This window comes from Somniosus microcephalus, chromosome 17 (genome assembly GCF_052327205.1).
Source record: "Somniosus microcephalus isolate GS21.2 chromosome 17, FLI_Smic_1.0, whole genome shotgun sequence".
In the NCBI taxonomy this organism is placed as follows: Eukaryota; Metazoa; Chordata; class Chondrichthyes; order Squaliformes; family Somniosidae; genus Somniosus; species Somniosus microcephalus.
In genome coordinates this window covers 68819870-68964048 of record NC_141003.1, presented here as the reverse complement: position 1 = coordinate 68964048, position 144179 = coordinate 68819870, and the positions used below count along the sequence as shown (strand labels likewise).

The following is a 144179-nucleotide window of genomic DNA, read 5'->3' as shown; positions in this document are numbered from 1 at the left end:
GGCCCTCCGGTATTCACATAACTGACTCTAGTAGGGGAGGTGGCCCTCCGGTATTCACATAACTGACTCTAGTAGAGGAGGGGCCCTCCGGTATTCACATAACTGACTCTAGTAGGGGAGGTGGCCCTCCGGTATTCACATAACTGACTCTAGTAGAGGAGGGGGCCCTCCGGTATTCACATAACTGACTCTAGTAGAGGAGGGGGCCCTCCGGTATTCACATAACTGACTCTAGTAGGGGAGGTGGCCCTCCGGTATTCACATAACTGACTCTAGTAGAGGAGGGGGCCCTCCAGTATTCACATAACTGACTCTAGTAGAGGAGGAGGCCCTGGAGTTGCGGAGCTGCTGGCGGTGGGAAACGGAGATAGGGGGACATCCCAGCAACCTGATGACAGAGCTACATCTCATACAGCCACATGGCATACAGCATTCACTCATATGGTGATTGATGTAAGCAGCCAGTGAAATGTCATCATGTGCATAATCCATTCTTATTCTAACACTTCTAATTCATCTCTTTACTCTCCCACAGGTCCATCAAGTCCCCCCCCCCCGACCACCCACTGTCCAGCCAGAGGAGGAAGGCTCTTCAGAGGAAGCTCCAGTCTCTGAGGCTGCAGCATCAGCAGACCCAAGTGCACCCAGCACCAGCGCAGATACGCACACCTTGGTCGGTCCTGTGCGAGATAGAGTAGTGTTGTCACCTGGTGCCTCACACTTCACAAGTGAGCAAGAGCAGATGGTGTTGATAGGGACAGCAGTGGAGACTCCTCGCCGAAGGATGCAGGATGCTCCAAGCTCTGCTGAGCTGCATGCAGAAGCTGAGCCTCGGGGGCCATCGGGAAAGAGGGTGATCTTGGAGGGGCAGCAACAATTGCAGGAGGCTCTGGTAGCTTTTGCAGCTGTGATGTCTGCAAATGTGCAGAGAATGGAGGTGTCCATCTCCAACATGAGCACCACCATGTGGCAGGCGAAGGCGGCGATGTGCTGTTCCATGGAAAGGATGGACACCTGCGTGGAGCAACAAATGCACCAATCACATGAGCACATGCTAGCTGTGGACAACAGATGGCAGGCACTCATAGACCTCATCTCTAGGAGGGGTATAAACGTAGACTTGGACGTTCATGGCCCCACTGCTATGCAGCAAGGTGCTCTCCAGCTGCTTGGTAGGAGGGAAGTGTGGGTGGCCCATGAGAGGCATAATGGTGAGATGGGACATGGAAGTGGGGGCTCTTCTCCAAGCGCTCCCACTTCTCCCCCATTGCTTCCCCGTCAGTCAGAGCCCCACATGCTTCCTCGGATCCCGATGGCCAAGTCTGCCCCTGTACAGTTGCAGGAGGAGCAGACTTTGGCGGGGCCATCACAGGTTCCAAGTCCCAGAGAATGTCCGGGTCTAACGAGTCGCAGCAGGGAAGTGAGCAGCCTGTCTACCTCTGCTGAAACCATAGGGGTTGCACCTCGTAGAAGCACTCGGAAAAGAAAAATGACGCAAAAGTAGATGCACAAGGGTATGCACATGGGTGTATGAAAAAATGTTAGTGTTAAGTTTCAGTTCTTTTGATGACACAGATAAATGTATTTCTTTGCACCACTTTCCGGTCTTGTCCATTTTTGCCTGGTACCTTGGAACTGGCTTTGTTACTTAGAGTGAATGATGAGACATTACTTAACCTCAAGCACTGGGGGTGTGGGTGAGCGGAATGGCTTGTTCATTGTAGGGCTGCTTTATGGTGTTGTTGGGGTGGGGGTGGGGGTGGGGGGGGAAACTTGGTACAGCATGTGGCTGCATTGGAGCAAGTTAAATAAATCTGGCCACGATGAGGCCATCCCGGGCAGCAATGTGCACCACTGCCGGTGCCATCTCCACCTCAGGTTCCTCCTCCTCCTCCTCCTCCTCATCTTTCACCTGCTCCTCCTCCCCTCCTCCTCCTCTGAAGAGGCTGTGCACGCTGCGCCTTACTCCTCCTGCAGCTGCAATCCTCGCTGCTGCTCTATGTTGTGCAGCGCGCAACAAATGACGATGATTCTGGAGACCCTGGCTGGTGCGTACTGAAGGGCTCCTCCAGATCTGTCAAGGCAACTGAAGCGCATATTCAGCATGCCGATTGTTTGCTCTATGACACACCTGATGGACATGTGGCTGTCATTATAATGCTCCTCAGCCTCAGTACTTGGCGTCCTCAAAGGCATCATGAGCCATGTCTTCAGTGGATAGCCCTTGTCTCCAAGCAGCCAGCCGGTAAGTCTGTTTGGAGGTGCGAGGAGCTGAGGGAGGGTGGACCAGCGCAGCACGAAAGAGAAATGACAGCTGCCAGGGAATCTGGCGTACGCATGCATGATGATCTTTTTATGGTCGCAGACGAGCTGCACATTGAGGGAGTGGAAGCCCTTGCAATTGACAAACACTCCTGGGTGATGAGGCGGTGCCTTCATGGCCACATGTGTGTAGTCGATGACGCCCTGCACCGGTGGGAAGCCAGCCAGAACCACAAAGCCGAGCGCCCGCTCAGTAACACTGGCCTCATCAGTGGCAAAGTTGATGTAATTGGCTGACTTGTGAAACATGGCATCGCTCACCTGGGTGATGCATCTGTGGGCGGCCGATTGCGAGATCCCGCAAATGTCTGTTGCAGATCCCTGGAAGGAGCCTGAAGCGAAGAAATTGAGGGCGGTGGTGACTTTGACAGCCACTGGTAAGGCGTGTCCATCCGCTCCTCTGGGCAGCAGGTCTTTTTCCAGCAAGCTACAAATGTCTGTGACAACCTGGCGCGATAGCCTGTGCCTCCTTTGGCACTGCTGCTCAGTCATGTTGAGGAAGCTCATCCTCTGCCTGTATACCCTGTGGTGCCCCCCTCTCTCCTGTGGTCTGGTCGTTGAGGAGAAGGCTGCTGTTGTTGTTGCTGCTGGTGCTGGGGCTCATCTTGGTCCAATTCTGAGGACCAAGGTGAGACAGTATAAGTGGCACCCATGCTGATGTAGTAGATGGCAGGTAAAGTGGAGATGAGAGGGCCAATCCCTCAATGTTGTGATAGTGAGTAGCAATGCGGTGAGAGTGGCTTCTGAGCTTTCAGAAATGTCCTGCAAACTGCTGACACCTAAATCTGTGGACAAAATGGAGTGCGCAAGAGCCTTTCCATGAGGCAAGTAATGAGGTGTAATGTTGGAGTATTTATGTGCTTTTCCCAGCTCTCAATGAATGGACTCACCAATGGCCACTGTGCTTCTGCCTCCCCTTCACAGGCGAGCTACCCGAGCTGCGTGAATCCCGTGCTCCTGCAGTAAATGTCAAACACTGGCTCTTAAAGCTCTCCCAACAAGCAGTTAATGACTTACATAGAAACATAGAAGATAGGAGCAGGAGTAGGCCATTCGGCCCCTCGAGCCTGCTCCGCCATTCTATGAGATCATGGCTGATCATCCAAATTCAGTACCCTGTCCCTGCCTTCCCCCCATATCCCTTGATCCTTTTAGCCTTAAGAAATATATCCAACTCCTTCTTGAATATATTTAATGAATTGGCCTCAACTGCCTTCTGTGGTAGAGAATTCCACAGGTTCACCACTCTCTGGGTGAAGAAATTCCTTCTCATCTCAGTCCTAAATGGCTTACCCCTTATCCTTAGACTGTGATCCCTGGTTCTGGACTCCCCCGCCTAGTCCTGTTAGAATTTTATAAGTTTCAATTGAATGAGGTCGCCCACCTCTGCCAATTGGGTCCACGTCGCTCCTTCAAAGCCGCCCTAGTTAAGTGCGCGAGGTGGCGGGATGACGGTGGGTTCCCGACGCGCTCGCAATTTCCAGGATTTTTACTGCCGACCCGCCACCAAACCCGCACGTTCGGCAACGGGAAAATTCCGGCCTTTATGTGGCTCGGTGTCAATTTTTTGCTTGATGACGCTCCTGTGAAGCACCTTGGGATGTTTTACTATGTTGAAGGTGCTGTATAAATACAAGTTGTTGTTGTTTCTGGTCCCGATGACGAGCTCTCTTCTCTCCAGAGATGCTGACTGTTCAAGCTGAGTTGCCAGCAACTTAAAACAAATCTGATTTAAAAACCAGACAGTCGGGATCCAAACTGGTCAGGCAACATTTTTACATAATCCAGAAATTCGGGTCGGGGGCTTCCCCCGGGTGCAAGCCCCCGACCTGCACTTACCTTGCGCGCCGGCCGTTGAGTTGTGGGCCCGCGTGTGATTCTGATCCTGGGCCTCCTCCAACTGCCGGCGCGCAGTGCTTGCGTATCCCGGGGCACAGTTAGTTCGAAGCATCCCCTGGGATCACGTGGGCCATGGAGAGCCAATGGTAGCAGGGAAATGCCCATTCATAAGTTTGACAGGAAGACCTGTCAAACCTATAAATACTATAAGCCCCAAAACATCACTAAATCTTCAAATAATTTTTTTTTTAAATCACATTTTTAAAATAACTATAAATTACATGAAATAACTATTTTAAACAATAATTTAAATTTTTGAAAAAATTTATTACATTTTCTAACGGGGCTAAAAATAAACTTACCTTTCTTTAAAGTATTTAAAAATAATAAACCTGTGGAAAAAATGTTTTAATTTTAATTAATTCACCACTTACCTTGTAAAAAGCAGGCCTTGCGCCTACTTTTTAAAAGTGTAATGTTGTGTATGTAATATGTGTGCTACTTTGAACCTATGGACAGGACTGCACTACTTGTTGGGCGTAGTGATACGCAGTACCACTCCTGGCCATAGGGGTATAAATAGTACTGTGGGTACTGATCCCCCTCAGTTCCCGCCTGTGGGCATGAAGTAAAGACCTATGTGCAGTCCCTACCTCCAACCAGTAAAGGCCTGTTTGAGTTATACGTTTAAGTCTTTGTGTTAATTGTTCAATACAATACACATACTTAACACTGGCGACGAGTCAGGCTCTTACCCTGCGGCAGTTATTCCAGGCGGCTTCGTCCAAAGACAGGACGTTGAAGAGAGGTTTCAATCCTCAACACCCCACTCAAAACTGAAGGGCAGCAGAAATCCTGACAGCTTCCAGCGACTGGAAGCGACAGGCATTAGGACCCTGAAGCCTCCATCAGCTTGTGAACCGGAGTAAAGACAGGACTGGGGAAGAGAGAGAGGTAGGGCGATAGCGATCGGCAGATAAGGGCCGGGCCGCTTTGAAGTGAGGGGCGCAGCCGGGCCAGCGATCGGGACCAAAGATAAGAGCCGCACTCGGACTGAAAGGCGCGGCGGCTGCAGAAGCTCAAGGTGCGAGAGTCGCGGTGCACAGCGCGGGCTATCGATCGCGGCGAAGATAAGGGCCGCACTCGAGGGCTGAAGGGAGACGGCGTCGGGGGACGGGTGAAGACCGCCAAGCGCGGGAAAACCGCCATTTTGTGGGCGGAGGACGACGGCAAGAGCGGGAAGCTGCCATCTTTGATAACAAGTAAAGAAAATAAAATCTGAGAAATTGCAAATCTACAATGCCTAAACACGGGAATATTAGCACCTTTGATAGTGACCTCGAAGATTGGGCCATATATGTTGAAAGAGTAAAAAATTATTGTAAGGCCAATAAAATTCGTGACCAAGATAAAGCTCTAACATTATTAAATTTAATGGGTGCGAAGACGTACGGGCAATTGAAACACCTGTTATCACCAGATGAACCGGCGGATAAGACGTTCAATGAGATTGTTACTGTCCTGAAAGATCATCTAAACCCCACGCCGCTGATGCTAGCGGAACGATTTAAATTTTACGACAGAAGGCAGCTACAGCATGAAAGCAATGCTGAATATTTGCTGGAATTGCGTAAATTAGCGAAATATTGCCAGTTTGGAACGGGATTGACAGATGCACTACGAGACAAATTTGTGTGTGGTTTATTTAAACAGGATACACAAAAGCGACTGCTCGAGGAGAATGAGCTGACGCTTGAGAAGGCGGTCACTATGGCAGCAGCACACGAAGCCGCAGCGAGAGGCACGGCAGTAATGCAGCTACGGTCACCGGAGCTCAGTGCACACAAATTGGGTGTGAGTTCTGGCAAATGTTATCGTTGTGGAAAGACAACGCATGATCAGAACCAGTGTTGGTTTAAAAACCAAGAATGTAGAACTTGTGGTAGGCTTGGACATATAGCTAGAGTATGCAGGTCAGGGAAGAAGACCAGCAACAAGAAGTCACCGCAAGGAAAATACGCAAAGGTACACAAGGTGACCGAACAGGAGTCCGATTCAGACGCTAGCAGTAATGAACTGGCTAGCTTAAGCTGTAATGAACTGGCTAGCTTAAGAGTACTCAACGCTGGTAAGGGTGCAGACCTCCAGACAATTTGGGTCACTCTTCAGATAGAAGGAGTCCAAGTAAAACTGGAATTGGACACTGGATCGGCATTGACGGTCATAAATAAGAAAGATTACGGAAAGTTATTCCAACATATTCCCCTACAGGATACGGGGATTATATTGAAAACATACACGGGGCAAAGAGTGTACCCCATCGGGAAAATAGAGGTTGCAGTGGCCCACAAGGGCGAAGACAGTCAAATAATGGACTTATATGTGATATCTGAAGGAGGTCCTCCACTACTAGGACGGGAGTGGATTAGGAAAATGAATATGGACTGGCATTTCCTACAAACAATAACGAGTGAGAACTCGGTGAAGATAGTCGGCCCAGACTCTGGAACGGATGATGGTAAGCCCAACTCAGGTGCAAAAGACAAAGTTTCAGCACAGAATTCCACTGAGCAACAACAACATAGTTTAACTGTGGATTCTGAGTCTGGCAAGTCTACTGATGTGCCCATTTCTGAGGGACACCGGGCTCGAACTCAACTCCATTTCAAACTACAACAGCAATTAGAACAAATGCTTCGCCGTTTTGAGCAAGAGTTGAATGCAACGAAAGAGTTCTTTGATATAGAGTTGGAGAATCTGGAAAGACAACAGAAGCAGCTGATGGAGAAAATGGAGCAGGAGCACACAAAACGTCTGATGTCAGAGGAGTTAACGGTCAGCCAACTCCTGCATATGCTGAAGGACAGGACTCTGAAATGGGAAAAACTTGAACATGAACTTCAATATTCAAACGAAAGGGGTTCGGAGCTCTCAAAGGTTATTGGAAGAGCTGAGGTGGCAACACAGACTGAGATGACTGCAACAGAGCAGCCCTTGGATGCCAAAAGTACGCTGACTCACGTCAACGTAGAACAACAGACCGCTGAAACAGCTGCTCCGGTAGAGGGATTGCATAGTCCGATCAATCAATCTCCAAAGGAAGTTGAAGTATTAAAATCACAAATGAGGTCACTAGTAAACGACTTGCTGAAAGCCCAGAAAAAGCTGGATGCAGAGGTACACATGAAGAAGTCTCTTCAGGAAAGATGTCTGGATTTGGAACAAGAGCTGGCTAACGTCCAGCTAGGTATGGAGGAAATAGACGACCCTCTCACTGGTCTAGCTCAGGACGACACCGAATATTACGATGTCCTGTCCTGCCCAGCTTGTAACTTCGACTCCCAAAGTGCAGAAATCATGGAGGAGCACCAAAAGTCTACGGAACATCGGGAGAAGCTGGCTCTACGACGGAAACAGGAGGAAGAGAAGGAGGAACTGCGCATGCAGCTGGCAGCTGTGGCAGCTGACAATGGAGCCCAGAGAGTCTCCAAGAAGCAGAAAAGGAAAAGTAAAAACAGAAGATGACCCATCTGAACCATTATCACCTCTACCAGATCACACACGTGGTCCCTCCGAACGGAGCCAATTCAGTTCGGAAGTTCAAACTGTTAAATCCATGGAAGGACTATTGAATGAGTCACTCTAGCAACGTGAACCGACTACACCACAGAGATTGAATCTGTGAACTGTTTTCCGCAGAGACTGAATCTGTGATCTGTTTTTGACATGAAGTTATCTATGTATCTATGTTATTCTGTTATGTAAACCTGAAGTTATATATGTATATATGTTATTACGTTATGTTAAATGGGGAGATGACTGTAAAGCTAGGAAGGGAGGAATGTTGTGTATGTAATATGTGTGCTACTTTGAACCTATGGACAGGACTGCACTACTTGTTGGGCGTAGTGATACGCAGTACCACTCCTGGCCATAGGGGTATAAATAGTACTGTGGGTACTGATCCCCCTCAGTTCCCGCCTGTGGGCATGAAGTAAAGACCTATGTGCAGTCCCTACCTCCAACCAGTAAAGGCCTGTTTGAGTTATACGTTTAAGTCTTTGTGTTAATTGTTCAATACAATACACATACTTAACATGTAACTCCTGGAGACTTACCCTCCCGGGAAAACCTGCAAAAAAAACGTAAGTTCGATGCGCACGCACTGCCTCTCCGGCGCACGCGTTCCACCTCTGAACTCCTTCTTTCAGGGGAACGGAAGTACCGGTTTCCCGCGCATGCGCAGTGCATGCACGAAACCGGCACTTCCATTGGGCTTACGGGTGAGTACCCTGTGCGTACTCACCCGTGGAGACCCGAATTTCTGGGCCCATGATGTTTTTGGGCTTGGCAATATGCAGCAACCTGATCCCTTTCCCTTCTCTTAGGAAATTGTGATCTCGCGATGCTGCATTAATATCAAACCTGTTAAAACACTCCCAGGAAGTTCCTCCATCCACTGCTTGAGACTGATAACACTATTAAATATTCTAAACTTAAGGAGAAGAATTTCACAAGAACACATTACTGCATTTGTTATTAATGCAACTGCAACTTCAATCCCCAAGTATCAGTCTAGCTCAGTTTTAGCACTTTTGTCACTCAGTTGTGGGTTCAAGTACTGCTCCAGGACTCAAGCACATAATCTAGGCAGACACTCCGGTGCAGTACTGCGGGAGTGCCGTCTTTTGGATGAGATGTTAAATCAAGGCCTTGTCTATCCATCCTGATGATTCAAGAGTAAAGAGGTGATATACTCCTTATTCTGTACAAGGTATCAGGAGTAAAGAGGTAATCCAGTTATTGTGTCTTCTCGAGCTGGTGCGTGCACTGCTTTGGCACTTCTTGGCAACGGTTACTTTACTGCCGTAACCTTCTGCAATGGTCGGAGGAGGTCCTCGGAGGTCAGCAGGAATGACCCTGACTGAGCCCTCCCATGGCTTACCCCTTGGTGGTCAGTTGTATGTCACTGCTGATGATTGCACCAACCCTGGGGACTGGCTCGGCACTACCATCAGAGGCAGTGACAGAATACCGCCCACCTTGGCACTGCCCGAGGAACCTGCTCTGTTTCGGTTCGGAGTTTAGCGCACCGGGTGTATAAATGGGCTTTTCAAACAGTGACTGCGAATAACCATGGGCAGTGCCAGGACCTCTCCCCTGACAGGTGACTGGCGTGGCTTAGGAGCTACTCACCACTGAATCAGAAGGTTGTGGGTTCAAATCCCACTCCAGCGACTTGAGCTGACACTCCAGTGCAGTGCTGAGGGAGTGCTGCACTGCCGGAGTTGCCGTCTTTCAGATGAGACGTTAAACTGAGGCCCCGTCTGCCCTCTCAGGTGAATGTAAAAGATCCCATGGCTCTATTCAAAGAAAATGTGTTGCGAGCTAGTCAGATTATATAAACCGCCCAATGACGTGCTGGGAGCAATTCATGTTTATAATTTTGATTTCGAGGTGAGTGAAGCGTGAAGTTCACTGACATGGTCTGAAGTTATTTATGGGAGGGTGCCCTGATATTGAGCTACCTTTATTGGAAATCATTTCACGGTATTTCCTGCAGTTCCCATTCAAAGGATTTGTTTCACTTTTTCTTCTATTTCAAGATACATTTCGACTTTTTTAACAAGCAAACACATTGGTTTTAAAGTGCAATGGAAGAGTTTGTAACTTGTTAGCCCCAAACTTTAATGAATTCAGTGAATGGCGCGGATTTCCGAGGAAGCGGAGATGTGGAGAATGTGAAGGATGATGTCTTGCCGCCTTCGATAAGACAATTGGACAGCGGGTTTTTGCTCAGCACCAGCAACAAGTTTCATGTTAAGTAAGTGAAACAAAAATAATAATAAATATATATATTTAATTGTATAACTAATTTTTGTACAGAAAAAATACTTGTGTTGCGTTACAGGGGGTCTGTGGAATTTTTATAACACAGCAGGAGGACCGCAGACGCAAAAAAGTTGAGAATCCTGCTTTATACAACCCCAATTGATATTCCCAGGGACTGTCCATAACTGCAGAGATTATCTGCAGCAGAGCTAATCTGTCACATTATATAGTGTTAAAGAGAGTGAGATATTGTGCGAGGGAGAGAGTATGTGTGGGGGTGAGAGTATTAGAGAGAGGGGGTGAGAGTATTAGAGAGAGGGGGTGAGAGTATTAGAGAGAGGGGGTGAGAGTATTAGAGAGAGGGGGTGAGAGTATTAGAGAGAGGGTGAGAGTATGTGTGGGGGTGAGAGTATTTGAGAGAGGGGGTGAGAGTATTAGAGAGAGGGTGAGAGTATGTGAGAGGGTGAGAGTATTAGAGAGAGGGTGAGAGAATTAGAGAGAGGGTGAGAGTATGTGAGGGGGTGAGAGTATTAGAGAGAGGGTGAGAGAATTAGAGAGAGGGTGAGAGTATGTGAGGGGGTGAGAGAATTAGAGAGAGGGGGTGAGAGAATTAGAGAGAGGGGGTGAGAGAATTAGAGAGGGGGTGAGAATATGTGAGGGGGTGAGAGTATTAGAGAGAGGGTGAGAGCATTAGAGAGAGGGTGAGCGTATTAGAGAGAGGGGTGAGCGTATTTGTGGGGTGGAGAGTATGTGAGGGGGTGAGATTATGTGAGGGGGTGAGAGTATTAGATAGAGGGGGGTGAGAGTATGTGTCTGGGTGAGAGTATTAGAGAGAGGGGTGAGAGTATGAGAGAGAGGGGTGAGTATGAGAGAGAGGGGTTGAGAGTATTAGAGAGAGGATGAGAGGATGTGAGGGGGTGAGAGTATTAGAGAGAAGGTGAGAGTATGTGAGGGGGTGAGAGTATTAGAGAGAGGGGGTGAGAGCATGTGAGGGGGTGAGAGTATTAGAGAGAGGGGGTGAGAGTATGTATGTGGGTGAAAGTATTAGAGAGAGGGGGTGAGTATGTGAGGGGGTGAGAGTATCAGAGGGGGTGAGTATGTGTGTGGGTGACAGTATTAGAGAGGTGGTGAGAGTATGTGTATGGGTAAAACTATTAGAGAGAGGGGGTGAGAGTATTAGAGAGAGGGTGAGAGTATGTGAGGGGTAAGACTATTAGAGAGAGGGGGGAGAGTATTAGAGAGAGGGTGAGAGTATGTGTGTGTGAGAGAGTATTAGAGAGAGGGCGAGAGTATGTGTGTGGGTGAGAGTATTAGAGAGAGGGGTGAGAGTATGTGAGGGGTGAGAGTATGTGTGTGGGTGAGAGTATTAGAGAGAGAGGGTGAGAGTATGTGTGTGGGTGAGAGTATTAGAGAGAGGGTTGAGAGTATGTGAGGGGGTGAGAGTATTAGAGAGAGGGGTGAGAGTATGTGAGGGGTGAGTATGTGTGGGGTTGAGAGTGTTAGAGAGAGGGTGAGAGTATGTGAGGTGGTAAGAGTATGTGAGGGGTGAGAGTATGTGTGTGGGTGAGAGTATTAGAGGGAGGGGTGAGAGTATTAGAGAGAGGGGGTGAGTGTATTAGAGAGAGGGTGAGAGTATGTGTGTGGGTGAAAGTATTAGAGAGAGGGGTGAGAGTATGTGAGGGGTGAGAGTATTAGAGAGAGGGGTGAGACTGGTGTGGGAGAAATGGGTTTTGCTTCCTGGGACACTGGCACCAGTACTGGGGCAGGAGGGAGCTGTTCCATTGGGACGGGCTTCACTTGGCCAGTGCTGGGACTAGAGTCCTGGCGGATCATATAACTAGGGCTGTAGAGAGGGCTTTAAACTAACTAATGGGGGGTGAGGAAATCTACATGATATAAGGGGTTAATTTCAAGTGCTTGCTGGGTAAAAGTTTTCAGACTTGACACTGGGCAAGTGTCGATGTGTAACTAGAGCTATTGCACGTACTCGAACTACAGCCAAGAACAGATGCCTGCCCACCTAATGAGAATGTAGAAGTGGAATAATGAGTTTCTTTGATGTACCAATGACCTGATAACTTGTGACCGAAAGCAAAGCTTGCCTCCCTTATATATGATTAAAGAGGACCTCCGGTTACACGATTCATGCCCTGTTATAGATTAACGGTTGACTTATGTGTCCAGGATCCTTCTGTCAATATGTTATTTCTACCTGATGATTAATCTAAAATGTATCCTGATAGAGGAACAAAGGGATTTCAATCAAACTTGTTTGTTACACTGTATAAATATAGAACGTTTACACTGTATCATTGGAATAGTAGCCTCACCCCTTGAGTGGAGGTGCTGATTCCCCTTGCAAGAGAAGTAAAATAAAAGGCCTGTCCGTCTGACGAATCCAAGTGTGTATTGAGTCATTACCCAGAGCTAAGAAGTAAGGCACTTCTACAATTTGGAGGTCCCACCGAGATGGCTTGCTGTACCAATTGGTGAGTTAACAGACGCCGAGTACGTTGCTCGGTTGGGAAAATCCCATCGGCCGAAGGTGGTGTTTTGCCACATTTTTGGGACTTTCCCTGCCATAAGCATAGCTGCGCACAGTCTGTTTATTCCATTGGACAGCACTGCCATCGGGTAATTGACTCACAAGGTTCGGGGGTTAAACTGCCGTTGTGACTGCTTCCCTTTCAGAAACGGAACAGAGGACCAGCCATGAGGCGCTGACGCCCCGCGAACAGGATCGTGCAGAAAAGGACTGTAGGAAGCGCTGAAATAAAGGTACCAGAGAGAGAAGGTTAAGTCAGGAATTTGATTAACTAAGGAGCTAGCGATTTATTGGAAATTGAACTAGCAAGGTTCCAGCTTGCTGAGAGAGAAGGTTAAGTCAGGAATTTGATTAACTAAGGAGCTAGCGATTTACTGGAAATTGAACTAGCAAGGTTCCAGCTTGAAGTTAGCTGGGACAAATTGAAGGCCCTTTTTGCTAAAGATTTGGCTAAAGGGAGTAGGGTAGAAGGAGAGAAGAGCTTGAAGTTAGCTGGGACAAATTGAAGGCCCTTTTTGCTAAAGATTTGGCTAAAGGGAATAGGGTAAAAAAAAGAGAGAAGAGTGGGCGGTTGTCTGAAACATAGTGTCAATGTTTAATGTTTATGAGAGTGAGTATTTAACTACTTGTTATTATCAATCAACTTTGCAGCTTTGTCCAGTAAGGCTGCATAGGTTGGGGATTTAGTAACACTTTGGTTGTTGTTTAACAAGTGTATTGTTTATTGTTTATTGTTATATGTATTAATGTTTAGTCATGTCTGATCTGTAGGGGCGTCCCACGCAGATCATAGAGTGTTACGGAATTGTTGTATGTTTTAACTAAAATATTTAAGCTGAAAAAAAAACTGCAGAAGGGGTTGGAAAAGACCCAAGCCGGGGAAGTGAGTCCCGCAGCGGAATGTATGGTTGAGAAAATAGTGATGTCTTTTACATGATCCACTAAGCTATTGTGGATTCAGTATTTTCCCCAGTTAGAAATACCTTCCACGAGGGTTGAGAACCCTCGAGTTTTATATGTATGTATAGTTTATTAATCTGATCTGTAGGGGCGTACAACGCAGATCATGGATTGTCACGGGAGTTTAGATTGTTTTAAGTGAACCATTTAAACTGCTAAAATGAGTGCTAGCGCCAGTAAGCCACCCGAGAAAGGCACGCCAGCAGCCTTTATGTTAAAGAACTGGTCAATCATCCATTGATCACCTACCAAATTGGTCCAAATGGACTGTAAATAAGACTAGACCCTTTCCCTCAGATAGTCATTTAACATAGAAAGAATTACTTGCCTCGAGAAATGTTTAACGGACAAGAGAGAAATAGAGAACAGCCAGATAAAAAGACTGCCTCTATGTTTGTTGAGTCAGAAAAAACAAATTACCCTGAAGAAACACCTTTCTCCTCTATTATGGTAGGATAACAAGGTAACTATAGAAGGATGAATAGAGGGGAATATAGAGGAAGACGTGGTAGAGTAAGAGGGTATGGACGATCTGGTAATTGTTACAATTGCGGACAACCCGGACATTGGGCAAACCAATGCCCTGTGAAAAATCGTCAGAACAAAACCTCCAATAATGGACCTCCGTTAGAGAGTAAAGGTCCTAATTTCACTGTCCATAACCCTTTTTCGGACCAGTCAGGAGGTTACCCTACAAACGGACAGGGATTTAGGAGAAATAGAGATCAGAATTACTGACTGACACCAGCAGCCCCAGGCGCCACAGACCACCAAATGCCCGTTGTTTCTTTAAATTCACACAGCGAACTTGAAATTAAAATGCAAATAGCTGGGAGACCTATGTCATTTTAGTAGATACAGGAGCAACCTTTTCGGTGTTAGGGAAAGGATATTCTGAAGGAATGCCTATTAATGGGAAAAAGACTCCGATAGCTGGATTGGCTGGAATACTACAATGCTTGAATCAATTGACTCCCCTCACAGTAAAAGTAGAAGAATTTGAGGAAGAACACTCCTTTCTGTTATCAGGAGATGTCTCTATGAATTTATGTGGAAGAGACTTGCTGTGCAAAATGAATGCTACAATCATTTGCTCCGCATCAGGAGTAACAGTAGAAATCCACGTAGATAAGGCATATGCGTACCCAGTAACAGAAATAAAACACCCTGTTCTTTACGCATGGGAAATTGCCGACCCAAGTTTGAGTCCCAAACTTGTCAGTCTGTTAGGAGCGTGGGGATTCATTACAAGCTCCATAAAACAATACCAGGAATCCCTGAAACTAGGGAAATGGCATCCAAAATTGCACTGCACGGCCTGCTATGACAAAACAGGACAAGATTATCAGCCGTTTTTTAATTTAAAATACCTCCTAACTATTAGACTGCACAGCCCTATAAAGTTACAATTAATCCAGCTGCACCATTACCCAAAAGGTCACAGTATCCATTGTCAGAGAAAGCAGAAAAAGGAATTGAGCCAGTGATGGAATCATTGTTAAAACAGGGAGTTAACGCCGGATAGAATAAAGGTCGTTTGCAACACATCGTTGCCAAAAACTAAAAGAGAAATGAAGCATTTTCTAGGAATGACTGGCTATTGTAGACAATGGATATTGAACTATTCAGAAATAACCAGACATGAGCATGACAAATTTGGAAAATTCGCGGTTACCTGACTTCCTCGGGAACCCAGATTAAAAATGCACAAGAAGTGCAAAATCTTTTACTAGCTATTCAGAGACGTAAACAGATTGCAATTATTAAGTGCCAAGCGCACATGGGGCATTTGGACAAGGTTGCGCTTGGAAACGCTGCTGCAGACAGCGCTGCTAAGTCAGTAGCTATATCAAGTACTGAACGACAAGTTTCAGCCTTCCCTGTTAGGGAAAAGCCAGAGATACCGCAGCCCCCGTCCTTAGATGATGTGCTGACCCATCAAGATAGGGCCAGTTCTGATGAAGTAAAGGAATGGGTTGTTAATCATTGTTTTAAAAAACACTGACGGCTTATGGGTTCATCATGACGGCCGCATGGTGGCACCCAAATCATTACTATCACCAATTGCCCGATGTGTTCATAAATTCACCCATGCGGGCAAAAGGGGGATGGCGGACTATATCCTCAAGACCTGGTATGCACCAGGAATCTCAAAGTTGGCAAAACAAATATGTGAAAATTGTATTATCTGCCAGACAATGAATGCAGGAAAAAAAATAAAGAAGGTACAGCCCGCATCCCATCCAAACCCCATGCGTCCTTTTGTACACTTGCAAATGGATTTTATTGAACTACCTGTGTGTATGAGCTTTAAATATGTATTAGTTATTGTTGATATGTTTTCAAGATGGATTGAAGCGTTTCCTTGTAGAAAGAGTGACGCCACTACTGTTGCTAAATGTTTATTGAAGGACATTGTACCGCGCTTTGGGATACCAGCAAAACTGTCAAGTGACAATGGGTCCCATTTTATGGGAACAGTGATTAAGGAACTATGCAAAGCCTTACAGATTAACCAGCACCTCCATTGCAGTTATCATCCACAGTCGGCTGGACTAGTGGAAAGATATAACGGGATGCTGAAAAACAAGCTTGCAAAACTGTGTAAAGAAACTGGACTTAAATGGGTTGATTTGTTACCCATAGCTTTAATGACAATGCGGTCTGCTACCAACAGAACTACAGGATTGTCGCCTCACGAGATCGTCATGGGAAGACCACAAAGATTGCCCTTTTCGGCACCTTTAACAGCTAAATAAATGGACATTCATAAAATGGAGGAAGATATGTTGAGTTATTGCATTGCACTAACCAAATGTATTTCTAGTTTCCATCAACAGGTGAAGGAAGCCCAGGTCGATCCCGCTGAAGGAAAGTGCCATACTTTCGAGCCAGTAGATAACGTCTACATAAAAATCTTCAAGCAAAAGAATGGCCTTCAACCCAGATTTGAGGGACCCTTCCAAGTACTCCTGACCACAAACACCGCTGTAAAAGTAAAGGAGCGACCAACATGGATACACGTGTCCCATTGTAAGAAGGCATCAGTTGAAGACGATACACTGCCAAGATGAACTGGATTTGGACTCTAATAAGACTGTCCCCTTTGTTAACGATAATTGAAACTGCCATATTGATTTATCAGATCCCCTGAAGGGCAAACCATGCATAGAAGAATGTGTACTTTTAAACAGTGATTTCTTTTATATTATATGCTATAACGAGACTATGAAGGTTCAGCTTCAGGATCACACTATGCAGGTACCCCCGTATCAACCCCTGAGTCTTAGGATTAGGCAGAATAAGATAGTAGAAGAAGATAGTGGACAGAAGCTTGATAAGCTATGGGTCACATGCCGTGATACTGTATTACCAAGTGACAAAACTGCGAACGGAGGGGTTATCTGCAATGGTAATTCAAGGGGAGGACTGGCCCTGACAGCTAAGTCAATGTTTTGTGATAATCCTTTTCATAACTATCATCAAGTTATCTGTACGCTAAAAGACAGAACCTTGCCAAATGCTGGATATGCAGCCACATCCCTGTGCATGCAGAGGGTGGAATACCTCTAAGGCCCATTCCCTTCGAAATAAAAGAGATGGTAGGGTGGTTATTACAGTCTAATACCACCTGGAATAAGGAGGCAGCCAGTACATTTCAGACCCAAAATAGTTTAAACCCAGATCAGTTGGAAAATGAATAGAAAGGTGCAGGATACAACCTTATAAAATTTGAAGGGTGGTTTCATCCCCAATATGATAATCGAAGGAATCCAGAGAGTCTATTAGTGCATACCCTTGGTTACCACAAAATTGGACTGGGTCATGTTATTTGGGATATGTAGTGCCCTATATACATCATATTTCATCTTTGGATAGCCACCCTGGGACACGAGTAAAACGAGCCATTACAGAAACTGAAAGGTTCTTTGCTATAGCATTTCCCTGGTATGGAACAGGGAAGCTAGCAAGAGAATCTATAAGCATGGCAGCAGTGTTGGAACAAATAGCCAATGATACTGCTGATGCTCTTAGTGATGTAAACGCAGAAATGGTGGCTTTGCGCACTGTTGCTTTACAAAACCGCATGGCTCTGGACTATTTGTTGGCAAAAGAAGGGGGCACATGTGCAATCATAAAAACCGAATGTTGCACCTATATCCCAGATAGCTCAGAAAATATCACCAATCTGGTAAACCACATAAAGAAGGCCGTAGAGAAACTACGTCAACCTGAACCATGGTCAATGTGGGATTGGATTTCAGGATGGGGAGGAGCATTAGGAAAGCAAATTTTGGAAGCTTTTATCGCAATTGTGATGATAATAATTTTAATTAGTTTATTGATTGGTTGTTTAAAATTATTGTGTACAAAAGTCCTTTCCTTATTAGCGTCAACTCCTCCAGTACCAATGATGTCTGAATATGAGGATATTAAGGGTGAGACCTTTGATGTAGAGTTTCTTAAACTTAGCGAGATAGATTGTCCTTAGAAAGGACAAAAGGGGGGAATGAGGAAATCTACATGATATAAGGGGTTAATTTCAAGTGCTTGCTGGGTAAAAGTTTTCAGACTTGACACTGGGCAAGTGTCGATGTGTAACTAGAGCTATTGCACGTACTCGAACTACAGCCAAGAACAGATGCCTGCCCACCTAATGAGAATGTAGAAGTGGAATAATGAGTTTCTTTGATGTACCAATGACCTGATAACTTGTGACCGAAAGCAAAGCTTGCCTCCCTTATATATGATTAAAGAGGACCTCCGGTTACACGATTCATGCCCTGTTATAGATTAACGGTTGACTTATGTGTCCAGGATCCTTCTGTCAATATGTTATTTCTACCTGATGATTAATCTAAAATGTATCCTGATAGAGGAACAAAGGGATTTCAATCAAACTTGTTTGTTACACTGTATAAATATAGAACGTTTACACTGTATCATTGGAATAGTAGCCTCACCCCTTGAGTGGAGGTGCTGATTCCCCTTGCAAGAGAAGTAAAATAAAAGGCCTGTCCGTCTGACGAATCCAAGTGTGTATTGAGTCATTACCCAGAGCTAAGAAGTAAGGCACTTCTACAGGGGGAGGTTCCTAGAGAGCAAATAATACAAATGACAACAGAGAAGGTCATAGACTTAGGTAGCAGTGGGGGAAATTACAAACCAGAGCGTGTCAGGAAGGGGCAGAAGGTATGGAGTAAAAGGTAAAGTAATAAAAAGGGCAAAAGCAGGAACTAAGTGTCACAAAACATCTTTGAAAGTTCTCTATCTGAATGCACGTAGCATTCGTAACAAAATAGACGAGTTAATGGCACAAATAACTACATATGGGTATGATCTTGTGGCCATTACAGAAACATGGCTGCAGGGTGACAATGCCTGGGAATTAAACATACCAGGTTATTTAACGATCAGGAAGGACAGGCAGGAAGGAAGGGGAGGTGGGGTGGCTATGTTAATAAAGGAAGGAATCACTGTAATACAGAGAAATGATATTGGGTCAAAAGATCAGGACAATGAAACAGTTTGGGTGGAGGTAAGGAATAATAAGGGGAAAAAAACACTAGTGGGCGTAGTCTATAGGCCTCCGAACTGTAGCAACTCTGTTGGACGGAGTATCAATCAGGAAATAGTTGAGGCTTGTAATAAGGGAACATCTATAATTATGGGGGATTTTAACTATCATATTAATTGGACAAATCAAATTGGGCAGGGCTGCCTTGAGGATGAGTTCATTGAGTGTATTAGGGATGGGTTTCTTGAGCAGTATGTAACTGAACCGACCAGGGGGCAGGCAACCTTAGATCTGGTCCTGTGTAACGAGACAGGATTAATTAAAAATGTCCTAGTAAAGGATCCCCTTGGAATGAGTGACCATAACATGGTTGAATTCCATATTCAATTAGAGGGTGAGAAGGTTGGATCTCAAACAAGCGTGCTAAGCTTGAATAAAGGAGACTATGAAGGTATGAGAGCGGAATTGAGTAGAGTGGATTGGGAAAATAGATTAAAGGGTAAGACGATACATGATCAGTGGTGTACATTTAAGGAGTTATTTTACAACTTCCAAAAAATATATATTCCACTGAGAAGAAAAGGGTGTAAAAGAAAAGACAGCCATCCGTGGCTAAGTAAAGAAATTAAGGATAGTATTCGACTAAAAACAAGGGCATATAAGGTAGCCAAATCTAGTGGGAGGATAGAGGATTGGGAAAACTTTAAAAGACAGCAAAAAATAACAAAAAGATTGATTAAGAAAGGGAAGATAGATTATGAAAGTAAATTAGCAAAAAATATAAAAACAGATAGTAAGAGTTTTTATAGATATATAAAAAGAAAAAGGGTGGCTAAAGTAAATGTTGGTCCCTTAGAGGATGAGACCAGGAAATTAATGGTGGGAAATATGGAGATGGCAAAAACACTGAATGAATATTTTACATCAGTCTTTACAGTAGAAGACACTAAGAATATCCCAACACTGGACAAACAGGGGGCTAAAGGGGGGGAGGAGCTAAACACGATCAAAATCACTAAGGAAGTGGTACTCGGTAAAATAATGGGACTCAAGGCGGATAAATCACCTGGACCTGATGGCTTACATCCTAGGGTCTTGAGGGAAGTGGCGGTAGGGATTGTGGATGCATTGGTAATAATTTTCCAAAACTCCCTGGACTCGGCAATGGTCCCGGCAGACTGGAAAACTGCTAATGTAACACCCTTATTTAAAAAGGGCAGTAGACAGAAAGCTGGAAACTATAGACCGGTTAGCCTAACATCTGTGGTAGGTAAAATTTTGGAGTCCATTATTAAGGAGACAGTAACAGGACATTTGGATAATCATAATTTAATAGGACAAAGTCAGCATGGTTTTATGAAGGGGAAGTCATGTTTGACAAATTTGCTGGAGTTCTTTGAGGAAGTAACATATAGGGTGGATAAAGGGGAACCAGTGGACGTAGTGTATTTAGACTTCCAAAAGGCATTTGACAAGGTGCCACACAAAAGATTATTGCTTAAGATAAAAAATCACGGGATTGGGGGTAATATTCTGGCATGGATAGAGGATTGGCTATCTAACAGAAGGCAGAGAGTTGGGATAAATGGTTCATTCTCAGACTGGCAATCAGTAACTAGTGGTGTTCCGCAGGGGTCAGTGCTGGGTCCCCAACTCTTTACAATCTATATTAACGATTTGGAGGAGAGGACCGAGTGTAACATATCAAAGTTTGCAGATGATACTAAGATGGGGGGGGAAAGTAGTGAGTGAGGAGGACATAAAAAACCTTCAAGGGGACATAGACAGGCTAAGTAAGTGGGCAGAGATTTGGCAGATGGAATACAATACTGGAAAGTGTGAGGTTATGCACTTTGGCAGGAAAAATCGTAGAGCAAGTTATTATCTTAATGGCAAGAAACTGGAAAGTACTGAAGTACAAAGGGATCTGGGGGTCCTGGTGCACGAAACGCAAAAGGTTAGTATGCAGGTGCAGCAAGTGATTAAGAAGGCCAATGGAATGTTGGCTTTCATTGCTAGGGGGATAGAATATAAAAATAGGGAGGTATTGCTTCAGTTGTACAAGGTATTGGTGAGACCGCACCTGGAATACTGCGTACAGTTTTGGTGTCCATACTTAAGAAAGGACGTACTTGCTCTCGAGTCAGTACAAAGAAGGTTCACTCGGTTAATCCCGGGGATGAGGAGATGGACATATGAGGAGAGGTTGAGTAGATTGGGACTCTACTCATTGGAGTTCAGAAGAATGAGAGGCGATCTTATTGAAACATATAAGATTGTGAAGGGGTTGGATCGGGTGGATGCAGGGAAGATGTTCCTGATGATGGGTGAAACTAGAACTAGGGGGCATAGTCTTAGAATAAGGGGCTGCTCTTTCAAAACTGAGCTGAGGAGGAACTACTTCACTCAGAGGGTGGTAGGTCCATGGAATATGCTGCCCCAAAAAACTGTAGAAGCTACATCATTACATAAATTTAAAACAGAAATAGACAGTTTCCTAGAAGTAAAGGGAATTAAGGGTTACGGGGAGCGGGCAGGAATTTGGACATGAGTCTAGGTTCGGATCGGTCATGGCCCTGTGGGTAGCGGAGCGGGCCCAGGGGCCATGTAGCCTGATCCTGCTCCTATTTCGTGTGTCTAATTCTGTTAGATGCAGGAGATGGTTCTGTGATAGTGGATTGGCAGTTAGGATCAGATCAGCCATGATCTTATTGAATGGCGGAGCAGGCTCGAGGGGCCGATTGGCCTACTCCTGCTCCTATTTCTTATGTTCTTATGTTCTTATGTTCTTATGTAGTATGTGAGGGTGAGAGTATGTGTGTGGGTGAGAGTATGTGTGTGGGTGAGAGTATGTGTGTGTGGGTCAAAGTATTAGAGAGAGGGGTGAGAGTATGTGAGGGGTGAGAGTATTAGGGAGAGGGGTGAGAGTATGTGAGGGTGAGAGTATGTGCGTGGGTGAGTATGTGAGGGGTGAGAGTCTGTGCGTGGGTGAGAGTATGTGAGGGGTGAGAGTATGTGTGTGGGTGAGAGTATGTGTGTGGGTCAAAGTATTAGAGAGAGGGGTGAGAGTATGTGAGGGGTGAGAGTATTAGAGAGAGGGGTGAGAGTATGTGAGGGTAAGAGTATGTGCGTGGGTGAGAGTATGTGAGGGGTGAGAGTCTGTGTGTGGTGTGAGTGTGTGAGGGGTGAGAGTATGTGTGGGGGTGAGAGTATGTGAGGGGGAGAGAGTATTAGAGAGAGGAGGGTGAGAGTATTAGAGAGAGGGGTGAGAGTATGTGAGGCGGTGAGAGTATTAGAGAGAGGGGGTGAGAGTATTAGAGAGAGGGTGAGAATATGTGCGTGGATGAGAGTATGTGAGGGGGTGAGAGTATTAGAGAGAAGGTGAGAGTATGTGAGGGGGTGAGAGTATTAGAGAGAGGGGGTGAGAGTATTACAGAGAGGGTGAGAGTATGTGTGTGGTGAGAGTATGTGAGGGGGTGAGAGTATTAGAGAGAGGGGTGAGAGTATGTGAGGGGCTGAGAGTATTAGAGAGAGGGGTGAGAGTATGTGAGGGGCTGAGAGTATTAGAGAGAGGGCGGTGAGAGTATGTGTGTGGGTGAGAGTATTAGAGAGAGGGTGAGAGTATTAGAGAGAAGGTGAGAGTATTAGAGAGAAGGTGAGAGTATGTGTGTGGGTGAGAGTATTAGAGAGAGGGTGAGAGTATTAGAGAGAAGGTGAGAGTATGTGAGGGGGTGAGAGTATTAGAGAGGGGGTGAGAGTATTAGAGAGAAGGTGAGAGTATGTGAGGGGGTGAGAGTATTAGAGAGAGGGTGAGAGTATGTGAGGGGCTGAGAGTATTAGAGAGAGGGTGAGAGTGTGTGTGGGCGTGAGAGTATTAGAGAGAGGGTGAGAGTATGTGAGGGGTGAGAGTATGTGTGTGGGTGAGAGTATTAGAGAGAGGGGTGAGAGTATTAGAGAGAGGGGTGAGAGTACTCGAGAGAGGGGTGAGAGAATTAGAGAGAGGGGTGAGAGTATTAGAGAGAGGGGTGAGAGTATTAGAGAGAGGGGTGAGAGCAATGTGCCCTTTAAGCTACACGGCCGCGCAGAGCTCTGTAGCTCCCGTGGGGCCGGCTCACCGGCTGTTAAATAGGAAAAGCTGCGCATGCACGGTATTTTGAATGGGTCACGCAGTCCCTTAAAGGGGCATGAACCCCCCAAAAATTAAAGGAAACATTAGGTGAGAGTATGTGAGTTGATGAGAGTTTTACTCTAGAATGGCTCTCGCCTCTGAGTCTGAAGTTTGTGAGTCAAACCCCACTCCAGCGACGTGAGTTTCTAAAATAGGCTGACATTCCAGTGCAGTACTGGGGGAGTGCTGCACGGTCGGAGGTGCCGTCTGTTGGATGAGGCCTTAAATGCAAGGCTCCAGAGTGACTACACTTCAGTAGTGCTTCATTGACTGTAAGTGGTTTTGAGACACCCAGGAGTGGAGTTTCATTCAGGGGTGGGCTGGGGTCGTGAAATCCACATTTCGTGTTATCCACACGAATCTAAATCGATGTGGGAGATTGATGCGATTTTAACTTAATTGTCCAATTAATTCCAACGTGTGGGAACCCATGGCAAATTAGTTTTTCCAGTCAGAAAGTCGCATCCAATGACGTCATCATTGTTGCTGCATTAAGGTCTGCAACAAGCCTTGCTTCTTCTGCAGGCTGCCAACCTTTTGGCCTTTAATGCTAGAGGGACCTGGAGGCAGAATGGCCAGCGAAAGACCTCGGGCTGCTCCCAGGTTCGACGATGTTGCCCTGCAGGCTCTGGTTGAGGGAGCTAGAGCTCATAAGGAGGTGCTTATCCCTTCATCAGGGAGGAAGAAGCCTCACCAGCAGACCAAGGCTGTGTGGCTGCAAGTGGCAGAGGAGGTCAGCTCCTTAACGGTTACCCGCAGAAGCTGGATACAGTGCAGGAAGAGATTTCATGACCTTCAGCACACTGGAAAAGTGAGTATGCATTTCCCATCACCCTCAATCTGATCCCCATTGCCTTTCCTCACCAGCACTCAGCTTTAGCAATCTCTTCCACCACATCCCACTTGACACTGACATTCATGCACCCTTACCCATTCCCTCTCTCTCTATGCTCACATTCACCTAACTATTCAACTATGCAGCCCTCACACTCCCTATCACAGACAACACAAAGGGAGGACCCTTGGTCTTGCCACCTCACTCCATCTTTGTCTCCTTCTAAGTATCTATGCTATGGAGTCTCTACACTCACTCCTTCATTTTCACTCAAACTCCATTTGTTTCCCTCATTGCAGGAAAAGAGAACTCACAATAAAAGGGAAAGAGTGAAGACAGGAGGAGGGCCACCCTCAGTAGCCCACCTCACCCCCTGGGAGGAGGCGGTCCTGGAGATCGTGGGAGTGGAAGAATATGCGCAAGTGGGGGCGGACAGACAGGTGCGTCACAGCAAGCTGGTGACAGAATAGTTTTACATCTCTCATTGACATTGCATGAGTCGCTGATAATGATTGTGAAGCTCTAACAGATGGACATATGATCATCTGCAATATGCAATGTCCATGTAACCTTGGCATCACATCGCTGACTCTTTCCTTTACTCCCCCACAGGACCATTGCAAGCACCCATCCCCACTAGCCAGGAGGAACAGCCTGAGTCTCCAGACTCCTCAGAATAAGCTGCAACCTCTGAGGGTGCAGCGTCAGCAGAATTAAGTGCACCCAGCACCAGTGCAGACACTCACACCTCGGTGGGACCTTCGGGACATAGAGTAGTGTTGTCACCTGGTGTATCACAGCTCACAAGTGAGCATCAGCAGATTGTGGAGACAGAGACAGCAGTGGAGAGTCCTAGTCAGAGGGCGCAGGACTCTGGCAGCTCGGCTCAGCTGCATGTCGACCCTCTGCCTCTGGGTCCATCCATAAGATCAGCAGTGCTGGAACTCCAGGAACAGATGCAGGAGTCTCTGGCAGCTTTTGTCTCCAGGGTTGCTGCGAGTGTGGAGCGAATGGAAGAGTCCATCGCGAACATGAGCAAAGCCTTTGTGGAGTCATTGGCGCATGAACGCATCACCATGGAAAGGATGGCAACCTCCATGGAGGTGATAAGTCGGCAGAGTGCAGAAAACATGGTGAGTGTTCAGAATAGAATGACATCTCTGGAGGAGCAATTGGCATCTATTAAACAGAGAAACCAGATCTTCATGGAAGTCCTTCTGAGTAGGACTGCCAGTCCAGATACGGGTCCCCATGGCCCCCCTGATATGCAGCAAGGTGCTCTCAAGCCACTTGCAAGCGCTGAGGGGAACCTGACCCATGAGAGGGAAGTTGGTGGCAGACATCAAAGAAGTGGGGGCTCCTCTCCAAGCGCTCACACTTCCACGCCACTGCAGAGCCCTCGGTCAGAGCCCCACCAGAGTCCACACCCAACTGAGATCGGCGTCTCAACCCCTGCACTGCCACAGGAGCAGCAGACTGTTGACAAGCCCTCACAGGTTCGCAACCCCAGGGGATGCCCGCCAAAGGTGTCGAGACAGGAGCAGCAGGAAAGTGAGCAAGGGGCCTCCACATCTGCTGAAGCCACAGTGGAAGCACCACGTAGGAGCACGCGTAAGAGAAGGATACTGCACAAATAGTCAAAAGGGTAGTCACTTGTGTTGAATCCGTGAATCTTGATGTATGCTGTACTTCAATAAATAGACAGAGACTGCAGAGGAACAATCAACAGGTGTTTACTGGATGAGGGTTACTCTAAAACTAACAGTACAGATCCCTACTCAGGGTTATATACAGGTGTGGTCACTGTCGGTACTACAGTATACAGGAGCTGTAAAAAGTAGTTCTCCCCTTAAAGGTACATACACTACAATTCCTCCCCTTTTAGATTAACAGTACCATAACAGTCATTTAACAATTAACACTTTTAACATGCAACATTAACTGAAAATAGTCCATTTATAAATTCAGTCTTTGGGGCGGCTTCCTGATCCTTTCTGGATAGCGCCTTTCCTGAGTGTCTTGCTCTTGGTGCGGAGGCAATTCTGGCCCCCTGTCGTCGGTTGGTTCATCAGCTTCCGATGCTACTGTTTCTGGGGTAGATGCTATCTGTATGTCGGGTTCATCACCAGGTACACGAGACATGGGGTTGACTCATTCCTGTGACTCTAGGATCTGGTCGACATGGCGTCTCACAATGTTCTCCCCAACATCTACTGTGTACATTAGTGGCCCCTGTCGTGTGCATATCGTTCCTGGTTGCCATTTCTCTGTTCGGTAGTCGCGGGCCAAGACTGGTTGCCCTACATTGAAGCTCCTTGTCGGCTTCTCATTGATGTGCTGGAATTGCTTATTCTCAACATCTCTTCGTACACTTGGTCTGAGCAAATCCAGACGAGATCTCAACCTTCGGTTAAAGAACATCATGGCCGGGGTCTGGTTGGCGACTGCATGTGTCACATTTCTGTAGGCTAACAGGAAATTGTCCACCTTATGCTGCAGTGGAATGTCGTCATCGCACATGGCCCTTACTGCCTTTTTAAAGGTTTGTACGAACCTCTCAGCCAATCCATTTGTGGCTGGATGATACGGGGCGGATGTGTAATGCCTTACCCCATTCCTTTTCATAAATTTCCGAAACTCTTCGGACACAAACTGTGGTCCGTTATCAGAGCAAATCTGCTCTGGCAAGCCGTTCCTGGCAAATGTGGTCCGTAGGACTGCAATCGTTTTCTCTGTGGTGGTGGAGGACATTTTGATCACCTCAGGCCATTTCGAGTGCGCATCCACGGCTATTAAAAACATTGAGTCCATGAATGGACCAGCAAAATCAATATGCACCCGTTGCCATGGAGATGAGGGCCACTCCCATGGGTGTAGAGGGGCATGTGGTGGTGCATTTTGGACCTTCTGGCATCCTGAGCAGCTCTTTGTCAGGTCCTTGATTTGCTGATTGCTCCCCGGCCACCACACATAAGCCCGAACAAGGCTTTTCATTTTCACCCCTCCCAGATGGCCTTCGTGAAGCTCATTGAGCACTCTCTCCCTTAACTTGGGTGGAATTACCACTCGGGATCCACACATCAAGGTCCCCTGGCATACTGACAGCTGTTCTCTTCTGGATGAGAATGCTGGCAACAGTGAGTCGCCATGTGTTGCCCAATCCCTTCACCGTCAAGTCATATACCTGAGACAGTGTCGGGTCATTTCGAGTCTCCTTCTCTATATCCACGTTAGTTACTGGCAAGCGTTCAATTATAGTCGAATAAAATATTTCGACAGGGCCCACTGCTGGTGCTTCCTCCGCAGTAGGCAGTGGCAGGCGTGATAGCCCATCAGCGTTTCCATGCTGTTTCGTGCCCTTATACTCTATTTCATATTGGTTTGCCCTTAGAAAAAGGAACCATCTTTGTAGCCGTTGTGCAGTCATCACCAGAACGCCCTTCTTTGGATTAAAGATGGAAACAAGTGGTTGGTGGTCGGTCAGCAAGGTAAACTTCTGCCCGTGCAGATAGTGGTTGAACTTTTTCACTCCCCACACTAGGCTGAGGGCCTCCCTGTCAATCTGGGCGTAGTTATGCTTGGCTGAGGTTAGTGACCGAGACGCAAAGGCTACTGGCCTCTCCGAGCCGTCCGGGAATTTGTGCGACAGCACCACTCCAATACCATAGGGTGATGCATCACACGCCAACCGAATTGGTAGTGCTGGGTTGAAATGAGCCAACACCTCTTTTGATGTGATCAATTCTTTGCACTTCTGGAAAGCTCGTTTACATTCGTCATTCCACTTCCATGGTACCCCCATTTGCAGTAGGGTGTTCAGTGGGTGTAGTACTGTAGACAAATTCGGCAAGAACTTATGGTAGTAGTTCACCAGCCCGAGGAACGACCTCAGTTGTGACACATTTTCCGGGGCTGGAGCCTTGACTACTGCCTCAATCTTTTCAGGGGACTTATGTAACCCCTCTTCATCAATAACGTGGCCACAATACGAGATCTGCTTCTGGAAAAACTCGCATTTGTGGCGATTAGCTCGGAGCCCATATTCCTTCAATCTAGGGAGCACCTGCTCCAGGTTGGCGAGGTGATCACTGTCATTTTCACCCGCGACCAGGATGTCGTCCAAATAACATTGGGTCCCTGGAATCCCTTGCAGGACTTGATCCATTGCCCTTTGCCAAATAGCCGGAGCTGATGCTACCCCGAACACCAGCCGGTTGTATTGGTAGAGACCTTTATGAGTGTTGATCGTGAGGTACTGTTTCGAGGCTTCTTCTACCTCCATTTGCAGGTACGCCTGGGCCAGATCAATCTTAGTGAAGTGTTTTCCTCCAGATAGCGAGGCGAAAATATCTTCAATCCGCAGAAGCGGATATTGTACCGTGTGAAGGACTGGGTTCACTGTCACCTTAAAGTCCCCACAGATGCGAACCTTCTTTGGTTCCTCAGGCGTATTACTCAACGACCTCTTCATTACAGGAACGATGGGTGTAGCCCACTCGCTCCAGTCCACTTTGGACAGTACTCCTGAATGTTCCAAACCTTCCAGCTCTGCTTCGACGGCTGGGCGGATCGCATAAGGTACCGGTCTGGCCTTAAAAAACTTTGGGCTTGCATTTTCCTCTATTTTGATTGTCGCTGTTATGCCTTTTAATGTTCCGAGTCCCTCCTGGAACACTTCTTGTGCATCAGTTAGCATTTTTGACAGTCATCCAGGTGTGACGTCGTCATCCTTTTTGGCATCTACAGTCAGTGCTTGTATGGAATGCCAATCTAGCTGTATCTTCCGGATCCATTCACGTCCTAGTAGTGGTGGTCCTCCATCTGGCAATACATATAGGTCCATTTTTGGTGTTTCCTTGCCGTTATATATAACGTTCACCCTTATTTTTCCTTTGGGGTAGACTTTTTGCCCCGTGTACGTCTTCGAGACAATCTCTGTATCTCTCAAGGGTATATGTGAGAATAGCCGCTTGTAGTCCCTTCGGTTTATGACTGTTAGGGCTGATCCTGTGTCCAATTCCATTTTCACTTGGACTCCGTCTATCTTGAGCGTGACCCAGATAGTTTGGTGATCCTCCATTTTGATTACATTATGTAGTTTCAGACAACCCAGCTCCTTGCTTCCGGAGTCTGTATCACTTTTCTGTTCGTCTGAACTACTCTCCGTCACCTTATGTACCTTTTTGTACTTCTCCTGTGGAGATTTCTTGCTGCAGACTCTTGCTATGTGTTCTACTTTTCCACACTGTCTGCACACTTGGTCCTTGAACCAACAATCCTTATGGTCATGTGTTGTTCTGCCGCAGCGATAACACTTCACTGCTCCATATGACATTTCATTGGTGCCATATTCTTGCGGTCTCCGTTGTCTGTGCGGCTGCTTCATGTGATACTGCCATGCTGAAAGCCTTGTCCAGCGTAAGATCCTTTTCTGATAGAAGCCGTTTCTGGGTTCCTTCACTTTGAAGCCCACACACAAACTTGTCCCTTAAAGTATCTGCTAGTCCCATTCCAAACTGGCAGTGTTTCGATAGCTTGTGCAGTTCCGTTAAATACTCAGCATTACTTTCGTCTTTATGCTGGTTCCTTTTGTGAAACTTAAATCTTTCTGCTATCAGCAGCGGTGTGGGGTCTAAGTGGTCCTGTAGGATTGCCACTATGCTTTCAAAATCCTTTTCCACTGGCTTCTCTGGGGCTACTAGGTTTCGCAGTAAGCCATACGTTTTTGCACCCATGGAATTCAACAATACCAGTGCTTTCCTGGCATCTGGCACTTCATTCGCCTTGCAGTACACTTCTATGCGTTCTACATATGTCGCCCAATCTTCGACTTCATTGTCGAACGCTGTGACACTGCCACTCTTCGGCATCCCTGGGTGTGGTTAGACTGGCTAAAAATGGCATCTCCCGCGCTCTCCCTTCTTCTCCGCTGGCTCAAAATGGCGTCTCCCGCGCTCTCCCTTCTTCTCCGCTGCGGCTCAAATGGCGTCTCCCGCGCTTTCCTTTCTTCCCCCGCGGATGCTGCTCAGCCCTTGTACACCGGCCGCGCTCTGTGCGTTTTCCTGCGCACCTCTCTCGTTGACGCCGCTCGGTCCTGAACCCCGGCTGCGCCCTGTGCGCTCTACCCTCTCTCTCTTACCCCGTCGACGCTGCTCGGCCTTCCCCATGCCGTCGCTCGGCTCCAGCCGCCGCCGTCCGGGAACAGTCTGCGCCGTACCTGCTGCCAGCCCGTCTCGCTGGAGTCTCCGCCGGATGGTCGACGCCCGTGCCCCTGGAATCGGCCTTCTTCTGCAGAGTTGCAGGTAGGTTCGAATCGACTCGTTGCCAATGTTGAATCCGTGAATCTTGATGTATGGTGTCCTTCAATAAATAGACAGAGACTGCAGAGGAACAATCAACAGGTGTTTACTGGATGAGGGTTACTCTAAAACTAACAGTACAGTTCCCATTCAGGGTTATATACAGGTGTGGTCACTGCCGGTACTACAGTATACAGGAGCTGTAAAAAGTAGTTCTCCCCTTAAAGGTACATACACTACAATTTGGGTGAAATTTGATGTTTTATGTGGAAAAGCCATCAGATGAATAATGTAAATAAAAAATCTGATGGCTACTGCTGTAGTTATGGCATGTGTCATTTCGCGAAGGAGACTTTCACATTGAGGGCTTAGGATTACTTGCAATTGTCAGTATGCTGGTCAAATTGCTAGGAGTCAGCTGGTTCACGGCCTGTTCACCCTCCCCCATTCTGAAGGGGGAGGGTGAACAGGCAGAGGTCGTGGTTCACATTGGGACCAACGACATAGGTAGGAAGAGGGATGAGGTCCTGCAACAAGAATTTAGGGAGCTAGGTAGCAGATTAAAGAGCAGGACCTCAAAGGTTGTAATCTCTGGATTACTCCCGGTGCCACGTGCTAGTGAGTATAGGAATAGGAGGATAGAGCAGATGAATGCGTGGCTAAAGAGTTGGTGCAGGAGGGAGGGCTTTAGTTTCCTGGATCACTGGGCCTGCTTCTGGGAAAGGTGGGACTTGTACAAGTCGGACGGGTTGCACCTGAACCAGAGCGGGACAAATATCCTTGCGGGGAGGTTTGCTAGCACTGTTCGGGGGGGGTTTAAACTAAAATGGCAGGGGGTTGGGAACCTGAGCAGGGAGACAGAGGAAAGGAAAACAGGGATAAAAGCAAAAGATAGGAAGGAGAAAAACAAAAGTGGCAGTCAGAGAAATCAACGGTTTAAATCAAACGTGGCCACAGTAAATAATAATTCTAATAGGTCTAAGAGCGTTAAAAAAACAAGCCTGAAGGCTTTGTGTCTTAATGCGAGGAGCATTTGTAACAAGGTGGATGAATTGGCTGCGCAAATAGAGGTAAACGAATACAATTTGGTTGGGATTACAAAAACGTGGCTCAAGGATGGCCAAGACTGGGAACTCAACATCCAGGGGTATTCGATATTCAGGAAAGATAGGCAAAAAGGAAAGGGAGGTGGGGTAGCATTACCGGTTAAAGAAGGGATTAATACAATTGTAATGAAGGATATTAGCTCTGATGATGTGGAATCTGTATGGGTAGAATTGAGAAATACTAAGGGGGAAAAAACATTAGTGGGAGTGGTATATAGACCTCCAAACAGTAAGGTGGAGGTTGGGGATGGCATTAAAAGGGAAATTAAAGAAGCGTGCAATAAGGGCACAGCAGTCATCATGGGTGACTTTAATCTACATATAGATTGGGCCAACCAAATTAGTAACAATACTGTGGAGGAGGAATTCCTGGAGTGTTTACGGGATGGTTTCCTGGACCAATATGTCGAGGAACCAACCAGAGATCAGGCCATCTTAGACTGGGTATTATGTAACGAGAAAGGATTAATTAGCAATCTTGTTGTACGAGGCCCCTTGGGTCGGAGCGATCATAATATGGTCGAATTCTTCATTAAGATGGAGAATGAAGTAATTGACTCAGAGACAAGGGTCCTCAATTTAAATAAAGGAAACTACGATGGTCTGAGGAGCGAGTTGGGTAGGATTGAGTGGGGAATGGCGCTCAAAGGGTTGACGGTGGATAGGCAATGGCAAACATTCAAAGACCGAATGGATGAGCTACAGAATTTGTTCATCCCAGTTTGGCATAAAAATAAAACAAAAAAGGTGACTCAACCGTGGCTAACAAGGGAAATTAGGGACAGCATAAGATCCAAGGAGAGCACATATAAATTGGCTAGAAAAAGCAATAATCCTGAGGAATGGGAGCAGTTTAGGAGTCAACAAAGGAGGACAAAGGGATTAATTAAGAAAGGGAAAATAGAATATGAGAGTAAGCTAGTAAGGAACATAAAAACTGACTGTAAAAGCTTTTATAGATATGTGAAGAGAAAAAGATTAGTGAAGTCAAGCGTAGGTCCCTTACAGTCAGAATCAGGGGAATTTATAATGGGAAACAAGGAAATGGCAGACCAACTAAATACATACTTTGGTTCTGTCTTCACAAAGGAGGACACAAATAACCTCCCAGAGATGCCGGGGAACATAGGGTCTGATGAAAGAGAGGAACTGAAAGAAATCAGTATTTGTAGGAAAATGGTGTTAGGAAAATTGATGGGACTGAAGGCCAATAAATCCCCAGGGCCTGATGATCTACATCCCAGGGTACTTAAGGAAGTGGCCCCAGAACTCGATAGACTCTGGAACGGTACCCATGGATTGGAGGGTAGCTAATGTTACCCCACTATTCAAAAAAGGTGGTAGAGAAAAAGTGGGGAATTATAGACCAGTAAGCCTGACATCGGTAGTGGGGAAAATGCTAGAGTCTATTATAAAAGATGTAATAGCAGAGCACTTGGAAAGCAGTGACAGGATCGGACAAAGTCAACATGGATTTACAAAAGGTAAATCATGCTTGACTAATCTACTGGAATTTTTTGAGGATGTAACTGGTAAAATAGATAAGGGAGAACCAGTGGATGTGGTGTATTTGGACTTTCAGAAGGCTTTCGATAAGGTCCCACACAAGAGATTAGCGTGCAAAATTAAGGCACATGGGATTGGGGGCAAGGTATCGACTTGGATAGAGAACTGGTTGGCGGACAGAAGGCAAAGAGTTGGAATAAACGGGTCATTTTCCGAGTGGCAGGCAGTGACTAGTGGGGTACCACAAGGATCGGTCCTAGGACCCCAGCTGTTCACAATATATATTAATGATCTGGACGAGGGAATTGGATGTAATATCTCCAAATTTGCAGACGACACAAAGCTGGGCGGGAGGGTAAGCTGCGAGGAGGATGTCGGGAAACTCCAGTACGATTTGGACAGGTTGGGTGATTGGACAGAAACATGGCAAATGCACTATAATGTGGATAAATGTGAGGTTATCCACTTTGGTGGCAAAAACAGGAAGGCAGATTATTATTTGAATGGCAATAGATTGGGAGAAGGGGAAGTGCAAAGAGACCTGGGTGTCCTTGTGCACCAGTCGCTGAAGGTAAGCATGCAGGTGCAGCAGGCGGTTAAGAAGGCAAATGGTATGTTGGCCTTCGTAGCAAGAGGGTTCGAGTACAGGAACAAGGATGTCTTGCTACAGTTGTACAGGGCCTTGGTGAGACCGCACCTTGAGTATTGTGTGCAGTTTTGGTCACCTTACCTGAGGAAGGACGTTCTTGCCATGGAGGGAGTGCAGCGAAGATTCACCAGGCTGATACCTGGGATGGCAGGAATGACGTATGAGGAGAGATTGTGTCGATTGGGCTTATACTCACTGGAGTTTAGAAGATTGAGAGGGGATCTCATCGAAACCTATAAAATTCTGTCAGGTCTGGACAGACTAGGTGCAGGAAGGATGTTTCTGATGGCCGGGGAGTCCAGAGCCAGGGGTCATAGTCTAAGGATAAGGGGTAAGCCATTTAGGACTGAAATGAGGAGGAATTTCTTCACCCAGAGAGTGGTGAACCTGTGGAATTCTCTGCCACAGAGGGCGGTGGAGGCTAGTTCATTAAATATATTCAAGAAAGAGTTGGATATATTTCTTGAGGCTAAAGGGATCAAGGGATATGGGGAAAAGGCAGGGACAGGGTACTGAATTTGGATGATCAGCCATGATCACATTGAATGGCGGAGCAGGCTCGAAAGGCCGAATGGCCTACTCCTGCTCCTATCTTCTATGTTTCTATGTTTCTATTGTCGATGCTCAGGTCAGAAGATGTGAGGCAAAAGTCCTTGAGTGGCTAGGCTGAGCAAATCTGGTAAAGATGAGTGCGTTCCTTGCATCCCGGGCAGCTATGTTCTCGCGTACTTCTGCCGCTGGTTGATGGGCCTCTGCAAGATGTTCGTTTTCGCTCTCCTCCTCCTACTCCTCCTCCTCATCTGAGGAGGATATGTCAGGAGCCACTTGGTCCTCAGGAATCTGCAAGCCACGACGCTGTGCCATGTTGTGAAGTGCACAGCAAACCATGACAATTCTGGAGACCCTGGCTGCTGAGTACTGCAGGGCTCCACCTGATCTATCCAGGCATCTGAAGAGCATCTTCAGCAAACCGATGGTTTGCTCGATAATGGATCTGGTGGAAATGTGGCTGGAGTTGTAGCGCTCCTCAGCTTAGTTGCATAGCCTCCTCAACGCTGTCATTAGTCATGTCCTCAGGGGATAGCCCTTGTCTCCAAGTAGCCATCCGTTAAGTTGGTCTGGCAGACTGAAGAGCAGAGGCACACTAGACTGCCGCAGGATGAATGAGTCATGGCAACTGCCAGGGTACTTTGCGCAAAAATGCAAAATGTCCTTCTTGTGGTTACACACCAGCTGCACATTGAGGGAGTGGAAGCCCTTGCAGTTGACAAAAATACCTTGATTGCGATGGGGTGCCTTAAGGGCCACATGTGTGCAGTCAACGGCGCCCTGCACCCTTGGAAAGCCTGCCAGATTAGCTAATCCAACCGCACGCACCGTGCTTGATCCTTGGTGAAATGGGATGTGATTGTGCATGATGGCAAAGAGGGCATCGGTTACCTGAGTTATGCATTTGTGTGCGGCCAGCTGGGAGATGCCGCTGATGTCTGCTGCTGATCCCTGGAAGGAGCCTGAGGCAAAAAAGTTAAGTGCGGTGGTGACTTTGACGGCCACTGGTAAGAGGTGTCCACCTGCTCCTCTGGGATCCAGGTCTTGCTGCACCATTGCGCAGATGTCACCCACGACCTCTCGCGAAAGTCGGAGCCGCCTTTGGCACTGCTGCTCAGACATGTTGAGGTAGCTGACCCTGTGTCTGTAGACCCTGTTTGCGGGGTATCTCCTGTGCCGACGGGCTTCCATGCGCTGGCCCCTTCTGGCCTGTGCAGCTTCAGGTGGGTGAGCAGCAGCTTGGCGCTCCTGTTGTTGCTGCTGCTGTTGGTGCTGCTGCTGTTCCTGGTTCTGCTGGTGCCGCGGCTGGTCTTCGTCCTCATCTAATGTCCAGAAGGGAAGGAAATAAATGGCTCCCATGCTGCTGGTATATGCCTCAGTTGAGGAAGCGCTGAGTGAAGGTGGCGAGAGGGGTTTCCCAGGAGGTCACACTGGAGATGGGTGTCAGGCTCCAAACTTTCACAGCTGTGGTTATGCCTTCTAAAAGTTCCCCCAGACCTGAGACAACAAAGTCCTGCCACCTGCAAATGATGGCTGATCAAATATCCTATTTAATGGTTGAGCTGCAGCTGATAATCAGCAATCCAATTGTGCTCCCGCCAGGTTTCACTGTCGTGTTTCAGAACAGGCGTGGGAAAAGGGTTAAAATCACAAAGGCCTTTCAAAATGGCATTATAGAGCCAATTTAGTGCTTGTTAAGGGCCTTAACGGCCTTTCCCGCCTCTTGGAGGCGGGACGGAGGCAGGACCACTAGACACGAATTATTTAAAATTGCTTGGAGGCGGGATGGAGGCGGGGATTGGCCCGCCCGCCAGTTTATGCAATTTTAAACCCCCCACACGCCTCCAAACCCGACTCCATGGCCCAATGAAAATCCAGCCCCCTGAGTTTGTGAAAGGCACTGTATAAATGCAAATCTTCCTTTACTAAGCTAAAGACCGAAACACACCCTAGTGTCAGCCAATGGCTCAGTTGGTTGCACACTCGCCTCTGAGTCAGAAGGTTGTCCCACTCCAGGGACCTGAGCACAAAAAAATCTAGGTTGATACTCAGAGTTGCCGTCTTTCAGGTGAGACGTTAAACCGAGGCCCTGTCTGCTCTCTCAGGTGGATGTAAAAGAGCTGGGGAGTTATCCCCGGTGTCTAGGCCAATATTTATCCCTCAATCAACATAACAAAAAACAGATTATCTGGTCATTATCACACTGCTGTTTGTGGGAGCTTGCTGAGCACAAATTGGCTGCTGCGTTTCCTACATTACAACAGTGACTACACTCCAAATAAAAGTACTTCCTTGGCTGTAAAGCACTTTGGGACGTCCGGTGGTCGTGAAAAGCGCTCTAGAAATGTAAGTCTTTCTATCCAGTGATCCTGCACATCCTGACATTAGGGAATGACTGCTGTAGTCTAGCTCAGGAGCAGACAAACCAGTGCTCCGGTCTGCTCTTTGCCTGTATGTACAGTTGTTTTCAAAGCATAATAATTCCAGGTTTTTTTCTTTATCATTCAATGCTTGGTTATAAGGAACCTTAAAACAATATAACGTATAAATCAAACAGCCCAGATGAAACACTGGCCTAGAAATTCGGTATAGCCGTGTTTGGGGTGCTAGTCCTGGCGATGCGCAAAGTTTAGCGCCAGGCGCAATTTAGCGCCACCTAGCGCGATATTGGGTTGCAGCGCCCCTAAAGGTGATTGCGGCGCTAAATCAGGCGCTGCACGCTACTCTTAAGGCGCTAACCCGGCGGTGCAACCCAATTTCGCGGCGGCGGGGCGCAGCGAGGGTGCTGTCAATAATCACTTTCCCTGAGACACACTGGCGCCGGCCAGCTCTTAAAGGGGCAGGTCAATTGGCATCACCAGACACACTCACTGCCTTGTAGGCCTTCAAAGCGGTGGGAGCCTACCTGTGGCGCACCAGCCTAGCAAGACATGGAAAGGGTGAGGCAGAGGGCGGAACGCCTCACTGATGGGGCATTGGATGCTTTGGTTGGCGCAGTGGAATCAAGGCCAAGGAAGATGGTCGGAATGTGATTTATGTTTTGGACAGTCTCCCGGGTGTGAGAGGCAGTTATGTGTCAGTGTATTAGTTTTGCTTTCTGTTGCCATAGCTTTCTCATGTTTGAAGGAACCACATTTTGTGTAATGAATCACTTTCTTCATTTACAATGGCCATGCCTGCTATTTACATGCATCTTGCCCTTCACAGGCTTGGGGGTATCAGACCGGTTCCATTCCTGTTCTTGGAATGGCAGCAAGCATTCCGTGAGAGGGGCCTAGAAGCTACTTCTGATCAGCCTCTGACACGCAGCCTGAGAAGAGCCGCTCGCGTAGAAGTTCAGGCCAGCAGGCATCTTCTCAGCCACCGACAGAGATGCCCTGCACCTTATCTGAGGCTGCAGATCTGGCTGAAGCAGTCTTCTGACACACTGCTCCTCCGGCATGTTCATGTAGGAAAACTGCTGTCGGAAAACCCTGCCAGCGTAAGGTCTGCTGTGGCGACGTCTGTTGGCCCTCCTCCATCTGGCCATGCCCGCCCCCTCTCCCAGCATCTCAGTGCCCTTTCCAGATGATTCAGCAGCAGGACGTTTCCCTCCAATGCAGCCCCCATAATAAGTGCCCACAGGAAGGTTCCCCGTTGTCAAGGCTCACCAACAGCAAGGTGATGGTCAGAAGGCTGAAGATCATCTGCCTGCGCTGGCTCAGTGGTCAAATGGCTCTCAGTGTGCAGCTCAGCAACTCTTTGTAGCTCTCAAGGAAGTTGTGCTCCAAAAATGGCTGCTGCTTTTAAACCACACCAGTCCCCTTTAAATAACGCTCCTCCAGCCCGAGAGCAACTTGGTAAGGTCCAGGTAAGCTGTCACTATTAGCGCCAGGCGCTACGGAGGGGGGCGCCACTGAATTTCCGGTCCGGGGCGCCCAAAAGGCGTTGCACACTCAAATGATGTCATAATCAGCCTGCGCCCATGAGCGGGCGCTAAGATTTAGCGCCGGCGCTAAATGCATGCTCAATATGGAGCGAGGCGCTAGGCGCCTTGCGCCCGCCCGGAAATTGGCTAGCACCCCACTTCTCGGCCTCTTTAGGCATTAATCGGTGGCGCTAACAACCGAATTTCTCCCCCACTGTCTCTAAGTAAGTGTAAGGAATTTGTAGACGCTCCCTAGCCTGCCTGCTTTAGTCTCCACCCTTATTACGTTTAACCCAATCAAGCCCATCATGCTCTTCTTTCCAGAACTGCTTGCTGCCAAGTTGAGAGTAAGTGGCTACCGGTTAAATTCTTCTTATTACCAGCTGAACTCTTCTGTCCATCCTCACCCAGCTGCTCATCTCCCAACATCAAAGTGTCTCCTTCTCCCCTTACTGCCTTGACTTGGTTTTCAGTGAATGGACTGTGTCTCTGCCTTTTTCTGTCCCTGTACGTGTTTGTTTCTCTGTCTCACTGTCTGTGCGTCTCTCATTTTCTCTGTACATGTCTTTTCCTGTTTCCGTATCTGTCTTGCTGTGTCTGCGTTTCCGTATGTGTCTGTGTCTGCGTTTGTGTTTGTGTATGTCTGCGTTTGTTTATGTGTCTGCGTTTGTGTCTGTGTATGCGTTTGTGCGTGTGTATGCGTTTGTGTGTGTGTCTGTGTGTTTGTGTCTGCGTTTCCGTATGTGTCTGTGTTTGTGTCTGTGTGTGTGTGTGTGTGTGTGTGTTAGGATTGCCAACTCTGCTTGGAGTCATGCCGTGACGTTCTGACCATGTGGCATCTGACTACGCAACAATCAATCATGTAACATCTGCAAATGTTACTACATTTACCATATAAAGTTTGGGTCTCCTGCAGTTGAGTATTGTAGTGGTTTCAAGCCAGCCGTTGTTATTAGTGAAGTTCAGAGAACCAGAAGGTCACTAGCAGTCCTTGTTTTCAAATCCCTTCCTGGACTCGCCCCTCCCTATCTCTGAATCCTCCTCCAGCCCTACAACCCCCCGAGATCTCTGCGCTCCTCCAATTCTGGCCTCTTGCGCAGCCCCGATTTTAATCGCCCCACTATTGGTTGCCTAAGCCCTAACCTCTGGAAATCTCCCTCCCGAAACCATTCTGCCTCTCTCTCTCTCCTCCTTTAAGACACTCCTTAAAACCTACCTCTTTGACCAAGTTTTTGGTCACATCACCTTATGCGGCTCGGTATGAAATTGTTTTTGATAATTATCCTGTGAAGCGCCTTGGGACATTTTACTAGGTTAAAGGCGCTACATAAATGCAAGTTGTTGTTGTTAACTAATAGCATTAGTGGTAACACTCAGATTTCCCTCATAACCAACAGTAATAAAATAACTCGGCGATAGTCTATATGTAACAGGCAGTAATAAATGTATCGCCCGACATCCTACCTGTACCTAGTAATAATTCTATAATCCGCCAATATTCACCCTAATACCATAGCCAGAATCCTCCTGCATTGCACAGGATCCCCAGTCAATGCCACATTTACCAGCCCGATCTCTCTCCCGATCTCCTTGGACTCTGGTTTGGACTCCGGTTCCGCATGAAGGTGACAACTCTGAACTGGGAGCCTCAGTCACAGCCGGTCTGTACCTGGACTTCACACGTCAAGGCCAGGTGACACAGACCGACCTCAACCAAACCGAGATATCGCTATGGGCTCGGTGTTTGGGGCACATCGTCCTAAACTCAGCTCGGCACAAACATTTCTAAACCACTCCCTGGGCTCGGACTCAATGAAGGAGAGTTTTCATAGAATGATAGAAATTACAGCACAGGAGGAAGCCATTCGCCCCCCCCCCCACCCTGCCCCGTGCTGGTGCTCTCTCCTGTAACCCCATTCCCCCAGATTCTTTTATGTTCCTCCTTTTCAAATATTTATCCCATTCCCATTTTAAATGATGTTTTAGTCGCTGCCTCAATAACTAATTGTGGTGATGTATCCCATGGTCGATTAGCCCTCAGTTCAAGCACCTTCTTGAAACGTATAAAATTCTGACAGGGCTAGATAGGCTGGATGCAGGGAGGATGTTTCCCCTGGCTGGGGGGTCTAGAACGAGGGGTGACAGTCTCAGGATACGGGGTAGGACATTTAGGACTGAGATGAGGAGAAATTTCTTCACTCAAAGGGTGGTGAACCTGTGGAATTCTCTACCTCAGAAGGCTGTGGAGGCCAAGTCACTGAATATATTTAAGAAGATAGATAGATTTCTAGACACAAAAGGCATCAAGGGGTATGGGGAGAGAGCAGGAATATGGTATTGAGATAGAGGATCAGCCATGATCATATTGAATGGCGGAGCAGGCTCGAAGGGCCTACTCCTGCTCCTATTTTTCTATGTTTTCTAGGTTTCCTTCTCGGTCCTGCCAGTGAGAATCCTCGGGCTCCATCCCCATGTTCTCCATTCACCCATTAATGGAAGCAATCTTTCACTGTTTACCCACAATAAAGTCCCTGGGTTTCCCTCCCCCTTTCCTGGCTCTCAGCTTGACAGACAATCTTGGTCCCCATGACCACCCCATTCCCCAGCCTCCGCCCCCGCCCCCCAATCCAACGACCCTCAGTTTCCCTATCTTCCCCCCCCCCCCCGCACCCAAATTCCCAATCCACCGACCCCCCCCGACACCGGTTGCCCAGTTTCCTTCTCTCCCACTGACCCCCCCCCATCTCCAGTTTCCCTCTCACCGCCCGAGCCCCCATCTGCTATTCAGCAGTGACCCTCAATTCTGAGCCCCATCCCCTTCTCTCCGTCCCACCCGAGCCCCAATCCCCACCAACGTCCATTCAACAGTCTCCTTCTCTCCCCCTGACCCCCATCTCCAGTCTAACTCTCTTCCCCTGAGCCCCAATCCCCCATCTCTCCCCCGAGCCCCATTCCTCAGTCTCTGTCTCTCCCTGACCCTCCCTTCGACGTTTGAGTATTTCCGCGACCAGTGGGCGCCGCGGGGACTGGAGTGCATCATCAACTCGGGAAACCAAATTTTAATTTGATTTGTTAAGATTTAGTTGAATTTTTGTTTAGTTACAGTCCAATTCGGTTTTTTTTGGGTTCAAATAAAAAAGAGGACCCTTCCTTCGAGCCCCAACCCCCCTCGTTTCTCATTATTGCCGTCCTTTGCCATTGTCCATTATCCTAGGCCCGCCCTCGTCCATCCTGTCAATCAATTGCCCCCATGTGACTTATCTGGCCCAATCCCCCTTTCAGGAATCCACATGGGCAATTTAAATTAAGGGTAAAATTAGAATGCTGCAGGGCTGAAGGTTAATAATGTCTGCTATAAATTCGCAGCTGGGCCTTTCCGGCCCTCCCGGTTATCGGCAATATTTCCCAGGTTTTCTCCCATCTGGAATCTGTCTGGGGCGTACTGGGCACCAAGTTCTGCTTTTCTCCCGGGTTGCGAGCAGCAGTGTCCTAGGAGAGGACAACCCTCAATTCCGGAAGACTCCCGGGGTGGGGCAGCAATCCTGGGAGGGTTGGGAAGCCTATCTGAAACAGGCAGGTGCTTTGGGCGCCCAGCAGTAGGTCCCTTTCAAAATGGCGCCATTTTGTCTGGCGGCTCAGGCAGGACGGAGAGAGGGGGATGAGAGGGAGGGAGGCAGAGAAGAGGACTGAGGAATGGGGATGGGGGCTGGGAATTGAGGGTGACTGCTGATTGGGGGCTCAGGAGGTGAGAGGGAGACTGGAGATAGGGGGGGATCAGATGGGAGTTAAAGGGGCGGTAAGGCTACCGACCCCATTTTGAAGCCGTTGATGCCCCATTAACACCAGGCAAAATGAGTTAAAATCGACCCCAGTGAGGGAAAATTATATGTTGGAGCCACACGGTTTCAGAAGTCATGCTGTACCTCCTAACTATGCTGACACAAATGATCAGCCTCGTGGCTCTGCTCTGCACCGCCTCCAGCGCTTGACTTTGTCTCTCCTGTTTCTTGGTGACCAGAACAGGACGCAGTGTTCGCGGGGCAGTCTCACCAGAGCCCTGTACAGTTTGATCTTTATCTCCCCTGGCTTATATTCTATTATTTTGCTTGTGTAGTTCAACGTCTTATTGGCTTTGTTGATTGGTGCTCTCCATTGGTTGGACATGTTTACCGTCGAGTCTATTCAGACTCCTGGATCTCTTTCACAATCATCCTTCTCTATTTCAACAGCATTCATGGCGCACGTGTTTTGTCTATTCTAACTCCCAATGTGTAGAACTTTACACTTGTCTGCATTAAATTTCCTCTGCCGTTGTTCTGCCCACTTATTTACCTTGTCCAACTCATTCTGTAATTTGTGAGCTGCCGTTTCCGATTCCACTCCCCACCTAGTTTGGTAGCATCTGTAAATTGGACTATTTTGTGTTGAGTTTCTGAATCTAGGTTGTTCGTGTAAATTGGAAACAATCGTGGTCCCAGCCCTGAGCCCTGAGACTCTCCACTCAGGACTACCCACCGCATTCCCCCCCCCCCCCCCCCGACTTCTACATAACTCCTCAAATGATCACTTGTTTCCTACCCTTAAACCAGTTTCTTAACCATTCCCAGGCCTTAACCCGAATCTTGCCATGTCTCCCTGTTCCTGTCTGTGTGTGTGTGTCTCTCTCTCTCATTGTTTACTGTATCTCTGCGTGAGTCACTGCTTGTTGCATCTGTGTGAGTCTCTCACTGGTTGCTCTGTATCTGTGTGAGCCTCTCACTGGTTGCTCTGTATCTGTGTGAGTCTCTCACTGGTTGCTCTGTATCTGTGTGAGTCTCTCACTGGTTGCTCTGTATCTGTGTGAGTCTCTCACTGGTTGCTCTGTATCTGTGTGTCTCTCACTGGTTGCTCTGTATCTGTGTGTCTCTCTCACTGGTTGCTCTGTATCTGTGTGTCTCTCTCACTGGTTGCTCTGTATCTGTGTGAGTCTCTCACTGGTTGCTCTGTATCTGTGTGAGTCTCTCACTGGTTGCTCTGTATCTGGGTGTGTGTGTCTCTCTCACTGGTTGCTCTGTATCTGTGTGTCTCTCTCACTGGTTGCTCTGTATCTGTGTCTCTCTCACTGGTTGCTCTGTATCTGTGTGTCTCTCTCACTGGTTGCTCTGTATCTGTGTGTTTCTCTCACTGGTTGCTCTGTATCTGTGTCTCTCTCACTGGTTGCTCTGTATCTGTGTGTCTCTCTCACTGGTTGCTCTGTATCTGTGTCTCTCTCACTGGTTGCTCTGTATCTGTATCTGTGTGAGTCTCTCACTGGTTGCTCTGTATCTGTGTGTCCCTCTCACTGGTTACTCTGTATCTGTGTCTCTCTCACTGGTTGCTCTGTATCTGTAGCTGTGTGAGTCTCTCACTGGTTGCTCTGTATCTGTGTGTCTCTCTCACTGGTTGCTCTGTATCTGTGTGTCTCTCACTGGTTGCTCTGTATCTGTGTGAGTCTCTCACTGGTTGCTCTGTATCTGTGTCTCTCTCACTGGTTGCTCTGTATCTGTGTGTCTCTCTCACTGGTTGCTCTGTATCTGTGTCTCTCTCACTGGTTGCTCTGTATCTGTATCTGTGTGAGTCTCTCACTGGTTGCTCTGTATCTGTGTGTCTCTCTCACTGGTTGCTCTGTATCTGTGTGAGTCTCTCACTGGTTGCTCTGTATCTGTGTGTCTCTCACTGGTGCTCTGTATCTGTGTGTCTCTCTCACTGGTTGCTCTGTATCTGTGTGTCTCTCACTGGTTGCTCTGTATCTGTGTCTCTCTCACTGGTTGCTCTGTATCTGTGTCTCTCTCACTGGTTGCTCTGTATCTGTGTGTCTCTCACTGGTTGCTCTGTATCTGTGTGTCTCTCACTGGTTGCTCTGTATCTGTGTGTCTCTCACTGGTTGCTCTGTATCTGTGTGTGTGTGTCTCTCTCACTGGTTGCTGTTTTATTCTTTCTCCAGCGTTCACCTTTTTGTTTCTATCCTCTAAAACAGCAGTGCCACCAAGATTACCAGAATTAATGGTCTTCAGAAAGATCAAAAGATGAAGACATGGACACAGCAGATAGGTCATGGGCTGTACCATCTGGTTCTCATTGTGCAGTCAGCCATGAAGTGTAGTTCTAGTGATGCACTTAAGTCAGAAAAGCCATGTTTACAGGGGCCCATTTTGCTTTCAGATGAGACGTTAAACCGAGGCCCCGTTTGCCCTCTCTGGTGGATGTAAAAGATCCCATCGCACTATTCCGTAGAAGAGCAGGAGAGTTCTCCCAGTGTCTGGCCAATATTTATCTCTCAACCAACAACAACTTGCAATTATATAGTGCCTTTAGCCTAGTGAAATGTCCCAAGGTGCTCCACAGGAGCATAATCAGACAAAATGTGATACCGAGCCAAAGAAAGGGACATTAGGACAGGTGACCAAGTGCTTGGTCAGAGTTAGGTTTAAAAGAAGAAAGAGAAGCAGAGAGGTTTAGGGAGAGAATTCCAGAGTTCAATCAACACTAAAGCAGCTTAATTGGTCATTTTACATAGAATTACATAGAATATACGGCACAGAAACAGGCCATTCGGCCCAACCAGTCCATGCTCCATTCGAGCCTCCTCCCGTCTTTTCTCATCTAAATCTATCAGCATAACCTTCTATTCCCTTCTCCTTCATGTGCTTATCTAGCCTCCCCTTAAATGCATCTATACTATTTGCTTCAACCACGCCCTGTGGGAGCGAGTTCCACATTCTCACCATTCTTTGGATAAAGAAGTTTCTTCTGAATTCCCTTTTTGATTTCCTGGTATTGATGGCCTCTAGTTATGCTCTTCCCCACAGGTGGAAACATTCTCTCTGTATCCACTCTATCAAAACCTTTCATGATTTTAAAGACCTCGATTAGGTCACCCCTCAGCCTTCTCTTTTCAAGAGAAAAGCGACCCAGCCTGTTCATCCTTTCCTGATAGGTATAACCTTGCAGTTCTGGTATCATCCTTGTAAATCTTTTTTGCACCTTCTCCAGTGCCTCTATATCCTTTTTATAATATGACGACCGGAACTGCACGCGGTACTCTTAAGTTTATCTCGCTGCTGTTTGTGGGATCTTGCTGTGTGCAAATTGGCTGCCGCGTTTCCTACATTGCAACAGTGACTACACTTCAGAAAGTACTTCATTGGCTGTAAAGCAATTTGGGACTTCCTGAGGTCATGAAAGGTGCTACAGTATATAAATGCAAGGTCTTTCTTTACTTTTACCACAACAAGTCAGTACCTGCAGGAGAGGAGTGCAGTAAGCTGAGCGGGAGGGGATATAATCTCACAAAATATTTGTTCCAATCCAAAACTTGAGTACGACCTGTGCAGATTGTCCAGTTTGCAACAGGAAATACATTTTCTTTTTGTTCGACTTTGCCCGAACAGCCAATAATATGAAACTGTTTGTTACTAAAATATTCAGCAGGATGAACAGGTTGACAGACCATTAGCAGGAGGTGAGCACCAAATCGGATTGCCAGCACTGCTAAAACTGGTCTGCCGAGGGCTTGGTGCCAGTCAGTGGCATCGACCCATGACGGTGACCTGTTACCACGTTAGCTGGGATAATACGCACCAGCGTTATGCTGCTGGATTAAGGTGGTTGGGCATTCTGTCACCGTGCTCTGCCTGGTTTATTGCTCGGGCTTGGAATCCTGATAATCCCCTGACAGGAGGCTGATTTTAATACTTTTTGACCTGCCAAGATATTCATCCAAAATAAAAACTGAAAATGCTGGAAATACCCAGCAGTTCAGGCAGCATCTGTGTGTGTACCCATAGCAACCCCATTAGCAGATGCTGATAGGAGCAGATCATGTGATGCTCTTGCACCTTGAAAGAAAGACTTGCATTTATATAGTGCCTTTCACAACCTCAGGATAGAAACATAGAAACATAGAAGATAGGAGCAGGAGTAGGCCATTCGGCCCTTCGAGCCTGCTCCGCCATTCAATGTGATCATGGCTGATCATCCAATTCAGTACCCTGTCCCTGCCTTTTCCCCATATCCCTTGATCCCTTTAGCCTCAAGAAATATATCCAACTCTTTCTTGAATGTATTTAATGAACTGGCCTCCACCGCCCTCTGTGGCAGAGAATTCCACAGGTTCACCACTCTCTGGGTGAAGAAATTCCTCCTCATTTCAGTCCTAAATGGCTTACCCCTTATCCTTAGACTATGACCCCTGGTTCTGGACTCCCCGGCCATCAGAAACATCCTTCCTGCATCTAGTCTGTCCAGACCTGACAGAATTTTATAGGTTTCGATGAGATCCCCTCTCAATCTTCTAAACTCCAGTGAGTATAAGCCCAATCGACACAATCTCTCCTCGTATGTCATTCCTGCCATCCCAGGTATCAGCCTGGTGAATCTTCGCTGCACTCCCTCCATGGCAAGAACGTTCTTCCTCAGGTAAGGTGACCAAAACTGCACACAATACTCAAGGTGCGGTCTCACCAAGGCCCTGTACAACTGTAGCAAGACATCCTTGTTCCTGTACTCGAACCCTCTTGCTACGAAGGCCAACATACCATTTGCCTTCTTAACCGCCTGCTGCACCTGCATGCTTACCTTCAGGATGTCCCAAAGCGTTTTACAGCCAATTAAGTACTTTTGAAGTGTAGTCACCGTCGCAATGTAAGAAACGCGGCAGCCAAGTTCCCACAAACAGCAAGGAGATAAATGAGCAGATATTCTGCTTAGTGATGTTGGTTGAGGCATAAATATTGGCCAGGGCACCGGGGAGATCTCCCCTTCCCTTTCTTCAAAATCGTGCCTTGGGATCTTTTACGTCCACCTGAGAGGACAGATGGGGCTTTGGTTTAACACCTCATCCAGAAGATGGCCCCTCCGACAGTGCGGCACTCCCTCAGCGCTGCACTGGGCATGTCAGCCTGGATTTTGGGCTCAAGTCGCTGGAGTGGGGCTTGAACCCACGACCTTCTGACTCAGAGACGAGAGTGCTGCCCACTGAGCCACGGCTGACACCATGTGTCAAAAATGCAGTAGGCTATCGAAATAAAACTACCAAGCCCCTTCGGAGGTCCTGACGTTCTGAAAGGCGCTATAAAAAGGCAAATTCCTGATTGATTGTAAGGGCCCAGATCCTCACAAAAAGAAGTGAGACTCAGGCTCCTGGTGTGATTTAAGTGAGAGTCAACTTCCGATCTTGAATGACCTTCCTGGGGAGTGCTCCTCCCGCCCCCCCCCCCCAACCCCCACAGAGATTAAGCGAACCAACAGTGGGGAGGAGGACCCGTGCCCAGTCTGGCCAAGTACATCACGCTGCACTCATTACCGATGAGCATCAACGACACCTTGCATTTATATAGCACCTTTAACATAGTAAAATGTCCCAAGGCGCTTCACAGGAACGTTACCAAACAAAATTTGACAACAAGCCACATAAGGAGATATTGCCAAAAGCTTGGTCAACGAGGTAGGTTTTAAGGAGCGTCTTAAAGGAGGAGAGAGAGGCGGAGAGGTCAGGGAGGGAATTTCAGAAATTAGGGCCTAGGCAGCTAAAGGCATGGCCGCCAATGGTGAACCATTAAAATTGTGGATGCGCAAGAGGCCTGAATAGGAGAAGCACAGAGATCTTGGAGAGTTGTAGGCAATGTTCCATGGAATTTTTGGGGGGGCCGCCCAGCCCCTTTAACAGGCTGTGCGGCCCATTCAAAATTTTGTGCCTGCATGTTTTTTTTTCACAATTTTAAAGCCAGCTCACGGGCTGCGCGGGACCTCCAGAGCGCTGCGCAGCCACTCCACTTAAAGGGGACATGGGTTGTGGGGCTGGAGGAGGTTCCCGAGATCGGGAGGGGGCGAGGCCATAGAGGCATTTGAAAACAAGGATGAGAATTTTAAAATCACGGCCTTGCGGATCAGCAGCCAATGTAGGTCAGCGATCACGGAGCGATCTGTTAAATAAGGCCATCTGCCCAGAGCAGTGGGTGATGGGGTCGAGGAATGATTGGTTTTATCCCTCCTTCTGAAACATCTCGATGAATATATTGTGCAAATAGAAGTTGATGCTCTTGTTGTCAGGGCTGCAAACACAAGGGACCAGTTCAATTGATTAGATTATATCATCTGATTCTTGGTTATTGGAGGAACACTCATCGCTTTCTGTGTGTGGGTGAAGACAAGGCAGCCCATTGATCTCCAATCTTTTCCCTGACTCATGCTGAGATTCAGTCCCCCCCCCCATCTCACCAAACCCACCACCCCCCCCCCCCGCCCCACCCTCCCTCCCCACCCCTGCTGGCCCAGGAGCTCTGACGCTAACACAGTCATAAGTTGAGCTACCTCAACACAGACCAGAGATTAAACCTGGGACCGCCCGGCATCGGAACTTCCCCTTTTAAGTTAGCTGAAGCAAGCCGCTCTGGCAACAATCGGAAGCATTGCAAATCTGGGCTGTTGCTCAATTCACTTCCCTTCAGGCAGTGATGCAGATTTTTACAGAAGCAGGAAGTACTTGTTTGGAAGTTCTATAAACAAAAACAAATGTGGAACTGAGCTGTGGGAACAGAACCTGAAAACTGCCACAGAAGAACATAAGAAATAGGAGCAGGAGTAGGCCATTCAGCCCCTCGAGCCTGCTCCACCATTCAATAAGGTCATGGCTGATCTTCTACCTCATCTCCACTTTCCTGCACTATCCCCATATCCCTTGATTCACTTAATATTCAAATATCTATCGATCTCTGACTTGAATATACTCAACGACTGAGCCTCCACAGCCCTCTGGGGTAGAGAATTCCAAAGATTCACCACCCTCTGAGTGAAGAAATTTCTCCTCATCTCAGTCCAAAATGGCCGACCCCTTATTCTGAAACTGTGACCCCTGGTTCTAGACTCCCCAGCCAGGGGAAACATCTACCCTGTCAAGCCCTGTAAGAATTTTGTATGTTTCAATGAGATCACCTCTCACTCTTCTAAACTCTAGAGAATATAGGCCTAGTCTACTCAATCTCTCCTCATAGGACAATCCCCCCATCCCAGGAACCAGTCTGGTGAACCTTCGTTGCACTCCCTCTATGACAAGTATATCCTTCCTTAGGTAAGGAGACCAAAACTGCACACAATACTCCAGGTGTGGTCTCACCAGGGCCCTATATAATTGCAGTAAGACATCTTTACTCTTATACTCAAATCCTCTTGTAATAAAGGCCAACATACCATTTGCTTTCCTAATTGCTTGCTGTACCTGCATGTTAACTTTCAGTGATTCATGTACAAGGACACCCAGGTCCCTCTGAACACCAACATTTCCCAATCTCTCTCCATTTTAAAAAATACTCTGCTTTTCTATTTTTCCTACCAAAGTGGATAACTTCACATTTCTCCACATTATATTCCATGTGCCATGTTCTTGCCCACTCACCTAGCCTGTCTATATCCCCTTGAAGCCTCTTTGCATCTTCCTCACAACTTACATTCCCACCCAGCTTTGTATCATCAGCAAACTTGGATATATTACATTTGGTCCACTCATCCAAATCATTGATATAGATTGTGAATAGCTGAGGCCCAAGCACTGATCCTTGCGGTACCCCACTAGTTACAGCCTGCCAAACCGAAAATGACCCGTTTATTCCTACTCTCTGTTTTCTGTCCATTAGCCAATCCTCAATCCATCACCACATCCACTGGTTCTCCCTTATTTATTCTGCTAGCTACAACCTCAATAAACTCCAACAGATTTGTCAAACACGATTTCCCTTTCATAAATCCATGTTGACTCTGCCCAATCCTATTATTATTTTCTAAGTGCTCTGTTACTATGTCCTTAATAATAGATTCTAGCATTTTCCCTATTACTGATGTCAGGCTAACTGGTCTGTAGTTCCCCGTTTTCTCTCTCCCTCCTTTCTTAAATAGTGGGGTTACATTTGTTACCTTCCAATCCACCGTTCTAGAATCTATGGAATTTTGGAAAATGACAACCAATGCATCCACTATCTCTATAGCCACCTCTTTTAAAACCGTAGGATGTAGGCCATCAGGTCCATGGGATTTATCAGCTATCAGTCCCATTAATTTCTCCAGTACTTTTTTTTTACTAATACTAATTTCTTTCAGTTCCTCATCCTCGCTAGACCCTTGGTTCTCCACTATTTCCTGGAAGGGTTTTGCATCTTCTTCTGTGAAGACAGACACAAAGGCTGTAATTTTGCCAGCGCTCAGAGGGCAGGTTTGGAGGTGGGTCTGCTGTCAAAATAGCAACGATTGACAGCGGGTAGGAAACCCACTGTCAACACGCCTCCACGCGAGTCTGCCAGGTGTCGGGTCTGTCAGAGGTGAACTGACCTGAAACCAAGCAGCGGGGGATAAAATTGAGCTAATTAAATGGCTTGTTAAGAGCCAATTTAATACTACAGGTAGACTATCCTTTATCCGAACTTCCGAAAACCGAAAACCTCTAAAAACCGAAAGTTTTTTCGTTCAGCGTAAGTCGTGTGCACGACGCCGACCCCCCCGCCAACGCCGACCCCCGCCGACCCCGACCCCCCCGCCGACCCCCACCCCCGACAAATTTCCCAGTCTTATAAAATACCTTCTGAAATCCGAAATTTTCCGAAAACCGAAACACGGCTGGTCCCGAGGTTTTCGGATAAAGGATAGTCTACCTGTATTTTGAGGCTTCCTTCCAATTTTATGTTCTCCCCCACGGGTTACCCGCTGCTCGGGGAACACGCCAGCTCAACCTGGCGTGATTTGAGTCTGCTCTGATGTTTCTGATAAGCTCACAGCTGCAGAAGTGGTGTAAAGGATGCCATGAATTCGTCCTCCACACTATTACTGCAAATTCGGTTTGCCCAGTCTATATGTAGATTAAAGTCCCCCATGGTTACTGGATAACCCTTGTTACATGCGCCTCTAATTTCCTGATTTATACTCGGCCCTACATTACAACTACTGTTTGGGGGCCTATAAACAACTCCCACCAATGTTTTCTGCCCCTTGCTGTTTCTTAACTCCACCCAAACTGATTCTACTTCTTGATTTTCAGAGCTAAGATCCTTTCTCTCTACTGTCTTTATCCCATCCTTTATCAGGGCTACCCCTCCTCCTTTTCCATTTTGCCTATCTCTTCTAAAAGTTAAGTAACCTGGAATATTTAGTTCCCAACCTTGGCCACTTTGCAACCACGTCTCCGTTATGGTTATTAGATCAAACCTGTTAATTTCTATCTGCGCAATTAATTCATCTATTTTGTTGTGAATGCTTTGCGCATTCAGATATAGTGCCTTTAGCTTTGACTTATTTCTACTTTTCCCTGATGTCACCTTAGTCACTGATGCCCTATTACCTTTGTTACTCTCTCTGTCCCTTCCTGACCCACTCTGCTTATTTTTACCCAAAACTCTACTCTGCTCTAGAGCCTTGACATTTCTCTCACTGCTTTTAAATTTACTCTTTCCTGAATCCTCCCACCCCACTTCATTAGTTTAAAGCCCTATCTACTGTCCCAGTTATTCGGTTTGCTAGGACACTGGTCCCAGCCCAGTTTAAGTGGAGCCTGTCTCAATGGAACAGTTCCCTCTTTCCTCAGTACTGGTGCTAGTGCCCCATGAACTGAAAGCCCTTCCTCCCACACCACTCTTTGAGCCACGCATTTAAACCTCTAATCTGCTTGTCCCTATGCCAATTTGCGCGTGGCACAGGTAACAATCCAGAAATGATTACCTTTGAGGTTCTGCTTTTTAATTTGGATCCTAGCTCCTCAAACTCCCTCAGCAGAACCTCATTCCTAGTTCTACCTATGTTGTTGGTTCCTACGTGGACCACGACAACTGGATCCTCCCCCTCCCACTCCAAGTTCTTCTCCAGCCACGAGGAGATGTCTTTAACCCTGGCACCGGGCAGGCAACACAACCTTCCGAACTCTCAGTCGCAGCTGCAGAGAACAGTATCTATCCCCCTGACTATACTGTCCCCTACCACAACTACATTCCCTCTCACTCCCCCCACTTGAATGGTCTCCTGCACCATGGTGCCATGGTCAGCTTGCTCATCCATCCTGCAAGCCTTTCCCTTCCTCCTCACAGGCAGCAAGAACCTCATACCTGTTGGACAAGGGCAAAGGCTGATGCTCCTCCAGCATTGCACCTGGGATCCCCTTATCTGCCTGTCACACCCTCCTGTCCCTGACCACTCACCAGACCTGTATCACCAACTAACCTAAGGGGTGTGACTGCCTCCTAGATCAAAGTGTCCAGGTAACTCTCCCCATCCCTAAGGCCCCGCAATGTCTGCACCTCAGACTCCAGCTCCAAAGCTCTGAGCTGAAGTTCCTACAGATGCAGGAACTTACTGCAAACGTGGTTGTCCAGGATCGCAATGATCTCCACAAACTCCAACATGCTGCAGTTGCGGCACACCACCTGCACTGCCATCCCTATATGACCTTGTTTTATTTAATTAAATTTAATTAAATTTTTAATTACTGGGATCCAGGTGAACTTGGTATAGAGGAGGAGGGGATGATATTTGGTGACTATGAACAAAGGGAAGAGAAGACTGAGGGGTGACCTGAAAGAGGTCTTCAAGATTGTATCTTCACTGTAGAGGATACAAGTCACATCCCAGAAATAGCTGTAAATCAGGAAATGGAAGGGAGGGAGGAACTCAAGAAAATTATAATCACCAGGGAAGTGGTACTGAGCAAATTGTTGGAGCTGTGGGCTGACAAGTCCCTGGGTCCTGATGGACTTCATCCTAGGGTCTTAAAAGAAGTGGCTAGTGAAATCGTTGATGCGTTGGTTTTAATTTTCCAAAATTCCCTAGATTCGGGTAAGGTTCCATTAGATTGGAAAATAGTGAATGTAACTCCTTTATTCAAAAAGGGAGGGAGACAGAAAGCAGGAAACTACAGGCTAGTTAGCTTAACATCTGTTCTAGGGAAGATGTTAGAAGCTATTAAAAACATTATAGCAGGGCACTTAGAAAAGTTCAAAGTAATCAGGCAGAGTCAACATGGTTTTGTGAAAGGGAAATCATGTTTAACCAATTTATTGGAGTTCTTTGAGGATGTAACATGTGCTGTGGATAAAGGGGAACCGGTGGATGTACTGTACTTAGATTTCCAGAAGACATTTGATAAGGTGCCACATCAAAGGTTATTGCGGAAAATAAAAGCTCATGGGGTAGGGGGTAATATATTGGCATGGATAGAAGATTGGCTAGCTAACGGGAAACAGAGGGTAGGCATAAGTGGGTCATTTTCTGATTGGCAAGATGTAACGAGTGGTGTGCCACAGGGATCAGTGCTGGGGCCTCAACTTTTTACTATTTATATAAATGACTTGGATGAAGGGACCGAAGGTATGGTTGCTAAATTTGCTGATGACACAAAGATAGGTAGGAAAGTAAATTGTGAAGAGGACATAAGGAGGCTACAAAGGGATATAGATAGGTTAAGTGAGTGGGCAAAGATCTGGCAAATGGAGTATAATGTGGTAAAATGTGAAGTTGTCCATTTTGGCAGGAAGAATAAAAAAGAAGCATATTATCTAAATGGTGAGAGATTGCAGAGCTCTGAGATGCAGAGGGATCTGGGTGTCCTAGTGCATGAATCGCAAAAGGTTACTATGCAGGTAGAGCAAGTAATTAGGAAAGCTAATAGAATGTTATTGTTTATTGTGAGGGGAATTGAATACAAAAGTAGGGAGGTTATGCTTCAGTTATACAGGGCATTGGTGAGACCACATCTGGAGTACTGTGTACAGTATTGGTCGCCTTATTTAAGGAAGGATGTAAATGCGCTGGAAGCAGTTCAGAGAAGGTTTACTAGACTAATACCTGGAATGGGCGGGTTGTCTTATGAGGAAAGGTTGGACAGGCTAGGCTTGTACCCGCTGGAGTTTAGAAGAGTAAAAGGTGACTTGATTGAAACATATAAGATCCTGAGGGGTCTTGACAGGGCGGATGCGGAGAGGATGTTTGCTCTTGTGGGAGAATCTAGAACTAGGGGTCACTGTTTAAAAATAAGGGGTCGCCCATTTAAGACAGAGATGAGGAGAAATTTTTTCTCACAGAGGGTCATGAGTCTTTGGAACTCTCTTCCTCAGAAGGCGGTGGAAGCAGAGTCTTTGAATATTTTTAAGGCAGAGGTAGATAGATTCTTGGTAAGCAAGGGGGTGAAAAGTTATCGGGGGTAGGCGGGAATGTGGAGTAATCAGATCAGCCATGATCTTATTGAATGGCGGAGTAGGCTCGAAGGGCCGAGTGGCCTACTCCTGCTCCTAATTTGAATGTTCGTATGTTATGTATGTACGTATGAAAGAGTCTGAGAGGGCAGGCGTAGAGAAGATATTGCCACTTGCAGGCGAGACCAGAACTAGGGGCCATAAATATAAGATAGTCAGTAATAAATCCAGTAGGGAATTCAGGAGAAACTTAATTATCCAGAGAGTGGTTAGAGTGTGGAACCCACTACCGCAGGGAGTAGTTAGAATCATAGAATGGTTACAGCACAGAAGGAGGCCATTCGGCCCATCGAGCCCGTGCCGGCTCTCTGCAAGAGCACTTCAGCTAATCCCACTCCCCCGCCCTTTCCCTGTAGCCCTGTAAATTTTTTCCCCTCGGGTACTTATCCAGTTCCCTTTTGAAAGCCACGATTGAGTCTGCCTCCACCACCCTTTCAGGCAGTGAATTCCAGATCATAACCACTTGCTGCATAAAAAAGTTTTTCCTCATGTAGCCTTTGGTTGAGGCGAATAGCATAGATGCATTCAAGGGGAAGCTATATAAGCACATAAGAGAGAAAGGAATAGAAAGATATGTTGATGAGGTTAGATGAAGAGGGGTGGGAGGAGGCTTGTGTGGACCATAAACACCAGCATGGACCAGTTGGACTGAATGGCCTGTTTCTGTGCTGTAAATACTTTGTAATTTGGAAAGTGTGCAATCAAGATATAGAAAGGACTATATATAGCTGTTAGGGAAAGGAGAGTAATACAAATGTGACTAAAAGGTTTGCCGATAGGTTGGAGATGTTGCAAGGTGATATGTGTTATGGAACGTCTTGAGATCAAGGAAGGAGAATCAGATTTTGAATGCTGCAAGGATGATAGGACTGACTCTGGGCAATTAGACTTACTGTATTAACAGCCAGTGAACGTACAACAGATCTGCCCATGGTAGGTTGGAGGGTACACTCGTTCATAAGGCAAGGGATGTTCTACTAGTGATGCACAATGTACTACTATACTATTGAGGTGGGGCTGCATGCATGCAGGCCTATCCCTTTAAGGCCACAAGGTTTAATTGCTATTAATAGGGACATCCTCTGGGTCAATTTGAGGGCAATCGCTGCCTTTCATTCTCCAATTCTGGCCTCTTGCACATCCCTGATTTTAATCGCTCCACCATTGGTGGTCGTGCTTTCAGCTGCCAAGGCCCTAAGCTCTGGAATTCAATTCAATTCAATTCAATTCAAATCGCTTTATTGGCATGATAAGGTACATCTTATGTTGCCAAAGCATCAAAATACATTTATGGTTGAACACATAAACGCAGTTCTATTCATACAGTGTATAAACAGGTATATCCCTGAGTGTATAAATATACATTCGCATTATTTATATATACTCTTTTCTTAGTTTACTGGTTGTCCCTCTGTTCATGGCAAGCTGTAACCAGTGTTACACAGCTTCTCTCCTCCCCCAGTAGGTATGGGAGTTTTTGGTTGTCATTCAGATTTCTGAATTCAGGGCATATTTGTGAGAATTTTTGGTAGAAATTCTCCCTGATGCCCTGATATTTTCCACAGGCTGTGAGGAAGTGCATCTCTGTCTCCACTACTCCCTGACTGCAGTGAGAGCATATCCTGTCCTCTCTTGGCAGCCTGCTCCGCCTCTCTTTCTTCCTTTAAGGCACTCCTTAAAACCTACCTCTTTGACCAAGCTTTTGGTCACCTGTCCTGATATCTCCTTATGTGGCTCGGTGTCAAATTTTGTTTGATAATCGCTCCTGTGAAGCGCCTTGGGACATTTTACTACATTAAAGGTGCTATAAAAATGCAAGTTATGGTTGTTCTTTTTGTATACCTTCGGTTGTGATTGGACAATTGTGATATTTTATACGGAGTGTGACGTCTGAAGTGTGACACATAAAACGTGATGGACATGTCTTAAAACATTTATGTACTAATGGATCTCCTGTGTTGTTGCTCATTATGAGGCAGAGGTTACAGAGTTTTATAGCAACAGGAGTACCAGGCCATGTAGAGCACAATGTATTATCAGGGCCATTAGTTTATGGTGACTGAATAAGTAAATTCCATCTTTATTGCATGGTATTCTGGGACTTTTACTGGTGTTTCTGGGGGTCAGTTTCTGAAACTCTGTCCATTATTACGTGAAAACTTCCATGGATTTATAAAGGTTTAGCATAACTTCCTTATTGTAAAGTGCTCTGAGACATCTTCCTGCAGGTGAGGAGTGTTGTTTAAATACAACGGTGTTGCTATCATGAAGGCTTTCAGTTCATTTTCATCACCAGGAGTGACAGCATCAGAAATTGTGTAAAGATCCCACCCCTTCCCTTCCCTCATCCTCCCCCTCCCTTCCTCCCCTCCCTTCCCTTCCTCCCCTCCCTTCCTCCCCTCCCCTCCTCCCCTCCCCTTCCCTCATCCTACCCCCCTCCTCCCCGCACCTTCCCTTCCCTCATCCTACTCCTCCCCTCCCTGTCCCTTCCCTCATCCTCCCCCTCCCTCATCCTCCCCCTCCCCTCCCCTCACCTCCCCTCATCCTCCCCTCCCCTCATCCTCCCCTCCCCTCCCATCCTCCCCTCCCCTTCCCTCCCCTCCCCTCATCCTGCCCCTCCCCTCTTCCCCCTCCCTTTCCCTCATCCTGCCCCTCCCCTCCTCTTCCCTCATCCTGCCCTTCCCTCATCCTGTCCCTCCCCTTCCCTCATCCTGTCCCTCCCTGCCCCTCCCCTCCCATCCCTTTCCCTCATCCTCCCCCTCCCCTCCCCTCATCCTCCCCCTCCCCTCCCCTTCCCTCATCCTCCCCCTCCCCTTTCCTCATCCTGCCCTCCCCTCCCCGCCCCGCCTCTCCTCTCCCCTCGCCACCCCTCCTCTCCTCTCCCCTCTCCCCTCGCCACCCCTCCCCTCCCCACCCCTCCCATCCCCTCCCCTCCCCACCCCTCCCCTCGCCACCCCTCCCCTCGCCACCCCTCGCCACCCCTCCCCTCCCCTCGCCACCCCTCCTCTCCCCTTCCCTGCCGACTCTTTTTAATTTGGGAGAGTGCCAGCCTTCAGATGACAACCCCCTTCAAGGAACGCAGCTATGCTCTAAATTGGGAGACAATTTTAATAAAACAAAAAAAAACTGCTTAGGGATTGTGTTTAAATTGTATGGCTTAAATCCCCAAATTAAGCCTTATTTTAGGCATTGAATGGAGTGTAATTTAATCACAGTTCCTTTTGGTTCTGAGGAGACCCTGGTCAAATTACACATCAATAACAAGAGCCATACTGACGTTGCGCGATCTGGGGACTGTGGTCGAATCATTAGTTGGCTGCTAAATTTAGGGACCGTGGTCGAATCATTAGTTGGTGACTTCACAATGGTGCTGTGTAGGATATCACAGGTACTAAGGGCGGCACTGGCCTAAAGGCTGTAACACAGCAGTCAATGAAGACCGCACTTGGCACAAGTGATTAAATGGACAGAGCGGAGGGTGGTGAGTGAATCCCACTGAGCAGTTCTACTGTGTAAAGGCCAGTGTTGTCACCTTGTTAAGTGCCAGCTTGGTTCAGTGGGCAGCACTCTCACCTCTGAGTCAGAATGTTGTGGGTTCAAGCCCCACTCCAGAGACTTGAGCACAAAATCTAGGCTGACACTCCCAGTGCAGATGATCAGGTCATTATCACATTGACGTTTGTGGGAGCTTGCTGTGCGCAAATTGGCTACCGCGCTTCCTACATTACGACAGTGACTACACTTCAAAAAGTACTTCATTGGCTGCAAAGCACTCTGGGACGTCCTGAGGACATGAAAGGCGCTATATAAATGCAAATTCTTTTTTTCTAGAATCAGAAGAGCTGAGGGTAGGTACTGGGATATCGGCCTGGCATGGGTTACAGAGGCAGGGGAGAAAGTTGTAAATGAGGATTTTAGAGAGATTGTGAATGCAATCCTGGTATTTTTAGGTGGCGAATCTTGGAATTTTAGTGTCTGTTAAAATGGTTGGGATCCCGGGAGCTGAGATCCTTGGCATTTTAAGCCCGAATGAATACCCTGCTGTCTGTCACACAATGTGTGTAGGTTCAGGTATAAAAATTTGGCCACTTGGGTGATGGAGCAGAGGGGCGGCTGGTTATCTTTGGAATCGCACTGCGGTGAGTCAGAGCATTCAGGAGAGGCTCAGAGGGAACAATGTGTGTGTGCGACTATGTTAATGTTGCTTTTATTTTTTCTCTCGACCCCCGCTCCCCCCACCAGCTGGCTGATTTGGTCACCATGTCTGAATCTGCTCCTCAGGACATAACGATGAACAGGCTCTCCAACACCATCACGTTCTACCGAAACGGCACTGAAACCCTCACCGACGCTCCGAGGCCGCTCCTCCTCCTCCTCCCCTGGTTCGGAGCCAAGCCCCACTCTGTGGAGAGGTACCGGCAGATTTACTACCCATACGGCTTCGACATCCTGACCGTGGAAAGCAGCATCCTGCACTTCTTGTGGCCGCAGTACGGCCTTTCCTATGCCTCGGAGGTGTTGGACGTGCTCCACAGCGAGCCTTTCTCCTCCCGGCCCCTCGTCATTCACGCTTTCTCCATCGGAGGCTTCCTGTTTGCCCAAATGATTGTGAGCACGCTGAGCGACATGTCTCCTTACTCGGGCCTCAAGGCGAGGATTACGGCCCAGGTCTTCGACAGCCTGGTGATAGGAAATTTGGACCTAATGGCGAAAGGTGAGGCACCCTTGTCATTTCCCCCAAAAATCATAGCAGGGTGGGGGGGGGGGGTCGAGTTTCTGCTAGTTATGTCAGCGCAATCCAGGCGGACAGTGCCGAACTAGTGGAAAGAAATCGGGGAAATTTTAAATGTAAGTGAGTTACGCCCAGAATCGCGTGCGCTCGTGCTTTATTCCGTGAACTTTTACGCTGGCTTAAGATTCAATTTGCCTGGATCAGGCCCCGCCCACAAAACTGACCCCACCCCCAGGTCGACATTGTGAGATTCCGCCGACTGCATTGGTTTGGGAAGGCTCTTCAAATTGCGCTCGATTTCCTCGGTGCACAGGCACTAGTCGGCATATCTTTTCATATCAAAAAAATATTTAATTTACTAAGAAACTGACTAGTGTACACCAATGAAACTATTAAATAGTTTGGTGTAGTTTTTTTAAGTCATTTTCAGTGATTTTAAATCAGGTTACTCACAGGTGAAGGACTGGACAACCTTATTAAAAATGCATATTTTTATTGATAAACCGATTTTCAGCTGTATTAATAAAACTGCACCACTCTTAAATACATCAAGCAATGCTTTTTAATGGAAAGAGAAAAAGAAACTATTGCATCGCTCAGTTGCGCTGGTTCATGACAGATTTTACAGTTTGCGATTACTTGAGCTGTGATCTAACCGGCATAAATAATTTCAAGCGCATTTTAGCTGCAATTTCCCAATTGTGCCCAAAGTGGTAACTCTCCCCCAACATCTCCGTCCTCTCCCCCAACAGCTCCGTCCTCTCCCCCAACAGCTCCGTCCTCTCCCCCAACATCTCCGTCCTCTCCCCCAACATCTCCGTCCTCTCCCCCAACATCTCCGTCCTCTCCCCCAACATCTCCGTCCTCTCCCCCAACATCTCCGTCCTCTCCCCCAACAGCTCCGTCCTCTCCCCCAACATCTCCGTCCTCTCCTACAGACGCCAAATCTCATGGCTGTAAATTTCCACAAGCATTAATCACCCTCCCTCACCCCCACCGCCCGACTATTTGACCATCAGAGAAAGGGGGCATCTCCGCCAAGTCCACTCCTCTCCTCACCCGACATACCCACTGCCTGAATCCAGCCATTAAGAACAGGCAAAGAAAAAAAGACTTGCATTAATATAGCGCTTTTCACGAGCTCGGGACGCCCCAAAGTGCTTTACAATGAAGTGTCGTCACTGTTGTAATGTAGGAATGTGGCAACCAATTTGCCCACAGCAAGCTCACACAAACAGCAAAATGAGATTGACCAGATAATCTGTTTTTTATTGATGTTGGTTGAGGGATAAATATTGGCCAGGACATTGGGAGAATTCCCCTTGCTCTTCTTTGAATAGTGCTGTGGGATCTTGTACGTCCACCTGAGAAGGACTAGAACCCATGATCTTCTGACTTAGAGGAAAGATAAAGAAAGGGGCACAAAATTAAGGAGTGAATCCATTAATGAGGAGTTGTATCTCCTTTGCCACGATCACTTCGAAACATCTCGACTCACGTCACATGATGAATTAGCCTTGAAGTGTAGTGACTCTTGATATATTGGACAATGTGGCACTCACGTCCTCCTCAGTTGCAGCTCAAGCCTCTGGAGTGAGGCTTGAACCCACAACCTTCTGACCCAGCGGCAAAAGTGCTACCCACTGAGCCACAGCTGACACTTGGCTGAGAGATGAGAGGACAGCTGGAGTCCACAAATCAATACCACAGCTTGAGTCAGTACCAGTTGCAGATTAACACACGGACCGAGGGGGCCAGTGCACAGGAGCACCTGCCGAATATGGCGGCCCCAGTAAAACGTACTATAACTATAACCGTTCAGGGGTGATGTCAGGAAGCACTTCTTCACAGGAGGGGTAGTGGAAATCTAAAACTCTCTCCTCCAAAAAGCTATTGAGGCTGGGGGGGTCAATTGAAAATTCCAAAACTGTGATTGATAGATTTTTGTTAGGCAAGGGTATTAAGGGTTAGGGGAGTAAGGTGGATAAATGGACAGTCTTGAGGGCTGAATGGCCTACTCCTGTTCCTATGTTCCTATTAAGCAGAAAAACTACATACAGCCAGTGGATCAAAATAGTCTAGCATTTAAAAATACTGTCAGAAGGGGGCAAGACAGAGTTGGCAGATTTGTTACGATATAAATTCTGAATGATCCTGGTGCCCAGGCCTCCAAGAATTCTTAATCCGATTCTGGCCAGCACCTTCAGTGGAAAGAGTTGGCAGGAGAGAAAATTAAAGAGAAAAAAAAATCCACATTGAGGAATCTATCTTACATATAATGTACAGCACAGGCCATTCGACCCAACTGGTCCATGCTGGCAGATATGCTCCACACAAGCCTCCTCCCACCTGACGTCACCTCACCCTATCAGCATAACTTTCTATTCCTTTCTCCCTCATGTACTTATCTAGCTTCCCCTTAAATACATCTATACTATTCGCCTCAACCACTCCTTGTGGTAGCGAGTTCCACATTCTCACCACTCCCTGGGTAAAGAGGCTTCTCCTGAATTCCCGATTGGTGACTATTTTATATTTATGACCCCGAGTTCTGGTCTTGCCCCACAAGTGCAAACTTCTAGAAACAAAGAAGATAGGAGCAGGAGTAGGCCATTCAGCCCCTCGAGCCTGCTCCGCCATTCAATGCGATCATGGCTGATCATCCAAATTCAGTACCCGGTCCCTGCTTTCTCCCCATATCCCTTGATCCCTTTAGCCTTAAGAAATATATCCAACTCCTTCTTGAATATATTTAATGAACTGGCCTCCACCGCCTTCTGTGGTAGAGAATTCCACAGGTTCACCACTCTCTGGGTGAAGAAATTCCTCCTCATTTCTGTCCTAAATGGCCTACCCCTTATCCTTAGACTGTGACCCCTGGTTCTGGACTCCCCAACCATCGGGAACATCCTTCCAGCATCTAGTCTGTCCAGTCCTGTTAGAATTTTATAAGTTTCAATGAGATCCCCTCTCATTCTTCTAAACTCCAGCGAGTACAAGCCCAATCGACCCAATCTCTTCTCATACGTCATTCCTGCCATCCCAGGTATCAGCCTGGTGAATCTTCGCTGAACTCCTTCCATGGCAAGAACATCCTTCCTCAGATAAGGTGACCAAAACTGCACACAATACTCAAGATATGGTCTCGCCAAGGCCCTGTATAACTGCAGCAAGACATCCTTGTTCCTGTACTCAAACCCTCTCGCTACGAAGGCCAACATGCCATTTGCCTTCTTAACTGCCTGCTGCACCTGCATGCTTACCTTCAGCGACTGGTGCACAAGGACACCCAAGTCTCGTTGCACTTCCCCTTCTCGCAATCTATTGCCATTCAGATAATAATCTGCCTTCCTGTTTTTGCCACCAAAGTGGATAACCTCACATTTATCCACATTATATTGCATCTGCCATGCTTTTGCCCAATCACCCAACCTGTCCAAATCACCCTGGAGTTTCTCGGCATCCTCCTCACAGCACACACGCCCACCCAGCTTTGTGTCGTCTGCAAATTTGGAGATATTACATCTAGTTCCCTTGTCTAGATCATTAATATATATATTGTGAATAGCTGGGGCCCAAGGACCGATCCCTGCGGTACCCCACTAGTCACTGCCTGCCACTCGGAAAAAGACCTGTTTATTCCAACACTTTGCTTTCTGTCTGCCAACCAGTTCTCTATCCAAGTCAATACCTTGCCCCCAATCCCATGTGCCTTAACTTTACATGCTAATCTCTTATGCGGGACCTTATCGAAAGCCTTCTGAAAGTCCAAATACACCACATCCACTGGTTCTCCCTTATCTATTTTACCAGTTACATCCTCAAAAGTTCGATACATACGATGAGTGCAATTCTAATATATATATTTGTTAATATATTCCAGGTGTTTCACAGATGTTGGTTCCCCCCTTCTTCCAGTCATTTTTCAGAAGGGCCATACTTTTCTACTTCTGGCTTTTGAGTGGTTACACGGTCAACCATTACCAAACCGCCATTGAGACATTCTGGGAAGACCCGTGCCACACCCCCATTCTGATATTCTACAGCGAGAACGACCCCCTGTGTGACTGCACGGAAGTGGAGTCTCTGCTGCGCGGTTGGCGGAGGAAGAGCATCCCCGTATTTTGGAAAAGTTGGAAGATATCCCGTCACGCCGGGCACCTGCGGCAGCATCCTGAGGAATACCAAAGCAATCTGCAGCGCTTTCTGCAGTCCCTCGGGGAGCTCCGTTTACCATCCAGATTATGAAGGACGGCAAAAGGACCAGTCTGAACCGGGCTGCTGCCGATCTGAGCAACATTAGCTGGTTCTGCTTTGACCCCCTCACGCGCCCTGTCAGATTCCCAATCGGAAACTTCTATGAGCTAGTTGGTGAAATTAATAAAATGCTGCATATTGTTTACACCCAGGTGGGTGTTTTTGTTGGGTGGGAGATTTTCTTTTAAAACTTTGTATCAAGCCCAGCAAAAAGTGTGAATTTCTGGTTTTGTTTACATACAATACTAAAGTGGCTCCCCTTCATGAATGAATTAACAGCAGACATTCCTTTAATGTGAAAGAATTGGTTTGATACCACTGAAAAGATTCTTATGTGATCGGCACAGACCTGCGAGACCTTCCAGGATATAGTTGTTTATTTTCTATTATTATGTATGTATGGGTTTTTATTTTTGAGGGTGTCTGTACATCCCTACCTTAAAGCATTTAACAGTGTTGCACCGAGCACAGAAACAATCAAAAGCTCAAACCTGAAGCTCTGTGTGAGGCTTTAAGGTAGAGATGTACAGACACTCTCAAATTATTTTAAATTATTTGAATTGTATAACGTGAAGGAAAAAAAAGGTCACTTAATGAGAAACAAATATTTGAGCAGAAGAGGATGAAAACAGTCTGAATTTGCTATTAACCTTGTTGACGGAAAGTTGGAGAGAATTCTTAACTTTTGAAGGGCAATTGGCCCATTTCTGATTGTCATGTTGGATGTATATATTTATATATTAGTCAGTCTCCGATGGCCTTGATCACACTCAGTTGGGGAAGTGTCTTTAGCTTTTAGGAAAGGTCATCGACCTGAAACATTAGCTCTGTTTCTCTCTCCACAGATGCTGCCTGACCTGCTGAGTAGTTCCAACATTTGCTGTCTCTTAGCTGTGTTTGTCCTAACAGGCTGAGAGTGGTTACGGTGTCATCTCTGGAGAAAACAAGAATAACAGGCATACGATAGCGAAATACTGCGGATGCTGGAAATCCAAAATAACAACAGAAAACGCTGGAAAAACTCAGCAGGCCAGGCAACATCCATGGAGAGAGAAACAAAGTCAACGTTTCAGGTCGAAGACCCTTTGTCAGGACTGAGAAAAAAAGCAGGAAATGAAACAGAATGAGAAGCAAGTTTGGGGGCTGGGAAATGGGGAAGGGGATGAAAGAACAAAAGGGAAGTTCTGTGAGGTGAAGAGACATTAAGAGATATTCAAGGCGAGACGAGATGGTAATAGGACAGGTAAAGAGACAAAGGATGGCTCTGGATGAAGTGTGAAATGCGCTGGCAGAGTGAGAGACAGCTGCCATGTGGGAGAGAGAAAAAAAAGGAAAAGGCACAAACCAAAGGTGTGGATAAAAAATATATAAAAATATGATAGGGGCCGAGGTTATGATCTGAAATTGTTGAACTCGATATTGAGTCCAGAAGGCTGCAAAGAATAACGGGCATTCTTGTAATTTATTTTAAAGAGGTAACAGCACCATCTATGGAGGAAGGTGGAATAGCAGCCTTCAATGTTCCCATGACAGCATAACCTGTTGATATCAATGCACCAAGTGTTAAAGTCAAAGAGTTAACTTGCATTTATATAGCACCTTCCAAAATCTCAGGACAGCTAATGAAGTACTTTTCAAGTGTAGTCAAAGTGTGCCAATTTTCACACAACAAAGATCCTACAAGCAGCAATGAGATAAATGGCCAAATAATCTTTTTAGTGATGTTGGTTGTGGGATAAATATTGTCCAGGACACCGGGGAGAACTCCCCTGCTCTTAATCGGCAGCGGGTGGAGGCGGAGCTGAGCGGCAGAGCGACTACAAGAGGCCCCAGAGGCTCAGGTAGGCCCCAGTGCGGCATCGGCAGCGGGTGGAGGCGGAGCTGAGCGGCAGAGCGACTACAAGAGGCCCCAGAGGCTCAGGTAGGCCCCAGTGCGGCATCGGCAGCGGGTGGAGGCGGAGCTGAGCGGCAGAGCGACTACAAGAGGCCCCAGAGGCTCAGGTAGGCCCCAGTGCGGCATCGGCAGCGGGTGGAGGCGGAGCTGAGCGGCAGAGCGACTACAAGAGGCCCCAGAGGCTCAGGTAGGCCCCAGTGCGGCATCGGCAGCGGGTGGAGGCGGAGCTGAGCGGCAGAGCGACTACAAGAGGCCCCAGAGGCTCAGGTAGGCCCCAGTGCGGCATCGGCAGCGGGTGGAGGCGGAGCTGAGCGGCAGAGCGACTACAAGAGGCCCCAGAGGCTCAGGTAGGCCCCAGTGCGGCATCGGCAGCGGGTGGAGGCGGAGCTGAGCGGCAGAGCGACTACAAGAGGCCCCAGAGGCTCAGGTAGGCCCCAGTGCGGCATCGGCAGCGGGTGGAGGCGGAGCTGAGCGGCAGAGCGACTACAAGAGGCCCCAGAGGCTCAGGTAGGCCTCAGTGCGGCATCGGCAGCGGGTGGAGGCGGAGTCGGGACCAGCGGGAGCAGCGAGGAGGAGCTCGGGAGAAAACCCGGCGACCAGCGAGGCCCGAGACCAGTCGGGAGCAGTGAGTCGGAGCCCGGTATAAAAACCGGAGAGAGGCGAGGCCCGAGACCACAGCTGGGGCAGTCGGGAGAGCAGGAGGCCAGTAACTGCTGGGGCAGTCGGGAGAGCAGGAGGCCAGTAACTGGTGAGTTTAAAAGCTCACCTTTCGCGGGCTTTTTCTTTCACAGCTGGTGCAGTTGGGAGAGCAGGAGGCCAGTAACTCTTATATAGGTGGAGCTGTTGCTAAACCCGAAACACTACAGTGTAGTGTCTCCCACCCTTCCACCTCCTCTAACCTTTTAGGGGTTAGGGGAAGTTGAAAAGGTAGGTTCAATTTATTTTATTTCAGGAGCCTAACCTAGGTGGAAAAGGTTCCAGGACAGGAGACGGCAGTGAAAATACAACACCAGAAAACAGGTAGGTGACTGGTTGGTGAGTACTTTCACAAACTTATTCTAAGTAGAATTCAACAATTAAGCTAAATCGTAGTAAATAAAAGGGTATTGTAAGGGTTAAGTCATGGAAGGGCAGCTCGGACCCGTGTCATGCTTCTCCTGTGCCATGTGGGAAATCAGGGACACTGTCCCTGACAACTATGTGTGCAGGAAGTGTGTCCAGCTGCAGCTCCTAGCAGACCGCATGGCGGCGCTGGAGCTGCGAGTGGACTCACTCTGGAGCATACGCGATGCTGAGGATGTTGTGGATAGCACATTCAGTGAGTTGGTCACACCGCAGGTAAAGGCTAGCTCAGACAGTAAATGGGTGACCAAAAGGCAGGGTAAAGGCAGGAAGGTAGTGCAGGAGTCACCTGCGGTCATCTCCCTCCAAAACAGGTTTACCGTTTTGGGTACTGTTGGGGGAGATGACTTATCAGGGGAAGGCACCAGCAGCCAGGTTCAGGGCACCATGACTGGCTCTGCTGCACAGAAGGGCGGGAAAAAGAGGGATAGGGCTATAGTGATAGGGGATTCAATTGTAAGGGGGATAGATAGGAGTTTCTGTGGCCGAGACCGAGACTCCAAGATGGTATGTTGCCTCCCTGGTGCAAGGGTCAAGGATGTCTCGGAGCGGGTGCAGAGCATTCTGAAGGGGGAGGGGGATCAGCCAGTTGTCGTGGTACATGTAGGTACCAACGATGTAGGTAAAAAGAGGGAGGAGGTCCTACAAGCTGAATTTAGGGAGTTAGGAGCTAAATTGAAAAGTAGGACCTCAAAGGTAGTAATCTCTGGATTGCTACCAGTGCCACGAGCTAATAAGTTTAGAGAGAGTAAGATAGATAAGCTAAATACGTGGCTTGAGCAGTGGTGCAAGGGAGAGGGATTTAAATTCTTGAGGCATTGGAACCAGTTCTTGGGGAGGAGTGACCTGTACCAAGGGGACGGTCTACACCTGAACTGTGAGGGAGCCGATGTCCTCGGGGTAATATTTTCTAGGGCGGTTCGGGAGGATTTAAACTAATTTGGCAGGGGGATGGGAACCTAGGTAGTGGAAAAGAGGGAAGTCATATGAAGTTAGAAATAGATGGTAGAAAGGTGAGAAGCAATAAGCAAAGGAGAGAAACACAAAGGGCCAAACTAATTCATAATGAGAGTGTGAAAAAAGCAAGCCTGAAGGCTTTGTATCTTAATGCTAGAAGCATTAGGAACAAGGTGGATGAATTAGTTGTGGAAATAGAGGTAAACAAGTATGATTTGATTGGGATTACAGAAACGTGGCTGCAGGGTGGGCAAGGCTGGGAACTTAACATCCAGGGATATACAATATTTAGGAAGGATCGGCAAAAAGGTAGGGGAGGTGGGGTAGCATTGCTGGTAAAGGAGGGGATTAATGCAATGGAAAGGAAGGATATTAACTCGGATGAAACGGAATCTGTATGGGTAGAAATGAGAAATAGCAAGGGGAGGAAAACGTTAGTGGGTGTGATATATAGGCCTCCAAATAGTAATATGGAGGTGAGGGAAGGCATAAAAAGGGAAATTAGAGAAGCGTGCGATAAGAGCACAGCTGTCCTCATGGGTGACTTTAATTTACATATTGATTGGACTACCCAAATTAGTAAAAATTCTGAGGAGGAGGAATTCCTGGAATGTTTTCGGGACGGTTATCTGGACCAATATGTCGAGGAGCCGACTCGAGATCAGGCCATTTTAGACTGGGTATTGTGCAATGAGAAGGGACTTATCAGCAATCTTCTTGTACGAGGCCCCTTGGGTCAGAGCGATCATAATATGATCGAGCTCTCAGTCGAGATGGAGAGTGAGGAAATTGAATCAGAGACTAAGGTCCAGAACTTAAATAAAGGGAATTACGAGGGTATGAGACGGGAATTGGGTAAGATTGATTGGGTGGTGTTTCTGGGGGGATTGACAGTGGATAGACAATGGCAAGCATTCAAAGATAGAATGGAAGAATTCCAGAACATGTTTATACCGGTTTGGCATAAAAATAAACCTAAAAAGGTGACTCAACCGTGGATAACGAGGGAAATTAGGGACAGCATAAAATAAAAAAAAAGGGCATATCAACTGGCAAAAAAAAGCACCAGACTGGAAGATTGGGGGCAGTACAGGATACAGCAAAAGAGGACAAAGGGATTAATCAGGAAGGGGAAAATAGAATACGAAAGTAAACTTGCAGCAAACATAAAGACAGACTGCAAAAGCTTTTATCGGTATATCAGGAGGAAAAGACTGGTAAAATCCCAAGTCGGTCCCTTGCAGTCCGATTCGGGAGAATATATAATGGAGAATAAGGAAATGGCAGACCAATTAAACTCATACTTTGGTTCTGTATTCACAAAGGAGGACACAAATAACCTCCCAGGAATATCGGCAAACATAGGGACTAATGAGAGGGAGGAGCTGACAGAAATTAGTATCTCTAGGGATATGGTGTTGGGTAAGTTGAGGGGACTGAAGGCCGACAAATCCCCGGGGCCTGATAAACTACATCCTAGGGTACTTAAGGAGGTGGCCCTGGAGATAGCAGATGCTCTAAGGATCATCTTCCGGAACTCCATTGACTCGGGAACAGTACCCGTGGATTGGAGGGTAGCTAATGTTACCCCAATATTTAAAAAGGGGGGTAGAGAGAAAGCAGGGAATTATAGACCAGTAAGCCTTACATCGGTTGTGGGCAAAATGCTAGAGTCCATTATTAAGGATAAAATAGCGGAGCACTTGACAAATGGGGAAAGGATCGGACAGAGTCAACATGGATTTACAAAGGGTAAATCGTGTTTGACTAATCTGCTGGAATTTTTTGAGGAAGTAACTGGTAAAATAGATGGGGGAGAGCCAGTGGATGTGGTGTACCTTGACTTCCAGAAAGCCTTCGATAAGGTTCCACACAAAAGATTATCATGCAAAATTAAGGCTCATGGGATTGGGGGCAAAGTATTAACGTGGATAGAGAACTGGCTGGCGGATAGAAAACAGAGAGTTGGAATAAACGGCTCGTTTTCGGAGTGGCAGGCAGTGACCAGCGGGGTGCCGCAAGGATCTGTCCTGGGACCCCAGCTGTTCACAATATATATAAATGATCTGGATCAGGGAATTGGATGCAATATTTCCAAATTCGCTGACGACACTAAACTAGGAGGAGGGGTGGGCTCTGATGAGGATGTCAGGAGGCTACAGTGCGATTTGGACAGGTTGGGGGAATGGGCGGATACGTGGCAGATGCACTATAATGTGGATAAATGCGAGGTTATCCACTTTGGGGGTAAAAACAGGAGGGTGGATTATTATCTAAATGGCAATAGATTGGGAGATGGGGAAGTGCAGAGGGACCTGGGTGTTCTTGTGCACCAGTCACTGAAGGAGAGCATGCAGGTGCAACAGGCGATTAAGAAGGCAAATGGTATGTTGGCCTTCATATCAAGGGGGTTCGAGTATAGGAATAGGGATACCTTACTACAGCTGTACAAGGTGCTGGTGAGACCGCATCTGGAGTATTGTGTACAGTTTTGGTCGCCCCATCTGCGGAAGGATGTTCTTGCCATGGAAAGAGTGCAGCGGCGATTCACCAGGCTGATACCTGGAATGGCGGGAATGACCTACGAGGAGAGATTGAATAGTTTGGGCTTGTACTCACTGGAGTTTAGAAGATTGAGAGGGGATCTCATCGAAACATATAAAATTATGGCAGGCCTGGACAGGCTGAATTCAGAGAGAATGTTTCCAATGGCAGGGGAGCACAGAACCAGGGGCCACAGTCTAAAAATAGCGGGCAAATCATTTAAAACAGAGATGAGGAAGAATTTCTTCACTCAAAGAGTGGTGAGCCTGTGGAATTCCCTGCCACAGAGGGCTGTGAAGGCTAATTCAATAAATATTTTCAAGAGAGAATTGGATATATTTCTGAAGGCTAAGGGGATTAAGGGTTACGGAGAAAAGGCGGGGACGGGGTACTGAACTGGTAAGATCAGCTATGATCTCAGACGAAGATCAGCCATGATCTCATTGAATGGCGGAGCAGGCTCGAAGGGCCGAATGGCCTACTCCTGTTCCTATCTCTATGTTTCTATGTTTCTAATCGAAGAGTGACATAGGATCTGTTATCTCCACCTGAGGGGGCAGACGGGGCCTCGGTTGAACATCTCACATGAAAGACGGCACCTCCCATAATTTAACACTCCCTCAGTACTGCACTAAAGCATTAAAGCAAAGAAAGACTTGCATTTATATAGCACCTTTCACAGCCTCAGGAATTACAAAGCACTTTACAGCCAATGTACTTTTGAAGTGTAAGCACTGTTGCAACACAGCAGCCAATTTGCACACAGCAAGCCCCCACAAACAGCAATGTGATAATGACCAGATAATCTGTTTTTGTTAATTGAGGGATAACTTGCTGCTCTTCTTTTGAAATAGTGCCAATGGATCTTTTACATTCACTTGAGAGAGCAGATGGGGCCTTAGTTTAACATCTCATCCAAACGACAGTACAGTACTCCCCCAGTACTGCAATGGAGTGTCAGCCCAGATTTCTATACTTAAGTCTTTGGAGTGGGACTTGAACCCACAACCTTCTGATTCAGAGCTGAGAGAGCTACACACTGAGCCACAGCATTACATGCTTAGGTCCTGGACCCAGGACTGACTCAGAGACGAGTGTGTTACCACTGACCCAAGTCACGAGAAATTCAAAGATACTAAAGGATTTTATTATATTATACCTATGTACTTTTGTAATTATTGTGCTTCATATTTTTATTGCAAATAAAGATATTAGTTGCTTAAGTCTGTAAATCTCTGGCCTTTGTGTTAATCTCTGCCATATGGATGAAAGTTTGATAATGTAACGTGAGACCATGAGCCAATAATGTGCTCCAGGTACAGTGACTGACCTTGCAACATATTACACGATTAACTCATTAACACATCATTGTGAAGTGCACAGGGTACGGCACGCAAGGGTCAAGGTTAGATTAGCTGGATGCCAGCAGCTCTTAAAGGGCTGCTGGTCATCTTAAAACTGCTCATCTACTTCTGGAATCAGCATGTTTTTGCTGCAACCTCTATTCTTGCCATGCCAATGTGTTTACCCTCTGGCTCATGAAGTGTAGCAACGTGCAAAGGACAAGCTTTCTGCCAACACAAGCTACCTGCAAACACTGCATGTTCAAAGACTCACATGCGGTAGAAGCTGGGCTGCACATTTGGGCGGCACACACCTCTCATCTTTACAATTTCAACACGGGTCCCTTTTTATCTACTTGTCAGAGAAGGCCATGCACATCAGGTGCTAGCAACAGACATACGCAGCCAAGCATAGGACCCTTAAACCCTAATAGGATAGGATCCTGCTGATTGTGGATGTAATCAAGGGAGTGAGAGGCAGTGATGTTGGCGGCCTCCCACCTGTTCAAGTCTAGTGCCATGCTTTGCTTTTTATTGTTTCTTCCCCTACTCAACAACAACAACTTGCATTTATATAGTACCTTTAGCATCGTAAAACATCCCAAGGCTCTTCACAGGAGCGTTATCAAACAAAATCCGATACCGAGCCACACAAGGAGAAATTAGGACAGATGACCAAAACCTTGGTCAAAGTGGTAGGTTTTATGGAGCAACTTAAAGGAGGAGAGCGAGAGGTAGAGAGGGTGAAAGGTTTAGGGAGGGAATTCCAGAGCTTAGGGTCTAGGCAGCTGAAGGCATGGCCGCCAATGGTGGAGCAATTAAAATCGGAGATTCACAAGAGGCCAGAATTGGAGGAGCCCGGAGATCTTGGAGGGTTGTAGGGCTGGTTACAGAGATAGGGAGGGGAGAGGCCATGGAGATATTTGAAAGCAAGGATGAGAATTTAAAAAATGAGGCATTGCAAGACTCCCTCGATCACCTCAACTCAACTCACTCACAGGTATACAGCGGCCTATAGCAGCATAACCCACACTGGGGTAGATTTTCAACTTGCCCCCAGGCATTAAACTTGACATTGTTTCAGAAGGCTGAGGGATGACCTAATAGAGGTCTTTAAAATTATGAAAGGGTTTGATAGATTAGACGTAGAGAAGATGTTGCCACTTGTGGGGAGCCCAAAACTAGGAGCCATACATATGACATAGTCACTAATAAATCCAATAGGGAATTCAGGAGAAACTTCTTTGCTCAGAGAGTGGCGAGAATGTGTAACTCGCTACCACAGGGAGTGCTTGAGGTGAATAGCATAGATACATTTAATGCGAAGTTAGATAAACACATGAGGGGGAAAGGAATAGAAGGATATATGCTGATAGGGTGAGATGAAGTGAGGTTGGCGGCGGCGGCTCACGTGGAGCATGAATACTGGCACAGACCTGTTTCTGTGCTGTAAATACTATGTAAATACTATGTAAATCTATGTGCCATGTATGTAAAATGAAAATTCTGCAGCTTCTATAATGGGGGGCTGATCCACAAGTTGAAAATCTACCACAATATCTTGCCGTGTAAACTATATTTGAAGTGGTACCTCAGTGACAAACATTATAAAATGCGTCCTTCTGATCCTGAAGGTTCCCATGAGAAGCAGACCCAGAGGACATTGTGTGCCCCAGCCATAGCATCTCACAGCACCCTACCTCACTAACATCAGCAGATGCACATGCCCCGGGGCTTCAGATAGTCAACTGCAGGAGGTGGCACTTGAAGAAGCATAGAGCAGGACTGAGGAGGATCAGTGCGAGTTGAATTGGAAAACTGGCAACCTGCTGGCCAGAGGGGTTGGGGGGCAGGCATGAGGGTTCGAGCAGGGACTTGGGCCTCTTGGGGCCTGCCTAGAATTTGAGAATATGCCGAGCAGCCCGCACAGTTTGTCTATGAACGAGTCCACCACCTGCATCTGTGTGGTGCAGCATAAGCACCTGACTGACCACACTTCACCCCTGTACAGATTGAATGGCGGAACAGGCTCGGGGTGGCAGCAAATGGCCTCCTCCTGTTCCTATGTTCCACGACTCCTTACTTTAGCCAGCAACGGCCAATATGGGAGGTCGTCAAAAGCTTCCTGAAAATCCAATTGTATAAGATCAGTTGCACTTTCCCTGTCCACCTGTGACAGTATGATCTTCATAAAATCCCAGCAGGTTCGTTAATCGCAACCTCTTATAGAATCATAGAATAATACAGCACAGAAGGAGGCCGTTTGACCCATCGTACTTGCACTGGCTCTTTGGTAGAGCTGTCCAATTAGTCCCATCCCTCTGCTCTTCCCCCATCGCCCTGCAATTTTCGACTTTTCAAGTATTTAGCCAATTCCCTTTCGAAAATGATTAGTGAATCTGCTTCAGGCAGCGTACTGCAGGTCATAGCAACTCTTATCCCTGAATCCAGGCTGACTGTCCTTTAACAAATTGTACACGAGGCTCAGTCCCCCTCCAGGCAGCCACTTACCAGCTGAGCCATCCCGAATCGGGCCTGTCGTGTGATTTCATGCACTGCCACACGCCATGTTAACAAAGCCCCTACCTTTCCTTCCCGCCCCCCCCCAGCAGCCGCCCGTGACTGAACCACCATGACATCACAAAGGCAGCGTCAGTCAAACCGAGCTGATTGCATCACATGATTCAAACCTGGCGGTGGTGGAGTTTCTGAGGGATGAACGGTTTCTCACAGTGAGGAGATTTTGCAGCCGATTATTTGGCGTTTTAGCGTTTTTTGTGGCTCGAACCGCTGCTTGGCGAAGGAGTGCCGTTAGCCGTTGCCATGTCAAACACTGATGCAGTTAAAATCGGCCTGATAACCAGTTGTGGCAAATACCTGACAGCAGAGCAATTTGGAAATCTTGTATCACTGGCGACGACAGGACTTGGTCCAAAACAGGTAGTTATTCAACACTGACCAGAGATTTATCACTGGAGTACGCCAATGCAAACTTACCTTAGAATGGTTCACAGAGCTCCCCCACTTGGCTCAATTTGGTCATTGGAGTGTCTGGGATGGCACTGAGCTGGACTCATCGAGAAGGTCCCAGGCTTGGCTTGTGTTGAGTTAGCTGATTTCAGCCTTAACTCATAATACTTATCTCACCTTCAGTAACCCTAAACTAGAGAGAGAGGGAGGGGAACAATGCGCCAGAGTCCCCAGTCCTGATCATTATCCAATGGCCCTCTGTTGTGTTTGAGTAGGCATGGGATGAAAGACATGACCAAGCTCCACTGTGATATCCTTCACAGTTGAATAGTTGGCTCACGCTCACTTCCTAGACTCAGAAATGAAGAGTGACTTCGGGCAGGATTTTCATTGGGCCGTGGAGGCGGGATTGGAGGCGTGTGGGGGGTTAAAATCCTGAAATCGGGGGGCACGAACCCAACCCGCCTCCATGCCAATTTCAAAGGAGGCGGGTACCCGTCCCGCACTGGGACCCGCCTCCCCGAGGCGGGAAGGGGATCAGTGCCAATTAACTGCCTGTTAACAGGTAGTTAACAGGCAGTTTTTAGCCTAATCCCTATTTTTAATGTTGAAGTGTGGGATTCCCAATGGCTCCAAACCATGCCAAGTTAGAAGAGGCGGGATGAAGGGCTTGGAGAGTTCGAGATGTCCGGTGTTCAGGTGAGTGATGGGTGCATGAGTGCAAAGTTAAGTATGTTTGGTGTGTATAAAGTGTTTAAAGAAGTTTTACATACCTTTACAGCCTTCCTTCCTTCAGGTCTCGGGAGTCCCTCATCTCACCGGCACAGAAAGCAGAATGGCCGCAAGCGGTCAAAAATTGCAGCATTCAGCTTTCTGTTCCGGAGAGATCTCTAAATCATCCTGAGAGGAAGGAATTAACTTAGAGTATAGATTGTCAGTGTTTGACAGTTTCAAACAGCTGTGAAACGCTGATATTTCATCTGTGAAAAGCTCTTGACAGATGAAATTTCAATCTGTGACGTCACCTGTTGCCGGGTGGCCCTTAATTGGCCTGCTGAGCCCGCTGGGCGGGCTCAACAAGGTCAATCAAATCAAAATCGCGTGGGTTGGCCACAACTCGATGGAGGCGGGACTACAACCCCGAAATTTGTAGTCCTGCCTCCTACACACCTCCTCAATGAAAATCCAAGCCCCAATTGGTGTCTGTGGAGCTGTACCCCAGCAACTCAGGAAAGGAAGGGAGGATAATAGAAAACCAGAACTGATAAGGCTGTTATAAAAGCATATGGGTTCCTTGGCTTTATTAATCAAGGCACAGAGTACAAAACCGAGGGAGTTGTGCTAAACCTTTATAAACCACTGGTTAGGCCCGAGCTGGAGTATTGTGGTCAATTCTAGGCACCACACTTTCGGAAGGACGTCAAGGCCTTAGAGAGGGTGCAGGAGAGATTTACTGGAATGGTACCAGGGATGAGAGACTTCAGTTACATGGGAAGCTGGAGTTGTTCTCCTTACAGCAGAGAAGGTTAAGGGGAGATTTAAGAGGTATTCAAAATGATATGGGGTTTTGATAGAGTAAATGGGGAGAAGCTGTTTCCAGTGGCAGAAGGGTCAGTAACCAGAGGACACCGATTTAAGGTGTTGGCAAAAGAATCAGAGGGGGAGATGAGGAGAACTTGTTTTACGCAGCGAGTTGTGATCTGGAACGCACTGTCTGAAAGGGTGGTGGAAGCAGATTCAATAGAAACTTTCAAAGGGGAATTGGATAAATACTTGAAGGGGAAAATTTTGCAGGGCTATGGAGAAAGGGCAGGGGGAGTGGGACTGGTTGGGTAACTCCTTCAAAGAGCCGGCACAGCCATGATGGACCAAATGTTCTCCTTGTGTGCTGTATCATTCTATGAAAACCAGAACTGAGAGGTTATAAGTATCAGGTTAGACTGAACAGGCTGTGGTTTTTTTCTCTAGAAATAAGAAGACTGAGAGGTGACCTGATAGTGTTCTTTAAATTATGAAGGGGTTTGATTGGGTAGATGTCGAGAAGATGCTTCCACTTGTAGGGGTCATAAATATAAGGTAGTCAGTGATAAATCCAATATTTTCAGTTGGGTTGGGAGACAATTGGAGTCAGTGTCACCATGCTGAGAAGATCCCTGAGTGATCCCTTTTGGAAAATGGCCATTTCTGGGCTGTTGAGTGGGAAGAGGATTGAGCTCAACTGTGATGGTTCCCATAGCCAAATAGTATTTGGCCACTCATTCTCCAGACCCACATGATGAATAATGACCACTTGGGGCCATTTCCTGCATGAGAGATGAGGGGTGATTTTCTTTTGTGGGGAGTGGGTGTGGGGGGTGTGGTAATTGGGTTGTAGCTGACTGTTGTGCTTTTAATTGCAGTAGTGGCCTCCAAAAATAAAATTTGTCTCTCGTTCTCACTTGTACAGATCTGGGAAGTGAGATTCAAGTCCAGTAAAGGGCTTCAGGCCCTAGTGGAACTGACAGGATTTAACGGGTTGGCCCTGCAGACTAACGAAAGTGGTTTAGTTAAATGTGCTGTTCCCAGCGAGTCCAGTCTGTTTATCTTGGAATACCAGTCTAACGGATCCTGGGTCTTCAAGTCCTTAATGTTTGGAACTTACCTTGAGAAGAATGGAGATAAAGTCTGCTGTGCACTGAAGGAGGTAACCAAATCCCAGCAATGGATCCCTCATCTTGCCATCCACCCCCAAATTGTACTGTACCACCCCCAATCCAAGAACTATGTACGGGTGCACTGCGGTCAGGGCAAGAGCTTTGCTGAGGCCCCAGCTCCCTTTTCTGAAGAATGCACCTTCGTAATTCACTTTGACAATGGAAAGTACCATTTCCAAACAAGCGACTGTCGCTACCTGTCCGTAGAAGATCAGCTGCTGAGCACACGCTCGAAGCAGACGGCCTTCCTTCTGCACCTGAAGGCTGGCTACACTGTCACCTTCTCTGCTGGAAGGCGAGGGGTCTTGTATCCTCACTCGAGATCTGGTCTTCTGTCTATTGGGACCCATCCATCAGAAATGCAGGATATCTTCATCATCAAGAGAATCAAGCCTTGGATCACACTCAAGACCAAGTCAAAGAAATACGTGACAATTAATTACGGTGAGAAAACTGGAAGGTTTAACCTTCACTACTGTGCAGTTCAGGGGTTCGCAACCTTTTTGCTTCTGAGGGCCCCCCTCCTGTGTTATAAAAAATCCACGGACCCCCCCCCCCCCCGTAGCACAACACGTGTATTTTTTTCTGTATAAAATTAGTTATGCAATTACTGTATATTATTTTTGTTTTACTTCCTTAGCATGAAATTGACACTGAGATTGATAATGTGGGAAAGTGCAAGGTTATCCACTTTGGCAGGAAAAATAAAAAAAAGAAAATTATTATTTAAATGGAGAGAGATTACAACATGCTACAGTTCAGAGGGACCTGGGGGTCCTTGAGCATGAAACACAAAAAGTTAGCATATAGGTACAGCGAGTGATCAAAAAGACAAATGGAATGTTGGCCTTTACTGCAAGGGGGCTGGAGTATAAAAGCAGGGAAGTCCTGCTAGAACTGTACAGGGTATTGGTGAGACCACACCTGGAGTACTGCGTACAGCTTTGGTCTTCTTATTTAAGGAAGGATATACTTACATTGGAGGCAGTTCAGAGAAGGTTCACGAGGTTAATTCCACAGATGAGGGGGTTGACTTATGAGGAAAGGTTGAGCAGGCTGGGCCTATACTCATTGGAATTTAGAAAAATGAGAGGTGATCTTATTGAAACATATAAGATACTGAGGGGGCTCGACAAGGTAGATGCAGAGAGGATGTTTCCCCTCGTGGGGGAATCTAGAACTCAGGGGCACAGTTTTAGAATAAAGGGTCGACCTTTTAGAATTGAGATTAGGAGGAATTTCTTCTCTCAGAGGGTCATAAATCTGTGGGATTCCCTGCCCCAGAGAGCTGTGGAGGCTGGGTCATTAAATACATTTAAGGTGGAGACAGACAGATTTTTGCAAAATAAGGGAGTGAAGGGTTATGGGGAGCGGGCTGGGAAGTGGCTTTGAGCCCAAGATCAGCCATGATCTTATTGAATAGCGGAGCGGGCTCGAGGGGCCAAGTGGCCTATTCCTGCTCCTATTTCTTATGTATGTTCTTATGTCTCCAAGGGCGGTAGAGTTCTGCTTAAGTTACTTGACTGTTGCTGAGGTTGGTAAAGTGTCACTAAAGTTGGTAAAGTGTCGCTAGGGTTGGTAAAGTCTCACTAGGGTTGGTAAAGTGTCGCTAGGGTTGGTAAAGTGTCGCTAGAGTTAGTAAAGTCTCACTAGGGTTGGTAAAGTGTTGCTAGGGTTGGTAAAGTGTCACTAAAGCTGGTAAAGTGTCGCTAGGGTTGGTAAAGTGTCACTAAAGCTGGTAAAGTCTCGCTAGGGTTGGTAAAGTGTCACTAGGCTTGGTAAAGTCTCGCTAGGATTAGTAAAGTGTCACTAGGGGTGGTAAAGTGTTGCTAGGGTTGGAAAAGTGTCGCTAGGGTTGGTAAAGCCTCACCAGGGTTGGTAAAGTCTCATTAGGGTTGGTAATGTGTCGCTAGGGTTGGTAAAGCCTCACCAGGGTTGGTAAAGTCTCATTAGGGTTGGTAATGTGTCGCTAGGGTTGGTAAAGCCTCACCAGGGTTGGTAAAGTCTCATTAGGGTTGGTAATGTGTCGCTAGGGTTGGAAAAGTGTCGCTAGGGTTGGTAAAGTGTTGCTAGGGTTGATAAAGTGTCACTGAAGCTGATATAGTGCTGATGAGACCGATGGTGTTGAGGGCTGTTCCAGCTCTCACTTCTCCTCTTGTCCTGTACTAACGAGCAGAGTGCAGTGTGCCCGCCGAGACTGGGCACCGTCTCCTTGACAGCACGGCACACCGATGACCATAAGCCTCTGGCCCAAGTGGCGGTTTCCGGTCCCTCAGGGGTGGAAGGTGAAACTGTGTGCCCTGGATACTGTAATGTACAGATAGTGCTCAAGTTCCCTCTTCCTCATGCCTCTCCCTTTTCTTTCTTCGCTTATGGAATGTGGGCATCGCTGGCAAGGCCAGCATTTATTGCCCATCCCTAATTGCCCTCGAGAAGGTGGTGGTGAGCCGCTTTCCTGAACCGGTGCTGCCCTTGTCCTTCTAGGTGGAAGAGGTTGTGGGTTTGGGAGGTGTTGCTGAAGAAGCCTTGGTGAGTTGCTGCAGTGCATCTTGTAGATGGTACACACTGCAGCCACGGTATGCCGGTGGTGGAGGGAGTGAATGGTACACACTGCAGCCCTAAATTCTATGTAATCATCTCTGACAGTTTTGCAATAAAACACTGGAGTGCCAACTTAGATTGTGCAGTTGTTTCCTGGAGTGGGACTTGAACTTATAACTCTTTGGCTCTGAGGTAAACATCCTAACAGACCGACATTTGGCAATGGATTGGATAAATTAAAAAGTCAACGGCACCAGGGGTTCTCAACCAGGGGTCCGCGTCCCCGAGGGGTCCACGGGAAGGTTTCGAGGGGTCTGCCAGTGGCTCCCTATATCCAGCGCGCAGACAATTTAATGCCACTCCACGAAGCTTGTAAAGAGAGACGCACACATGCGCACACGCACACAGACGCACTGACACGCACAGACACGCACTGACACATGCACACACACACGCACTCAGACACATGCACACAGACATGCACATACACACGCACAGACACACATGCACACACAGACACACACACAGACATGAACACAGACACACACACAGACATGAACACAGACACACACACAGACATGCACACAGACACACACACAGACCCACACACACACAGACCCACGCACACACACAGACACGCACACAGACACACACAGACACACACACAGACCCACGCGCACACACACAGACACGCACACAGACACACACAGACACACACATACACTGACACATGCGCACACACACGCACTCAGACACATGCACATAGACACGCACACACACAGACACACGCACACACAGACACACGCACACACAGAGACGCACACACAGACACACGCACACACAGAGACGCACACACAGACACACACAAACATGCACAGACACACGCACACACAGACACACACAGACATGCACACGGACACACAGACATGCACACAGACATGCACGCACACACACGCGCACACATGCCCACACCGCACACACATGCCCACACCACGCACACACATGCCCACACGCGCGCACACATGCCCACACGCGCGCACACATGCCCACGCGCGCACACATGCCCACACGCGCGCACACATGCCCACACGCGCGCACACATGCCCACACGCGCGCACACATGCCCACACGCGCGCGCACACAGACAGAAAAGCTCAAGCGCATGCGCACACGCACACACACACACGGATATGGACACACACGCACACAGACACACGCACACAGGCGCACGCACAGACACACGGACACGCAGACACACGCACAGGCACAGGCACGCGCACAGGCACGCGCGCACAGACACGCGCACGCGCACAGACACGCACACGCGCACAGACGCACGCGCACAGGCGCACGCGCACAGACACACGCACACAGACAAACAGCCAAACACACCCACACAGACATGTTTACACACAGTCACACACAAACTGCTACGGACAAACCGACACACACGCGTGCACACACACGTACACACACACAGAAACAGCCATAGACATACACAAAGGTAACTTTAGGGCTGCTATCTAGAAATTCAACATGTGAAATACATTTCCAGATAGAGGAATGGTGGCAAAATCCCTGAGATCATTTAAGAAACAGTTGTGTGCTGCAATGTGTTAGGATCTCTCTGGATGGGTTTATCCAGAACCACTCGGCTCCAGGCAATGACTATCTCCAACAAGCGAGTGTCTAACCACCTCCCCATGATATTCAATGGCATTACCATCGCCGAATCCCCCACCATCAACATCCTGGTAGTCACCATTGACCAGAAACTTAATTAGACCAGCCACATAAATACTGTGGCTACAAGAGCAGGTCAGAGGCTAGGTATTCTGCAGCGAGTGTCTCATCTCCTGATTCCCCAAAGCCTTTCCACCATCTACAAGGCACAAGTCAGGACTGTGATGGAATACTCTCCCCTTGCCTGGATGCGTGCAGCTCCAACAACACTCAAGAAGCTTGACACCATCCAGGACAAAGCAGCCCACTTGATTAGCACCCCATCCACCACCTTAAACATTCACTCCCTCCACCACCGGCATACCGTGGCTGCAGTGTGTACCATCTACAAGATGCACTGCAGCAACTCGACAAGGCTTCTTCGGCAGCACCTCCCAAACCCGTGACCTCTTCCACCTAGAAGGACAAGGGCAGCAGGAGCATGGGAACACCACCACCAAGTTCCCCTCCAAGTCACACAGCATCCTGACTTTGAAATGTATCAGCCGTTCCTTCATCGTCGCTGGGTCAAAATCCTGGAACTCCCTCCCTAACAGCACTGTGGGAGCACCTTCACCACACGGACTGCAGCGGTTCAAGGGGGCGGCTCACCACCACCTTCTCAAGGGCAATTAGGAATGGGCAATAAATGCTGGCCTTGCCAGCGACGCCCACATCCCACGCATGAATAAAACCCCCTCCCTGTCCTCATCATCCTCTTGCTTAAAACACGGAAACAATGGAATTCCAAGAGGGAAATCCTTATTTATTTACAACACTATTCTCACTTTAAATTCTTTGGAAATAGCAACAACTGCCTTTCATTCCTAATCAGTCAGTACTGTGGTCTAAGAGAAGTCACTTCCAATCTTCGCAATCCTGCAGGAGTGCTGCACTTAGTGACCTTTGGCCCTCACCCTGCCTTCCCACCTCTAGGATATCGTACTGCCCCCACCCCACCCCACAACTGTCACCGTTACAGTGGCGTTGAGGTACAGATCAGCCGATAATCTAATAGAATAGTGGGACCAGAGATTGTGGAGCCCCCCACCTCGGCCTTTATTATCTATATGTAGTGGAGCAGGCTCACACAATAACAATGGAGCTATCCCAGGAAAACTGTAGCAGCCACTTGTCACACGGTGTTGTCACACGGTATTGTCACGCGGAGATCTCCCCCGCTCTTCTTCGAAATAGTGCCATGGGATCTTTTCCGTCCACCTGAGAGGTGCAAACGGGGCCTCGGTTTACCGTCTCATTACCGCTGCACGCTCGTTCAGTTCTCCTGTCGCATTCTGTGATTTACCTTTAACAGAACAAACTGTAAGAGTATCATAGGCTGATGATTACTGAACTCTCTTCTGTGCTTTTTTTATTTCCCCTAGGGGTGGAGGTTTACGCCCGTTTTGAGAATCTCACTCGGCTCTCGCTCTTTCAGTTTGAAATCAACCTGAATTCTGACCGTGTGAGACTGAGAACAATCAATGGGCAGCTTCTGGCGCAGGTACGTCACGCGGGTACTGTCGTGCGGTGTGCTGTCGCGCGGTGTGCTGTCGCGCGGTGTGCTGTCGCGCGGTACTGTCACACGTGGAGAAAACCACCAGTGCAGACTCAGTAGGCCGAGTGGCATGTTTCTGCGCTGAAACATTGTCTGATTCTGGTGATGTCCCAATAGATTTGACGTTGGATTGTTTGGTCAACATCATTTGAAACTTCCATCTGCCATAAATTAAAATGAATGGATTTAGTTGGGGATGTCTGATTGGTTGAACAACCTCCTGGAGTCCATCGACATGCTACTGAAAACAAAAGTACAGTTAAATGGAAACAAGATAAAAATTTCAGTGTGGCGGTATCCTGATCAAGGTTACGGAAAGAAATTCGCAATTGACAAATGAGCATTCAGTGCATGTAGTGAAAACTCCCAGAAACAAAACTACAGCAACAATTGCATTCACACAATGTCCTGAATGTAATTAAAATGTCCCAAAATGCTTTACAGATAGAGGCAGATAAAGGAAAAAGAAAGACTTGCATTTATATAGCGTCTTTCACAACCTCAGGAATTCCCAAATTGCTTTACAGCCAATTAAGTACTTTTGAAGTGTAGTCACTGTTGTAATGTAGGAATCGCGGCAGCCAATTTGCGCACAGCAAGCTCCCAGGAACAGCAATGCGATAATGATCAGATAATCTGTTTTCAGTGATGTTGGTTGAGGGATCGTTATTGGCCAGGACACCAGGGAGAACTCCCCCGCTCTTCTTCGAAATAGCTCCGTGGAATTTTTTACGTCTCCCTGAGAGGGCAGATGGGGCCTTGGTTTAACGCCATCTCCGAAAGATAGTGAAGCACTTCCTCAGTACTGCACTGAAGCGTCAGCCTGCATTGTGTGCTCATGTGCCTGGAGTGGAGCTTGAACCTTTGACCTTCTGATTCAGGGCCAAGAGCGTACCCACTGAGCCAAGCCTCGGTTAGAGGGATTTAAGGGTTGCCTAAAGCTTGTAAAATCCAAAATTTTATTAAAATGTCACTTCAAACCACATTAAAGTGATTAATTTTCTTTTAATCTCTTGCCTGTAATCCTGTTCACTGGCACCGTCTGTACTTCTCTGCAGAGCCAACCAGCTTTGCCTCGTGCTATTTTGGCTCATGCTGATTTACTTTGTGTGCTTGTGTTGTGTGTTAGGCTCTTGCACCAAAGACTGGCGAGGTGGGAGAGGCACAGTCCCCCAGTGGAACTGTACCAGTGAAATTGGCTAAGGGACATAAAGCAGAGAGTAGTGGTGAACGGTTGTTTTTCAGACTGGAGGGGTGTGTGCAGTGGCATTCCCCAGGGGTCGGTATCCGGACCACTCCTCTTTTTGATCTATATTCATGACCTGGACTTGGGTACAGGGCATAATTTCAAAATTTGCAAATGATACGAAACTCGAAAACATAGTAAACAGTGAGGAGGATAGTAACAAATTTCAGACTGGTGAAATGGGCAGACACATGTCGGATGAAATTTTACACAGAGAAGTGTGAAGTGATTCATTTTCGTAGGAAGAATGAGGAGAAGCAATATAAACTAAATGGTACAATTTTTAGTGCAGGGAGAGAGGGACCTGGGGGTGTACGTACACAAGTCTTTGAAGGTGGCAGGACAAGTTGAGAAAGCTGTTAAAAGGGCATACAGGATCCTTGGCTTTATAAATAGAGGCATCGAGCACAAAAGCAAGGAAGTTATGCCAAACCTTTATAAAGCATTGGTTAGGCCCCAGCTGGAGTATTGTGGTCAATTCTGGGCACCACACTTTAGGAAGGATGTCAAGGCCTTGGAGAGGATTATGAGATTTACTGCAATGGTACCAGGGATGAAAAACTTCAGGTACATGGAGAGACTAAAGAAACTGGGATTGTTGTTCTTGGAGCAGGGAAGGTTAAGGGGAGATTTGTTAGAGGTGTTCAAAATCTTGAAGGGTTTTGATCGAGTAAATAAGGAGAAGCTGTTTCCAGTGGCAGAAGGGTCGGTAATCAGAGGAAACAGATATAAGGTGATTGACAAAAGAACCAGAGGCGACATGAGGAAATGTTTTTTTTACACAGTGAGATGTTGTGATCTGGAATCCGCTTTCCTGAAAGGGTGGAAGAGGCAGATACAATAATAACTTTCAAAAGGGAAATTGGATAAATCCTTGAAAAGGAAAACAATTACTGGGTTATGGGGCAAGAGATGGTCAGTGGGACTAATTGGAGAGCTCTTTCAAAGAGCTGGCACAGACATGATGAACCAAATGTCCTCCTCCTCCTGTGCTGTATCATTCTATCATTCTATGATCATAGTGGCAGGTTAAGTGGCTGAAGCCACAACAATAACAACAGACATCCCAGCGAGCTGGATCTTCCGCCAGCCACTTTGGTCCTGTCATGGCCCTATCCCAAATCCCAGGGACGAGGTCATTCAAGGGGGAGATTTCAGAAAGGCAAATTTTCTTCTTGGTTACTCCCACTCTGGCAGCTCCAAGAATCATAATTGCCTCGGATCAATCGGCAATCCATTCCTTCCTGGTGGGGCCCACATGCGGCCCAGAATGGCACCTACGCCTGTTCTCTGCAGACCGGTTCTGCTGGAACAGCGACATATCTGGTGGGATTCATAGGGACAGAAGTAGGCCATTCAGCCCTTCGAGTCTGTTCCACCATTCAATCAGATCATGGCTGATCTGTACCTCAACTCCATTTACCTGCCTTCGCTCCATATCCCTCGATACGTTTACCCAACAAAAATCTATCGAGCTCAGTCTTGAAAATTTCAACTGACCCCCAGAATCCACAGCCTTTTGGGGGAGTAAGTTCCAGATTTCCACTGCTCTTTGTTTGAAAAAGTGCTTCCTGATTTCACTCCTGAATGACCTGGCTCTAATTTTGAGATTATGAACCTTTGTTCTGGCCCACAGTGGAAATAGTTTCTCTCGATCTACCCTATTGAATCCCTTTAACGTTTTAAACACCTCGATTAGATCACTCCTCAACCTTCTAAACTCAAGGGAATGCAAACCAAGGTTATGCAGCCTGTCTTCATAATTTGACCCTTCAGCCCCATGGTGAAGGGGTGCAGGGGGGGTGCTGGCAGTGCGGGGGCTGAGAATGTCCCCAGCCACAGCCCCAATTTTAATGCTGATTTTTTTTAAATGTAGGGGTTAAGTGACAGTCTGACAGTGAGCCCAAAAAAATTGGACTGGAACTCTCAACTGTGGCAGGGGTGTAAGATGGCTGATATCGGATCAGCTGCCCGTGACACACGGCCCTCATTTTCCTTTCCAATGCAGGGGTGTATAACAGGTGTCGTCCATATTACACCCCCTGACGAGCTTCAATGTTCCTCCCGTGATGTCTTATTGTTCTGGCTTGTCAGTTAGCTTGACTATGCCTGTCTTAAGTCCCTCGTTTCTTCCCTTGAGTTGTGGCAATTTTCAAAATGAAAGCCGATTTTTACTGATTTTCTTAGAATTCTCAAAGTCCAATTTCTCCTCCCACCCCCGCCACTAAAAACAAAGCCAGAGAAAACAGCCCGAGAAGAACCTGAGGGTGGGGTGGAGGGGGAGGGGTGGGGGGATGAGGGAGCAGAGGGAGGGAGTGGAGGGAGGCGGAGGGGTGAGCGGAGGGAGGGAGGGAGTGGGGAGCGGAGGGAGGGAGGGAGGGAGTGGGGAGCGGAGGGAGGGAGTGGGGAGCGGAGGGAGGGGGAGGGGTGAGCAGAGGGAGGGGCGAGGGGGCAGCGGCGGGAGGGGGCGGGGTGAGCGGAGGGAGGGAGTTGGGAGGGGGAGGGGTGAGCAGAGGGAGGGGGAGGGGTGAGCGGAGGGAGGGGGAGGGGTGAGCGGCGGGAGGGGGTTGAGCGGAGGGAATGGGAGTGGAGGGGGAGTGGGGAGCGGCGGGAGGGGGGAGCAGAGGGAGGGGGAGGGGGAGCAGAGGGAGGGGAGAGTGGGGAGCAGAGCGCGGGAGTGGGGGGAGGGGGGAGCGGAGGATGGGGGAGGGGGGAGCGGAGGGAGGGGAGGGGGGAGCGGAGGGAGGGGGGAGCGGGGGGAGGGGGGAGCGGAGGGAGGGGAGGGGGGAGGGGAGGGGGGAGCGGAGGGAGGGGTGAGCGGAGGGAGGGGGGTGAGCGGAGGGAGTGGGAGCGGAAGGAGGGGGAGTGGGGAGCAGAGGGAGGGGGAGCGGAGGGAGGGGGAGGGGGAGCAGAGGGAGGGGAGAGTGGGGAGCGGAGGGAGGGGGAGCAGAGGGCGGGGGAGGGGGTAGCGGAGGGAGGGGAGAATGGGGAGCGGAGGGGGAGCAGAGGGAGGGGGAGGGGGGAGCGGAGGGAGGGGGAGGGGGGAGCGGGGGGAGGGGGGAGCGGAGGGAGGGGGAGGGGGGAGCGGAGGGAGGGGGAGGGGGGAGCGGAGGGAGGGGGAGGGGGAGCGGAGGGAGGGGGAGCGGAGGGAGGGGGAGGGGGGAGCAGAGGGAGGGGAGAGTGGGGAGCAGAGGGAGGGGAGAGTGGGGAGCGAAGGGAGGGGGAGGGGGAGCAGAGGGCGGGGGTGGGGGGAGCGAAGGGAGGGGGAGGGGGAGCAGAGGGCGGGGGTGGGGGAGCGGAGGGAGGGGGAGCGGAGGGAGGGGGAGCTGAGCGACGGGGAGGGGGAGCGGGGCGAGGGGGAGGGGGAGCAGAGGGAGGGGGAGGGGGGAGCTGATGGAGGGGGAGGGGTGAGCGGAGGGAGGGGGAGGGGGAGCGGAGGGAGGGGAGGGGGGAGATAAGGGAGGGGGAGGGGAGCAAAGGGAGGGGGAGGGGAGCAGAGGGAGGGGGAGCGGAGGGAGGGGGAGGGGGAGCGGAGGGGGAGGGGCAGTGGAGGGAGGGGGAGCAGGGGGAGGGGGGAGCAGGGGGAGGGGGGAGCAGGGGGAGGGGAGAGTAGGGAGGGGGAGGGGGAGTGGGGGGAGGGGGGAGCGGAGGATGGGGGAGCGGAGGGAGGGGGAGGGGGAGCGGAGGGAGGGGAGCGGAGGGAGGGGGAGGGGTGAGCGGAGGGAGGGGGAGGGGTGAGCGGAGGGAGGGGGAGGGGTGAGCGGAGGGAGGGGGAGGGGGATGGGGAGGGGGGAGCGGATGTTAATTACCTCGGAGTAACCACAATAACAACAACAATTTGTATTTATAAAGCGCCTTTAATGTAGTGAAACTTCCCAAGGTGCTTCACAGGAGCATATGAAACAAAATTTGACACCGAGCCAGATCAGGAGATATTAGGACAGTGTAGTGTATGTATCCGTCTACCTTTAAGAAAACCATTGTATGTAACCGTTCACCTTTAAGAGAACTATTTTAGGTGTGGCACTACTTTGTTGGCTTCTGTATACTGTAATACCGACGGTGACCACACCGGTATATAAGTGCTGTGTCAGGATTTATTTGGCAGATTCGCCCTGACCTTCGAATAGTAAAGTCCTGTTTTAAGTTACTCTGGTAGTCTGTGTATTAATTAACTAAACAACCCACAGACTTTACAGTGGCGACGAGTCCGATCGTACCCTGCGGCAACAATACTTCCGAAGCAGTTAACGAGCGTCGAGAAGAGGCAACCGCCCTCGTCATTCTGCTGGGAGAAAACTCGAGTCTGCAGAGCTGGAAAGGAGGAAGAATTCAGAGACAAAGACTTCCATCAGCAACAGGCACTGACTGTTCCTTCTGCCACGGTGAGGAGTGAGCCGATCAGCACGAGAAGCAAGCCGGCCACGGTGACTGTGAGTAAGGGAAAAGTGAAAAGAATAACCGGAGGATAAGGGCGGTGCACTCGACCACGGTCGAGGGGGAAAGGAGCCGGACAGAAGTCGGGCCCAGAGGCGCTGAGACTGGGGCAGCGTGGAGCAAGGAAGCCGCGGTACAGACAGGCTGGGGACGCAATGGCGTCGTGAGACAGCTAGACCGCGACCGGCGAAAAAGGCCGGGCAGCGACCGAAGCCACGAAGCGCTGCGACCGGGAGCGTAGGCGCGGGAAGATAGAGAGGGCTGGGAGCCGAGCGAGCGGGAGAGGCAGAGCCGACCAAGGGAGACTGAGCGAGAGCCAGTCCAGCGGCTGAAAATGTTCGCCATCAACGGGGTGTACCCAGCGCCGGTAGAGCCGAGCGAGCGGGAGAGAAACAGAGCCCGAGCAAGGGGAACCGAGCGAGAGCCAGCCCAGCGGCTGAAACTGTTCGCCGTCAACGGGGTGTACCCAGCGCCGGTTGCCCTGCCGAGAAAAGGGAAAGCACTGAAGCCCGACGCGCAGGCTGTGAACCTGAAAGCCGTCGCCCGTGGGGAAAGTGTACCCCTCCCGCCAGGGGAAGAAACGCGGGAAGCCGCCATTAGGCGGAGAAGAAGACAGAAGCGGGGAACCGCCATTGAAGTGGGCGGGGAGAGAAGATAAGCGCGGGAAACCGCCATTTTCGCGGGAACCGCCATCTTGGGAAAAAAAAAAAAAAAAGAAAATTTAAAGAAATAATTCGTGGTGTTATCAGGAAGAGAGGAAGATGCCTAAGCGTGGTAACATCAACGATTTTAATTCCGAGGTAGAAGACTGGGCCACGTATGTGGAACGCATTGAGATCTATTGTGAGGCCAATAAAATAGAAGAAGATGACAAAGCTATAACCTTGCTAAACTCGATGGGCGCGAAGACATACGGGCTCTTGAAGCATCTACTAGCACCAGCTAAACCGGCGGATCAGACTTTCGATGATATTGTGACTGTTCTGAAGGATCACTTGAACCCCACACCGTTGATGTTGGCGGAACGATTCAAATTCTATGCGAGAACGCAAAGGAAAGACGAAAGCAACGCAGAATACTTGGTCGAACTGCGTAGACTAGCGAAACACTGCCAGTTTGGAGGGAATCTGACAGAGGCATTGCGAGACAAGTTCGTGTGCGGGTTGTCAAAGGAAGGAACGCAAAAGCGACTACTCGAAGAGAACGACCTTACACTTGACAGGGCTGTCCTTATTGCAGCATCGCACGAAGCCGCAGCGAAGGGAACTGCGGAAATGCAGCTAAAGGCAGCGGCACTCAGTGTGGATCAAATTACCTCGAGTACAACAAAATGCTATCGTTGTGGGAAGACAACACACGACCAGAACCAATGCTGGTTTAAGAACCAGGAATGTAGGAAATGTGGCAAACTGGGTCACATAGCTAAGGTATGCCGGTCAGGGAAGAAGACCAACAACCAAAGGAAGCCATCACAGGAAAAGTACAACAAGGTACACAAGGTGGCTGAGAAGAGTTCAGACGAACAGAATTCGGACTCCGACCCAAACGGCCAGGAGCTGGGCAGTCTGAGAATTCACAATGTGAGTAAGGAAGCTGACCTACAAACTATCTGGGTCATGCTAAAAATAGCTGGAGTCCAAGTGAAAATGGAGTTGGACACTGGATCAGCTCTATCAGTCATAAATCGAAGGGATTACCACCGGCTATTCTCACATATACCCTTAAGAGATACCAAGTTCGTATTGCAGACATACACGGGGCATAAAGTATACCCCATGGGGAAGATAAGAGTCAAAGTGAGAGATGGGGGTAAAGAACACCCAAGAATGAACTTATACGTACTACCTGAGGGAGGACCACCACTTCTGGGACGGGAGTGGATCAAGAAAATAGACATGGAATGGCACTATCTAAAAGCCATAATGAGTGAGGACTCGGTGCAGACAATCAGCTCAGATTCTGAAACGGATGACGATAAGACCAACCCAAATATGAAAGACAAGGCTAAAATGGACTTGCCGACTAAGGTTGGAAGAACGAAGGCATGCATAAAGGCTTATGCTCCAGAGAAGAACAAAGTTTCAGAACAGAACTCCACCGAACAACGACAACATAGTTTGACAGAGAATTCTGAGTCTGTTCAGTTTACGGACATATCCATGACTGACGAACACCGAGCTCGGACTCAGCTTTATTTCAAATTACGACAGCAAGTAGAACAAGTGAGTTACCGTCTCGAACAAGAGATGAAAACAATGAAAAAGTTCTATGACACCGAATGGGAGAATCTGGAAAGACAACAGAAGCAGCTAGCTCAAGCAGAGAGCGACCATAGAGCCATTGTGACCAATTACCGATCACATCTCCCTTATGCTGTTCAGGAGTTAGAATATTTGCAGGAAGGAGCAAATGAAGAGGAATCTTCAGGAAGCCAGGATTTTATTCCCGTTCTTCTCTACAACTCCTTACAAGCAGAGTTTGAGAAGTTGAAGGAACAGTATGAACAGGCCCAGGCTACAATCCTGGAGGGGATTAACTCAGCAACCTCCGAAAAGCTAGTTTCAGTAGAAGCATATGAGCAACTAAAGGTTGAACATGAGCAAGAAGTCCAAAGGCTGCAGGAAATTCTTGATGAGCTCAAGGCCAAGACAGACTCATCGGTAGAAGTTCCATCCATAGATGAGAAATTAGAGGTGAAAGACATGGCAGAACATGAAAGACAAGATGTCCAAGAACTCATAAAAATATTGAAGGAAACCCAAGACAAATATGAGGCGGCAATGACCGAGGTTCAACAACTTGAAGAACAGATTCAACTGGGAATCCTTTCAGTGGAAGAAAAGGAAACTGTAAGAAACACAGAGACTGTAAGAATGGCCCCTGAACATGAGCTAGAGAGCATCAAGGCGCAACTTCTCCAAGCGCTGCAAGCCAAAGTACAAGAGGAAAAGAAGGTGAAAGCATTGGAGGAAAAGGTGGATGAAATGGAGAAGACTCTGATCCACAGTGTTCCCGTGGAAGAGTTAACGGTCAGCCAACTCCTTCATATGCTGAGGGACAAGACTCTGCAATGGGAACAATCTGAACACGAGCTTCAATCTTCAAAGGGAAGGAGTTCGGAGCTCTCAAAAGTTATGGAAATAGCTGAGGTTGCAACACAGATTTTACTGGGATGCCAAAAGTACGCTGAATCACGTCTATGTGAACAACAGAATGTTGAAACAGCTGCTCCAGTAGAAGGATTGAATAGCCCGATCAATCAATCCCCGATGGAAGGGGAAGTATTGAAATCACAAATGAGGTCATTAGTGAAGGATTTGCAGGAAACCCAGGAAGAGCGGGATGAATATGAACGCATGAAGAAGTCTCTTCAGGAAAGATGTCTAGGGAGGGAACAACAGTCGGCTAACGTCCAGTTGGGTAAGGAAGAAGTAGCAGGCCCTCTCGCTAGACTAGTTCAGGACGACACCGAATATTACCATGACCTGTTGAGTGACACGGAATATTACGAGGACTTGGTCTGCCCAGCTTGTGATGAAAACTCCCAAAGTGCAGAAATCAGGATGAAGCACTTAAAGTCTAAGGAACATAGGGAGATGGTGGCGCTACAGCTGGCAGCTGATAAGGGAGCCCCGAGAGTCTCCAAGAAGCAGAAAAGAAAAAGACGAAGCAGAAGGTGATAACCATCTAAATCATTATCACTTCTACCAGATCATGTACGTGGGCCCTACGAAGGGAGCCAAATCAGTTGGCAAGTAGGAAAAATTACCAAGGCAGTCCAGCTGTTTGTAAAAGTCAGCACTGCTGGTTCAGCAGGACGGAAGTTCAAGCTGTTAAGTCAAGGGAAAGACTATTGGATGAGTCACGCTAGCAATGTGAACCGGCTACACCACAGAGATGTTGTTCAGACCGAGTCAAGACCAGAGACTGAATCTGTAAACTGTTTCCTGCATAGATTATACCTGTGAATTGTTTTACATGAAGTTGAATATATGTTATGTTTAATGGGGGACTAAGTATGTTGTAAGCTAAAAAGGGAGGATTGTAGTGTATGTATCCGTCTACCTTTAAGAAAACCATTGTATGTAACCGTTCACCTTTAAGAGAACTATTTTAGGTGTGGCACTACTTTGTTGGCTTCTGTATACTGTAATACCGACGGTGACCACACTGGTATATAAGTGCTGTGTCAGGATTTATTTGGCAGATTCGCCCTGACCTTCGAATAGTAAAGTCCTGTTTTAAGTTACTCTGGTAGTCTGTGTATTAATTAACTAAACAACCCACAGACTTTACAGACAGGAGGCCAAAAGCTTGGTCAAAGAGGTAGGTTTTAAGGAGTGTCTTAAAGGAGAGAAAGGCGGAGAGGTTTAGGCAGAGATTAGGGCCTCGGCAGCTGAAGGCACGGCCGCCAATGGTGGAGCGATTATAATCAGGGATGCGAAAAGGCCAGAATTTAGCGAATGCTGAGGTCTTGGAGGGTTGTCGGGCTGGAGGAAGTTACAGAGATAGGGAGGGGCGAGGCCATGGAGGGATTTGAACAGGAGGATGAGAATTTTAAAATCAAGGCCGGACTGGGAGCCAATGTAGGTCAGCGAGCACAAGGGTGATGGGTGAACGGGACTTGGTGTGAGTAAGCGTACGGGCAGCAGAGTTTTGGATGAGCTGAAGTTTACCGGAGAGGGGGATGTTCGGCAGAAGCCTAGTTTACGGTGCCTAAAAGGTTTCCCTGCTAAACCTCTGCCAGGGTCATGACCGGGGCAGCATGAGAAACCCTGAGGGAATTCACCCCCCACAGCCCCATGGTTTATTAAATTGCCAATAAAAACTGACTTTAATGATCCTTAAATATGAACAGTTGCCTGACTTCTGTGATCTGACTTTTTGAGTAGCGGAGACAAGCCGCCATCTTGGCCGATGGGAAAGACACCGAGGAGACCACTTACTTCACCGTGAGGTGGTGTCAAGGCAAAGTAACGTTTCAGGCTGCTAACAAACAATACCTGACAATGAAACCCATTGGACAGATTGTAGCCAGTGCTCAGCAGGCAGGTAAGGGAGACATTAACAACACCTTCTCTTAAAATTAGAGCTAGGACATTTAGGAGGGAAATTAGGAAGCGCTTTTTCACACAAAGGGTAGCAGAAATCTGGAACACTCTCCTCAAAATTAATGCGGATGCTGGGGGCAATCGATACATTTTTGTTGGGTAAAGCCCAGATTGTATAAGAACTGTCAGCCCTAGTGTATATTATAGAGAATAGCAGCCCCTGTGTATATTATAGAGAATAGCAGCCCCTGTGTATATTATAGAGAATAGCAGCCCCTGTGTATATTATAGAGAATAGCAGCCCCTGTGTATATTATAGAGAATAGCTGCCCCTGTGTATATTATAGAGAATAGCAGCCCCTGTGTATATTATAGAGAATAGCAGCCCCTGTGTATATTATAAAGAATAGCAGCCCCTGTGTATATTATAGAGAATAGCAGCCCCTGTGTATATTATAGAGAATAGCAGCCCCTGTGTATATTATAGAGAATAGCAGCCCCTGTGTATATTATAGAGAATAGCAGCCCCTGTGTATATTATAGAGAATAGCTGCCCCTGTGTATATTATAGAGAATAGCAGCCCCTGTGAATATTATAGAGAATAGCAGCCCCTGTGTATATTATAGAGAATAGCAGCCCCTGTGTATATTATAAAGAATAGCAGCCCCTGTGTATATTATAGAGAATAGCAGCCCCTGTGTATATTATAGAGAATAGCAGCCCCTGTGTATATTATAGAGAATAGCTGCCCCTGTGTATATTATAGAGAATAGCAGCCCCTGTGAATATTATAGAGAATAGCAGCCCCTGTGTATATTATAGAGAATAGCAGCCCCTGTGTATATTATAGAGAATAGCAGCCCCTGTGTATATTATAGAGAATAGCAGCCCCTGTGTATATTATAGAGAATAGCTGCCCCTGTGTATATTATAGAGAATAGCAGCCCCTGTGAATATTATAGAGAATAGCAGCCCCTGTGTATATTATAGAGAATAGCAGCCCCTGTGTATATTATAAAGAATAGCAGCCCCTGTGTATATTATAGAGAATAGCAGCCCCTGTGTATATTATAGAGAATAGCAGCCCCTGTGAATATTATAGAGAATAGCAGCCCCTGTGAATATTATAGAGAATAGCAGCCCCTGTGTATATTATAGAGAATAGCAGCCCCTGTGTATATTATAGAGAATAGCAGCCCCTGTGTATATTATAAAGAATAGCAGCCCCTGTGTATATTATAGAGAATAGCAGCCCCTGTGTAGATTATAGCGAATAGCAGCCCCTGTGTATATTAGAGAATAGCAGCCCCTGTGTATATTATATAGAATAGCAGCCCCTGTGTATATTATAGAGAATAGCAGCCCCTGTGTATATTATAGAGAATAGCAGCCCCTGCGTATATTATAGAGAAGAGCAGCCCCTATGTATATTATAGAGAATAGCAGCCCCTGTGTATATTAGAGAATAGCAGCCCCTGTGTATATTATAGAGAATAACAGCCCCTATCTATATAGAGAATAGCAGCCCATGTGTATATTATAAAGAATAGCAGCCCCTGTGTATATTATAGAGAATAGCAGCCCCTGTGTAGATTATAGCGAATAGCAGCCCCTGTGTATATTAGAGAATAGCAGCCCCTGTGTATATTATATAGAATAGCAGCCCCTGTGTATATTATAGAGAATAGCAGCCCCTGTGTATATTAGAGAATAGCAGCCCCTGTGTATATTATAGAGAATAACAGCCCCTATCTATATAGAGAATAGCAGCCCATGTGTAGATTATAGGGAATAGCAGCCCCTATGTATATTAGAGAATAGCAGCCCCTGTGTATATTATATAGAATAGCAGCCCCTGTGTATATTATAGAGAATAGCAGCCCCTGTGTATATTATAGAGAATAGCAGCCCCTGTGTATATTATAGAGAAGAGCAGCCCCTGTGTATATTATAGAGAATAGCAGCCCCTGTGTATATTATAAAGAATAGCAGCCCCTGTGTATATTATAGAGAATAGCAGCCCCTGTGTATATTAGAGAATAGCAGCCCCTGTGTATATTACAGAGAATAACAGCCCCTATCTATATTATAGAGAATAGCAGCCCCTGTGTATATTATAGAGAATAGCAACCCGTGTATATTAGAGAATAGCAGCCCCTGTGTATTTTATAGGGAATAACAGCCCCTGTGTATATTATAGAGAATAGCAGCCCGGTGGCATAGTGGTTAGCACTGTTGCCTCACAGCGCCAAGGACTCCGGGTTCGAATCTGGCCTCGGGCGACTGTCTGTGTGGAGTTTGCACATTTTCCCTGTGTTTGCGTGGGTTTCCTCTGGGTGCTCCGGTTTCCTCCCACAGTCCAAAGATGTGCGAGTTGGGTTGATTGGCTATGATAAATTGACCCTTAGTGTTAGGGGGATTAAATACATGGGGTTACGGGGATAGGGTGGGATATGTGTTGGTGTAGGGGTTACGGGGATCGGGTGGGATATGTGTCGGTGCAGGCTCGATGGGCCGAAATGGCCTCTATCTGCACTGTGGGGTTTCTGTGAATAGCGGCTCCTGTGTATATTATAGAGAATAGCAGTCCCTGTGTATATTATAGAGAATAGCAGCCCCTGTGTATATTATAGAGAATAGCGGCTCCTGTGTATATTATAGAAAATAGCAGCTCCTGTGTATATTATAGAGAATAGCAGCCCCTGTGTATATTATAGAGAATAGCGGCTCCTGTGTATATTATAGAAAATAGCAGCTCCTGTGTATATTATAGAGAATAGCAGCCCCTGTGTATATTATAGAGAATAGCAGCCCCTGTGTATATTATAGGGATTAACAGCTCCTGTGTATATTATAGGAATTAACAGCCCCTGTGTATATTACAGAGAATAGCAGCCCCTGTATATATTATAGAGAATAGCAGCCCCTGTGTATATTATAGAGAAGAGCAGCCCCTGTGTATGTTGTAGGTGAAGGTAGTTCAATATACTTATGAAGGCAATGTGGACTGAGGTGAAGGAACTAAATCAACATCAACCAAAATGGCATGAAGCAAGGCTGATTGGCCTTATAATAAGTACTGAGAGATTAGTACAGAGTGACCATTGATGTGCGGATTACCCAGAGTGTAATTAAAAGAAAAATAATCACCTTAGCCTCTCTAGAAGTGATGTAACCCACTTTAATATTAATTTATACAGATTTAACATTTTTTAATTTACTAATGAAGTTGTACCTGCTGACCAACTTGTTTGGTGCAAGGTCAGGGCTTTCACCTGCTTCCGTTTATTGCCGGTGGTTGGACACAGGATGCCCATTTACGGAGTAGTACCTCTTGCTGGTCATGTAAGGGGCACTACTCTCCACAGGAGAGTGAAGACCCATCTATCACTCCCCGATCACTGGGAAACCCAGGAAGTCCATAAAAGCCAAGGGCACATGCTTGCTGCTCCCTGGCAGCCACAGGAAACACAATGGGGGTACATTTCACCTTCACCGCCCGGACAGCAATGTGGTAGAGCGGATCGCCTGCCCATCGCAGAACCCGCCCAATTGTCATCAATGGTGAAGGTGAAAATTACCCCCCATGTATTGACTCACCTCCGCAAACAACAGATCTGTTACCTGCCGTATGAACTAATGGGCACAACTCTCTGGTAACCTCCCTACTGAATCGAAGCCTCCACAGGCACTGAGGTTTAAGAAAGCCCTTTTAGGATCACATGCCTCCCAGCTGGAGCTCACCTCCTCTGGCGCTGTCTGATTGCTCAGGCATTCTGCAGAGCTTCCTGCCCATCCTCTCACTCCAGATATCACATGTACAGATGAATTGCTAAAAGTACCCCCTAATATACTGCACAGTAAGATCTGCTCACTGCAGCCGAAACACTCAGAACACACTTCCAATATGGACTTGTACCCAAAGACTGTAAAGTTAGAGATGGACTTTGATAACTCAATGTCCAATAACAGACCTGCAGCCAGTGTCGTGGCAGGATACCACATCGCAGGACATCCTGATATAATAAACACAACGAGAAATAGCTATTTGCATTTCACTGGCTGCTTCTGATGCAGCGCTGTGAGGGCTCTTTGGAAATCAGAACAGGAAATTCGGGATAACACAATTTTCCGATGCACAGGCACTCGCTGGGGCACACAGCCACAAAGATTCTCCTCAGTATGTTCTCTACTTCTAGAAACCATAGAATCATAAAATCATAGAATGAAACTGGACAGAAACAAGTCATTCAGTCTGTGCCAGTGTTTTCCCCCAAATTAGCCATCCAGTCTAATGGCTCTCTCCTGGTTAGCTCCCTATGACAACAATTAAGTATTATGGTCTAGGTTTTACTTAGTGGCCATTCCTTTAAAAAAAACAACTGCAGTTCAGGTCCCTGTACCAAACTAATTTCAAAAAAATGGTGCAAGTTTCATCAGTTACAGGCTGGAGAGGAATAACCCACACTTAAGCAATGCATTGTGATTGGTTTGGTTTGTATAGGACTGAAATCCCCTTTTTAAATTTGAATGGTCAGATATTCAAAATTCAGTAAGCCCTGTTAACTCATTTGCAGGATGTGAATTGCACTGTTCTGTTCAAATCAGGAGGATCAGTTTAAAATTCTCAGGGAAGCAACCTGATGGAGAGAGAAAGAAATACCTGCATTTCTATAGCGCCTTTCACAACCTCAAGATGTCCCAAAGCGCTTTACAGCCAATGAAGTACTTTTGAAATGTAGTCACTGTTGTAATGTAGGAAACACAGCAGCCAATTTGCACACAGCAAGCTCCCACAAACAGCAATGTGATAAAGACCAAATAATCTGTGTTTAGTGATGTTGGTAGAGGGATGAATATTGGCCGAGACACCGGGGAGAATTCCTCTGCTCTTCTTCGAAATAGTGCCATGGGATCTTTTACATCCAACTGAGATGGCAGAAGGGGCCTCGGTTTAATGTCTCATCCGAATGATGGCACCTCCAGCAGTGCAGCGCTCCCTCAGTACTGTACTGGGAGTGTCACCCTAGATTATGTTCTCAAGTCTCTGGAGCGGGGCTTGAACCCACCACCTCTGATTCAGAGGTGCGAGCACTGCCCACTGAAAAGCTGGTTTGCATTTTTAAGAACATAAGAAATAGGAGCAGGAGTCGGCCATTCAGCCCCTCGAGCCTGCTCCACCATTCAATAAGATCATGGCTGATCTTCTACCTCAACTCCACTTTCCTGCACTATCCCCACATCCCTTGATTCCCTTAATATCCAAAAATCTATTGATCTCTGTCTTGAATATACTCAATGACTGAGCCTCCACAGCCCTCTGGGGTAGAGAATTCCAAAGATTCACCACCCTCTGAGTGAAGAAATTTCTCCTCATCTCAGTCCTAAATGGCCGACCCCTTATTCTGAGACTGTGACCCTTGGTTCTAGACTCCCCAGCCAGGGGAAACATCCTCCCTGCATTTACCCTGTCAAGCCCTGTAAGAATTTAGTATGTTTCAATGAGATCACCCTTCATTCTTCTAAACTCTAGAGAATATAGGCCTAGTCTACTCAATCTCCTCATAGGACAATCCCCCCATCCCAGGAATCAGTCTGGTGAACCTTCGTTGCACTCCCTCTATGGCAAGTATATCCTTCCTTAGGTAAGGAGACCAAAACTGTACACAATACTCCAGGTGTGGTCTCACCAGGGCCCTATATAATTGCAGTAAGATGTCTTTACTCTTATACTCAAATCCTCTTGTAATAAAGGCCTACATACCATTTGCTTTCCTAATTGCTTGCTGTACCGGCATGTTAACGTTCAGTGATTCATGTACAAGGACACCCAGGTCCCTCTGAACACCAACATTTCCCAATCTCTCACCATTTAAAAAATACTCTGCTTTTCTATTTTTCCTACCAAAGTAGATAACTTCACATTTCTCCACATTATATTCCATTTGCCATGTTCTTGCCCATTCACTTAGCCTGTCTATATCCCCTTGAAGCCTCTTTGGATCCTCCTCACAACTTACATTCCCACCTAGCTTTGTATCATCAGCAAATTTGGATATATTACATTTGATCCCCTCATTCAAATCATTGATATAGATTGTGAATAGCTGAGGCCCAAGCACTGATCCTTGTGGTATCCTACTAGTTACAGCCTGCCAACCCGAAAATGACCCGTTTATTCCTATTCTCTGTTTTCTGTCCGTTAACCAATCCTCAATCCATGCTAGTATATTACCCCCAATCCCATGAGCCCTAATTTTGTTTAATAACCTTATCGAATGCCTTTTGAAAATCCAAATACACCACATCCACTAGTTCCCTCTTATCTATTCTGCTAGTTACAACCTCAAAAAACTCTTAACAGATTCATCAAACATGATCTCCCTTTCATAAATCTGTGTTGACTCTCCCCAATCCTATTTTTATTTTCTAAGTGCCCTGTTACCACGTCCTTAATAATAGATTCTAGCATTTTCCCTACTACTGATGTCAGGCTAACTGGTCTGTAGTTCCCCGTTTTCTCTCTCCCTCCTTTCTTAAATAGTGGAGTTACATTTGCTACCTTCCAATCCACAGGAACCGTTCTAGAATCTATGGAATTTTGGAAGATGACAACCAATGCATCTACTATCTCTATAGACACCTCTTTTAAAATTCTAGGATGTAGGCCATCAGGTCCAGGGGATTTATTGGCATTTCAGTCCCATTAATTTCTCCAGTACTATTTTTTTACTAATACTAATTTCTTTCAGTTCCTCATTCGTGCTAGACCCTTGGTTCTCCACTATTTCCGGGAGGTTTTTGCGTCTTCTTCCGTGAAGACAGACACAAAGGGCTGGATTTTCATTGGGCCGTGGAGGGAGGCGGGTTTGGAGGCTTGTGGGGGGTTAAAATCCCGAAATCGGGGGTCCCGACCCCATCCCGCACCCAACCCACCTCCATGCCAGTTTCAAAGGAGGCGGATACCCGCCCTGCGCTGGGACCTGCCTACCCGAGGCGGGAAGGGGATTAGTGCCAATTAACTGCCTGTTAACAGGTAGTTAACAGGCAGTTTTTAGCCTAATCCCTATTTTTAATGTTGAAGTGTGGGATTCCCGACGGCTCCAAACCACGTCAAGTTAGAGGAGGCGGACCGTCGGGATGAAGGGCTTGGAGGGGTCGAGTTGTCCGGTGTTCAGGTGAGTGATGGGTGCATGAGTGCAAAGGTAAGTGTGTTTGGTGTGTGTAAAGTGTTTAAAGAAGTTTTACATACCTTTATTTACCTTTACAGCCTTCCTACCTTCAGGTCTCGGGAGTCCCTCATCTCACCGGCACAGAAAGCAGATTGGCTGCAAGCTGTCAAAAATGCAGCATTCAGCTTTCTGTTCCGGGGAGATCTCTAAATCATCCTGAGAGGAAGGAATTAACTTAAGAGTACAGATTGTCAGTGTTTGACAGCTGTGAAACGCTGATATTTCATCTGTGAAAAGGTCTTGACAGATGAAATTTCAATCTGTGACGTCACCTGTTGCCGGGTGGCCCTTAATTGGCCTGCTGAGCCCGCTGGGCGGGCTCAACAATGTCAATCAGGTCAAAATTGCGTGGGTTGGCTAGAACTCGATGGAGGCGGGACGACAACCCCGAAAGTTGTAGTCCCGCCTCCTACCCGACTCCTCAATGAAAATCCAGCCCAAAGTATTTGTTTAATTTCTCTGCCATTTCCTTATTCCCTGTTATAATTTCTCCTGTCACAGCCTTTAAGGGACCCATGTTTACTTTTGGTAATCTTTTCCTTTTTACATACGTATAGAAACTATTACAGTCCGTTTTATGTCTCTCGCAAGTTTACTCTCATTCTATTTTCCCTTTCGTTATCAATTTCTTGGTCTGCCTTTGCTGAATTCCAAAATCTTCCCAATCCTCAGGCTTACTACTCTTTTTGGCAGCATTATAAGCCTCTTCCTTTAATCTAATACTACCTTTAATTTCTCTTGTTAGCCACGGTTGGACCATTTTTCCCATAGTGTTTTTGTTCCTTAAGGGAATGTATATTCGTTGCGAATTATGAATTATTTCTTTAAATGTTTGCCATTGCTTTTCTATTGTCATATCTTTTAATTTATTTTCCCAACCTACCTTAGTCAACTCGCCTCTCATACCTACGTAGTTTGTTTAAGAAACAGTTTTGATTAATTAGTCTCCCGCAGTGGTACAAATTCAAGGAAAATAAACATGAATTATTTAAAGATTATTTACAATGGATTAGCATAATTCTTACAGTTGCATTCCTTTAATTATTATTTCCCCTTGAGGAGTTTGGTGTAGGGATGTCTATTGTAAATATATTACTTTATCATATTACTGTTATTTATTTGCCTGCTTCTCTTTTGTAAAATAAATTAACTTAGTGCTTTCGAAGATTTTATTGAGACTGAGGAAAAGTCCAGTAGCTAAAAGCAATTAGCAAGCCAGGGGTTGCTGTTCGTTTCTCGGGCATGTTTTTAAAAGCTCACCTAGATTTCAAAGCGAGGATCTATACACTCGATGGTATGAGAAATTGGGACTCATTCGTGAGAGTGATTTAAAATACACGAGTTGAAATAGTTTAAGGTAGGAAGGTTTTAGAACCAGAAATATAACGTTCCTCAAGTGGTTTAATATTCCTCTTTTTCAAGCAACCTTTTAAAAGTATTATTCACCAATGGTTTGATCATAAGAAAATACGAAGTAGGAGCAGGAGTAGGCCATTCGGTCCTTCGAGCCTGCTCTGCCATTCAATAAGATCATGGCTGATTTTCTACCTCAACTCCACCTTCCCGCACTATCCCTTGCTTCCCTTAATATCCAAAAAATTGATCTCTGTCTTGAATATACTCAATGACTGAGCCTCCACAGCCCTCTGGGGTAGAGAATTCCAAAGATTCACAACCCTTTGAGTGAAGAAATTTCTCCTCATCTCAGTCCTAAATGGCCGACCCTTTATCCTGAGACTGTGATCTCTAGTTTGAGACTCCCCAGCCAGGAGAAGCATCTTCCCAGCATCTACCCTGTTAAGCCCCTTAAAAATTTAATATGTTTCACCTCTCATTCTTCTAAATTCTGGGGAATATAGTCCTCGTCTCCTCATAGGACAATCCCCCATCCCAGGAATCAGCCTGGTGAACCTTCATTGCACTCCCTCTATGCCAAGTATATCCTTCCTTAGGCAAGGAGACCAAGGTTGTACACAATAATCCAGGTGTGGTCTCACCAAGGTTTGTTGCAGGGAATTCCACATTCTAACCTCCCTCTGTGTAAAGAATGTTTTCCTAATCTTCCCTTCAATCCTTTTTGTGATTAACTTGAGTTTGTGCCCTCTTATTACCACCTTGCCTGGACAGGCTGAATTCAGAGAGAATGTTTCCAATGGCCGGGGAGCACAGAACCAGGGGCCACAGTGTAAAAATAGCGGGCAAATCATTTAAAACAGAGATGAGGAAGAATTTCTTCACTCAAAGAGTGGTGAGCCTGTGGAATTCCCTGCCACAGAGGGCTGTGAAGGCTAATTCAATAAATATTTTCAAGAGAGAATTGGATATATTTCTGAAGGCTAAGGGGATTAAGGGTTACGGAGAAAAGGCGGGGACGGGGTACTGAACTGGTAAGATCAGCTATGATCTCAGACGAAGATCAGCCATGATCTCATTGAATGGCGGAGCAGGCTCGAAGGGCCGAATGGCCTACTCCTGTTCCTATCTCTATGTTTCTATGTTTCTATATCATGATGCTTCATAATCCTGAATCCAGGTCATCTTTAATCTTCTCAGCTCAGCTTCCCAGATCTCTCTATATAGCTGTAATCCCTCAACCATCCCTGGTAATCTCCAGGTGAATCTACACTGGACCTTTTCCATTGTTATTTTATCCTTCCTATAACGTGATACTCAAAACTGTACATTGCACTCCAACTGTGACCTAAGTTTTTGTACAATTATATTACCTCCTTGCTCTTGTATTCTATGGCTGGGATTCTCCTCTTCGGGGCAGACTTCTGACAAGACTGGGATGTCTATCCCCTCACACACTCCTCAAAATCTGCCCCAATCATGACCCATTTCGCTGGTTTGGGGCTCATCAGAGATTCATGGCGGGCTCCCAGGAGGATTCCCACTCCCAAGAGGAAGTCCACCAATGCAAAGAGTGGGGATGGTGCTACAGCACCAGAGGAGCCAGTGAGGGACCCACCCTCCTGCCAAAAACCATTGCTGGTTTCTTCCTCCCCGCCTGCCGCGTGTAAACGGCAATGGGGGGTGGGCGCAGGTCCCGGGTACCAGGTAGACCTCACTCCATTACCACCACTTTCTGGAGCCAACAATGGGGAAGGTGGTGCTAAGCCCTGGGAAATGGTGGTAACGACCCTGAGGTCCCCACGAGGAGAAAGAGGGCATTGTAGCAACCTCCTGGCCATTCAGTCTGGCCCCAACACTTACCGAGGCCTTCGATGGGACATAGTGAAACCTGACCAGAGCTCTATACAATGACTGGACATGATTGCTGTTGAGTCTACTGTCACTCCCACATCTCTTTCAGCCTCTCCCCATGCCACTTCAATTAAAAGTATGTTCCCCATTTTTTTCTTCCAACATATAAGACCTTGCACTTCCCACTGTTGAATCTCATTCACCATAGTTCTGCCCACACAATAGATATTGTCCAGGCCTTTCTATAGCTCCTTATCTGTTTTGCCAGGTTCTATGGTCCTCCCCCTCCAGCTTAGTGTTAACTCCCAATTTGATCACATATTACGTTTCTGAATCCAGATCATTAGCATGGATCAGAAACAGTAGGACCTCCAACACCGATCCCTGGGAAACTCCACTCAGTACATCTCTCTAGCCCTACATCACTCCTTGTCCAAACGGTTAGCTGGGCAAAGTTCATTGAGCATAACCCAGTTGTAGCTGCGCACAATGGAACGTCTTGCAAACATTGTCTCAAAGACTGTCTCTTGGGGGTTTTTTTTTCAGGACCAAACGAGGAGTTTTCTATGAGGCTGGTGAACCGTCCATTCCTGATCCTGCGTGGTAACCACGGTTACATTAGCACCGACTGCCACTCAGACCAGCTACAGTGCAGCAGAGTCAACTACGAAACCATCCTACTGACACACTGTGGAGGAGGCTTCTATCACTTCCAAGGCAAGTGATTGTCTGACGCAGCGCGGTAACGAAGACCTTGAAGCCAGTCTCTTCGGCCCCTGCCACAAACTCCGTTCCCTCGCTAACGAATGTTTGTCCGGCATCCAGTACTGGATGAGCAGGAATTTTCTCCAATTAAATATTGGGAAGACCGAAGCCATTGGGCTCGAATTTCCAAGCCCCGTGGAGGCGGGTTTGGAGGCGGGAGTGGTGGGAAAATTGCAGAATCGGGGGGCAGGAACCCATCCCGCCCCCAAACCACCTCTGTGCCAATGTCCCAGGAGGTGGGGACCCGAACTGTGCTGGGAGCCGCCTCCCCGAGGCGGGAAGGGGATTAGTGCCAATTAACTGCCTGTTAACAGGTTTTTTGCCTAATCCCTATTTTTATCCCTGAAGTGTGGGCTTCCCGATGGCTCCGAACCACGCCAAGTTAGCAAGGCGGACCGTCGGTCTGAAGGGGTTGGAGGGGTCGAGATGTCCGTTGTGCAGGTGAGTGATGGGTGCATGTGTGCAGAGGTAAGTGTGTGAGGTAAGTGTAAAGTGTTTTAATAAGTTTTACTTCCCTTTACTTTCTCCTGCAGGCTTCCTTCCTTCAGTTCTCGGGAGTCCCTCAGCTCACCGGCACAGAAAGCAGAATGGTCGCTGAAATGTCAAAAGCTGCAGCATTCTGCTTTCTGGTCTGGAGAGGTCTCTAACTGAGTCTGAGTAGAAGGACTCAAGTTAGAAGACAGATTGTCAGTGTTTGACAGCTTCACAGAGCTGTCAAACGCTGATTTTTCATCTGTCAAAAGCTCTTGACAGATGAAATGTCAATCACTGACATCACCAGTAACCAGTAACCTGGGTGGGCTTAACAAGGTCAATCAAGGGAAAATAGCGTGGGTTGGCCACAAGTCGATGGAGGCAGGACTACAACTCAATGTCCCGCCTCCATCACGTCCCCATTGACAAAATCCAGCCCATTGTCTTCGGTCCCCACCACAAACTCCTTTCCCTGGACACCGACTCCATCCCTCTCCCTGGCCACTGTCTGAGGCTGAACCAGATTGTTCGCAGCCTCGGCATCCGATTTGACCCTGAGCTGAGCTCCCGACCCCAAATCCGCTCCATCACTAAGACTGCCTACTTCCACCTCCGTAACATCGCCCGACTCTCCGTCCCTGCCTCAGCCCGTCTGCTGCTGAGACCCTCGTCCGTGCATTTGTTACCTCCAGACTCGACTAATCCAATGTTCTCCCGGCTGGTCTCCCACAATGCACCCTCCGTAAACTTCAGCTCATCCAAAGCTCTGCTGCTCGTATCCTAGCTCACACCAAGCCCCGTTCTCCCATCACCACCTCTGCTCGCTGACCTACATTGGCTCCCAGTCTGACAACATCTTGGTTTTTTAATTCTTCTGCTTGTGTTCAAATTCCCCAGTGGCCTCGCCCCTCCCTATCTCTGTTTCCTCCTCTAGCCCTGCAACCCTCTGAGATCTCAAGGCTCCTCCAATTCTGGCCTCTTGAGCATCCCCAAATGTCATCGCTGCACCATTGGCGGCCGTGCCTTCAGCTGACGAGGCCCTAAGCTCTGGAATTCCCTCCCTGTACCTCTCTGCCTTTCTACATCACTCTCTCTTCCTTTAAGACGCTCCTTAAAACCTACCTCTTTGACCAAGCTATTGGTCACCTGGCCTAATGTCTCCTTATGTGACTCGGGTCAATTTTTGTTTGATTACGCTTCTGTGAAGCGCCTTGGGACGATTTACTATGTTAAAGGGGCTACATAAATGCTTGTTGTTGTTGTTTTATGGTTAAACCTATTAAGCCTGCTAACGCTCCCCTCGCACCCCTCGCACCATCCCTCCACATACGGGAACATTTTGAAGTCTGTGTTTTAATAACAGGTAAGACATGCTTTGCATGAAAGTCTGTGTCAGTCCTTAATGTGGCGACAACCTCTGTCCACAAGGTTCCACACTCTGCCCGGTTCCAGCTCTGGAGTGCAGCTTAAGCATCAACAGACAGACCTTTCAAACCATCCCCAGTTATTGTTCAAGGTAAGTCTGCACGCAATGTCAGGGAGAACGGATGACTAAAGCGGCCCTGCCAATCTCCAAACTTTAACCCCAAATGTGGAAGAGGGATTGGCTGTTGCCGAGGAAGCTTGTTGCAGAGGGATTTAGAGATGGGGCAATGGGAGGTCAGGTGACAGGTGTGGGTTCATTAGCACATGATACATCTCCAACGGAACCTGCAAAAGGTAACAGCATCAACTTGCATTTATATAGTGCCTGTCATAAATCTCATCCTCATAAAGAAACTACTCATGAAATAACACTGGATGGCCAGCTGGTGGCGCCGTCCAAGGAGTATAAATACTCGGGCGTGGGCCCAGCTTTCCAGGGACATTTTGTAAGACAGGAACTAGTGAAGTACAACTAGACCTCCATGTTCTGAAACAAGTTGATTAAAGGCTTGTTTTATACTCAAACCAAGTGCGTAGTGAGTTTTATTACGTCAGTGCCTTTAATGTAGGAAATTGTTCCAAGGCACTGCACAGGAGCATAATCAGATAAAGATTGACACAGAGCCAATCATTGGAACATGGGAACAGGAGGAGGCCATTCAGCCCCTAGAGTCTATTCGCCATTCAATGAGATCATGGCTGATCTGTATCTTAACTCCATCCACCCGCCTTGGCTCCATATCCCTTAATACTCTTGGCTAGCAAACATCTATCGATCTCAGATTTAAAGTTATTAATTGAGCCCCAGCATCTACTGTTTTCTGTGGGAGAGAGTTCTACACTTCTACCACCCTTTGTGTGAAGAAGTGTTTCCTAACTTCTCTCCCGAATGGCCTGGCTCTGATTTTAAGGTTATGCCCCCTTGTCCTAGACTCCCCCACTAGCAGAAAAAGTTTCTCTCTATCTACCCTTTCAAAATCCTAAAAACTTCAATCAAATCACCCCTTCTATATTCCAAGGAATACAGTTTATGTCATCTCTCTTCATAACCTAACCCTTGGGCCCCTGGTAACATTCTGGTGAATCTGTGCTGCACTCCTTCCAAGGCCAATAAATCCTTACTAAGGTGTGGTGCCCAGAACTGTGCACAATACTCCAGATATGGTCCAACCAGGCCTTTGTATAGCTGTTGCAAAACTTCCTCCCCTTTATATTCTGGCCCTCTAGATATAAATGCTAATATTCCATTAGCCTTTTTGATTATTTTTTGTACCTTTAATTATTTGTGTACATGGACCCTTAAACCTCTTTGGATCTTCACTATTCCTAGTCTTTCACCATTTAAAAAATACTCGAATCTATCCTTTTTTGGTCTAAAATGGATGACATCACACTTACCTGCATTGAAATACATCTGCCACAGTTTTGCCCACTCACTTAATCTATCAATGTTATGCTCACGTTTACACTACTATGCCACCAATCTTTGTATCATTGGAAAACTTGGATATATGACTCTCTATTGTCTTAGCTAAGTCATTAATAAATATAGTGAATAGTTCAGGCCCCAGCACAGATCCTTGAGGAAAATCAATAGTCACTTCCTTTCAATTGGAGTACTTACCCATTATCCCTACTCTCTGTCTTATACCGCCTAACCAATCTCCTAACTAGGTCAATAATTTGCCTTCAATTCCATGAGCTTTAATTTTAGCTAATAGTCTCTTACGTGGAACCTTATCAAATACCTTCTGGAAGTCCATATAAACTACATCCATAGACATTCCCCTGTCTAGTACTTTAGTTACTTCCTCAAAAAATTCAATTATGTTAGTTGGACATGGCCTACCCTTTACAAATTCATGTTGGCTCTCTCTAATCAGCTCAAAGAAAGAGACATTAGAACAGCTTGGTCAAAGAGGTAGATTTTAAGGAGGAGAGAGGTAGAGAGGTTTAGGGAAGCAATTCCAGAGCTCAGGGCCTTGACGGCTGAGAGCACGGCCGCCAATGATGAGTGAAGGAAATGGGGGATGAACAAGAGGCCAGAATTGGAGGAATGCAGAGTTCTTGGAGGGTTGGAGGACTGGGGGAGGATAGAGAGAAAGGGAGGTGTGAGGCCATGGAGGGATTTGAACACAAGGTCGAGCACAGGGGTGATGAGTGAGCGGAACTTGGTGTGAGTTGAGATACGGGCAGCAGAGTTTTGGATGAGCTGAAGTTTATTGAGGGTGGAAATTGGGAGGCTGGCCAGGAGGGCATTGGAATCGTCGAGTCTGGAGGTAACAAAAGTGTTATTAAGGGTTTCAGCAGATTATGGGTTATGGCAGAGGTGGAGACAGGCGATATTACAGGGGTGGAAGTAGGCGGTGTTCGTGATGGAGAGGATATGGGGTCGGTAGCTCAGCTCAGGCTCAAATCGGACATCGAAGTTGCGAACAGTCTGTTCAGCTTGAGGCAGTGGCCAGGGAGGGGGATAGAAGCCATGGCTAGGGAACCGTGTTAACGGAGAGGACTGAAGTCAATGGCATTGTCCGGCATCCCTATCTGCCCCCGAGAATGCCATCCTTCCTTCGCTCACTTCGCTTGCGATGTAGAACATGCTCAGTAAATGCATTTGAGTGACATGACCTTGCTGCAATTCTCTGGTGCCCTGCATTGTTTTTTCTTAAATCTCTGGCTTTGTTTTATTATTTCTCTCCCAAAATGAAGATCGCCAAAACGGTGAGATTATCCTGTCATTCAGCAGCACACATGACAAAAACTCTCTTTCTGTTTCACTCCTCAGGGAACAATAGGAAGTTCTGGACCATGGGAGCCAATGGCATTTTCTCCGTCTCAGGCGATACTCCCCTAGATTTCTGCATCGAAATCCACGCTGACAACCTACTGGCAGTCCTGGCCCCGAACGGTTGCTATCTGTGCTGCGACCACAACGGTATGCTGACCGCATCGAACACAGTTATCAACAACGACAGTCTGTGGGAATTCTAGACCTTATCCACACAGAGGTGAGCTTTGCCCCACTGGGGTTCCCGGCCTTTTACTCATCAGTTTTTCTCAAACCTTCCCAAGAATTTTAATTGAGTTTCATTAAATCTAGGGTAAATCAGTTGAATGTGAGATTGCTCTGGGGAAAATTTGAGGGAGCGGGTGGGGGTGGGGGTGGCGATTTCTGTCCCCGTTTTCCGGCGGGACTAGGATGACAATGGCAGTGGGGCACTGGCCATCCCATTCCCACCAACGTCCAACTCACGGCAATTTTGGCGCGGGGCATAAAACAGGCGAGCAGCGCTCCCGCCCGAAACTGCTGGGAGTCTCCTTAAAAATGCAAATATGCAAGTTTGCGATCGCTCCGCCCACCACCCAAAAATCAGCCCCACTGTTTCCAAAGAGTTGACACAGACTTCAGTTTGCTGATTTACTCCCTAACTACATTTATAATATATTAAAAGATCTTGGCCTAGAAATTCAGTTTTGCCAGTTTTGGGGCGCTAACGTTAGCGCCCGCCCGACTTTAGCGCTCGCCCCAAAGTTGCGCCCCCTTCACCGAAATTCAGTTGCTTCGCCCTAAGAGGTTGCTGGAGCGCTAAAAGAGGCGTTACACAACTATCTTTAGGCGCTAAGCCGGCGGTGCAGAGGGATAGCGCCGAGGCGGGGCGCAGCGCGGGTGCGGTCATTTTTTGATTGACAGCAGACCCCATGGCGCCGGCCAGCTCTTAAAGGGGGAAGGGACGATTTGGTCTGCTGCCACGCCCTGCACACTGCAGCTTTCAAACTAGGCCTCAACACTGCTGCTGAGCCCAAGGAGCCATGGCAACGCATGAGAAGGCCCGTGAGCGTGCCCTGCGCTTCTCAGAGCGTGATCTGGATATCATGCTGACAGCATTGGAGAAGAGGCGCAAGATCTTGTTCCCAGACACTGGCAGGAATCCCACCCACCGCGTCTACACCAAAGCCTGGAGGGAGATCGCCACCAGGGTGTCGTCCTACGGCGATGCCCCCAGGGACAAGGTGCAATGTCGGAAGAAATACAATGACCTGACCAGGATTGTCAGGGTGAGTACCCTTTCCACTCTCCTCCTCATTCTTGCATGTACACCTGACATGATGGGCAAAGGGACCTGAAAGGCCTAATGGGCAGCCCTCAGCCAGCAGCTTTGGGACAGTCATGAGCATCAATTGCACATTCTGCACTTTACACACTGGCCAAGCTATTCCACCATGAGAGGCAGTGCACACTAGATCAGGGCTACACTCTGGCCAAGCTATTCCACCATGGGAGGCAGTGCACACTACGTCACGGCTACACACCGTACTTAGAGCCCGTCCTTTCTCTTGCAGGCTAAACTTGCGAATAATCGCAAGCGCCGCGACATCACCGGGGGAGGCCGCGCCAAGTTCCAGAAGCTCACTCCCCTGGAGGAGCGCGTGAGTGGCCTCATGGGAGGCCGCGTGATTGTGCCCAGAGCGTGCGGAGAAGCCGACCCTCCGCTGCCCGGCAATGGTAAGGACCTCGCCTTTTGGCCCTCTCTCGTCGCACTTGCGCATCCGAGCTACCTCCTTTGCCACTGTGCCACCAATGCGCTGAATGCCACCAGTCATGACTCCCTCGCTGACGCCCTCTCCTCACTCTGAAGCTACTCTTGTGCCTTCCTGCTTTCAGCTGGTGACGAAGAGCTCCCTGAAGCTGCCAGTGACAGCCCCTCCGAACAGGAGGAGGAGGAGGAGGAGGAGAAAGAGCAACCCGGACCATCAGGGGAGGACTCGGGTCCCGCAGCAGAGGGCGAAGTGTTGGACACGTCTTCCCTGGACGAGAGCCTGGAGCAAGTTTCGGAGGGGAGTGCAGCTGCTGGGACCAGTGGCGTCCAGCCACCCAGGAGGGCTGCGGGTGGGCCGCAGCCTTCCCCCCCAGAGGGGGGAAGGATCGGAGGTGAGTGCAGTTGCTGCGGACATTCGGCGCCAGCAACGTGCCAAGGGTCGCCTAGCTCTGACCCCTGCTCCCCAGCGGGAGAGTCCCGCCTCCAGTCCGGCCACCTTCACCTCGGAGGAGGCGCGCCAGCTGGACAAAATGGCCGAGGATTCGGACCGCCGCCACACAGAGCTCATGCAGGTGGTGGGACGGATGCCTGAGGCCATCGAGTCGCTGGCGACCAGTGTGCGGGAGTTTGGGGCATCAAATGCCGAGAGTGGCCGGATGATGATGGAGGTAGTGGAACGGATGCCTCCGGCGATGGAGTCGCTGGCTGATGCTGTCAAGTCAGTGGCGGATGTGATGCGGGCGCAGACCAGGGCAACAGGGGCACTCACTGCTGCCACACGCGCTGCCTCAGCCAGGCATCGCCAGGACACCCGCCACGCTGCAGCAGCACAGCGATCCGCCCTTCGGCTGATTGGTGCGGATCGTGCAGTGCGTGCCCGGGCGAGTGCCAGCGTGCGACATCACCAGCCAGCGCCTCCAATACGCCAGCTTGCCCACATTGCGCCATCCGTCGCCGCCACTCCCCCAGTGGAGCGTCAACGGCAAGCGGCTGGAGTGTGGTAAACCACTTTTATCGTTCACTATCGTTACACTATAGTTATCACTGTTATATCGTTACTCTATGGTTATCACTGTTCACACTGTTGTATCACTATACGAGGTCGCCTCTTGTCACGCTGATATACCTGGGCTGACCACTGCTGACTCTGCCCATGACTCCACCTACCTGCCCAGGTATAAAGGTAGTCGACTGGCTGGCATTCCTCCTTGTTGTATCCAATCACCCACGAGGGTGGGCTCTGTTATTTAGCCAATAAAAACCTATAGTTACTTTCCTAACTCGTCGCTTTTCATTGGATGAATTGATAGGTATATCAATTTTATTGGCTAAATAACAGAGCCCGCCCTCGTGGGTGATCGGATACAACAATGTATCATGGAGCTGATGGTGGGCATGCACATGTGCGCCAATCAACAGCCGGCCCCTCGAGGCCCAAAGCCCGTGTAGGCCGCCCCCCAAGGCCATCTGGCGGAAGGACATCTGACCCTCAGGCGCCTTCCCCCAGCCTCGCAGCAGCCACTGGGCAGAGCTTGCGGAGGAGCAGCAGGCCGGGCAGGGGCGCCAAAAGGCTGGACAAGGTCTCGCCCTCGCGGGCCACTAAGTAGAGGGTGTGGCCAGCTTTCATTTTATATGGCGGTGGACATCTTTATTTTGCCCATGGTTGTTTTGTTTATGGGTATGTTTTTTGCGTTAAGGCCGAGGTTGAGGCCTGGTTTGTTCAAATGTGGAGTTACTCCTCCCCAGGTTGTGGGAGTGAGTCGTTTGTTGCACTTTTTGTGGGGGCCGTTGATTGTTTTTGGGATTCATGTGGGAAGGGGTTTCATTTTTGTCAAATATAAATTTATCTTTATTCAGACAGTGTCCATGGTTGTTCTTGTTAGTCTTTGTTGCCTTCGCCGGCTGAGGGCTTGCGGAGCGGCTGCATTCATCTTGCTTCATGGCCACAAGGCATTCCCTGACAGGGGGCTTAGAAGTTACGTTCAATAAGCTGGCGACGGACGGCCCTTGGACCTTGTCGCTCCCTCCTGGGAACGTACTCCTCCTCCTCCTCCTGCTCCTCCTGCTCCTCCTCCTGAGGTGGTGGTCCAACGTCAGGTGGCAGTGCCTGAATCCTGCGGAGAGCCAGGTTGTGTAGCATGCAGCAAACTACGACAAATTGGGAGACTCGGTGCGGCGAATACTGCAGAGATCCGCCGGAACGATCAAGGCAGCGGAACCGCTGCTTGAGGACCCCAATAGTTTGCTCGATGATGTTTCTGCTCCTTTGATGGCTCTCGTTGTATGCCTCTTCAGCAGCGGTCCTGGGCGCGTGGAGCGGGGTCATGAGCCAGGTACACAAAGGATAGCCTTTGTCCCCGAGTAGCCATCCTCTTGGGGGAGGCTGTGCCTCGAACATGTCATGCACAGTACTCTGCCGCAGGATAAAGGCATCGTGGCAGCTGCCTGGAAAGCAGGCATTGACAGCCAGGATGCGCTGCTTGCGGTCACACACCAGCTGCACATTGAGAGAATGATAGCCCTTCCGGTTGCGATACTGCTCGCCATGCTCCAGAGGTGCCCGCAAAGCCACATGCGTACAGTCAATGGCGCCCTGCACCAAGGGGAAGGCCGCGAGTCTTGCAAATCCCACTGCACGCTGATGCTGGCTCTCCAGGGCCATGGGGAAGGAGATGAATTGGCGTCTCCTTCTGAAAAGGGCATCGGTCACCTGGCGGATGCAGCGATGCACGCCGAACTGGGATATGTTAGCTATGTCCCCAACAGCGGATTGGAAGGAGCCGGTGGCATAGAAGTTCAATGCCACCGTCACCTTCACTTCCACCGACAGAGACGTCCTGCACCTGAGCTTTGGACGCAGATCTCTGCGAAGCAGGTGGCAGATCTCTGCAACCACCTCCTTTCGGAATCTCAGCCTTCTTACACATCGCGCGCCACTCATGGTGAGGTAGGAGCGCTGCTGGCGGTATACCCTGACTGGGTAAGGCCTATGTTGCCGACGCCTGTTGCCCCCTCTGCCTCTAGCCAGGGCTGCCCCTCTGACCCCGCGTCTGCGAGCCCTACGCACATGGCGCTGAAACTCCGCGTTGGCACCCCATGCAACCCCCATCAAATGCTGGCAAACAGTCAAATTTCCAACAGGGCACTTGCAGCGCTTTGGCCTGAGTCCAAAAATACCTGAGCTATTGCTGCACGAAACCAGTTAGCTCTCCTCCTTGTTGTGTGTCCAGAAATCCGTTGCACAAGAGTGTTTGCTGCAAAATGGCTGCCCTTTATACTGCAGGGTACGTGCCCTTTAATTTGCGCTCCCCGGGGCCCGCGTCGGCTGTGTTGCGTTCCATTTTACAAACGCTCTGGCCGCCAGCCGCACAATGGAGCGGTCCGACTGAAGTTTGGAATTGGGGCACGTAAAGGGTGTTGCACGAGGATGTGACGTCATTTTCTGCGCGCGCAGCCGGGCGGGCGCTAAACTTTGCGCCGGCGCTAAGGGTCAACTTAATTTGGGGCGAGGCGCAAACTGCGCAGCGCCCGGGCGCTACACGCATAGCACCCGAAATTCACTTCTCTTAAGACGCTAACTGCTGGCGCAACCAACTGAATTTCTAGGCCCTTTTCTTTGCATGCACTTCCTGTCAACTTTTTTCCATTATAAATCCCTACATCCACATTTAGAATGGAAACTGCCCCTGGAAACTGGCCATGCTATTACACCCTTCTCCCAGTGGAGGCACTACAGCTCAGTCACTGGTGGGAGGGTGTGATTGCAGCGTGACAAGTTTACATAGGGAGTTCCAATTATTATAAATGTGGACATAGGAATTTATAATGGAAGCAGATTAAAAAATAAGGACAGAAGGGATGACTAAAATGGGGTCTAATTTCGCCTCTGCACTCCTTGGTCCAATTACCCTTGACCTCTAACCTGCCTTCACCTGAAGACGACACTGCTCTTGACTCCTTGGGGTAGATCTGGACTTCGTGCGATCGTGTAAAACAGGTGACAGCAAGTCGGCAGCCCGTTTTACATCTCTTCCCATTTTTATTTCTGTTGACTTCAATTGAAATAAAAACTGGGAGAGATGTAGAACAGGCTGCCAATTCTCTATCACCCGTTTTATACTATTGCATAAAGTCAAGGGGGGAAAAATTTGGTTGATTTGCGCCTCGCCCGGGCGCCGTAGCGGCGCCGCGCCCGGGTGCAAAGCAACTAGCGCCCGGGCACAGTGCTGCTACCGCCTCCCACGAAATTCAGTGGGAGGTTAGTGGCGGCGGTAACCATTAGAGCCCCGCACCTTGGCCACGATCTTTGGTAGCGCCCCCTGACTTACCGCCGGACGCTAAGTCCGACAGGGTTAAGGGGGTCTACCTGCGGCCGTAGCGCGCAACTTAAAGGGGAGGTGACGGGCGGCCATTTTTGTTGCTGGCCACCTGCCAGCACCTGCCCCCGTTGCTGTCCCTGGCCTCCTGTAAAGCTCCCTCGCTTCCAGTAGCGCCCCGCCTCCCTCTTGGGGTGCTACCAGTGAATTTCGGGCATGGGGGGGGGGCGCTAACTTTTTCGGGGCACTACTTTTAGTGCCCTGGTGAAGTTAGTGCCCCAAAGGGGGTGTGACCCAATTTTGCCCCCAAGATCTACAGCCCTATGTGCATGAGGGACCAATTGTATTTCTATGAAATGGTTCTGTTTTATTATTGATGTTTCTTGAAATATGGAAGATTCTAACACTCGGAGCCTTCTCTCTGCATGCATTTCCTTGGGATTTACCCCTGACGTTTTCTCCCCTCCTGAATAGAGGACTCACACTGGGGTACGGTTCCATTGGTGCCAGCCATTAACCAGGGCCTCACCCTTGTGGCTATTCCTCACATGTGAAGCTAGACAGTAAGCACTGGCAGAATGTTTGACCATGGAAGGCATCACAGTCTTGTCATATCCTGCCCTTACCGGGCATTCACATGCCAGGGTCGCCAAACCACCAGGTTTGTTCTGGAGTCTCCAGTTAAAGATTTATCTCCCAGATACTGCTGTAAGCAACCTGGGAGAAAAATCATGGCATTAAAAAAAATTGTGTGTTTTTTTCCATTTCTTTGAACACTTTGGATTATTAACTATAAAAATATTGGAGATGGGGAGAAAAAGGCTGTAGTCAACAATCATCCAATTGGCTGGTGAAGAGTCTGTTCACTCTCCAATTGGCTGGTGAAGAGTCTGTTCACTTTCCAATTGGCTGGTGAAGAGTCTGTTCACTTTCCAATTGGCTGATGAAGAGTCTGTTCACTTTCCAATTGGCTGATGAAGAGTCTGTTCATTTTCCAATTGCAGTGGGAAGATGGTGCGCTCCAAGGATGGGCATGTTTGCCAACCAATGGCAGAAGAGTGGGGGCGGAGTGGTTGGAAGCGGGAGGTCATGTGATTAAACCTCTTGCAATACGTCCAGTTGGCATAGCTTCCAAATGCGTACACATTGGCAGCCCCTCCCTAGTGTTCTGTCCGATAAACATTCAAGTTGGTGTGGCGATGCAATAGCTTCTTTTATATCAGACTCTCTGGAATATTCTCTCTGGGTATAACTTTCAGCAACAGTGGAGAACCTGGAATGTAATTGCTGCAGCATCCTTGCTCCTAGCAGAGGGCCCTCGACTGTTCAATTAACAATATGCAGGTACAACACATATCACTGGGCTCTGGATTGCAGAGACCAGTTGCCGTTGTCCCTCCTGCCACAGACCAAAGGAACCTGTGGCACCGGGCTAGGCCCGAACCGAAGGTGAAAGAACAATGGCCTCAACCGATGAACAATCCAATTCCACCCACACTGACCAGTCACCTACAAATGTCCTAAGGCTCAAAGAGATTGAGTAAACTAGGCCTGTATTCACTTGAATTCAGAAGAGAGGGGATCTCATTGAAGCATACAAAATTATTACAGGGCTTGATAGGGTGGATGCTGGGAGAATGTTTCCCTTGGCTGGGGAGTCTAGAACCAGGGGCCACAGCCTCAGGATAAAGGGTAGGCCATTCAGGACTGAGATGAAAAGAAATTTCTTCACACAGAGGGTGGTGAATCTTTGGAATTCTCTAACCCAGAGGGCCGTGGAGGCTCAGTCATTGGGCATTGGGTATATTCAAAACAGAAGTCGATAGATTTCTGACTAGTAAGGGCTTCAAGGGATATGGCGATAGGGCCGGTGAATGGAGTTGAGGCAGAAGATCAGCCATGATCTCATTGAATGGCGGAGCAGGCTCGAAGGGCCGAATGGCCTACTCCTGCTCCTATTTCTTATGTTCTTATGTTCTAACTGATCATAACAGAGTACTGGCATAAATAATCAGGACCAGGGATTGAATCATAGAGCACAGAACGAAGCCATTCAGCCCATCGTGCCTGTCACAGCTCTTTGAAAGAGCTATCCAATTTTTCCCCTTCAAGTATTTATCCAATTTCCTTTTGAAGTATTGCTATTGAATCTGCTTCCACCACCCTGTCAGGCAGTGCATTCCAGATCACAACTTGCTGCATAAAAAAAATTCGCCGCCCCCCCCCCCCCCCCGGCTTTTTTGCCAATTACCTTACATCTGTGTCCTCTGATTACCAACCTTCCTGCCACTGGAAACAGTTTCTCCTTATTTACTCTATCAGAACACTTCATAATTTTGAACACCTCTATTAAATCTCCCCTTACAACAACAACTTGTATTTATATAGCGCCTCTAATGTAGTAAAACGTCCCAAGGCGCTGCACAGGAGTGTTATAAGGCAAAAATTTGACACCGAGCCACATAAGAAGAAATTACAGCAGGTGACCAAAAGCTTGGTCAAAGAGGTAGGTTTGAAGGAGCGTCTTAAAGGAGGAAAGAGAGGTAGAGTGGCGGAGAGGCTTAGGGAGGGAGTTCCAGAGCTTAGGGCTGAGGCAACTGAAGGCACGGCCACCGATGGTTGAGCGATTATAATCATGGACGCTCAAGCACCCTTAACCTTCTCTGCACTAAAGAGATCAATCCCATCTTCTCCAGTCCCTCCACTTAACTGAAATCCCTCATCACTGGTACCGTTCCAGTAAATCGGGTAACACAGTTGGGGTCATCAGCAAGGAAAAGTGAGTAGAAACCTTAGAATACAATCCCTGAAAAACACCAATAAAAACCTACAGTTCCATTTAATAAAAACAAAATGTGACTTATTCAATCACTGTAAACCAGTGGGCCATATTACAAACAGGTGGAATTTCAGATTGAATCCCAAAACTTAGGTTAAAAATCCCGGGAAACTTTGTAAGCCCATGTCCTAATAACCGAATTCGACTTATTCAGCCAGTGTGAAACCGAATCCCTGCTCCCCAGCATTTTCTACCGAGTGCCCCCTTTTATTAAAATTCTAGTTTATGGGGAGTGGGGGGGGGGCGGCAGTAGCCGATTATTCTAACTCAATTCTGCTTCGTATATTCAGGTGAGATGGAGAAATTCAGAGGAATATGGGACCGAAGGTTGAGGGTGCAACTCGAAAAACTGTACCCCTCGATGATGAAGAAGGTGGTTGAGGAAGATGTGCTGTCTATCGGAGAATTTCTGTTCAATGTTAAACCTGTATCTAAAGTGATTCCTATATCTCCTGGATAATGTGGGCTGAGCTTTTCCTTATTTTTGGTAGGTGAAGTATTGAGGGGAACACATTTTCTTTTTCGAAGTTCCCTTTTTTCCTAATTTGGTCTTCATGAGTAACTCGTGCAGCATCGATGATGAAGGAGGAAAGAGTTGGGGGTTGGGGAAGACATGCAAGTGGGGGTGCTTCCAGACAACTGCCAATCCCACTCCGACAGCAGCAGAATGACACTTTTTTTCCTCTCCTTCCCGGTGTTGGGAGAGCTGGGCCCCCGACTGGGGATCATGCCCAGAACTTCGGGTCCCCACGGGTGAGTACAGGCTGGGTACTCACGCGTAGGCCCAACGAAAGTGCCGGTTTCGTGCATGCACTGCGCATGCGCGGGAAACCGGATCTTCCGTTCCCTTAAAGGAAGGGGTTCACAGGTCGAACGCGTGCGCCGGAGAGGCAGCGCATACACCTGGAACTTCTGTTTTTTTTGCAGCTTTCTTCGGGAGGATAAGTCTCCAGGAGCTACGCTTGTAAAATGCAGTCGCAAGGCCTGCTTTTAACAAGATAAGTGAATTAAGTAAAATTAAAACTTTTTTCCCACAGGTTTATTATTTTTAAATACTTTAAAGAAAGGTAAGTTTATTTTTAGCCCCGTTAGAAACTGTAATTAATTTTTTCAAAAATTTAAATTATTGTTTAAAATAGTTATTTTATGTAATTTATAGTTATTTTAAAAATGTGATTTAAAAAAAAAATGTATTTGAAGTTGTAGGGCTGAATTGTATTCATAGATTTGACAGGTCTTCCTGTCAAATCTATGAATGAAGCATTCCCTGCTACCATTGGCTCTCCATGGCCCACGTGATCCCAGGGGATGCTTCGAACTAACTGCGCCCCTGGGACACGCAAGCACTGCGCGCCGGCAGTTGGAGGAGGCCCAGGATCGGAATTCCACACGGGCCCACAGCTCAACGGCTGGTCGGAGGCTTGCACCCGCGGGAAGCCTCCAACCCGAATTTCTGGGCCCCTTTTGTTTTTAATTCATTCTTGTGGGTTGGGGGCATCAGAGGTAAGGAAAGCATTTATTGGCCTGTGATGGTGGTGGTTGGCTAACTGAGCGGCTTGCTTGGCCACTTCAGAGTCAACCACGTTGGGTGTGGGACTGGAGTCACGTATAGGCCAGACCAGGTAAAGAGGGCAGGTTTCCTTCCCTAAAGGACATGAGTGAACCAGTTGAGTTTTTACAACAATCCGATAACATCATGGTCACTTTTACTGATACCAGATGTACATCCAGACTTTTTTTAGAACTGAATTGAAATTCTCAAACATGGTGGGATTTGAACTCAGATTATTAATCCAGGCCTGCTGGATTACCAGTCCAGTAGCATAACCACTACACTGCCATACCGGCAGTGATAGCCCTGGGAATGGGATGAAGTTTGCCGCATCAACAACCTACCAACAAGTTGAAAACATTGACACATAAAATCTGAGGAACTCCAGTGCCGAGAGAGAATATGAGGCTCCTCATGTCTGCGCCAGTGCGAGTCTCACCATTGAAGCTATCTACTGAAATCTGGGGAGACTGAGGAAGTGCGGCAGCGTCCGAGGTTCTGTCCTTTGAATGGGATGTTAAAGCGAAGCCCCATCTGCCAGTTCGGGGGGATGTTAGAAGTCCCAGGGCATTGTTTGAAGAGCAGGGAGTTCTCCCAGTGTCCCGGCCAACATTCATCCCTCAACCAATCACACCAAAAACAAATCCCCACCTTAACACGCCATTCGCCTCGTTGCTGCTTGAAAGATTTTTCTCTTTGCAAAATGAATGCTCATCTGCATAGCAACAGGGACTACACTTCAAACCAATGCATTGTACGTGAAGCGCTTGGGGACATCCGGGGAGATGTAATAAGGTGCTCTAATAAAGGTAGGTTCTTTCCTCTTCAAATCCCTTTCCCCTGCTCTTTCCCCACACCCTGTACTGAGTACAAGACACTACATTATGAGAAGATCTTCCATTACAGTCACCAGTGGCAAAGGCATTTCCCAACAATGGATCATTCGCTGCATTTCTGTAACACTCAGTGAGCGAGACAGTCCTGCAACACTCTGGGGGCCAAATAAATGCTGAGAGTTAAAGAGTTAATGTAGCTCCAGCCAGCAACTTGTGGCAGGGAAATTGGAAGAACATTGTCCTTTGGTGGGCACATGCACCATCTGGTGTGGTACTGAGCCATACAGATTACGAAGGTGCCAGGTTCAATGCCTGGTTGAATTATCCAGCCTCAGCGCCATAACTGGCTTCTGTTTCTCTGTGTTTAGAAGGAGAAAATCAGTCAGCGTTCCTGCTCCTGATTGTTATCCAGCGACTCCACATGTGTGTGAGGATTATGCTTGTCTGTGGTGCCCTCCTCAGTACAATCGCCTGCTGACGAATGGCCATTTGGGTGAGGTGTCAGCCCCTATGGAAAGGTACAGCAGCACGAATCATCACCTGCAAGTGATGAAAATCGGGAAGAGGAACTGTATTTGTAATCTTCCATTTCAGGGTGGACCTTATCAGATCCCCTGGGGCTGAGAAATCAAATGAAAGACTTGCTTTCTGTGCCGCTGCCGCAGCTGAATATCCAGCCATGGTGAAGCACATGGAAGTAAAAAGAAAGACTTGCATTTGTATAGCTCCTTTCACAACCTCAGGACATCCCAAGTCGCTTTACAGCCGATGAAGTACTTTTGGAGTGTAGTCACTGTTGTAATGTAGGAAATGCAGCAGCCAATTTGCGCACAGCAAGCTCCCACAAATATTAATGTGATAATGACCAGATCATCTGTTTTAGTGATGTTGGTTGAGGGATAAATATTGGCCAGGACACCTGGGAGAACTCACCTGTTCTTCGAAATAGTGCCCTGGAATCTTTTACGTCCACCTGAGAGAGCAGACGGGGCCTCGGTTTAACGTCTCACCTGAAAGATGGCATCTCCGACAATGCAGCACTCCCTCAATACTGCACTGGGAGTGTTAGCCTAGCTTTATGTGCTCAAATCTCTGGAGTGGGACTTAAATCCAAAATATTCTGACTCCGAGGCAAGAGTGCTGCCCACTGAGCCCCAGCTGACACCTCCAGGGCTGTCTCTATTCCACTGGGAAATATCCCACCTTGACCGTGCATCTCCCCCATTCACTCTATGCAGAATCATGGGTATAACTCCTGTTCCTATTGGTCCATGGGAATATTGTGCATTATGTAAGTATAGGTGTAGCAGGTAGAATAGCCATAGTAAGCTTTTAAAATATATATCTACATATTAAGGACTCATTCCACAATGGCTATACAGATCAGGCCTGGAGTATAGGAGACATTACCTCATTAACTGTCCCTGAGAAGATATAAGAAATATAGCCAGATAGTTAGGAGACTGTAGGGGAGTAGCCTGGTATAAATAGACTTGTGTTCTGGATGTTCTGGGAAGAGACAAGACCTTGAATGCTACAGAGAACCTTATCAGAATCTTTGTTAGACCACACTTGGAGTACTTTGCACAGCTCTGGTCTCCATATTATAAAAAGGAGATAGAGGCACCAGAGAAGGTACAAACAAGATTTACCAGAACTGAGAGATTATAACTATCAGGAAAGATTAAACAGGTTGGGGCTCTTTTCTCTGGAAAAGAGATGGCTGAGGGGTGACCTTTCAAGGTCTTTAAGATTATGAAGGGGTTTGATAGGGTAGACACAGAGAAGATGTTTCCACTTGTGGGGAGACCAAAACTAGGGGCCATAAATATAGTCACTAATAAATCCAATAGGGAATTCAGGAGAAACGTCATTACCCAGAAAGTGGTGAGAATGTGGAACTTGCTATTACAAGGAGTAGTTGAAGCGAATAGTATAGATGCATTTAAGGGGAAGCCAGATAAACACATGAGGGAGAAAGGGAAGGTTATGCTAATAGGTTAGATGAGGAAGGGTGGGAAGAGGTTCGTGTGGAGCATAAACGCCAGCATAGACCAGTTGGGCCAAATGGCCTGTTTCTGTGCTGTACATTCGACTAATGAGCACTCCTGTCTAGAATGTCCAGAGTGTAATAAACAACCTGAGATGTTAATGGGCACACACAACAAATGATAACAGCTAACCTCCTACGTAATTAAACCTACAAAAGATACAACACACTGATGCTCCTTGGGGACTTCCATATAGTCTTGCTGAGGCTAGCGTAAGCAAACAAGACAACACAACTGCGACCTTCTGAGGAGTCCTTGGTATGTGATTTATAATCGGTACCTCATTATATCTCATGTACACTGCATGTAAGGGGTTGTGTTTTATTAACTCATTGACTTTATTGAATAAAGAGCATTACCCAGATGTTTCAACGTTTTCTAATTCTTGAACTTGTATTCGAGGTAAAGGATGTCTGACAATATCTTATACCTCCACATAAAGGCAATAGGGATATATGATAGTCAAACCCCACACCGGCCCACCCGAACCTGAACCCGCACCCACCCACCCAACCCCATACTCCCCCTCCCACCCAACCCCACACCCACCCAATCTTCCTCCCCACCCAACCTCGTACCCACCCAACCCCACAACCGCCCAACACCGCACTCGCCTTCTCACCCAACCCCGCACTCCCCCAGCCACCCAAACCTGCACCTCCCCACCCAACCCCACAATTGCCCAACCAACCGTGCACCCACCAATACCCCTCTCCTACCCAACCCCGCATTCCCCATCCATCGAAACCCGCACCCACCCAAACCTGCACCCACCAATATCCCCCTCCCACTCACCCAAACCTGCACCTGCCCACCCAACCCTGCACCCATCCAATACCCACCTCCCACCCAAACCTGCACTACCCATCCATCGAAACCCGCACCCACCCAAACCTGCACCCGCCCGACCCATCCACCCAACCAAGACACTCCTTAAAACCAAGCTATTGATCACCTGGCTTAATATTTCATTATGTGGCTCAGTGTCAAATTTAGTTTGATAATCGCTCCTGCGAAGTACCTTGGATGTTTTACTATGTTAAAGCGCTATATAAATGCAAGTTGTTGTGTCATTTTTATGGGGGTGCGATGGGGGTCCCAGCATCTCAGGAACTCCCCTTAAAAATTCCGAGTTAGAGGCTGAGCAGTTGTATCATCAGGCGAGAGTGAAGCCCCTCATTCTGCAGGTGTTATTGTCTGAGGTGATCGTCACCCCGCATTTTATACAATCGCCACTGTATTGGCTTCGTCAATGATGGTCCTTATGTGGCAGAGGACTCTGATCCAGCTATCGTGAGATAGAAGACATTGTGCTGGAGATCTTCAGACTTACTCCAGATGGAGATTCAGTCATATATACACCAGTGAGCTCTAAAATAAGAACCCTGATCGATAATGGGAGCTGATGGCTCAGTGGGTAAGTGCACTGCCTGAATCATACTGACCAGCGAGGTTTGATTACTGGTCTGTACTGAGGTCATTGATCTCAGTCAATGCAGCAGATTGGTTGATACAATTGACATCAGTTTCCCTCAGCTAGGGAAGCTGGGAAATTACCCAGGGTTCCTGCTCTTGACCATTATCCAGTTACAGGAAAGCTCTGAAGAACAAATGCAATGGTACCACAGCATAACCCCAGTGATTCCCAGTTTGTACCATCGCTAGTTAGTATTAACATAGGTTAGTATTACCACGGGTTAGAAGCAGACTGATCAGCATCAATGGTTACTGGAATCATTTAGTCAGTGGGATCATTTCATTTTTTGTCCTTTGTAGGAAACCCCTTGTTTATTGTCACTTCCTCTCCCCCATCGTCCAACCAGCTATTGGATAACTTACACCAAATACCTAGACCGTTAATGCAGGAAAGGTTTAATGAGGGTTTGTGCTTTACATTCTGTATCAAACAGTGCCTCTTAAACACACTTGGACTTTGTTTCGTGTCTGCTCTATATGTTTAACTTAAATTGCTACTGATAGACTTAGAAATGACTATTTGTGATACCAGTGTTTTGACGCGCTGTGGTGTATAGAATGTTCCTCTGCTATTTTCACAACAATAATGAACAAACTAGCAGACAGAGGAAAGTGATGTGAACACGTTAAGTGTGGGCAGTAAGTTCTAGGCTCCAATCTATTTCTAAAAGCACGGGAGAGTATCACCGGACTGTCTCTGGGCCTCTGGGTTCGAAGTCCTTGCCTTGGTTTTTACCACGCTTGGAAATGGAGCTGTTTGGATGCTGGTTGAAGGCTCGATTGTGAAGAGCCCTGGGTCTGTATAATCCTCCAACACTCACTGTTTGGGCATCGCACGTGAAGAATGGCCAATTTGACAAAGTGAAGGAGGGTTGTTGATGCGGTCCTCATAACCTCATGGCAGCACCTTCCAGGGAGGGGGAGAGAAAAGTAAGGAGTGTACAATACGGTCTCAGGACAGTCGGAGGTGCCTGTTATCACTAACATGTGGCAATCTCACTAATACGATGGCATGCCCAAAAATTCCAATGAATGATGTTGTCCATTTGCAGGTACAGAATTACAAAAAGGATAGATAGCGGGAGAGGAGGGATTGCTACAATAAAGGATTGTAACTCGATGTATTAAAATACTGCTGTGGGTTATCCAACAAATATCCAGCACTGGAAACTGAGAATGGTACTGAGGTGTTGTCCGTAACAGCATGTGACACATGAGCCCCAATGGAAACAGGAAATGATGTGCACTCTCTGGCAGGAAGAGAAAGTGTTGAAGAATCTGTGCCAGGTGCAGGAAGTGACATCGAAGTGCCAGAAGAAATAGCCAATGATGTATGATCTGGAACAGGAACAGGAAGTGGAATCCCAGTGTGAATCTGCCCTAGAAAAGCATTAAAAAAATATTGATCATTCTGAATGTCACATCTGACTGATCATGGAAAAAAAAAGTTTTATTTGTTCATGGGATGTGGGCGTCGCTGGCAAGGCCAGCATTTATTGCCCATCCCTAGTTGCCCTTGAGAAGGTGGTGGTGAGCCGCCTTCTTCTTGAACCGCTGCAGTCCATGTGGTGAGGGTACTCCCACAATGCTGTTAGGTAGGAAGTTCCAGGATTTTGACCCAGCAACGATGAAGGAACAGCAATATATTTCCAAGTCAGGATGGTGTGTGACTGGGAGGGGAACTTGGAGGTGGTGGTGTTCCCATGCACCTGCTGCCCTTGTCCTTCTAGGTGGTAGAGGTCGCGGGTTTGGGAGGTGCTGCCGAAGAAGCCTTGGTGAGTTGCTGTAGTGCATCTTGTAGATGGTACACACTGCAGCCACGGTACGCTGGTGGTGGAGGGAGTGAATGTTTAAGGTGGTAGATAGGGTGCCAATCAAGCGGGCTGCTTTGCCTTGGATGGTGTCGAGCTTCTTGAGTGTTGTTGGAGCTGCACTCATCCAGGCAAGTGGAGAGTATTCCATCACACTCCTTACTTGTGCTTTGTAGATGGTGGAAAGGCTTTGGGGAGTCAGGAGGTGAGACACTTGCCGCAGAATACCCAGCCTCTGACCTGCTCTTATAGCCGCAGTCTTTATGTGGCTGGTCCAGTTAAGTTTCTTGGCAATGATAACCCCCAATATAATGATGGTGGGGGATTCGGTGATGGTAATGCCGTTGAATGTCAAGGGGCGGTGGATAGACATTTGCTTGTTGGAGATAGTCATTGCCTGGCACTTATGTGGTGCAAATATAATGCAATAGACTCAAATTAACATCCAATATATGAGCATTGTTACAATGGGCTAAACCTTATTTCAATTACACAATGGTTAGACTTAGATGGAGTCAAGGCTGTAGCCAGGATTTAATGTTTGAGTTGGCCGACGCCAAACTTCCCCAATACCTTTGCCCCAGAAAAAACAACATGCACTGTTACACTCATATTCCCTAACATGTAACGTCATAGCAACGCAATGAGAAAAGGCCATGTGATTTATCCAGTCCACTCCCTCCATATAATTCTGCCCTTTCAAACATCTGATGAAGGATAGTGACTACAGGTAGAAAACTATCAGGAACGTAAAACTCCATATTGCTCCCTGCCTCCCAAGGTGATGAAGGTGTCGATCGAACCATCCAACCTGTTGCTGCACTCCCGAGACCTGATAGCTCCTGTAAGCAGTTCCCAGTTGGTGTAATATGAAGTGGTCTAATTCTCATTCAGCACCAAGTCTCAACAATGACTCGTGCAGGGGGAGTGCATCTAAACTTGGACAGTGGGTCTTGGTAAGCTATTTTACCATGGGGGCCATCACAGCGGAGCCTGATCCTGCCCTCCACTGAGGTCCACACGTGCAAAGCTTCTACAATGTTAGGAACAAGAACCCCAATGATTTTTTCCCTTTCTCCCTACCCTGGGGCAAAATGAAGCCAATGATTCTGCTTCAGCTGATATCAGAAACACAGCACGGACCCAGGGGTCAAAGATGGGACCTTCCGAGTACCTAGGCTTAGCCACTGTGCTGGGCGGTGCGTTTCGCCACTGGGGTTTGCCTTCTGGGTCAATTGATCGCCCAAGTCCTGGCCGCAAGATAGTTTTAACATTATACTGTACGTAGGGATAGGCGAGCTCAACTAGAAGGCCAGGCTTGGAGCAGGCTGAATGCAGTGACGAGACTGGAGAAGCTGGGGTTGTTCTCCTTACAGCAGAGAAGGTTGAGGGGAGATTTGATAGAGGCGTTCAAAATCATGAATGGTTTTGATAGAGTAAATAAGGAGAAACTGTTTCCCCTGGCAGGAGGGTCGGCAACCAGAGGACTCAGATTTAAGGTCATTGGCAAAAGAACCAGAGGGGAGATGAAGATAATTTTTTTTACGCAGCGAGTTGTTGTGATCTGGAATGCACTGCCTGAAAGGGTGGAGGAAGCAGACTCAATAGTAACTTTCAATGGGGAATTGGATAAATATTTGAAGGGGGAAAATTTGCACAACTATGGGGAAAGAGCAAGGGAGTGGGACTAATTGGAGAGCTCTTTCAAAGAGCCGGCACGGGCACGATGGGCCGAATGGCCTCCTTCTGTGCTGTAAGATTCTATGATTCAGCTGTTCTTGAGAGGGCCTTAGTTCAGACATACATATACATTGTAATTAAGAAGAAACTATCGATAAAAAAAACAATCACTGGTAACTGTGGCTGGCAAAAGCACAATGTTAGGAGGTCAAGAATTTAGGGAGCTAGGTAGCAGATTAAAGAGCAGGACCTCAAAGGTTGTAATCGCTGGATTACTCCCGGTGCCACGTGCTAGTGAGTATAGGAATATGAGGATAGAGCAGATGAATGCGTGGCTAAAGAGTTGGTGCAGGAGGGAGGGCTTTAGTTTCCTGGATCACTGGGCCTGCTTCTGGGGAAGGTGGGACTTGTACAAGTCGGATGGGTTGCACCTGAACCAGAGCGGGACAAATATCCTTGCGGGGAAGTTTACTAGCACTGTTCGGGGGGGTTTAAACTAAAATGGCAGGGGGTTGGGAACCTGAGCAGGGAGACAGAGGAAAGGGAAACAGGGATAAAAGCAAAAGATAGGAAGGAGAAAAACAAAAGTGGCAGTCAGAGAAATCAACGGTTTAAATCAAATGTGGCCACAGTAAATAATAATTCTAATAGATCTAAGAGCGTTAAAAAGACAAGCCTGAAGGCTTTGTGTCTTAATGCGAGGAGCATTTGTAATAAGGTGGATGAATTGGCTGCGCAAATAGAGGTAAACGAATATGATTTGGTTGGGATTACGGAAACGTGGCTCAAGGATGGCAAAGACTGGGAACTCAACACCCAGGGGTATTCGATATTCAGGAAAGATAGGCAAAAAGGAAAGGGAGGTGGGGTAGCATTACTGGTTAAAGAAGGGATTAATACAATTGTAATGAAGGATATTAGCTCTGATGATGTGGAATCTGTATGGGTAGAATTGAGAAATATTAAGGGGAAAAAAACATTAGTGGGAGTGGTATATAGACCTCCAAACAGTAAGGCGGAGGTTGGGGATGGCATTAAAAGGGAAATTAAAGAAGCGTGCAATAAGGGCACAGCAGTCATCATGGGTGACTTTAATCTACATATAGATTGGGCCAACCAAATTAGTAACAATACTGTGGAGGAGGAATTTCTGGAGTGTTTACGGGATAGTTTCCTGGACCAATATGTTGAGGAACCAACCAGAGATCAGGCCATCTTAGACTGGGTATTATGTAACGAGAAAGGATTAATTAGCAATCTTGTTGTACGAGGCCCCTTGGGTCGGAGCGATCATAATATGATCGAATTCTTCATTAAGATGGAGAATGAAGTAGTTGACTCAGAGACTAGGGTCCTCAATTTAAATAAAGGAAACTACGATGGTCTGAGGAGCGAGTTGGGTAGGATTGATTGGGGAATGGCACTCAAAGGGTTGACGGTGGATAGGCAATGGCAAACATTCAAAGACCGAATGGATGAGCTACAGAATTTGTTCATCCCAGTTTGACATAAAAATAAATCAAAAAAGGTGACTCAACCGTGGCTAACAAGGGAAATTAGGGATAGCATAAGATCCAAGGAGAGGACATATAAATTGGCCAGAAAAAGCAATAATCCTGAGGATTAGGAGCAGTTTAGGATTCAACAAAGGAGGACAAAGGGATTAATTAAGAAAGGGTAAATAGAATATGAGAGTAAGCTTGCAGGGAACATAAAAACTGACTGTAAAAGCTTTTATACATATGTGAAGAGAAAAAGATTGGTGAAGTCAAGCATAGGTCCCTTTCAGTCAGAATCAGGGGAATTTATAATGGGAAACAAAGAAATGGCAGACCAACTAAATACATACTTTGGTTCTGTCTTCACAAAGGAGGACACACATAACCTCCCCGAGATGCCGGGGAACATAGGGTCTGATGAAAGGGTGGAACTGAAAGAAATCAGTATTTGTAGGGAAATGGTGTTAGGAAAATTGATGGGACTGAAGGCCGATAAATCCCCAGGGCCTGATAATCTACATCCCAGGGTACTTAAGGAAGTGGCCCTAGAAATAGCAGATGCATTGCTGGTCATCTTCCAGAACTCGATAGACTCTGGAACAGTACCCATGGATTGGAGGGTAGCTAATGTTACCCCACTATTCAAAAAAGGTGGTAGAGAAAAAGCGGGGAATTATAGACCGGTAAGCCTGACATCGGTAGTGGGGAAAATGCTGGAGTCCATTATAAAAGATGTAATAGCAGAGCACTTGGAAAGCAGTGACAGGATCGGACAAAGTCAACATGGATTTACAAAAGGTAAATCATGCTTGACTAATCCACTGGAATTTTTTCAGGATGTAACTGGTAAAATAGATAAGGGAGAACCAGTGGATGTGGTGTATTTGGACTTTCAGAAGGCTTTTGATAAGGTCCCACATAAGAGATTAGCGACAAAATTAAGGCACATGGGATTGGGGGCAAGGTATTGACTTGGATAGAGAACTGGTTGGCGGATAGAAAGCAAAGAGTTGGAATAAACGGGTCGTTTTCCGAGTGGCAGGCAGTGACTAGTGGGGTACCAGAAGGATCGGTCCTAGGACCCCAGCTGTTCACAATATATATTAATGATCTGGACGAGGGAATTGGATGTAATATCTCCAAATTTGCAGATGACACAAAGCTGGGTGGGAGGGTAAGCTGTGAGGAGGATGTCGTGAAACTCCAGTACGATTTGCACAGGTTCGGTGATTGGGCAGAAACATGGCAAACGCACTATAATGTGGATAAATGTGAGGTTATCCACTTTGGTGGCAAAAACAGGAAGGCAGATTATTATTTGAATGGCAATAGATTGGGAGAAGGGGAAGTGCAAAGAGACCTGGGTGTTCTTGTGCACCAGTCGCTGAAGGTAAGCATGCAGGTGCAGCAGGCGGTTAAGAAGGCAAATGGTATGTTGGCCTTCGTAGCAAGAGGGTTCGAGTACAGGAACAAGGATGTCTTACTACAGTTGTACAGGGCCTTGGTGAGACCACACCTTGAGTATTGTGTGCAGTTTTGGTCGCCTTACCTGAGGAAGGGTGTTCTTGCCATGGAAGGAGTGCAGCGAAGATTCACCAGGCTGATACCTGGGATGGCAGGAATGACGTATGAGGAGAGATTGTGTCGATTGGGCTTATACTCACTGGAGTTTAGAAGATTGAGAGGGGATCTCATCGAAACCTACAAAATTCTGTCAGGCCTGGACAGACTAGATGCAGGAAGGATGTTTCTGATGGCCAGGGAGTCCAGAACCAGGGGTCATAGTCTAAGGATAAGGGGTAAGCCATTTAGGACTGAAATGAGGAGGAATTTCTTCACCCAGAGAGTGGTGAACCTGTGGAATTCTCTGCCACAGAGGGCGGTGGAGGCCAGTTCATTAAATATATTCAAGAAAGAGTTGGATATATTTCTTAAGGCTAAAGGGATCAAGGGATATGGGGAGAAGGCAGGGACAGGGTACTGAATTTGGATGATCAGCCATGATCTCATTGAATGGCGGAGCAGGCTCGAAGGGCCAAATGGCCTATTCCTGCTCCTATCTTCTATGTTTCTATTAAAATTTAAATTGTTTTTGGTTTTCAGAACTGCAATTTCTTCCATTAAGTGCAACACTGCCACCTGCTGGCACCGATCATGCACAGCAATTATACAGCACAGTGCATCCTTTCCAAAGCTCTGGTGCCACCTGGTGCAAAGAATTGTACACAGCAAATATTTAACAAGCAACACTTGATCCATAGAATTCCAATGGATCAAGCTCCTTTCCATTCACCTCCGGTGAATAGAGTCCCAGTAGGACGCTAAGGGAGTGCTGCACTGTCGGGGGTGCCGTCTTTCAGATGAGACGTTAAACCCCGGCTGCTCTCTCCCACGGCAGAAGGTTCCACGGCACTATTTGAAGACGAGCGGGGGGCGCGGGGGGGAGATCTACCAGTGTCCTGGTCAACATTTATCCCTCAACTAACATGACTAAAACAGTATATCTGGTTATTTACCTCATTGCTGTTTGTGGGAGCTTACTGTGAGCAAATTGGCTGCTGTGTTTGCCTACATTACAACAGTGACTACGCTTCAAAAGTACTTCTAGCTGTGAAGTGGTTTGGGACATCGTGAAATGCAAGTCCTTTCTTTGTTTCCATTTATCCCCTTTTCCCTCCTATATGGATCTCACTGGGTGATGCACCTCTTGTATCTACATGATCTTCAGCTTCCAGGCTTCCCCCAGTGTCGCTGTCCAGCTGACCCTCCCTCTGATTTTCCTGTCTCATAAGAACATAAGAAATAGGAGCAGGAGTAGGTCCCTCAAACCAGCTCCGCCAATCAATAAGATCATGGCTGAACTTTTACATCAACTCCACTTTCCCGTCCTATCCTCATACGAACATAACATTAGAAATAGAAGCAGGAGTTGGCCACTCGGCCCTTTGAGCCTGCTCCGCCATTCAATTAGATCATGGCTGATCCTCTACCTCATCTCCACTTTCCCACCCTATCCCCATATCCCTTGATTCCCTTAGTGCCCAAAAATTTATCGTCTCAGCCTTGAATATACTCATCGACTGAGCATCCAAAGCCCTCGGGTAGAGAATTCCAACGATTCACAACCCTCTGAGTGAAGAAATTTCTCATTTCAGTCCTTAATGGGTGACCGCTTATACTGAGACTATGCCCCTTAATTCCAGACTCTCCAGCCTGGGGAAACAGCCTTTCAACATCTACCTCGTCAAGCCCTCTAGGAATTGTGTATGTTTCAAGGAGATCACCTCTCATTCTTCTAAACTCCAGAGAATACAGGCCTAGTCTACTCAATCTCTCCTCATAGGACAATCCCCCCATCCCAGGAATCAGTTTGGTGAACCTTCGTTGCACTCTCTCTAAGGCAAGTATATCCTTCCTTAGATAAGGAGACCAAAACTGTGCACAGTACTCCAGGTGTGGTCTCACCAAGGCCCTATACAATCGCATCAAGACTTCCTTACTCTTATACCCAACCCCCTTGTAATAAAGGCTAACATACCATTTGCCTTCCGAATTGCTTGCTGTGCCTGCATGTTAACTTTCTGTGATTCGTGTACAAGGACCCTCAAATCCCTCTGAATCCCAACATTTACTAGTCTCTCGCCTTTTAAAAAATATTCTGCTTTTCCATTCTTCCTACCAAAGTGGATAATTTCACACTTCCCCACATTATACTCAATATGCCACCTTCTTGCCCAATCACTTAATCTGTTTATATCCCTTTGCAGCCACTTTGCATCCTCCTCACAGCTTACCACCTAGCTTTGTATTGCCAACAAACTTGGATACATTACACTTGGATCCCTCATCTAAGTCATTGATATACTATAGATTGTAAATAGCTGAGGCCCCAGCACTGATCCTTGAGATACCCCACTAATTACACCCTTCCAACTCTATGTCTGTTAACCAATCCTCAATCCATGCTAATATATTCCCCTCAATCCCATGAGCCCTAATCTTGTGTAACAACCCATTGTGTGGCACCTTAGCGATGCTGGGAGATGCCTGGACTCCACTTGGTGCAGGGAATCAAACCTATGTTCCTCCACTCTGTGTGCCATACCCCAGTGCTACCCTGTGAAACTCAACCTTGATCAGTTGACTATAGATCAATGACCCTTTTAATACACTCATGGTGCCATTCCCCTTCATCTGTGGGCCCCGGCAGTTCAGCTGCTCTCGAGGTCTCTCGGCTTCCAGTGACAGCCCACCTGGGCCCGAGCTGAGAGTTATCATCGTTCATTTGCCTTTCGCTGTCTGGGGACATGAAGTGGTGCGGTGAGGAGGCAGGGCTGTCTCAGCACTTATATAAAAAGGGAAAATTCTCTATTGAAAGCACAGAACCTACAGTTGCACTAAAGAAGAAAATAAATAACTTTCCTTTATAGCGTCTTTCATGACCTGAGAACGTCTCAATGCATTTTACAGCCAAGGAAGTACTTTTGGAGTGTAGTCACTGTTGTAATATAGGAAACACGGCAGCCAATTTGCGCACAGCAAGCTCCCACAAACAGCAGTGTGCTAATGACCAGATAATCGGTTTTAGTGATGTTGGTTAAGGGATAAATATTGGGAAGAATTCCCCAGCTCTTCTTCAAATAGTGCGATGGGATCTTTTATGTCCACCTGAGAGTGCAGATGGGACCTCAGTTTAACATCTCTTCTGAAAGACAGCACTGCCAACAGTGCAGCACTCCCTCAGTACTGCACTGAGTGTCAGCCTAGATTATGTGTCCAAATCTCTAGGTTATAACTTGAACCCACAACCTTCTGACTCAGAGGCAAGAGTGCTACTTACAGAGGCACAGCTGAAATTATTGATCGAATAGTCTTTTTCTTTTGTATGTGGAGGTGTCGTAGCTCTAGAATCATGTGTAGAAATACAGGCATAAACCCATATCCCATGACTCTGTGTTTCAGCATCTTGGATCATTTGTGAGTTGCCTTTGAGCAAGAAACCGCTGTCCTTCAATGAAGGTTCAATGGTTAACAGATAACATCCTTGACACGTCACAAACCCCTTCTGGGTGTAACCAGACTTACCATTAGAGACGCCGGAGGTGTACATTGGTCCAGGGCCCACGTATGGCGGCGACTCCAATGTCCTGTACAGATCAAACCCGTGTACCTTCCAAGCCTCTGCAGCGCTACTCAGGCGTAGCCGCGATTCTGCCGCCCGGTACAAGTCATATGCGCGCGGCTTCAGGGTCTCGGGAATCAGAAGGGCACGAGTGGGATGTACAGGTTGAGGTTGTTGAGGCTGCAAGGCACAGAAAAGCAACTCGGTTATCCAGCCAATGGTGCATTGTGTTTCAGACTAATCCGTCAGAGTGCAGAAGATTGAGGGCCGAGCTGATCGAGGGGTTTGAAATGCTAAATGGATTCAAAAGGCTAGATATGGAGAAACTATTTCTTCTGGCAGGGGAATCAAGAACAAGGGGACATCATCTTAAAATTGGAACCAGACCATTCAGGAACAACATTAGGAAGCACTTTTGCTCGCAAGGGGTAGTGGAAATCTGGAACTCGTTCCCCAAAAGGCTCTGGATACTAGGGGACAATTGGAACTTTCAAGACTGAGATGAATACATTATTGTTAGGTAAGGGTATCAAGGAATATGGAGCAATAGTGGGAAAATGGAGCAGAGGTACAGATCAGCCAGGATCCAATGGAATGGTGGAGCAGGCTCGGGGGCTGAATGTCCTGTTCCTGTTCCTAACATTGCTATCTTCGTAAATATGTTGGCAGTTCTCCTTCTACAAAATGATAATGAGCTTCTAGAACCAACAAGCTGAGGGACATGTACATTGGGGAATGGAAAACTATCTACTTTGGACACCAGGGGTCAGTATTTAGCACTTCCTGGGCAGGTACAGCACGGGATAGATAGAGAGTAAAGCTCCCTCTACACTGTCCCATCAAACACTCCCAGGGCAGGTACAGCACGGGTTAGATAGAGAGTAAAGCTCCCTGTACACAGTCCCATCAAACACTCCCAGGGCAGGTACAGCACGGGTTAGATACAGAGTAAAGCTCCCTCTACACAGTCCCATCAAACACTCCCAGGGCAGGTACAGCATGGGTTAGATACAGAGTAAAGCTCCCTCTACACTGTCCCATCAAACACTCCCAGGGCAGGTACAGCAGGGGTTAGATACAGAGTAAAGCTCCCTCTACACTGTCCCATCAAACACTCCCAGGGCAGGTACAGCACGGGTTAGATACAGAGTAAAGCTCCCTCTACACTGTCCTATCAAACACTCCCAGGGCAGGTACAGCAGCGGTTAGATACAGAGTAAAGCTCCCTCTACACTGTCACATCAAACACTCCCAGGACAGGTACAGCACAGGTTAGATACAGAGTAAAGCTCCCTCTACACTGTCCTATCAAACACTCCCAGGGCAGGTACAGCACAGGTTAGATACAGAGTAAAGCTCCCTCTACACTGCCCCATCAAACACTCCCAGGGCAGGTACAGCACGGGTTAGATACAGAGTAAAGCTCCCTCTACACAGTCCCATCAAACACGCCCAGGGCAGGTACAGCATGGGTTAGATACAGAGTAAAGCTCCCTCTACACTGTCCCATCAAACACTCCCAGGGCAGGTACAGCAGGGGTTAGATACATAGTAAAGCTCCCTCTACACTGTCCCATCAAACACTCCCAGGGCAGGTACAGCACGGGTAAGATACAGAGTAAAGCTCCCTCTACACTGTCCCATCAAACACTCCCAGGGCAGGTACAGCAGGGGTTAGATACAGAGTAAAGCTCCCTCTACACTGTCCCATCAAACACTCCCAGGGCAGGTACAGCACGGGTTAGATACAGAGTAAAGATCCCTCTACACTGTCACATCAAACACTCCCAGGACAGGTACAGCACAGGTTAGATACAGAGTAAAGCTCCCTCTACACTGTCCCATCAAACACTCCCAGGGCAGGTACAGCACGGGTTAGATACAGAGTAAAGCTCCCTCTTCATAGTCCCATCAAACACTCCCAGGGCAGGTACAGCACGGGTTAGATACAGAGTAAAGCTCCCTCTACACTGTCCCATCAAACATGCCCAGGGCAGGTACAGCACAGGTTAGATACAGAGTAAAGCTCCCTCTACGCAGTCCCATCAATCACTCCCAGGGCAGGTACAGCACGGGTTAGATACAGAGTAAAACTCCCTCTACACAGTCCCATCAAACACTCCCAGGGCAGGTACAGCATGGGTTAGATATAGAATAAAGCTCCCTCTACACTGTCCCATCAAACACTCCCAGGGCAGTCACAGCAGGGGTTAGATACAGAGTAAAGCTCCCTCTACACTGTCCCATCAAACAATCCCAGGGCAATTACAGCACGGGTTATATACAGAGCAAAGCTCCCTCTACACTGTCACATCAAACACTCCCAGGACAGGTACGATACAGAATAAAGCTCCCTCTACACTGTCCCATCAAACACTCCCAGGGCAGGTACAGCATGGGTTAGATACAGAGTAAAGCTCCCTCTACACTGCCCCATCAAACACTCCCAGGGCAGGTACAGCATGGGTAAGATGCAGAGTAAAGCTCCCTCTACACTGTCACATCAAACACTCCCAGGACAGGTACAGCACAGGTTAGATACAGAGTAAAGCTCCCTCTACACTGTCCCATCAAACACTCCCAGGACAGGTACAGCACAGGTTAGATACAGAGTAAAGCTCCCTCTACACTGTCCCATCAAACACTCCCAGGGCAGGTACTGCACGGGTAAGATACAGAGTAAAGCTCCCTCTACACTGTCCCATCAAACACTCCCAGGGCAGGTACAGCAGGGGTTAGATACAGAGTAAAGCTCCCTCTACACTGTCCCATCAAACACTCCCAGGGCAGGTACAGCATGGGTTAGAAACAGTGTAAAGCTCCCTCTACACAGTCGCATCAAACACTCCCAGGACAGGTACAGCACAGGTTAGATACAGAGTAAAGCTCCCTCTACACTGTCCCATCAAACACTCCCAGGGCAGGTACAGCACGGGTAAGATACAGAGTAAAGCTCCCTCTACACTGTCCCATCAAACACTCCCAGGGCAGCTCCAGCACAGGTTAGATACAGAGTAAAGCTCCCTCTACACTGCCCCATCAAACACTCCCAGGGCAGGTACAGCACGGGTTAGATACAGAGTAAAGCTCCCCCTACACAGTCCCATCAAACACTCCCAGGGCAGGTACAGCAGGGGTTAGATACAGAGTAAAGCTCCCTCTACACTGTCCCATCAAACACTCCCAGGACAGGTACAGCACAGGTTAGATAGAGAGTAAAGCTCCCTCTACACTGTCCCATCAAACACTCCCAGGGCAGTTACAGCAGGGGTTAGATACAGAGTAAAGCTCCCTCTACACTGTCCCATCAAACACTCCCAGGGCAGGTACAGCACGGGTTAGATACAGAGTAAAACTCCCTCTACACTGCCCCATCAAACACTCCCAGGGCAGGTACAGCACGGGTTAGATACAGAATAAAGCTCCCCCTACACAGTCCCATCAAACACTCCCAGGGCAGGTACAGCAGGGGTTAGATACAGAGTAAAGCTCCCTCTACACTGTCCCATCAAACACTCCCAGGGCAGGTACAGCATGGGTTAGATACAGAGTAAAGCTCCCGCTACACTGTCCCATCAAACACTCCTAGGGCAGTTACAGCAGGGGTTAGATACAGAGTAAAGCTCCCTCTACACTGTCCCATCAAACACTCCCAGGACAGGTACAGCACAGGTTAGATACAGAGTAAAGCTCCCTCTACACTGTCCCATCAAACATTCCCAGGGCAGGTACAGCACGGGTTAGATACAGAGTAAAGCTCCCTCTACACTGCCCCATCAAACACTCCCAGGGCAGGTACAGCACGGGTTAGATACAGTGTAAAGCTCCCTCTACACAGTCCCATCAAACACTCCCAGGGCAGGTACAGCAGGGGTTAGATACAGAGTAAAGCTCCCTCTACACTGTCCCATCAAACACTCCCAGGACAGGTACAGCCCAGGTTAGATACAGAGTAAAGCTCCCTCTACACTGTCCCCATCAAACACTCCCAGGGCAGGTACAACATGGGTAAGATACAGAGTAAAGCTCCCTCTACACTGCCCCATCAAACACTCCCAGGGCAGCTCCAGCATGGGTAAGATACAGAGTAAAGCTCCCTCTACACTGTCCCATCAAACACTCCCAGGGCAGGTACAGCACGGGTAAGATACAGAGTAAAGCTCCCTCTACACTGTCCCATCAAACACTCCCATGGCAGGTACAGCATGGGGTAGATACAGAGTAAAGCTCCCTCTACACTGTCCCATCAAACACTCCCAGGGCAGGTACAGCACGGGTTAGATACAGAGTAAAGCCACCTCTGCACTGCCCCATCAAACACTCCCAGGGCAGGTACAGCACGGGTTAGATACAGAGTAAAGCTCCCTCTACACAGTCCCATCAAACACTCCCAGGGCAGGTACAGCATGGGTTAGATACAGAGTAAAGCTCCCTCTACACTGTCCCATCAAACACTCCCAGGACAGGTACAGCACAGGTTAGGTACAGAGTAAAGCTCTCTCTACACCGTCCCATCAAACACTCCCAGGGCAGGTACAGCACGGGTAAGATACAGAGTAAAGCTCCCTCTACACTGTCCCATCAAACACTCCCAGGGCAGGTACAGCACGGGTAAGATACAGAGTAAAGCTCCCTCTGCACTGTCCCATCAAACACTCCCAGGGCAGGTACAGCATGGGATAGATACAGAGTAAAGCTCCCGCTACACTGCCCCATCAAACACTCCCAGGGCAGGTACTGCACAGGTTAGATGCAGAGTAAAGCTCCCTCTACACTGTCCCATCAAACACTCCCAGGGCAGGTACAGCACGGGTTAGATACAGAGTAAAGCTCCCTCTACACTGCCCCATCAAACACTCCCAGGGCAGGTATAGCACGGGTTAGATACAGAGTAAAGCTTCATCTTTCAAGTGACGCTGTTGAATGGATATTGATTGAGACTATGATCGAGCTTGGTTGTGATATTACCACGGAGCATAACCTGTGGACAAACTGTCTGGGCTTGTACAATGGCAAGGTTACAAGGGCAGCCTCACTAGTGGAACTGTATCCCAGTGTGAGGTAGCTCCTTCAGAGAGGAGGGGAGAAAAGTGTGGTGGAAATAACTTTGGGACGTTACCTGCAAAGACAGACTGTCAGTCATTGTTGATGGGTGAAAAGTCGGAAAACCATGAGGTGAGGCTTGTAATGGGTTCAACATCAAACCGCATGTGGTACCTACATGAGACATGAAGAACATTTTTAGTAGAAAATAAGCCAAACAAGGAATGGTAAAATGAATGATAAGAGATGTTTGCAGTTTGTAACTTATGGATCCCCTGTGTTCAATGAGAGATCCAATTCATCAAAAAACTTGATTAGCACCTTGGCCCTGCTGAGTTGTACATTTTTCATATCTTCACAGTCTTCCCTTGGAGAACAGTGTGAAGTCGGGGAAGGGTTCGCAGGCTGGTTAACAGTCTGGCAGGCCACAACGTGAACACTCTTTCCATGGCCATAACCATCTTTATACCAGCTGATGATAGCAGGGTTAGTCCTATGGGGAGGGTTTTATGGACTCCTACAACCTATACAATGAGGAGGGGCCACCCACGGCCACCAGACGCAAGTATCCCGCTCGATGTCAACCCACAATTCAGAGCTGGAGCTTTATTCTGTATCTAACCCGTGCTGTACCTGCCCTGGGAGTGCTCGATGTGACAGTGTAGAGGGAGCTTTACTCTGTATCTAACCTATGCTGTACCTGCCCTGGGAGTGTTTGATGGGACAGTGTAGAGGGAGCTTTACTCTGTATCTAACCTATGCTGTACCTGCCCTGGGAGTGTTTGATGGGACAGTGTAGAGGGAGCTTTACTCTGTATCTAACCCGTGCTGTACCTGCCCTGGGAGTGTTTGATGGGACAGTGTAGAGGGAGCTTTACTCTGTATCTAACCCGTGTTGTACCTGCCCTGGGAGTGTTTGATGGGACAGTGTAGAGGGAGCTTTACTCTGTATCTAACCCGTGCTGTACCTGCCCTGGGAGTGTTTGATGGGACAGTGTAGAGGGAGCTCTACTCTGTATCTAACCCGTGCTGTACCTGCCCTGGGAGTGTTTGATGGGACAGTGTAGAGGGAGCTCTACTCTGTATCTAACCCGTGCTGTACCTGCCCTGGGAGTGTTTGATGGGACAGTGTAGAGGGAGCTTTACTCTGTATCTAACCCGTGCTGTACCTGCCCTGGGAGTATTTGATGGGACAGTGTAGAGGAAGCTTTACTCTGTATCTAACCCATGCTGTACCTGCCCTGGGAGTGTTTGATGGGACAGTGTAGAGGGAGCTTTACTCTGTATCTTACCCGTGCTGTACCTGACCTGGTTCTGTTTGATGGGACAGTGTAGAGCGAGCTTTACTCTGTATCTAACTCGTGCTGTACCTGCCCTGGGAGTGATTGATGGGACAGTGTAGTGGGAGCATTAATCTGTATTTAACCCGCACTGTACCTGCCCTGGGAGTGTTTGATGGGACAGTGTAGAGAGAGCTTTACTCTGTATCTAACCCGTGCTGTACCTGCCCTAGGAGTGTTTGATGGAGTAGTGCAGAGGGAGCTTTACTCTGGATCTAACCTGTGCTGTACCTGCCCTGGGTGTGTTTGATGGGACAGTGTAGAGGGAGCTTTACTCTGTATCTAACCTGTGCTGTACCTGCCCTGGGAGTGTTTGATGGGACAGTGTAGAGGGAGCTTTACTCTGTATCTAACCCATGCTGTACCTGCCCTGGGAGTGTTTGATGGGACAGTGTAGAGGGAGCTTTACTCTGTATCTAACCTGTGCTGTACCTGCCCTGGGAGTGTTTGATGGGACAGTGTAGAGGGAGCTTTACTCTGTATCTAACGCAGGCCGGACGTGCCCTGGGAGTGTTTGATGGGACAGTGTAGAGGGAGCTTTACTCTGGATCTAACCTGTGCTGTACCTGCCCTGGGTGTGTTTGATGGGACAGTGTAGAGGGAGCTTTACTCTGTATCTAACCTGTGCTGTACCTGCCCTGGGAGTGTTTGATGGGACAGTGTAGAGGGAGCTTTACTCTGTATCTAACCCATGCTGTACCTGCCCTGGGAGTGTTTGATGGGACAGTGTAGAGGGAGCTTTACTCTGTATCTAACCTGTGCTGTACCTGCCCTGGGAGTGTTTGATGGGACAGTGTAGAGGGAGCTTTACTCTGTATCTAACGCAGGCCGGACGTGCCCTGGGAGTGTTTGATGGGGCAGTGTTGAGGGAGCTTTACTCTGTATCTAACCCGTGCTGTACCTGCCCTGGGTGTGTTTGATGGGACAGTGTAGAGGGAGCTTTACTCTGTATCTAACCTGTGCTGTACCTGCCCTGGGAGTGTTTGATGGGACAGTGTAGAGGGAGCTTTACTCTGTATCTAACCCGTGCTGTACCTGCCCTGGGAGTGTTTGATGGGACAGTGTAAAGGGAGCTTTACTCTGGATCTAACCCGTGCTGTACCTGCCCTGGGAGTGTTTGATGGGACAGTGTAGAGGGAGCTTTACTCTGTATCTAACCCATGCTGTGCCTGCCCTGGGAGTGTTTGATGGGGCAGTGTAGAGGGAGCTTTACTCTGTATCTAACCTATGCTGTACCTGCCCTGGGAGTGTTTGATGGGACAGTGTAGAGGGAGCTTTACTCTGGATCTAACCTGTGCTGTACCTGCCCTGGGAGTGTTTGATGGGACAGTGTAGAGGGAGCTTTACTCTGTATCTAACCCGTGCTGTACCTGCCCTGGGAGTGTTTGATGGGACAGTGTAGAGGGAGCTTTACTCTGTATCTAACCCGTGCTGTACCTGCCCTGGGAGTGTTTGATGGGACAGTGTAAAGGGAGCTTTACTCTGGATCTAACCCGTGCTGTACCTGCCCTGGGAGTGTTTGATGGGACAGTGTAGAGGGAGCTTTACTCTGTATCTAACCCATGCTGTGCCTGCCCTGGGAGTGTTTGATGGGGCAGTGTAGAGGGAGCTTTACTCTGTATCTAACCCGTGCTGTACCTGCCCTGGGAGTGTTTGATGGGACAGTGTAGAGGGAGCTTTACTCTGGATCTAACCTGTGCTGTACCTGCCCTGGGAGTGTTTGATGGGACAGTGTAGAGGGAGCTTTACTCTGTATCTAACCCGTGCTGTACCTGCCCTGGGAGTGTTTGATGGGACAGTGTAGAGGGAGCTTTACTCTGTATCTAACCCGTGCTGTACCTGCCCTGGGAGTGTTTGATGGGACAGTGTAGAGGTAGCTTTACTCTGGATCTAACCTGTGCTGTACCTGCCCTGGGAGTGTTTGATGGGACAGTGTAGAGGGAGCTTTACTCTGTATCTAACCCGTGCTGTACCTGCCCTGGGAGTGTTTGATGGGACAGTGTAGAGGGAGCTTTACTCTGTATCTAACCCGTGCTGTAGCTGCCCTGGGAGTGTTTGATGGGACAGTGTAGAGGGAGCTTTACTCTGGATCTAACCCACCCACTCACCAGGACTATCTGGAGTGGGATCGAACCCTGCACCGTCTGACTCCGAGGCAGGAATGCTACCACCGAACCAAAGGCTCACTGCATGCCCTGCTGGGTGGAGTGGTGCAAAAAGAACAAAGCCTTGAGCTAAGGTTTAGGTAAAGCCCTGGAAAGATGAGCAATAATACCAAACCCAGTTTATGACTGGTTCACTACACTCTCAGTTGTCTGTTTGCATAAACATGGGATGTTCCCTCTAATTTTTCTCCCTATCATGTCCTTAAGGCACTGACGCTAGCTGGGATACATGTCCACCAGTGCCAGCAGTGCTGTAGCACCTTACCAAGTGACTATTCATCAAGGGATAGGGTACTGAGTTTGGATGATCGGCCATTGTTGTATCCATGTGTTAATGGAGACACGGAATGCAGGAGTTGGTTTAACAGGTGTTTACTGGACAAAGTCTGGAGGTGAACTAACAGATACAAGACACTATACAGGCTTATATAGCCCGAGTGGCCACTACCGGCATTACAGTACACAGGGGCTCTTAAAGGCACATACACCACAATTCCTCCCCTTTTGGACAACCAGTACATAACATTTTTAAGTAATTGTTATTAACATGTGTACAAGAACAATAATCTACATATTTGCTGCAGTTAATCAATTATAAGTCAGTCTCTCTGGAGGCTTCCTGACTCGGTCCGGATAACGCCTCGGTGGTGTAGTAGTTTTCGGTGGTGTAGTAGTTTTCGGTGGTGTAGTAGGTTCTTTTGGCAAGGTCGATTCGGCTTGAATGCCAGTGTCAGGTTCATCTGGTTCCAGTATCACTGGATCGGAGGTAGATACTATGGGTATCTCTGCTTCACCATTAGGCGTATAGAGTGGTGGTGTAGGTTGTCCCTTTTCAGATGACTCTATGATCTGGTCAGCATGGCGCCTTATTATGCTTTCTCCAATGTCCACGGTATACATCAGTGGTCCTAGTCGTGTGCAAATAGTTCCAGGCTGCCATTTCTCGGTAGGTAGTCCCGGGCCAAAACTTGTTGACCTATCTGGAAGGTTCTAGTTGGCCTTTCATTCATGCCTTGAAATTGCCGGTTCTCTACGTCCCTTCTGATGTTTGGCTTGATCAAATCCAGCCGGCATCTTAGTCTTCTATTGAAAAACATCATGGCGGGAGTTTGGTTTGTAACCACATGTGTTGCATTCCTGTAGGCAAACAAGAAGTTATCTACCTTATGCTGTAGATTAATGCCTTCATTACCCATAGCCTTTATGGCCTTCTTGACGGTCTGGACAAACCTTTCAGCCAATCTATTGGTGGCGGGATGGTATGGGGAGGATGTGTAGTGCTTAACCCCATTGTTTTTTAAGAACTTCCTGAATTCTTCGGACAGAAATTGTGGTCCATTATCAGAACAGATCTGTTCAGGCAGCCCATTCCTGGCAAATATGGTCCTTAATACTGTGATGGTTTTTTCCGTGGTGGTGGAGGACATCTTTATTACCTCCGGCTACTTGGAGTGTGCGTCAACCGCG

The 144179-nt window shown here is 47.7% G+C and overlaps 2 protein-coding genes across 2 annotated transcripts; both read left to right on the top strand.

Annotated features, from left to right (window-relative positions):
• The first annotated feature begins 38363 nt into the window (after positions 1–38363).
• LOC147105818 (transmembrane protein 53-A) lies at positions 38364–65190 on the top strand. The gene is made up of 3 exons (XM_086010592.1): positions 38364–38382; positions 58516–58987; positions 62889–65190. Exons 2-3 carry the CDS (start codon positions 58534–58536, stop codon positions 63251–63253), a joined length of 819 nt encoding a protein of 272 aa, XP_085866718.1. The 5' UTR covers positions 38364–38382; positions 58516–58533; the 3' UTR covers positions 63254–65190.
• Positions 65191–73739: 8549 nt separating this feature from the next.
• LOC147105817 (fascin-3-like) lies at positions 73740–118597 on the top strand. The gene is made up of 7 exons (XM_086010591.1): positions 73740–74062; positions 76539–77229; positions 82434–82552; positions 93182–93341; positions 104327–104497; positions 109230–109452; positions 118428–118597. The coding sequence occupies exons 1-6, from the start codon at positions 73946–73948 to the stop codon at positions 109433–109435; spliced, it is 1464 nt and encodes a 487-aa protein (XP_085866717.1). The 5' UTR covers positions 73740–73945; the 3' UTR covers positions 109436–109452; positions 118428–118597.
• Positions 118598–144179: the final 25582 nt, after the last annotated feature.

Excerpts from the sequence above, each read along its gene's own strand:
- LOC147105817 (XM_086010591.1), top strand. The coding sequence starts at position 73,946 with ATGTCAAACACTGATGCAGTTAAAATCGGCCTGATAACCAGTTGTGGC. Across the intron at positions 77,230-82,433 it reads ATACGTGACAATTAATTACG|GGGTGGAGGTTTACGCCCGT; the intron begins GTGAGAAAACTG and ends TATTTCCCCTAG. Across the intron at positions 93,342-104,326 it reads AGCCAGTGCTCAGCAGGCAG|GACCAAACGAGGAGTTTTCT; the intron begins GTAAGGGAGACA and ends TTTTTTTTTCAG.
- LOC147105818 (XM_086010592.1), top strand. The coding sequence starts at position 58,534 with ATGTCTGAATCTGCTCCTCAGGACATAACGATGAACAGGCTCTCCAAC. Across the intron at positions 58,988-62,888 it reads TTTGGACCTAATGGCGAAAG|GTGTTTCACAGATGTTGGTT; the intron begins GTGAGGCACCCT and ends AATATATTCCAG.